This window comes from Pteronotus mesoamericanus, unplaced genomic scaffold (genome assembly GCF_021234165.1).
Source record: "Pteronotus mesoamericanus isolate MK-2021 breed Mesoamerican mustached bat unplaced genomic scaffold, CSHL_Meso_final contig_502, whole genome shotgun sequence".
Taxonomy (NCBI): domain Eukaryota; kingdom Metazoa; phylum Chordata; class Mammalia; order Chiroptera; family Mormoopidae; genus Pteronotus; species Pteronotus mesoamericanus.
In genome coordinates this window covers 6502969-6616966 of record NW_026555187.1, presented here as the reverse complement: position 1 = coordinate 6616966, position 113998 = coordinate 6502969, and the positions used below count along the sequence as shown (strand labels likewise).

Sequence of the window (113998 nt, the reverse complement as noted above, 5' to 3'; positions counted from 1 at the left end):
TCCATATTACATTGTCTGTACATTGCAGTGCCTACCACCGCAGATCTTAAAGCTGAGACAAATGTGGGGATGTTCTGTCCTCTTTTTATTGATCTGCTGCAAATCAGTGACGCAACCTCTCCTAAGAAGTTCTGTAATCTACTCCCATCTTGGTTTCCACAAGGGATTCGAGGTTGTCGAGTCTCGTATTCATTCCTATGGCCACTAGGATCATTTCTTTACATAACAGTCACCCCGCAGTACATTTCCTGGAGATCTTCCGGCTTTGTGCAGGGCTCGCCTGCTCCCCCTCTTTGACCGCCCTCACAGTCCAGACACCCCTCAGGCCCTTCAATTCTGCTCCCTCTCTCCCTCTAGCTGGCAACTCGGCAAGCAATCCCGCAGGCATTGTTAAGGACTTAAATTCACAATAGTGAAAGCACAGGATGGATGACAGACGACAGAGATTATATTCTAAGAAATAAGAAGCAGACCCAAAATGTGCCACCTTTGTAAAGAGAAACAGGATGAAAAAAATAAATTCAAGTGAATAAAGAGAGTGAAGAAAAATATCTGATTCAAACCATAATAGCAATGGCAAAAGCTTCACACAGAGAAAAAAAAATTAGCCCTTTCTGCCTGACTTTAAAAGAGGTATCATTATAAAAGTACTCCAAAGCCACATTAACCAAGAGGAACTCATAATTCTCTTTGTAGAAACTAATTTCAGCCCATTAATTGAGTTTTATGTGCATTGAAAAGAACATTAGATGCAGAGACAGGAGCTCTGTGTTCTCCTGGGATTAATTCTGCTACCTCTGGCAAATTACCTATTTTCCAGGCTCCAGAGTCTTATTTATAAATTGGGATTGTTAGACTGTTTGATCTCTTAAGACTTTTTTTTAAACACCAGGATGCTGTATTTCCATGTTTTTACTGATTTGCTCCCCTTTTCTAAGAACTTCCTCATTGTAAGTAGAAATTTGACTTATCAGAATAATGACAAATTTGGGGCTTTTATCACTATTGTATTTTCCACTTCTAACCTCAGATTTATCAATTAATAGGCATAGTAAATGTCATGTAATAAATACAAGAGTCATGAAAGACCAACTTGCTCTGCCACCGAAAGGGACAAAGTTATTCTTGGGAAAGGGCAGACCCAGAGTAAACAGAGCGTGTAGTCATTTCACCTCTTAATTCTGATAATCCCCTTACTTCACTAGAGACATTGAACAAACTACTTAATATTCCTAGAGTTTTTGTTTCCTCATGATGCATAACATAATACTCTCCATTTTGTTGATGGGTTGACATTATTTTCCACTTTCAACTTAACTCTGTTTTAATAAGAGCTTTATGAAATACAGTAAACTTAGTGAGGTAAAGCGGTTTAAACAAGATAGACGAAGTCAAATGCAGTCAGAATGTAAAATGAAATGCAATATAATTAGATAGTCTTGTGTTGGATAAGTAGGCCCAAGGTAATAGCTTCAGAAATTCCATATTCCTATAAAACTATATCACACCTTCTCCTCACTCCTCCACAAGCCGTGATTTCCTTCATCTTTCAACAAATTATACTAACTCTCTTGATCTCACATGCCCTTTCAGCAACCTCAGCCTTTCTCTGATTCCTTTATAGCAAAGTCCTCTCAAAGACTCATCTTCTAGTTACTATTCCTAGGTCCTCATTCGCTCTTTAATCCACTCCAGCTGGGGGCAAGAAACCATCTCTTTTGTTGCCACCACTTCACTGAAATCACTCATCAAGGTTGCCAGCAATCTCCAGATTTTAAGTTCAATGGTCAATCCTTGGGCCTGTTTCATTTCTCAGTCATTTTTTATTTGTTATTTGACCCTCTCTTTTTCAGAGACATTTTTCTTACTTAACTTCCAGCCCTGCTCTTTCTCCCTCATGAGCTGCTCTTTCTGACTTCATTCTTCATTCTCCTCCTATCCCAGACCTTTACAATGTCACTCTTTGTCACCCAGGTTTCACTCTTTGAACTTTTTCTCTTTTCTGTCTATACTTCTTCCCTTGGAGGGCTCACCAAATCACATGTCTTAAAAGTTACTGTGATGCTCTTGATTTACAAATTTATATGCTCCAGAAATATTTTTTCTTCAGTTGTCTACTTGGCATTTCCATTTTGACGTCTAGTGGGCATCACATATTTAATATATATAAAACAAGCCTTCCTGATCTTCATCCCCAAAACTGTCCCTCCAGATGTCTTGCTCATCTCAGGAAATGACACTGTTGTCAATCTTTATAGCTACTGAAGCCAAAGATTGTGGTGCTGTCGGGAGCTCTCCTTTTCTTTCCCTCTCCATGCACAATCTGTCAGGAAATATTATGGGCTCTTCCTTCATAAGAGAGGCAGAATCTAACCTCTTTTCATAGCCTCCACGGTTACCACTCTGAGAAAAATCCACAGTCATCTCTCACCTGGATCACTACAACTTCCTGCTCAGTCATTTTACTGTTTCCAACTTTGCCTCCTCTTCATAGTCTATTTTCCAAAGTAACTGAACATCCTTTTAAAATGGAAGCAATTTCATGTTACCCCTCTCTTTAAAATATCCCAATGGCTTAACATCTAACTGAGTAGAAGCTGAATTCTTAGTAATGATTTACAAGTCCCACACTATCTGGTACCATGTTACTCTTGAACCTCATCCCTTACTCTTCCCCTCAGCTCTCTTCAGCTGCTCTGTCCTTCTTACCGTACCCAGAACAATATGCCAGCATGTTGTCACTTCAACTTCAGGCCTCCATCCCTCACCTTCTTTAGTCCTTTCCTCAGATATCATCTTTTCATTAAGATCTTCTCTTCACATTCTATATTAGATTGCATACGCATTCATTCAATACATCTAAGCTCTCCTGTCCATTTCCCACTTGGCGAATGAAAACTAAGCGCCTGGTCAGTGAAGACTTTGATTTATATATTTGTTTTTCATTTATTTACCTTTACTATAATGTAATATATAAAGTGTTGTTTGTTGTTCGGTACTATATCCCCAATGTCTAGAATGGTACCTCATGCATAGGAGGCTCTCAATAAATGTTTTACTACAAATTAACCTTTTGTTTGATGATATTGTCCTCAACGCTTATATTCTCTTTTTAAGAAACTGAGTATTAGCAATGAATGTCTGAGACTCTTCCTTCTTCTGCCTTTCTGAAGAAGATATCCTAGTAGTAGGGATGGCCAAATGCAAGAAAAAATAACTGTCAAGTCCAGACACTTTTTGTAAAATAGTTTAAGATTACCAACACAGAAGAGGGGGAACATCATTTTCTCGGTTGGCCCGTTCAGTTCTTGGCGTCCCTGTGCCTTTAATCAGCACCCATGTGCGTTCTCCCACGCGTCTGGCTCGCCTTTCATCTTCCTCCAGATTCAGCCGAAACACCTTTTTCAGGGCTGACTGAACAGAACTTAGAGTATACTAGTCAGTCTTTTGTGTCTTAATCATCTTCTTCATTTCATGCCACCCTTCTCCTCCAACGTGACAAACACAATATATCACTCTCTGGGGTGAGGGGCTACCCCGTCCACCCTTCCCGAGCCCACACATCTCATTCCACATTCCTCATGATACTTGTGTTACCCGCCGTAGAACCGCTGTTCCTTCCTTTCCCTGACTCCTGCCTCCCTGCCTGTGCCTCCTGGACAGTCTGCATGTTGGTGTGTGAGAAACTGTGGTTGAGTTTTCTCTCTTTTCATGACTAGTGCTTATAGACTAGATGTAGGGAAGTCTAAGGTATTTGGCAAGTTTGTTTAGACCTCAGTAGAGTGATACATCTGAAGTCTCATGGGTTCCACCTGTCACTGGGCTCAAACACTTGCAAATGCCAGGAAATATTAGTAAAATTTTCATCTTGCCTTCTGAACTACGCGCAAGCCCTTTGAAGACAGAAGCCGTGGCTCACCTTCACATATTTTCTGCAGGGTCCAACAGCTCCAGACCTTGTTCACTGTTGGGACTCAATAAGTACTAGATTAAGAAGGGTAATTTATCATAACTTTAATGCTGCACTCAGTTTACAGAGTAGATAATAAACCTTATAAATTTATTGTGACTGAAAAAAATTCCACTCTAGTTTTCCTGAAAATTCAAGCTTCTCTGAGTCTCTGTGTAGCTAACACAAGGCTGCTTGAAAGCTCCAGGGTCGCTTGTAACCAGGAGCTGGGCAAGACCATCAAATACTAGAAGCAAGATCATATTATTATTTCTAATATTTGGATATCCATCATGCCTTCCTTCTGAAAATAGGAAGGAATATAATAGCACTTCTACAGCATGCCCCTTGCTTTCTCCCACAATTGTACCTTCAGGCACAGCTTGATCTCTGTGTGCCTGGACTTGCAGCACTCCATTAATCATGGGCCAGAGGCTGGGTACGGCCCTCGAGCCTTTGCCGGAGGCTCCTCGCAGCCAAAGCTGTCTCTTCACAAAGAGAAACTTTAGGATGGGGATGTGGGCCCTCAGAGACATGCCTTAACTCAGATTGCACAATTTTAGTTCAGACTTGAAGTTAACCCTGCTACTTCATGATGAAATGAAACGTATACCGCGAGCACTCACTCTATCAGGCAATTATTCATTAATTTTTATCAATATGTGGTATTATACTTTTCACTCCCCCCAAGCTTAACTGCCTAAGTTGTCCCTAAATATCTGTGGGATAGTTGGTTCTAGGACCACCTCCCACCCAGGGATACAAAAATCCAAAGGTGCTCCAGTCTACTAGATATGAAATCACAAAGATCAATGCATACCATTTGCCTTCTACTTCTACAGACTTTCTGCCATGGATCAAAAACAGTACAGGCATTTATTGAAAAAAATCCACATGGAATTGGATGCACACAGTTCAAACTGATGTTCTTCAAGGATCAACTATACTCATTTAAACAGAACAAAAATTATATAAATATTATATGTATAATAGTTAGGTATTAATGGAATGATGAGATTTGCCACAAGTATGAACTGTCTGGTAGAGTATTGCATGAGTTAAAATAAAATTGTTTAAAAATAATTCAGATGACGTCAACTCATATCTAAACTTGTGGAAGATTTTTGGAAGTAGGCCCTCAGTAGAGATGTGTTTAACAGTGGGTCAGGGGAGCAGGATTGGGGAGGTGAGGCTGGGCTGCCAGACAAGGCTACCTGGCCAGCTGGAGGTGGAGTGTGTGCAGGTCTGCTTGCTAGAGTAAAAAGATAATTCTTTATTCTAAAGGCAATAGCCATAAAGGTTTTAAACACAGAAATATTGTATTAGACTTATTATTTTTTTTAATCATATGGCTATCTGGGGTGATGAATCGGAGTGTAGAAAGGAGAAAATGAATTACATACATACATATCTGCCCTTCAGTTCCTGGCACAGAGCTCTTTAAAACTCTCACAGTTTCCTGTGTGATACGAGCCTGTCTCATTCTGACCTTCGGTCTTTGACCCCTGTGAGCATCTTTTGTTCTACCGAGGCAGCTCTGGTGGGCTCCTGGGTGGCTCTTGTGTGGAGGTCGGCCACCAGGAAGACCACACTGTGATTCGGAACTTGGAATTTTTAGCCCTGTGCTGCCATCCTCCGGAGAGCAGACAGGGGATGGAAGTGGAGTGAACAACCGACCGTATCTACATGAGGAAGCCTCCATAAAAATCCCAGTCACAGGGGGTTTCGGGCAGCTTCCAGGCCGTAAGCACATCCATGCACCAGGAGGCTGGCACAGCCCAACTCGGCAGCCAGAGCGGCTCCTGCCCTCGGGGCCCTCCCAGATCCCTTCCCACGTATCTCTCTGTCCAGCTGCTCATCTGTGCCCTTTATCATAACCTTGAATAAACTGGTAGTTGTAAGTGTTTCCCTGAGTCTGTGAGCTGCTCCAGAAAATAACCAAATCCAAGGGTCATGGGAACCTCTGATTTGTAGCCAAGGTGGACAGAAATGGTGGGTGACCTGGGGACCTACTCTTTGCAATTGGCATCTGAAGTGGGGCCATCTGGTGGGGCTGAGCCCTTAACCTGTGGGACCGGATGCTCTCTCCAGGTAGGTACGTCAGAGCTGAGCGGAACCGTAGCGCAGCCTGCTGGCGTCAGAGTTGCTGTTGCGGGAGACCTTCCGCACACTTGGTGACCAGCAGCCTCAGAAGTGAGGTGTCCTGTGTGGAAATAAAGGAGAACAAGAAAGGGAGAGGATGCTAGGTTTTCTCCATACACCAGAGAATGGCAAAAAGTTATTTAGATGGCAACGCTAAATATTGGTGAAGATTTGGAGCAACTCAGATTCTCACATATTATAGATGGAGATACGAAGTGATAATAGTCTAGAAAACATAAGTTTCTTATGAAGGTAAATATACACTGCCATGTGACCTAGTCATTGCACTCTTGGTAGTTACCCTGAGAAATGACACTATATGCCCAAAGGCTTGTGCACACATGTTCACCACGGTTATATTCATAATAACCACTGACTGGAAACTACCTTAATCCCTGTGAGTGGTAAAATGAGTTACACAAGTTTTGGTATAGACACGTGATAGGACACGACTGAGTGAGTTAGCAAAGAAGGAACCGCCAGTGCACACAATGAAGTAGGTGAAGCAGTTTTAAAATATGTCCACAGATTCTTTTCCATAGCCTTTGTTGGATCTTCTCTTGAATCTGGACTGACATCATGGTGCACTTGCAAGCAACACAAAGCAACCAAAGTGACATTATATAACCTTTGTGACCGGTCAGAAAAAGACATTACAGCTTCAGCCTGGTCTGGTGGCACTTGCTTAACATCCCTGACCTGCCATGTACTAATTCTCATGACTCTGAGGCCACCCGTCTGCAGAGCAGCCACATATCAGTGTCCTAGTCTAAGGCACCTTGGAGATTTCTGCTATTGGCCAGCACCAGCCACCAGACAGCGGTGACCCTGCCTTAGTTGCTGTGGCCTCCAGGCGTTAGGCCACCCTCAGCCTTTCCAGTTGAAACCCCTGACATCACAGGGCTGTCCCCACGGCACCCTGATGAAATCCTGACCTGCCGAGGCAGTGAGCCTGCAAAATGTTTCCTGCCACTGAGTTTTGGGGTGAGTAGTCATTCATCATGGTAGCTGGAACAAGGGGTGAATCTCTCACATATTATGCTGAGCGAAAGACCCTGGACACAAAGAATGTATACGGCAAGATTCCCTTTACTTGAAACTAGAAAACGCAAACAATACACAGTGAGAGCAGATGAGCAATCCCATGGGACTTGGGCTGGGGGCGCTGACTGGCATAGGGCGTAGATATGGGTAATGAAAATGTTCTGTATTTTGATTGTGGCAAGGGTGGCAGTTGTCAAAATTCATTAACCGTTCCCTTAAACTAAGTGTATTGTATTGTATGTAAATTATACCTCATTATATTTGTGTTTAAAAAATAAGGTCAAACAGACAGAGGAAACTGGAAACTGGAGAAAAGTCCCATTGATGTGCCCAAAGGACCGGTAGACGTCTGCAAATATTTGTCCTCCTAGTGGCCAGTCACTCATGACCACATTGTCCCCTGTGGGCTTCTTCCAGCATTTCCACACAAAATTCTACCTATCTAATTCTAGAGTTTCAAAGTTGAGGAAAAAACGATCCATGATTGGCTCATTTCCCCTAGAAGTTTTGGTGTTCTAGCGCCGTGTCTCTCTCTCTTCTCCATGGAAGAGGCCTGCGGGTGACCACAGCAAGTTCCTCCCTTTGGACAGCAGGGGTCACAATTGCCTCACAAATAGAAACCTACTGTGTTTTTCTTAATGCGCAGGAACTGGGCCTGATCATCTTCATGATCCAGTGAGTATCATGAACTGACATGATAATGAGTTCATTTCCTCCAATGACACGTGACATACAGGTAAGTACAGCACCGACTTAATAAATAGTCATCGAAGAGGAAAAAAACAGCAGCCCATCAAATGTATGTGTGTGCACGCTAGTGCACAGCATCCATAGACACCTACTACAAGCAGCATCTGTAGTTCATAGATATTAAAATGTGAAAGGATGTTACCTTTAGCATCAAGAAAATATGGTAACTAACCACATGCTATTTGCAGGTGTCATTAAGTCCCACGGCCCTGCCCGCTACTTTCCAGTTTCCCAGATGTCGGTCTTGTGAAGCTTCCTGTGCACAGACTTTAACTTCAGAGGGGGCAAACCAAGCACCAATGTCCCGGCTGGTTGACACCTCAGAAAACAATAGAAGTTTCTGAGGATAGCCTAGGACAGTGAAGGATGGCGGTGGGCGCTGGGTAGGGGCTGGCAGACATCAGAGGCTGTGCCCTTCTTTCATTGAGACCTTTGGGACGGTCAGGTGGGGGATAAGGGATTTTCTCTGCTGTCTGTAGCAGAGTCTGCAGCCGGGGCTGTGGTTCTGGGAGTGGGCGCACAGCAGCTCAGTGCCCACAGGGAAATGAACCAGCTGGCTGTCTCGGGAAGGGCCGACCTTGGCCACACTCAGTGAGAGCTTCCTGTCCCAGTGGTCAGCAGGAGCTTTTATCTGCCCGTAGACCTCATGTTCTTAGGGAGCTCTTTACTATTGAACATTGTTTGTACGTAGCTTTCTTTTTTAAAAAAGCGGATTAGTCCTCAGTTTTTCATAGACCTCTGCACTTCATGCCGGGCCCCTCATTTGGGCCAAGACCATCACACCCTTTGTTGGTGGCTCTCCTTGTAAAGGAGGAGCTCTACACACACTGTGTCCGAAAAGAGGTGAGAAATGTCCTGGCATATTCCAGATGTGAGTGCATGTTCCTCATATTTACCATTTCTTCTGTACTTCTATGTATTCCACAGAGGAATAAACATCGCCCGAAACAAAGAAATAAACAACAGTAAAATAAAGCACGAAGTTATAACACCTTTAAATTATCAATTACCAACGAAAGTGAAAATTTCTCCCCTTGGAGAAGGCCTCCTCCAGGGTCAGAGCTGGAAGGCCCACTCTCTGCAGGCACTTACCGGGTTGACACTGCGATCTAAGCAAGGCACAGGGGAGGCCCCTGACCTGGAGGACGGGGACAAGCGCGGCGGTGATGCAGCCTGGAAGGCGCGTGCAGCAGAGTCATCGCCGGGCAGGATCAGGAAAGAGCAAGGCATCAGGCTGGGAAAGAGGCCACACAGGCCACGTCCGGACTGAAAAAGGTGCACACCCCGATTTAGGAATAGCCACTGGGGTCTTCACGATGTGACAAGTCAATGAAGGGCATTGGGGTTTGTGGTCCTTTGGAAAATGTACAAGAAAAAGCAGTTTCGCGAAGGAGGGGCACCCCCCTGAGCAGGCTGCAGGTGCCTTCTGACGGAACACGCTAGGTTACCTCCAGGGCCTGCTAGTCTGGGGACGAGACCTGGATGTTTGAAGGCTCTGTCCTATGTCACTTGGGAGCAAGTGGTCTGCCCTAGCAATCTCAACCCAGACCACCAATTCCTCTAATGCAGATTTTTTCCTACTCTTCATGTTCCTGGACAAGAAACCAGAATCTCTTCCATATTCGGCCATTTCTGTTTGTGTTCCCAGCCGTGGATGAGGCACCTGGGGTCAATGCCTCCCTGCATAGGCCTCAGGTGACAGCTCCATGGAACCTGCAAACACGCCAATAACCATCACAGGTAACCCAGTGCCGCCAGCTGGATGTGTGCATGTGTGCGTGTGCGCACGCACGTGTGTGTGATATTAGCGGTGTCCAGAGGAGACCGTTCTTCAATGACTCCTCTCCGGTGGAAGACCAGTCAAGTGTTAAACACATAAGAAAAAGGGTCATTACGAACTCTAAGTCCCAAATTTAGTTCCCAACCAAGACTAGAACCAAGTTATTTCTCTTGCGCTGAATGGATAAGCTTGGCCAAGGATGCAGCTTGCAGCCCAAGAGGGCCAACTTCATTAATACAAGCTGCGGGGAATGCAGGCTGGGCTGGTGGCAGGGGCTGTGGGTAGGAGCGTGGGTCAAGGACAGGTCCTAAGTGCTCTCTCTGCAGAACCTGTTTTCTTCTCTCTGCCACGGTCACACACCATCTAAGTGACACAGCCCCAGGCCCACGGTAAAGGTGGTGTCAGAGGGTTGTGTTGGCACCGAGATTTTACAAGGTCAACGGAGGGTTTAGACAGGGCTCTGCTGCTGTGCCCGTTCTGCCCACACGCAGGCGCACACAGCCCTACATGTTGTCAAAAGCAAACAAACAGAAGACCTGCTTGAACCCCTCTCTGAGCTTCCAGACTTCATATTAAAACCCGCCTGTCCCCCATCCTGGACTCCTCTGCTCTGCTCAGCAGCACCTTACTTGTCACGGCCCCTCTGGTGCCGGAGAAGAGTAGACAGAGATGCAAAGACAGAGAAAGGCAAGATGCGCTTGCTCCAGGGGGAGCCTCCGGCCCCACCAGGCTTTGGGGCGCGCCTTGCACCTGGCTCTGTGGCACCAGGCTGGCTGGGCTGAGCAAACCTGTGTTCTGTTCCCTGTCACCGCCGCCAGCACACTCAGCTCCTCGTCACAAGCATTCCTGAGAGAGTCTCCTGCAAGGAAATAAGTGGCTTTCCTGCAAACTTAACAGGAGGGGCCTGGCAGATGGTTCAGAGATGGGATTTACAGGGACAAATGGAGGTCAAAATTGAAGAAAGGTTAATAGTCAATAAAATGGACTAAAATGGAAAAATTGAAATAGAGGAAGGGAGCAGGCCAAGGCACAGAAAGATGCCCCAGTCCTCAGGGCCAGAGTTTCTGCAAACAGCAGATGGCTGCACTGTAAGAAGACGATTGTTTATGTTTGCATTTTACATGCTGTTTATCTCTTGCTGTTATTGAGTATCCAATAAAGTGAGTTTCTGGGAAAAGCACTTTAGTTAGCTCTGCTAAGGGAACCCAGAACCAACGCTTTTATTTTTCGTTAGAGAAGAGCTGTTTGTAACAGCCAAGGGGCAGGCGCACAGGGAAGCGGCCTGATGGGTCAGCAGGGAGGGTCAGGCCAGGCCAGGGCTCAGGGCCACAGGCAGGGCTCTCCTCAGAATATCTGAGGAGTTGTGGGTTTTTCTATGTGATAGAGTCAATTACTTATAAATAATCTCAATGCGGGCGGTCTAACTGCCTGGCTCAACAGTTCCGACCTCTCAAACCTTGATTCTCCCTCTCAGCTTCTTTCCATCAGTCTACAGAAAACACATCACCTGCTCTTTACCTGAATTTCTCACTGCTTCGTTATATCCCATGAACGCTGTGATAACTGAGAAGACATCTCTTCCTTTCCCCGCGCGGGGCAGAGGGGACTCGCTTCCACTTCAAGTTTGTCTTTTTTTTTATTATTGTCTTTTGTCTATGAAAATACCAAAATCCAAGTTCATGTGATTCCAGAAATTAAGGGGGGTGATTTGGAGGATGAGCAAAGCTGAAAAACTGTCAGTCCCCAATAGTTTGCAAAATGTTTTGATATTTAATTGGCAAAAGTTAGAATGATTTTATAGTTCCCTGGAACAGAATGGTACAGGCCTAGGAAGAACCTTTTCCGATTTTTCTATTGAGGAAAGAAGATTTCTTTTAATTTCTCCCAACCCTTTCTCCTTTCTCTTACTTCCTCTACTCTGGTGAGCTTTTTCTGACCCTCTTTGTCTGCCTCCATGTCTCTCTTAGAATTTGTGGACTATGCGTGTGATCACAAGAGAGAATGGCAATGCAAGGTCTGAACCCAATGGTTCAAGGCTCCCTGAATCATATGTTGGTAAAGGAGGCTCCCTGAGAGAAGCAGAAATAGAATCCAGTGTCAGATGGCACATACGATATGAAAACCAGGCTGGTAGGTCGAGGTGTCCACTGGGGTCCTGGGAATCCTGAAGGTCAGCTCAGAGAGCTCGGGCTAGTTCGGCTGGGCTCAGTCGAGTCAAGTTGATCATTGAACTTCTAACTTGAAATAGTCACAGAAAGAAAAGCTGAGACCACGTTTTTTGGAGTGAAGGTGGGAAGGAGGAAGGGACACAATTACAGCACCAAGGGATGACCCGGCTGTCCCGCAGATGGGAGTGCACGCTTCAGCACGAGTCTAAACTAGTTCGTTTTCACGGATCATTACACTTCTTCACAAATCGTCAAAACCCTGCATGTGACATTCGTTAACATGAACTGCCCTTTGCTCTCACTCTTGAATGCGGCCTCTGCCATCAGAGGGTCTCACTCTAAAACAAAATCTAGATTCAGGCCCTAAGGAGCTGCGTTACACAAACTGCTCTCCCACTTTCACTTGAGTTATTTGCGATCTCTTCCCCGTTTTCAACGAAGCTCAATAATCATGTGTCCCCCCCGCCTCTTTCTTTCTTTGCCCTGTAGATGGCTTCAGAGTCTGAAGGGCTTGTAAGTGCCCTTTGGAGGAGTTTGTTTCTTTCTGAGCCATAGCTTTTCTTAGACATTGTGTGCAACTCTCTTTTCCCCTTCCCTCATCACTTGTTTGCCCTTCCTTTCTCCCTCTATTTCTGTTTCTTCCTTACTTTCTCTCTCTCTTTCTTTTCCTCCCTCCACCCCCACCTTTGCCTCATTCCTTTCTTTCTCTCTCTGTCTCTGCCTCTCTGTCTGTCTGTCTCTCTCTCTCTTCTTTCCAGTGCCTGGTTCGTGCTAAGCTACGTGCTAGGTGTTAACATGCTGGACCTGTGGCCACCCTTGTACTCTATCCTCAAACCCTCATTCTAAAGAAAGCTCCAGAAGAAAATCTAATTCAGGGGGGTCTTCTGTGTAAGATTCCAGACTGTCAACTTGAGAACATTTCCATTAAAATGTGGCATTGGCGCCACACTTTTCTTGATTTATTCTGGAGTCCCAACGGCCAGTACAGGCCTCTCCAACATGCCCATTTGTAGGTATCTCTCATTTGGTTTTGACTCCCTTCATCTCAAACCTGGAAAATTATCTTCTAAACCCTATTTTCCATACAAACATTCCTCTTTACAAACATAAGCTCCTTAAGTTCAAAATATTTTTGTCTCTTTCTTACCATGGTCACAGTCCTGGTCATCACTTTCTTTTCCAAAACTATGCTCTACCACGTCCCTCACAAAGGTCTCTTCTCCTGTTGCTGCCTCTTCTCCTCCTTGAGCGCTTAGTGTTACTTGGAATCAGCCAACTCTCTTCCATTCTCCCTCTATTGTACTTCAAAGCCTCTTCATTCACCACCATCCACAGAAAATAATTTTGATCCATAAAATCTTCGCAATCACGATGCCGCCCTTTCCTGGCCTCCTGTGGCTCTGACGTTCTTCTCATGGCTGACTGAACTCTGCTTCCATCATACCCAGCACCCTTGCTCACGCTAACCTTTGAGGACAGCTGGTTCCCCAAATTCCCTTCGTGTGGGCGCATCCACCCTGGAATGGAATTCCCTGAGGATGTGTATGGGCACACACTTGCACACATGCCTCACAGATCATATCCCTTAACTTCAGTGACATCAAAGTCTTGATTAGGTTGGTCCTTCATTTAGTCTAGTTATTAAGCGTACAGATTCTTTCTTCAGTTTTTTTTCTAGACCAAGAAAACAGCCACATTTGTAAAAATTATATTATCTCCCGGTCAGATGTTGTGGTACAAAAGCTCCCAGACAGTCCTAGGAACCAACTCATATGCATCCACGGTGCCGGTGCCTTCCGTGACAGAGAGGCTGCTGGGAGCCATCTCGGGCCCACCGCGCCTGCCCATCGCGCCGGCCTGCCGCACACCACTTCCCTACCCCGGGAGCTAGAGGGTTGGAAGAAATATGAACTGTAACCTAGTTTTCTTCCCTGATTTCTAGGGGGGAAAAACTACTTTAAAGCCCATCAAGTTGCTTGTATACAAGCTCCCTTTCATATCTATTCCCTTGTTTTCCTCTTCATGGGGGAGAAAGTTTACTCACCATCTTCTGCACTGAAATAGTTTACATGCTGCTATTTTACCTTTCTTTTTTTTTAAGTTTTTTTTTTTTTGCATTAAATTTATTTACTAATTTTGGGAGAATTTACATTTTTATGCTATTTTTTAAATATTTTTAAATCATGTTTATTTTATTACAGTTTCTCAATTTTTCCCCCTTTACCCTGCTCCGCCCACCCCACCCCACCCCCACCCCCCACCCCCCCACCCCCCACCCCCCGCTCCCACAGTCAATTCCCACTCTGCTGTCCATGTCCGTGGATCATTCACACATGTTCTTTGTTTAGTCCCTTCCCCTTCTTTCCACCAGTGTCCTCTTTCCCCATCCCCTCTGATCCTTTTCAGTCTGCTCCATGTTTCCTTGCCTGTGGTTTATTTTGTTCGTTAGTTTATTTGGCTGAACAGATTCCACTTATAGGTGAGATCATATGGTATTTGTCTTTCACCAACTGGCTTATTTCACTTAGCATAATATTCTCCAGTTCCATCCATGTTGTTGCAAAAGGAAGGAATTCCATCTTCCTTCCTTCCTTCCTTCCTTCCTTTCTTTTCTTTCTTTCTTAAATGCAGATTGGTTTTATTTATTTTTAAATGTCAAAGTCAATTATAAAATATTTAAAAATTTAAATCCATTATAAAGTCTCAGCAATTAAAACATGACACCAGCACAGAAATAATCAAGTTGGTCAATGAAATGTAATGAGCATTCTAGAAACAAACATATATATCTGTCTAACAATGTAATATATGATTAAATTGATATTTCAAGTCAATGGGGAAAATAAGGCTTATTCAACATATAAGGTGCATGGACCACTGTTACTTGAAATAAAACAAATATAGAGCCCTATTTTGCATATTATACAAGAAATATTCAGGTGGGTTAAAAATCAATATGTAGAATCTAAGGAGTTTTAGGAGAAAATACAAACTAATCCTTTTCTTACCCTGAAGTAAAATATTCAAACCCAGAAGCTAAAGTAAAATAGTGACAATATGACTGTATTAAACATTTAAGACTATATAGTAATATACATATAAAAAGAGTTAAAGGGCAAGTAATAGAATAGGAAGGTATTTGCCACACATTGAAAAAGGGGTTAATAGTTGTTTTTTGTTTGTGTGTTTGTTTTTTAGGGAAAAAAATTCTACCAACCTTTAATTGATAAATGGATAAAGAATACCAGAAAGTCATTTAAAGCTTTTTTTAAATAATAGAAATAGGCAAGAAATATATAAAAACAGGTTTAGTTTCAACAAATAATAAAGGAAAATTGAAATAACACATTATTGTCACAATCAGATTAATACATATTAAAAAATACTGGTGATATCAAATACTGGTGACTGTGAAAGGAATTGGGTACTCATAGACTCTTTTTCTTCATCTTAAAGCAGTCCCTTTAGCATATTTTGCAGTGCTGGTTTGGTGGAGGTGTAGTCTTTTAGCCTTCTTTTGTCTGGGAAACTCCTCATTTCACCTTCTGTTTTAATTGAGAGCCTTGCTGGGTAGAGCAGTCTTGGTTGCAGGCCTTTGCTTTTCATTACTTGGGATATTTCTTGCTATTCCCTTCTGGCTGGCAGTGTTTCTGTTGAGAAGTCAGCTGCTGGCTGTACTGGGACTCCCTTATATGTTACTAACTCTTTCTCCTTTGCTGCCTGTAGGATTCTCTGTTTGTCTTTGGTATTTACCATTTTAATGATAATGTGTCTTGGAGTGGGCCTCTTTGGGTTCCTCTTGAATGGGAACCTTTGTGCTTCCTGGACTTGTGTGACTTTTTCTCTCCTCCAGTGAGGGAAGTTTTCCATCATTACTTTTTCAAATCTGTTCTCTATCCCTTCCCCCTCCTCTTCTCCTTCTGGTATCCCTATTATACGGATATTCTTGTGTTTCAGATTGTCCTGCATTTCCCTCAATGCCTCTTCATTCTTTTTGAGTCTTTTTCATTTTATTGCTCTTCTTGGGAGCTTTTTTCTACCTTGTCATCCAGCTCACTGATTGAATTCTCAACTTCATCCAGCCTGCTTTTGATTCCTTCTACTGTGTTCTTCAATTCAGAAATTGTGTTCTTCGTTTCCTCTTGTCTCTTATTGATAGTTTCTATGTCCTTTTTCATGCTGATATAGTTTGCAGTAAGTTCCTTGTGGCTTCCCTATAGTTTTTTGTAATTCTCTCTGAACTCACTCATTGAGCTTCCTTATAACCGTTGTTTGGAACACAATATCTGATAGTTTACGTGCTTCTATTTCATGCAGTTCTCTTTCTGGGGATTCCTCCTTTCCCTTTGACTGGGGGGTATTTCTTTGTCTTCCCATTATTGTGAGACTCTTCTTTTTTGTTTCTGCTTCTTAAATTGATCTGTCTTGATCTCCTGACTTTGTGGTGTGAAGTTCTATGGTAGGAGACCACTGTTTTTACTTTTCTGATCTGCCTCTGATGATGTCAGATGTTATCCCTGTCTGACCATAGGCAGCCTGTTTGAGACTTCCAGGAATATACTGTCTGTGGCTGTCATCCTTCGATTGTTAATCTAGTCACTCTGCACACAGAAGGCCACTTTGACAGCACAGGGCGGGGCGGAATCCCACTTGGGGGGTGGGTGTCTTGGGTCTTCTGACTGCTGCCACTCAGGGGGAGTGGTCTCTACCTGACCAAGATGGATGCTGCTGCAAGGGAGATAAGTCAGCACCAAGATCCCGCCAGCTACTCTCTCAGTTTTTTCCCCAAAGCCTCCTTCCCCTGTCTCTCCTCAGCAGTCTATAGCCTTTGCCAGAGACCAGGGTAAGTGGCTGCAAATAAAAATTTATTTGTTGGCCCTTGAAATAGCTCTTTGTGTCTCCAGCCACTTGTCTCTGTCAGAGAGCAACCCTGCCATTTTTCACAGCTGGCTCTTTTCTGTGTACTTTCTGGGCTCTGGTGCTGTAGGCTGGAGATCCCTGCTTTTGGCTTAGACCCCATTCTTTTCAGGGGGTCCAGCTGGCTGTTTCAATATCCCTCTGGTGCTGCCACCCCTGGGTGCCCGCCTGTCTTCTTGAGTCTCTACCACACTCCTTACCAGTTGGCTTGTACTAAAGTGGATTCTTCTGTCTCTGTGGTTGTAAGGCTCCTCTCTTGCTGTTGTTCCTTTGTTTGTTCCAGGTGATTGGTCCACAATTTAGTTGTAATTCCAGGTTGGTCCTGGGAAGAGGTCAGTGTGACTTCCACTCACTCCTCCACCATCTTGATTCTCCTCTATTTTTATCTTTCTTAATTTGCATGAAACACTAAAAGATGACTTTGTGCTACAACTGTTTAAATACATGGACAATTTTCTTGTTATGATTTTTAGCTGTTAGTTTTTCTTATTAGTTTCTAGCATATACAATGATTAAATATAATCTTCCAGTATAAAACGTCAGCGTACTTCCCTAGGAAGAATGTCGTGTCTGGGGTAGACACCAGTCATTTATATTATTTGCTGTGTGACATTAGTTCACTATCTCTGAAAGTTAATATTATCATCTGCAAAACTGAAACATGACAAAACTAAAGTGAGTGTGAGGAAAATTAAATAAGAAGATGTATGACAAGGACTTAGTGCGGTGTCTACTAGCTACCTGTCCTTCCTCATTTCCAGACCTGAACACCCCCCACCACTCACCTCCCATTCTGCCTTCTGGAACCTTACTCAAGGCCGCGGGGAAGGCTGGGGCCTAAGGAGAGCAAAAGACAGGAGAGGGGAACTCACTCCTTTTTCCTCCCAGCCTGCTGCTTGAGCTACAGTATCTCACCTCCTCCCCTGTCTTTGGACTGAAGTACACCATCAGCTCGCCTGGGTCTGAGTTTGCAGCTGTCTGATTGTGGGATTCTCAGTCTTCTTCATCCTCTGGGCTCATTTCTCATAATCAATCACTTTCACGTTTAATGTATAAAGAAAGAAATATATATTTTCTGTTTCTCTGGGTAAATGTGACTAATACAGGTTTTACTATAATGTATTTAATTGCACGTTTATGTGGGTTGGTTTTCAGTAATGGCTGTGTTTGACAACCAGCTCATGACATTCCGGAGAATGCAGCAGCGGCACGGACAAGCCCGTGCTAGCTGTCTCGGGCACACCGCCGGCGCTCACCCTGGCCGCCCAGCAGTGTTGCTACCAGGAGCCTCGGCCCGATCTTGAGGTACGAGGGGGGAAATATGCCTAAGGAAACTTCTAGTTCCTTAGAGGAATCGGTTGCCCCGGGGCTGTAGCCTGGCCAGCAGTGCCTTCTGACTTACGGCTTCAGCTGCGACACCAACAACAGCGGCTGAGGCTCTCTGAGAGGCTGCCCCTTTCAGAGCCCGAGCTTCAGAGGTTTGTCTACGCTCCTGTCCTCCCAGCACAGGCATCAATGGAAATTTTTGTAAATTTTTTTAGTAATTGCTTAAAAGTATATAGAGAAATAAAGCTCAGAGAGAAGTCTAGTCCTCTTGTGTGACAAGCCTCAGGTCCTTTCATGAGGAGCATGAAAGGACAACAGGACATATAGCGATGCCTGGCTCTCTGTGACAATACCGTCGCATGACCAGAGGGACACTTGTCTAATAATGTGAGGCTTTAACACCTAACACAGAACTGCAACAAAGCCTGAAATTATTCATATTAGAAAATGATCACACAGAAAAACTTCAAAAAAGTTGTGTTTTTATTCATTGACATTATGGTTCATTCAATCAATAGATGAATAAAGCACTCCTTGATAGCGGAATTAAAATGCAAGCAATGCAGACTTCTCAGAATTAACATTATCTGTGATGGTGAAAGGGTTACACATGATAAAATAAAGATGTTTATATTTAATGAATCGTGACATGATACAGGAAAATGTCGCACTTGTAAGAGCAAGGCAAGCAGAAGGCGGAGGAGGAAGAGATGACACATGAACCAAAGGTTTTACACATCAAGCCATGATGTTATTTTTCTCATGGGCTGTAACTAAGAAAATGAAAGTGGAGTTAAAGTACAAGTCACCTGTACTTTAACAACTCTGGATTGACTGTGAATAATTCAGTGATGCATTTCAAGGTGTTTTGGCCAAGGGCTAATTTCTTTGTTTTCCAAAGAACAGAGCTAAACAACAGATTCATGATCCTTAAAAATGCATTAAAGATCAGGTCTTGAAAGACGGCAGCTTCTTTAAGTACATCTCTTTACTGGTGAGCTGGACTAGTAAAAAATACAGAAGGAATAATGACAAATAAAAAGCAAAATATGTCTAAGTGCACCGTGATGATACACAAGAATGCTGATATGTTCAGACTTCTTGATTCTTGTCCCAGCAAGAAAGCAAGAAGCATCTTCATTGAAGTTGATTTTTTGATTCACTTACTGATTAAAACATAAAATGTTTGGAAGCCATGGTTAGTAAAAATTATAAGATAGTAGATAATCAGGATAACAAATATTTATAAAGTTTAAATAACACTAACAGCCCCACAAAGAAACAATATTATTCACTCTATTTTACAGGTGAGAAACACTAATTACATAACTTGGCTTAACGTCCCACAGCTCACTTTGGGCAGAACTAAGAAAACAACTGATGTTTTCTGAGTCCAAGTTCAATTTTCTTTCCATGTTACTAAATTGTCCATCTGGGTCAGTCATGGGACATGGCCACCTTCCATCCCAGGCCCCCAAAGGGTTGAACGGACATTTTTAGAGGTGCTCTGCTGTGTCTCTGACACAATTAGAAGACGGACACAATTCCCAGAACTCCCTGCTGAGTGGCTCACGGCCAGGGTTAGGCCAGCTGTGGTGATGGTGAGTGGCACCTTGTACACAGGGAGTGCTGCTCCTTGTCTACCACCTTGCCAGGCCTCTCCCGAGAGAGTGACTGTCGATGGGGGCTGAGCCCATTGTTCTAATGACCTCTCTGGTTTCAATTCCAGAAAAGATTCATGAAAGAAGAGTAAGCATAACTTCTTCCTTATAATTTATCCAGACTCTTTCCCTTATTTATGCCTTTTGTTATTATTATTACCATTTTTAGATTCAGAGACTATTTTTTTACTAACAAAAATACTATGTTCAGAGCTATTGGGTTCTCTCGCCCAGCTCATATAATATTGTATAAAACACAAAAATAATACATAGGCTTGAGTTTCTTGAGACACGTTTAAAGGAATAAAATCTTTTTCACCCATTTCCCCATCCTCTTCTAGGGTGACCATCAGTTTGTATCCGTGAGTCTGTTTCCATTTTGGGTTTTTTTTTTTGGTGGAAGGAGAATAAAAGGTTATAAGATAAGATAAAAGGTTATCTTATAACCTTTTATAAAATAAGTACCACTTATAAAATAAATAAGTCACAGGAGGCAAGGTATAGCCCAAGGACTAGGGTCAATGAGGCGATAATAACAATAACTTTGTAGAATGACAGGCTAGCCCCATTGTGGTGATTCCATTACAGAGTATATAAATGCTGAATTACTATGTGGTACACCTGAAACTCATATGATATTGTATGTCAACTATACTTTAGTAAAAAATAAAATAATTTTTTAACAAAGAAAGAAAATCATTATATCTTACAATATGTTTTTAGTAACAAACTATAGAAACGATCCCTGAAAGTATCGTCTTTTCTAATATGTTTTTAAATATTATTGATTTCCTGACTACCTCGCAAATGACAACTATCAGCTCTTTACCTAGAATAAAATTTGCTCATCAATCAGAACTTTTTTTAAAAAAAGAACTTTACTTCTCTCTTCGCTTAACTAACATTAAACTCACTGCTACCTAATGAAAATGTATGCAGGTTTTAGCACGTTTCAGCACTTCTAGTCAGAGATGACAAAGCAGCCATTTTCTCATTAGCATGTTAGCACCCACACCGCCCTGAGTTCGTTATACTTGTAATGATGTCTTTTTTTCCCTTCCTGAAACTGAGCCACTTTTAAAATGTAAAATAAATTATGTTTTGCTGTGCAATAGAATTCAGTCACACTATTCTCAAATATGAAATAAAAGTGGGAAAATATTTGAGAACAAAGGAAAAAAAGAAAGGTCTCACGTTGTGTGGTTCAGAGTCTCTTTCACACAGTCAGCGCTGGGCTTGAACTTGCAAGTTGCAGCCTCGCAGCAAGGGTGGGTGCATTCCTTTAAAGGACACACAGCGGGAAAGTGGGGTCAGCATTTTGCCCTGTAGAATTCTCGTACAAGATGGCAATAAAATTTCACCTTTTAAACTAAATTATTCTGCTATACAAGTTATAGTGGAAATGACCAAGGAAAATTAATAATTAAAAAATTATGTTAATGAAAACTACTGCTTAGAAGGACAGAAAATTGAATTATCCAAGAATTACCCCAGAAAAAATGTGTCTTAGATGATATCACATAGATTAATTTAAAACTTTAGGGGTGAGTATTTCTATACTACACAAACTGAAGATAGAGAAATATATATTAAATCTTCAATTTGTTTTACCAAGAATGCATAATTCTGATTGTTAAGAACTGGTAATGGGCACTCACATACACACTACTGTCATTGACTAATATAAATGCAAAAACTTGAATAAAATATTTGTAAAACATCATTTTAGTAATATAATAATTTTTTATTACGACCATACAGAGTGTGTTTTTCCCACCAAAATGCAAGGGTGTCTCAACTGCACAGAACAAAGTAATATAATCTATAATATCAAGAGACAGAGGGAAGAAAACAAGTATTACCATATAGATGGCAAAAATTGGTTGGTAAGAATTCAGTAGCCATTATTGAATTATTTAGGCATATTATAAGTGAACTATGAATAAAATTATGTATCACCATGATGAAGAAAATCTATCTAATAGCAAAAAATATATCCAATAAAATAATGAAACAAAGATTATTTATAGTCTATATGTTTAGGAAATTCTAATAAATGATATGAGACAAGAAAAATATATGAAAGTGTAATAACTGGGTAGTATAAATCACATTTTCATTATTTGTATGTGATAAAATTCTTGACCTGGATAAAAACGTAGGATCGACTCTCAAAATATTGGGTAAGTCACTAAGCTGCTTAAGATAATCAAATAACATAAAAAGGAATAATAATTATAACCCCAAAATAAAAAAGAAAACATTACTAATAGCAAAAAAAATAGAAGATACTTCAGAATAAACCTTCAAAACGTGCCAGAATTACATGAAGAACTTTATATATAACTTCCTGAGAAAATTTCAAGGCAAATTGTCTTTTAAGACAATACTCAATATTGTGAAAATACCACTGGCCTTCAGTGTGGAATATGCATTTAATGCATTTCAATCTGAATTTCAACTGTACTTGTGGGCAAACTGACAAAAAATGCCAAGAGTTTATGGAAAAATAAACATTAAAGAATTGCTATGTGAATTCTACATATATATGAAGAGAATTACTATTAAAGACATTAAAATGCATTGGGTAGTTACAATAACTAAAATGTCATGATTGCTTGTATTATGATATTTCACTAGATAGAATGATTACATTCAAAACCTAGAAAACACCCAAATATGTACATTAAAAGAAATGGCACATCAGATCATGGAAAACTGGACTGTTCTCTAAAGGATACTATATTATATATATAGTACATATATAATCTATATATGTAGTATACCATTTGCCTGCTGAAAGTAGAAGTACCTAGAATTACAAACAATTTCAGTGGTCTTCCACCCAAGAAATCATGTGGAGATGGGAGCAAGTAAGAAGGAGATAAATGAAAATCCAACATTAATGAAGTATTAAATAATTTTTAAAATTCCAAATCTGATTATAATTAATATAATATTTGCAATATGTTTATAAATAATTCAACAGCTTAGAATAAACTAAAGCACAGAAAGAACATGTGCCTTCCCCTTTTTAATAGGGCCCCTTAAAGTAATGGATGAATCAGGCATTGCCATGGGCTTCACTGATTACTAGTTTTGTATCCTTGGAACTAGTTACTCAACTTTTCTTAGTCTCATTGCTGCTTCTCTAGTTTGGGATCATTGCAAAACTTGTTTTATAGGTTTGTAATAAAGGAGATGTGTGTATATGTGTATATATATATATATATATACACACATATATACATAAGCATTTTGTAGACTGACACATGGAAAATCTCTTCAAATATTAATTCAATCTTAAAAGTAAAAGATTGCTAAGAAAACAGAATGTTCTCTTTTAGAAACCTAATATGGGATTCCAGCAAACATTCTACCAGAGATGCCTTGAAAGCGTCAGAGTTTATAGACATTAGCAGACTTACAGTAATTATCTTGGTTGGTCAATGTTAATAACCTATTTTCTACAGGTTTATGTCCTTTTCTCTAGTTCACTATTGTGTTTAATGCCTGGCTTATCCATTGGCTGGATGAGAGAAAGTCAACTCTCTGTGGAGAGGACCTCTGGATCTATGATTGCGATTGTTCAACAGATGATCAACTGTGACTAAGAAATGGGACATAGGACTTCTGACTAATGTATCAGGAAAGGTCATAAGTGATACATTTAATGATTTCTTTCTTTACATTGAACTTCATACACTCACATCAAAACTGTATCCTGGCTTTTAAAACGCCTTTCAAAAAATGCCTAAAATCAGAACTAACATAAGTGCAAGTCTGCTTTTTATGATGATGCCAAGCTTGTCTTTAGAAATTTTTTTTAAAAAAGCAATGGTTTTTAGAAAACGAAAAAGACAGAAAACAGTTATGGTGCAATCACTGTCTACCAAGGTTTTTAACTGTGGGTATGTTCCTACCTTGGGAGAGCCACAGTCGCATTCTTCTCCTACTTCCAGAAGCTGGTTCCCACACACTGGTTTTGTTAGTATATCTTTAGGAATCGGTGCTTGCAGCAGGCACTTTGGTTTTTCAGATAAAATGTATCTTTCAAAATGTGAGCGGGAGGATGCACTGAAATCCTTTGGGAATTTTGAACTGTAACCAGAAGAAAAATCAGCCATACCATGATATATTGTGATAAATGAATGTGAGAATCTGACTTGTCTAAAAATATTACCTGATTCCATGTAAGTTCCAAGTTTACTATCTATTTTGGCATATGCCGTGTTATATGTGGAGAGCAGCAATGTGATCAATAACACAGGACAGAAAAATGGATTGAGTGATTGGTCATGCGGATAGTTGTCATCTTAATTAGATCCATATCTTTAGAAGACACATTATTTAACGTTAAAATAACACAGTCACCATACTTATGGTTTATCTTGGTATATTTAAAAATCATAAGTAATGAGCCCTAATAGCTAGTAAAATTTGTGCATCAAGAGGCTGGAGGGTGAATTAATGGAATACACAGCCCTTGATAAAAAAAAAAATGCCCATCCAGCAATAGAGATTACATCTGAATTACATTTTTGTTAATCCTCATCTGAGGATATGTTTATTGATTTTTTTTTTTTTTTAGAGAAAGGAAGGAGGAGAAAGAGAGAGAGAGAGAACATCAACGTGAGAGAGAAACATCAATCGGTTGCCTCCCATACTTGCCCCTGGGGGCAACTGACCCTGCAGCAGAGATACGTGCCCTGCCCGAGGATTGAACCTTCCATCGACAAGGCCTCACCTTAGATACTTATTCATCACACAACTCCCAGAGGAACACTTGGTGTCATGTGGAATGTCAGGCATACCAAGGGCATGACCCAGCTCATGTGACATCACTGCTACAAGAGCCACGTTATTCTTTCTCTCAGCCTTGAAAAAATGGAAACATCTATTACTTGTTCTTCTTCAGTTAATCCTTAATTGTTGTCAATGTTCAGAAGTAAAATAATAGTTTGACAAATAAAAAATAATCAGTCATGAAGTTCTTTTCCCTGTCATTGGTTATTGTAAAATGTTGAATAAACACTTGAAATTATTGGTTTCTATGAATCAGCTATTGATCCAGTGCTTAATAAACATTTGCTGAACTAATGATACTTTCTCAGTAACCATGGTTATATTCAGGTAAATACATTCTTCATAGGAAGTCCCAAAAGGTACCATACTATGTACCCAAAGGCCTCCTAAAACTACTGACATTTGTAGCGCTTGGCCACATCACACCAGTGTGTACCTCGTCTGATCTCTCTTGCCATTGACACTGGGGATGATTCGTTTGAAGTTAGCTCAAATCACAGAGGACACCTGGATTTCCTGTCTCTCCCAATCCTGCTCTTACTCAGTAACACCAACTAAAGAGTTAGGTCTTCTGTGAGAGTCAACGTAAGGAAATACTCAGTTCTGTAATCAAAGGAATCTTTGATATAATGTCTACCAGTAGTTTTCTTCCTACTTTTTTTTTTTACTGACTCAGCATATGTTCATTGTACTAACTCTATATAAGGCATCATGCTGGTCTTCACAGATGATATAGAACCACAAAGAGATTTACTGTAAGTTCGCAAACCTCAATGACAGCAACCGAAGACAAGGAACACAGGGAATTTACAGCTGCCAGTCCTGCGCGTGTATGGGCGAAGTCACGTCCACTGTGTAAAAGTTACAGGTCCATCATTACAACCTGAATCTTTGGAACCATTTGTTTTTCTGAATAATGTTTTTGATTTTCCTTGTTGCCCTGCCCTATTTATATTCACTAGGCCCCAGAAAAGCTTATGCTATTCCATAGCACTATAATGACTGTAGATGGTTGCCCCATATCCAAGAACCCATTTTGGTCATCTGACACAGGTCTTCAATAATCTAACAGGTGAATTGCTAATGGTAGAACTACAGCCTCTCTGACAACTGATTGAGGATATATAACTGGACAGTAATCCCTTCCAGAAACCTTTGGGATAATTACATACTCTGCCTACCTACTGTTGGCCCGGGCCAGTGTGTGCTTACCTGAGTAGCTGAGCATGGTCATGGGGCTTCATTTTCCCCACGTTAGAGTGATGCCAATTCTGAAAGTTGCTAAAGGTGACGCCAATGTTGGGTTCCACCTTTATCTTATCACCATCAGACCAGATTTCCATACCTACCAAGACCACTTGAACATCTATGGTGCTATAAATCTGTGGGAAGAGCATTTTTCTTCATAAATTTTTTGATATTTCTCTAGAGTTTTAGGTCATTTGCTGACTACGTATGATGGATATATGTATCTCATTCTGAAAACAGGAATTGTACAAGTTGCCTTTGCTACACTATACATGATTTTACCTTGATGTTTATCCTTGTCTGCTAAATTTCTCAAAACTGCTGCTGATCTTAAACCATGTGACTCTCCCCACTCCTTACTTGGTAAAATCATAGGAAAGCCTCAAACTCTAATGAGGAAACACACGTTCATAGGAAAAATATCTTACCACGTTGAGAAGGTTCATCACATCAAACAAGAAGCTTCTTATCAAAGTTATATTCCTCTGATACATGTTGTACTGTAAAATACAAAATGCAAAGTATAATTAAAATCCCAAACTATAGTGAGAAAGTTGATGGGGTATAGTTCACATTTTAAGCAAAATTACACTTTTTAATGTAAATGTCTACTCATTCCATGTCTACCTTCCATAAAATTCCATGTTTCAACAAATTGTATTTCCAATGTAAGATTTTTTGGTAAGAGAAAAATTAGACATTCATATAAAATTTCAGTTTTTTCATTTCTATATTGAATAAATCAAACTCATGATTTAAATGTTTTAAACCAATTCCATGTTATTAAAATTTGATTATAAAGCAATTTTTGTTAGACACACTGATTCCAGTATATTTGTACATATAAAAATAATGTAAAATATATATAGTTTAGTCTACTTTAAATTTACATAATATAGTGAGAATTAAACAATCCTTTAATAACACATTCAGTTTTGTTTTTCATTACTGTGGTTGATCTCCTGTAGCTATCTGGTATTAAGTTTATTTCTAATATCTAAATATTTTGGCAGCAAGCAGACACCAAAGGGAGCGAGTGAGCGCTGTTGCTGGCAAGGCAGGCGGGAGAGTCAGGCAGTTAGGGGCACAGGCTCTGCGTTTTCAGCCAGAATGGGTCATGGCATGTGTTTGCGGATATGAAATCCTGAAAGTCAACTTGACTTGACAAGGAGCCTGCACATTTCATACTCACAAAGGCATTATCCAGCACCAAGAAGAGATCAACGTATCTTGCAGCCCGAAGAAACTCTTCTTGCTTTAAAAGAGTAAAAGAACATTGTCAATAATTACCTTTATCCTAAAAATTTTAAGAGCTTAAGAGATGTGTTGTTTTTTTTTCCCCTCAGAGGGAAAGTCAATTGATGAATAAGTAAATTGGGTATAGGCTTTCCCTATCCCACTCATTGCTGAGCACAACAGTATCATATCGTCATTGTTGTGACAATGGAAATAAATGACACAGGAAAGCTACACTTACCTCTGGGCTGTTGAGTGACGTAGACCTACGAATGAGGCTGTGTTTTCTGCCAACGTTTCTTACACCACAGGTGCTATTAGCCAGCTCCTCCTTGTTATCTGTGAGGACAGCATGTTCTTCTTGGTCTGTGCTTTTCAGAGGCTTTATCATGTATCTTTGATTCTGATGTGTGAAGTATCCCCTGTAAGGCACAGAGATTCATATTTGAGGATTCTCTGCCACAGAGTCACATGTACTGACCAGGATGGATTGGCACCTCTCCCTCCACCCCAGGCTCACACATACCGTAGTTTTTCATAGGCTTTTGGCTAAGTTATGTTAATTTAAGTGATAATCAGCATCTGTCAATAGTAAAACGGAGCCTGTACTATTTTCCCAGAGAATAGTGAACAAGAATGACTCAGATGAAGCTACCCCAAAGGATTTGGAATTGACATCATGAGCTCAATAGAACTTGTCCATCATTTATGTATACATTTAGCAAATATTTCTTGGCAGGTCTTAGGAAAATAACAGAGAAGTAAAGGAGCATGTAGATCCCAAGAATGCCAGAGAAGGGAAAAAATGCGAGCAGATTATCCAGAGGAAAAGTTTGGAACTGGTAGTTTAAAAGATTCTACTTTATCATGGTAAACTCACTCAGAAATATAAAGTCAAATCCATATGATGGAATATTAAAAGTGTACATAGCCATTCAAAAGTTCATCTGTGAAGGTACCTCATGGCGAGGGAAAAGGCTTTTGATGTCATGTGGTATGGACCATGCTGGAAGAACAATTATCTATTTTATTTTCAATTTCAAGCACATAAAAGGTATATTTGTCTATGTGCATAAAAGATGCAAACATGACAAAATATTAATAACAGTAATCACGCAGAGGAAAAACTTCATGGTGAATACTTTCTTATTTTCTTACTTGCATTTTCCTTGTTTTTCAAATTTTTCCTAATTGATAAGAATTACCTTTTTAGGAGAAATACCACACACACACAATTGTAAAAGTATGTTTCACTATGAAAATTGCAAGGTAGAATCTTTAAGAAAATAAAACAGAACTTTTTAGGGAGTAGGATGGATAAATGTGGAAATGGACCCAGATATCATCATGGTCCAGAGTGTAGCACCTTGTTTAAATATCTCTAGGACTAACATCTACTAGATCAGCAGATTATAAAATGACTGCAAGGATGATACCTTATATTAACTACATAGATTCAGCATTTCATAGATGGAGAGAATTTCACCAAGACAGTATAAAACATGATGTTCCGGAAGACTCAGTCTGTGCAATAAAATGATGCTTGATGTTTAGTATTTTGGGGAGTAGTTCTCACCTCAACCCATTGCAGGTACTAATGCTGGCAATGGAATTCTTCTCATTCAGGATGTGTCCTTTATAGTAGCAGTGTTCCTAAGGTTGGAAAAAGAAAAAAGTGTTAACTACAAGAATAAACGTATCACAGTTGTAGTGGGAGCTGCTCTCTGACTGTGTAGGCGAGGCCTGTGAGTAGTGTCTGCAGCCAGACCACTTCCCAGAATAAAAACAGTGAGATCCTCCGAGGCCACGTGAACTGTTCCTCCACTGACCCCGGAGACTCTCTGTACGGGACAACTGAGCTGTCTTCCCGGCGCTCCTAGGCACTAAACAGGAGTCCAGGGAGGCCAAGCGGAAGTGGGCTCGCGGTGCAGTGGACAGACGCGGCATCCGAGGAGCAGCCAACTCCCCTGTGATCTAGAGAACTCTCAGAGTTGAGGTACAGCTTGTGAGTGTTTGGCTCCCTTTGGCTGAGTCCCTAAGATGCTGTGAAGACCATGCCAATAAAAAGGGGTACATATTTTTCTAGATTCTTGGGTCCTCAAGAGGCTACACTGCCACTCCTGAGCCCCTCATATTAATCGGTCCCACTTCCCATATTAATTGGTATGTTAGTGGAATTTCTTTACTATTATCAAAATCCCAGAGAATTTGTCTAAAGTTAAATATTCAGACATGTTTGTTGATCCCTATAAGCAAAATAGGGGGTCACTTGTGTGGAATAATCTAAGAAAGCTAATGAATAACCTCTTGTTCAAAATAAACTGACTTGCCCCAGGTCCTGAAATTCCATTTGTGTTTTTCTTTCCTTTGGAAGAAACCTTGTTATCATACACATTTTCTTATAGGAGGCTTGGAAAGGGTACCACATTAAGCTATAAGCTACTGTGCTTGAGCATGAATTAGTTTATCAGATAATTTCCCTGGAGGTCAATGTCAGCAACCAACCAGATATTCATGACATGAGAGTTTTCATGTGAGTAGGCAACAAAGGACCCTTTGTGGCAGAAGCCTTATCTGTATTTTTTAAGAGATATACATGTTTGGGGTGTCACCGTGCAGGGGGATAGCTCTGAAAAACTCATTTTGGTAAAACTTCATGAGTAAGCCTTTTTGTATCCTCTTTCTGTTCTTCCTTTGGCCTCGACTCTGTCTGATGTCTAGACCTTGGCATTATCGGTAGGGTAGCGGTTTAACCAGATATAAAGTGATATTAATTAAATAACTGATATTCTATTGCTGACCTCAGGATATATGCATGTATTGTCAGAATATAATAAATAGGTTATGTCTAACCCATTGATAAGGTGGTCTAGGAGAAAAGTAGGCTTTAGGTGCTTCACGAAGTGCAACACGTGGACACCGCCTGGTACTCCTACCTTCTAAAAATGCTGACTATGATTTTCATGTTATCTTATTGAATAGATAAACACCTGGCTTTCAAGTTCTTTAATTTTTTTAAGTTGTCTTTTGACTTATGAATCTTTTAACCTAAGTGGGAGATCCATAGAGAGTCCCAGGAAGCATTCAGAACCTACCATGTCCTGAGTGCTTGTGTTGATTTCTTCTCCCCTGGGTGAGTAGTACGTTTCCGTGTAGTTTGGCCCCAGGAGATGCCTGCAGCAAGCAGAAAGTTGCATGATTCACCCACTGTGGTAATAAAGGCTAATGTTCCTGCTATGGCCTCCAGCACTAAAGGAACAGTACTGTCTACTGCGGGAAGGTGTTGGCCTTCTGAACCATTGATCTTTTCCAATGTTGGAACTCTGCTGCTGAAGCAAATCAAAGCCTTGGCTACACCTGTTAGATCTGAGGGAAGAAACGCCCGCAGCTACCTTTTAACTACAGATTCTCTATGTTCAAAGTGGGTTATTTGGAGACTCGTTGCACAGAGGACACATCTGTCACAAGGTCACAAGTGTGCATAAGGGACCATGGAATTCCAAGAAAATACTCCTCGCTGCTATAGAGCTGGCTGGTGCCAAACCCCTGAATGAGCCTTGGACATACGTTCTTATAAAAGTAATTCAGTAAATTCCAAGAAGCATCAAGGAAGAAAGTCATTTATATGTGCAGCTTTTTGTTTTATACTTTGCATGTAATCTCCTAGGAAACATCAACATTTCTGAGATAATATTAGCCTAAAACTCAATATACTTCATGTATATTTATCTCAAATCACACTAAATAGAGTCTCAAGATTTATTTTTTCACATTCTCTTAATAAAATCCAGTGATTTATCTTTCAGAAAGTACGACTTACTTGGTTTTTTGTAGGCAGAGAATGACTTCTCCATTTAACATAATCTGGTACCGAAGTTCAGGTTCATATCTTTCCTTAAAAATTTAGAGAATATTATGCTAAGTGAAATAAGCCAGTCGATGGAAGACAAATACCATATTCCCTCACCTACAAGAGGTCCCTAATGAACAAAAACAAACGAATGAGCACAGTAGAACCAGAAGCACGGAAACATGGGACAGTCCAGCAGCAACCAGAGGGGAGGGAGGTTGGACAGTGGTGGAAAGGAGGGGAAGGGACTGGTCAAAGAACACGTACGAATGACCCCTGGGCATGGACAACGGGGGGAACTGACTGTGGGAGCGGGGGCTGGACAGGGTGGAGGAGGGCAAAGGGTGGAAAATGGGGGCAACTGTAATAGAATAATAAAATATTTTTTAAAACTGTAATGATATGAAGATATCAATTTATATTTTGGTAATTGCAGATGCATGTAACATAAAAGTAGCTCTCTTATGCCCTTATAATATATGAAATTGACTATAAATTATATATTTAAATGGATTTCCAAAAAGTACAATAGCAGGGTAATGATACTTACAAGTTAAACAAATTCTAATATGTGAGATAGGGACTAATTATTTGCCCTATATACGGTATACAGCCCTGTGTACCCTAATGGATCACTAGTGGGTTAATAATAAGGCATAGGTTTTTATTACATTAAAATCAAACCAAATATACTAAAAAAATCAACCAAAAACCTAAGAATTAAAGTAAAAAACGTAAAATAAAGGAAATACTGGCAACAATGTAATAGTCTAAGAATTAATATCCTCAATATATTTTTAAAATCTTGTTAATTAATGAGATAATGTTGAGTTCTCCATTACAGACAAAATAGTCAACAAAAAGGCAATTCAGTGGGGGAAGACGGTGAAGAGAGTGGAAAGGCATGAGTTTAGGAGCTTGGCCAGGAACATCTTTAAAAATGGCTGCTTTTCCTGGGTGCCTTTTTCCCCTCCCAGAAACCTTGGAGAAATGCCTAAGCAGTTTCATTCTTTCGGACCAAGCGAGGCAGTTAACTCCCTTTCTGCTGCCTCATTGTAAGAGCTCTGAGAATCCCAAGTTCTCTCCTGGATGAAGGGGAGGCATGCATGAGGGCTTCCTCATCAAACCATTAGATGTTGACTCTGACATCAATTCTGTTAATAAAAAGGCTCTTTCTTGTCTCTTCAGATGATTGAAAAATCCCACAGTCATCCACATTACTTACCTCATTACCATGGGTCTCTCTCTGGTTGTTCTGTACCTCTCTTTTGTGTAAAAGGTGCAGTTTTTTAGGATAGACTACTTGATAGAGTCCTGTTTCAGGTGTTCGCCTTATGGCTATTGCTAGAGAGAGATAACAGTGATACAAAACACTGAAAGGATTTTGTTTTGGTTTTGGTTTTGATTGGTTGTTTTGAAAAATGGTTTGGAAGGCTGAATTCCAAAGGAGAAAGTAAACATTCAAAACAAGTTCCTCCATCCACCCAAAACTTGATAACAAAGAACTTTTTTTCGGCTCTCACGACCCCCACCCCTGATTCTGGAAACAATTCTTCGGTAATCTCTCCATGTATGTAAATTCTGGGATATCAGGCTGGAAAAAGCAGGTTTGAGGGTTAGAATAAAGCTTATGGGAGTCAGGAATCCTACCTGTAGCAGTCCAGCTTCTTCCTCCTCTATTGTCCTCTACGAAATTATGAATTTTTCGTCTAATGTTCTCAAAGATCTCTGTTGTTCTTTTTATGTCTTTTGCTCTCCATGGTGCAACCCCCAACTACCCCCTCCAAAAATCAAATACTTCATAGACAGATAACTCTTCATTTGTAGGAAAGACTCTACTAACAGTTATTTTATTCTACTGGAATCAAAATATGTGATCTTAAGTCCTAGCTAAATGACCTTATAAAAGTCAGTTGATTTCTATCAGTTTGCTTACTTAAAGTGGAGATTGGTATAAAAAATTAAATAGCATAGTGTATCTAAAATTATTTAACACCAGTCTAGGAAGTTGGCAAGGAAAACTTTATCCATTTTTTTCTCTACTTGTTTTAGAATTGATATAAGGTCAGTTTTATTTTTAAATGTTCCCATTTTCACAGACATGTGTCTATGCTTAGAGACAGATCCTCGCGCAGGGTGACACTCAGTGTGATGTTGGAGACACCAAGCGATTCTGCACTTGGCCGCGGCAGACACCCTGAACGGGAGCAGAGAATCATAACATCTCTGCTGGTCAAACCCCAAAATTCTGCTGTGATGCTGTCCTAAGAAGAACTCATTACATACAAAAAACAAAAAAACAAAAAAACCTCATAAATTTATTACTAAAAGGTCTTTATCAAAAGAGCATAAAATCTCATTAGTGGAAAGAGTTGTGGGATTGGAAGTAGAGTGAATTTTAATAATATATAGTCCCACCTCTAGTACTATCTGGTCAGTGGTCAATTAATTTTTAATGTTGCTCAATAATGCAAATATGTCTAACTTAACTCTAATTTTACTTAAGGGCCTTCCTTGTCATCCACCCTAGTGCAGCATGTGGATAAATTCTGTCTTTTTATGACAGGAAAAAGACCAATGATTGTCTTTTTATGGGGTAGAAATATTAATGTCATTTAAGATAACATTGAAGATGGTTAGAAAATTCTTGTATTCTGGTCTGAAATTACTTCTCTGCTGTTATATGAATCTATGTGTTTTAGAAAACAAAATGATAGAACTTCCAGGATTATTGAATGAGAGAGAAAATTTCAGAGATATCCTAATTAAATTATTATGCCAGTCACAACATCTTGACAATGAGCATAGTTTATATAAATTGGGTAAATGTACCAAAATGCAAACGGTAGTGACCTCTCGATCATATGAGCATGTCATTTTCTTAAGAGTACCTTTAAAATGCATAAAATAATTTGACTTTTGTATAAAATGTCAATATATGAGTGCTTACCTTCAGTTTGTACAATGAGCCAAAGGACAGAAAGCAGGACCAAAGGCATGTTGGCGACTGCAGGAAGCTGAGATGTCCCACACAGCATGAAGATGTGGCTTCCCCAGCTATTTATATTCCCCTACTTCTCTTTATAGAGTGACAAATGAAATATAAGCCACATACCCTATTTATGAAATTGGAGTAAGTTTCATAATGGTGTTGGGAAATTGCCAAGAAGTTACAGTGTCCACATCGTGAGAACATTCCTCATTCAGAAGTGTTTATGTGTGTGGTCACGGGCTATTTGGGAACCACTCCTGGACAGCTGTTTGTCCTTCTGCTCCCATGATGGTGGAAAAGTACTAGCTGAGACTTTGATGCCTGTGTGCATATTTGCATGCTCATCAAACTGAACCATCATTCTTGTTCTTCAGTAACCTTACAGGAATTGGTCTGCAAATTCAGAAAATATATCAGTAGTCTCTACGTATTTTGAGAAACTGGCACAGAGAACACAAAAGTCATAAAGCAAGTACCAGACAGTAGTACAGGCTAAGATGCTGTAGTCTCTCTGACCCTTAGTCTCCTTTACTATGAAAATGAGATGATAGCAATACCTACCTCAACCTTCTTATAAAATTCACATAGGGTAACACATACACATGCGTGCACATGTAGACATAAAACTGCAAAGAAATGTGCAAATGTAATTCTCTTGACAGTGTTAGCCTCAAACTACGCCGCCTGTGAAGTATGTTTGAAGTGCACTGTGAGTTCAACAGCAGGAAAATAACAATATTTTTCTGATTAAAAAATATTTTTTCATGGTCATAAATGTGAAGTGTATACTGTGGAGGAAAAAAATTGATCATCCAATGACTCAGCATCAACAAATGACTGCTGGTAACTCTTGATAATTTATTTTCATCTCTTTTCTATGCACTAATAAAAGGAGAGCAATAAAAGAAAATTAAATTTTATAGATTTTGGTGCTTATCATATAAAGGGTTTTAGGAACCTGTATTTTCTGCATAGCATTATGACATAATGTTGGATATTAAGACATTATTTTAATGGCTTTATACTATTGTTTTATGTATATATGTTATACATGTCTTTGTATGTGTAAATATCCTGGATAAGTTACTAGAAATGGTATTATTTAGTTTAAAAAGGTAAATCAACTTGAAGTTCTTGGTATACTCATATATTGACCCAGTACTTCTTGGAGATTTAGCACCAAATTAATTTCCATTTCAAGAGTTTTCCCAATCTAAAAATCTTCAGCTGCTGAGTTTGTTTTTGCTGATAATTTGAAAGTTTGCTTGCATCTGGTTGCAAGGTCGACAGTCCCCTCTCTGTGGCCATGTATGGTTTTTGTTGTGGCCGTTGCTCACCTATGGGCAAAACAGTGACATGGATGCGACCGTAGCTGCCCTGGTCTCCCTTTCAAATCATTTCCCTTCCTGTGGCGGTACCTCATCTGCACCATCTGTCCTGGAGATAATGGCCCCCATGGAGTCCAGTTCCTCTGTTAAGAGTCTCTCAGAAAGTGTCAGACACATTCACTCCCGCTATCGCACCGCAGCTAGATGACCGTCAAGGAGTCCCGTCCCGTAGTTCAATAATTCAGGGGCACTGTGGCTGATGGAACTCAAGATATTTCGGCTTGTTCCAGAGAGGGGCACCTTAGCATAGAGCTGCTGTTTGAATTCAGTGAGTCTCCTCTAACATTTGAATTTCAGATATTAGGGAGCATGGGCAGAAAAATGTTTATCATGTATCTAAGACATCTCATGAAGCATCTCCTGATTGCTCTGAATCAGAATCCTACCATCGGAATCTGCTGCCTCTTGCCATCATTTTTGCTGTGTTTCTTGTTCCATTTGCTGCTTTAATCAAGGCATGCTGAGCAATCTGCTTAAAGATGAAAGTCTAAGGCCCACAGATGGGCCTTGTACGTTTCGCTCTGTGCAGCTGTTCACATGGACGGCCTGAAACATGCTACTGCCCAACCATGGAAGTGTCTTGTCCTTTAGAAAAGCATATAATCTGAACATTAGGAAATGCCTTAACCTGTTCGTTAAAAATGCTTGTGGAACACATTTTAGTATACCTGAAGAGTTCGCTCCGAAAGAAAAACTGAGTATTTTATATTATTGACAGAAACAGAAGGGAAAGGTTGCACCGTAACTGTAGCCAACAGCCAAGCCTCGGCTGTGCAGGTTTCGTTAGTCTGAGCTCTTGAGCGCCAGGCCCCAGCAGGCAGGCGCTGCTCTGGCCACACTGTCAATCTCTCGGCTGGAATGGGGAAGGGGTCCGGGGCTGGGAAAGAGACAGGCAGGGCTGAGCTGGGCTTTCCTAAATCAAAACTTCACAGGAATATAGCTCTAGGATAAAATTGCCTTTCATCATTCAAATCAGCACTTTTTTTTGTTCAAATGAAAGTTTTGATTAAAACAGAAAAGAGAGGAGATTAAGTAACAGAAAGGACACTGCATGGAAGTCCAGGCATGCGGGGAGTACAGAGGCCCTTTTCTGAAACATCCGCTCCTTGCCCCTCGGGAGCCCTGGGGTAACGGCCGCCCACACCAGACCAGGCGCCCTCCGGCATTAAACACTCGGTGTCGGTGCGGGGAGTGAGCCAGGCATAGAAGGAAACTTTCCATCTATCCATTGCGACGTAATAAATGTGGCCCCCATTGAAAAATAAAAAATGGATATAAAATTTAGCTTAAAAGATGCATAAAAATTCCAGGATAGGTTTCAAAACAACCATAATTAAAAACTGTGCTGTCAAAAATTCTGCTTTCAGTCTATTATACTCGAATTAATTTTGCTTATTAAATATACAACCATTATTGCAAGATAAATTAAATATTTATTGAGATCATATTATGTTTTATTTATTTACTCACTTAATATTGGTTTATATTAAATTAATATCACTTCTGGGCATGCCAAGCTGATCCCAATACTATCCCCACTTTTGAGATATTCCTGTAATAAGTCTAATAGTGGATACAAACTTGCAAACAGGTATAACTTATACAAATGGTAAACATTATGAATGAGGTTGTGCATTGTATTCAGGTACATTTTAGAAGTATAACACTTGGTGAGTAGAAAGAGTCAGATAATATTAGCTGGGAAAGAAATAGAGGAATGGGTATTGGTGAGAGAAAACTGTAATACATGGCAAAGCAATGAGTGGATCTGTGGGACTGTGATGTGTTCTCCATAACTTGACTATAACATAAAATAACAGGTATATGATATAAGCTTGTGAAATTTGCAGGAGTCAAGTTATGGAGAGACAAACGTTAAAGGCCTTAAAGAAGGAAGTACACATCTGTGAAATATTTGGCTCCTTAAACTGTCTGGCCTGCTAATTGATTTGATGGCAACTGGGGGAGTTGGGGATATCTGGAATCGATTCTAAGGTACAGCTCGAGCAACAATATGACATCTTCCAACTTGGCCAGTTGACAGGAGTTGCACTTCAGTTGTGCCCCTCAAAGGCAGGAGGTGTATCTCCTGGTACACCCTGCAGGCACACAACACCTTGAAGAGAACTGATGTTCTAAAATGTTCATTGAACATTTGTACTGTGAAAAGAATTTGTCAACTGAACTGTCTTCCTGGAATACTGATTCAGTTTATTGGATGGTTGAATATTAGTCGTAAATTAAAACTGTAAAAATAACATTGAAAAGATTATTTACTTGATGCATCTGGAGTGAATGAGGAATGACTTATATATGGACCCTTATGCAAGGATCGACTAAACATAGGACTTAATTTATGATCATGAAACTAAGGAATCATGACCAGCATCCTGACCACAGAGAGTTTTATTCCCATAAAACTTACAACTTAAGATTCTAGAATGTTTCCTAATAAAGGGTATTTTATGATTCATGGCAGATATTTATTATCTAACTAAAAATGAAAATCAAACAACATGAGCAAAAATTACAATAATTCCTTGAAATATAAAAAAAATTATATACATCATATTATTTGGTCATTATAATAGATCTAAACAGTTCAAACATTATGATTCCCATTTCACAGATGACTCAAAGAGATTAAGTGACTTACTTCAAATGTAGGGGTGTCCAACCTTTTGGCATCTCAGGGCCACACTGGAAGAAGAGTTGTCTTGGGCCACACATTAAATATACAAACACTCATGAAAACTGATGAGCAAAAGAAAGGTTTTAGGTAAATTTATGATTTTGTGTTGGGCTGCATTCAGAGCTATCCTGGGCTGCATGCGGCCTGCAGGTAGGCCACTCCTGACAGAGGCTTTGTCATACACGTCTCCTAAGTCACGGAGGTACTAGAAGCAGTGTTTGATATGAGAACTAAAGCATTTCAGATATGTTGTTGCAGGAGAGATCCATGATGATTTCAACTGCCTTCAGTAAGAAGCCTCTTCTTCTAAGAATGTGAGAAGATAGGAATTAGTGGGTTGGGTAAGAGGTTAGAGATGAGAAGAGAGAGTTTAAGATAAGTATTGAAAGGGGACCAAATTAAGGAGAGTTAAGCAGATTATTTAGCTAATAATGATGAAATAACTCTGTTTATAAATCACAGAAATCATTAAATGTACAAGAGTTTCATATGAGAGACTGTATTAGACATCTAAGTTTTCTGAAATGATAGTAAGGCTTGTTACCATTAGAGTTAAAGTTGTCTTGTGGTAAGGTCCCAAGAACTATAATGCTAGTATTCCTTTTGTGGGAGAGTTCTTTAAATCCTAAAAGTTATAAAATGATGGAAGGATTTATCAATATAGAAAAGTAACACGGTGTATATTAAAGGTAATTCTGTTTAAGGTCAGTAACGTATAAATCCCGAGTCTCAGTGGCTATGTTTGTTTGTAATGCAGTCAGGGCATTGCATCCCACAGTTGTTCCGAGATACAGGACACTGGTAGCCCTGCCATTTTTAATATGTAATTTTTAATGTTGTCATGGAAGTCAACATCCAGCTTGAAGATGGATCACGAGAAAGAGTGAGACATTTATGGGACGAGGTTTGGAAATGATGACATCATATCCTTGGAACTCTATTGGCCAGAACTCCGTCACATTGTCCTATTTAACTGTAAGAGAGATTGGGACAATAGTCTATATCCATCTGTATAATCCAAAAGAAAAGGAATGAAGTTGGTGAACAGCTATGTCACACAGCTTTAATCTGTTTGTTAGATATCATAAAGTTGTTTAGTATCAAAGATGAGTAAGAATAGAAGTTGATAGCTGAGCAACATGAAATTCAAAGGAAATAGAAGTGGAAAAGAAATAGTTTTAAAACCATCTTTGGGGGATTGGTTTTTAGGGACACTCACAGCTCTCAGCTCCTGGTCCAGCTTCTTTCAAAATGCCTACTGTCCACAAAATTCTATGCCAGCCCAGTGCTGAGGGAGATCACTCTACACCCCCAAATGCGTATGGATCCATCCAAGCCTACGGCAACTTTGAAGCCAGCTGGGGTGATCTGAACATTGAAAGGGCCACGAACAATAAGGATGAAGATGAGGTCACCATTGTCAACATTTTGACCGACTGCAGCAATGAGCAGGATATTGCCTTTGCCTCCGAGAGAAGGACCAAAAAGGAACTTGCATCAGCACTGGAGTCAGCCTTGCCCAGGCACTTAGAGATAGTTATTTTGAGCCTATTGAAAACACGTGCTCAGTATGATGCTCTGAGCTGAAGGCCTCCATGAAGGGGTTAGGGATTCACTCTCTGAGATTGTCTGCTCAAGGACCAACCAGGAGCTACAGGAAATTAATAGAGTCTATAAGGAATATGAGATTGATTTGGAGAAGGACTTCATTTCTGACACATCTGGTGACTTCCACAAGCTGGTGGTTGCCCTTGCAAAAAAATCGAAGAGCAGAGATGGCTCTGTCATTGAGTATGAACTGACTGACCAAGATGCCCCAGGGTGTCTCTGACACTGAAGTGGAGAGGAGAGGAACTGACGTTCCCAACTGGATCAACATCATGACCAAGTGGGGCATGTGTCAGTTCCAGAAATTATTTGAAAGATATAAGAGCTCTAGCCTTTATGGCATGTTGGAGAGCATCAAGGAAGAAGTCAAGGAAGAGGTGGAAAATGCTTTCCTGCCCCTGGTCCAGTGTATCCAGAACAAGCGCCTGTACTTGGCTGACCGACTGTACAACTGCATGAGGGCAAGAGGACATGGGACAAGATCTTGACCAGAATCAGGATCTCCTGCAGTGAAGTGGACATGTTGAAAATCAGGTCTGAATTCAAGAAAAAGTATGGCAAGTGCCTGTATTGTTACATCCAGGCTGACACTGGAGGTGACGACTGGAAAATGTTGCTAGGCTTGTGTGCTGAGGGTGACTGAGGCCCAAGGTGGCACAAGTGTCCAAGAGCGGTGCTCTCATGCTTCCAGCTCAGAGCTCTAGAATATCAGCTTGTGACTAATAGCTCCCTGTGCCCATCCCTGTGCGGATGGTGTAGCATTGCTCCTGCCCCGACCTCCTTTCAGTTGCCCCAGCATTGCCTGGCTTCCCCATCTAGTCTCTCCTTTCCACCAAAGAAATGCACATTCCAAGGAGTTGGAGGTGAAATCTATGATGTGAAACACTTAGCTTCTTGCGTAGTGTGTCGTAATTGGATGTATAAGCTGAAATTTTGCTTTACAACCAAAAAATAAATAAATAAAACCATCTTTGGCGAGCAAGCAGTTTTCTAACTTTTGTAAAAAATCTGTGCAGTGCATAAGAAATACCTCTAAGATGGGTGAAAGTTAGCAAGGTCATGGCATGGAGAGTGAGATTTCACTTACGAGGGATGGTATAGATGTCAAAGAGATTGAAGGTGAAAGATAAGTTTGCTGGTGAATAAGTGTCCTACATATTCCAGTAAAAGGGTTCAGTAGGCTGTGCCAATTCATTCAACAAATATTTAGAAACATTTGTGCTCTTACTTTCTAGGCTTTGTATAAGGGTTTTGGGATGTGAGATTAAACACTAGAATTGTGAAGAAAATGACACGGAACAGTAAGTGGAACGGTGCCTAAGGAAAAAGAGAATATACAGTTGGCTAAGAGAGGGTGTTTTGGGTGTCAACCAAAGAATACTTCCAGCTACGGTGGACTGGTTATACCAGAGCAGTCCTCTAGTGATGTCTTAATGAGCTAGAGAAAAAACAATGTATATGTAACAACTGTTAGAAGGTATTTAGAATACCTAAGATAACAAGGACTGGAAAGTCCAAAATTTCAGATGGAAAGGAAGTGCACAGAGGTGAGCTTGACATTCCCCACCGTGTTTCCCTGCGGGCACTTAGCAATTCTTGGGTTCCAGCTAAGAGGTTAAGAGCTGAACAGAGTTCTCAGTAGTCTCACAATGACAAAAATTGGCATTCAGGGTCCCCCAAGAAGGAGGGAGGCTGATAAACTCCCCAGGATGAGTTGGGATCTATGAAAGACCGAACTCTATTAGTAAAGGCAACAAAAGCTACTCCAGCCTTCACAGGTTAAAATCCACTTTCCGATCAGCTCAGCACCCGATTATATTACGGCAATGGCCCTGGCGCGTAGCTGCCGGCCGGAGGAAGAGGCCATGTTGGTCCAGCGGCAGTGAAAGTGTCCCCGCAGCTCCACGCAGAGCCACGCACGCATTTCACATACATATTTTGAAAAAAGAAAGGCCCCATGACTCTACTGAAACACATTCCCAAAATGGCAAAACTCAGTTATAATCTCTCACATAGTGGCTTTCTTTGGAAAGGAAGGAATGTAAGGGCTGCAAGGAGAATAACGGAAGCTCCCAGGGCACTGATAATGTTACCTTTTTCCTGATGGATGCAGTAGTTATAAGGGACATATGTCTCGTAAAATTCATTAAGCTGCACCATTATGAATTTTGTATACTTTTCTAAATATGGATATGTATATTATACCTCCATAAAAATTTTATAAAAGCTTTTATATGCATATATACCTATGTATCTATTCACACATATACATATATTTGTTTTTGCTACATCAACAGTTCAAAACATTTGGTTTGTTGAGAGCTTATTTTTTGTTGTTGTAAAACTGTGATTACTGCAGTCTTATTTATGCAATAAAGACAGCATTTTAAATATAAGCTCTTGTGAAATCTCCATTCTTTCAAAAAGAAATTTCTAGGAGCCACTACACTGTTTAAGCTGTTGTTATAAAGGCATTCACTAAAGCAATTTATTATAAGTGTATATCATTTTGAATTTGTGTATTTTATCTAGAATTATTTGTGAAAGAAATGTAATGATTTAACCATCCCGAAGGTTAGGACCTCTGATAAAACAAATATTAATTTCAAGAAAGAAATATGTTAAATCTTGACAACATGTTTCATCAGTTGACTATTCCCATGAACAATTTTGCAATTGCAATATAAGGACATTAAATGTATATTAAATTTTCCTTGGAAAAGTATTTATAACTAATAAAAAGAACCAAAAGCAAGGCAATGAAAGACAGATGAAACAAAAACAGAAAAACTATTAGGACCTTATATTTGATATTTGAACTTTTATAGAATCTACTATTTAATTACCATGGATAGTGACCAATTTTTCCTATTGAATAGCAAATGAAAATAATTAGATAAATTATAATACTTGATTTATAACACATTCTTACCCACTTATATTCCAATTTTAAATAAATTAAGATTAAGATTTGGTTTGTTAATTACTCATTTGCAATAATGTCTAAGTAACTGAGAGGACACTGCCCAAAACAAAAGCCACAGTTTTTGACAGTAACCTACACCTGACTGGTATCCCACTGCTCAATACATCTGCTTTTCTTCCCAAACTAAATTTAGCATTGTCTTGAATACTCTGTTCCTCTTTCCTTTCCTTATTTTTTTTATCAATAATCTTACTGAATCTATACATGGTTCTACTTATTTATCTGTCTAACAAACTCTCAAGGCTCTCTAACTCACTTCTGCTGAGGCCGAGAGGAAGGGGCTGTCCATGTGTATTGCTGCCTAGTGAGCACAGAAGGCCCAGGCCCTTGTCCTTGTCTGATACCTCCCCAGTGCGGGGGTGGGGGTCCTGGGATAGCCTAGCAAGGGTAGCAATCTAGGCTTTCCAGTTAGCCTTTGCTGGGTAGTAGAAGTGTAGCCACAGACATTTCTGTAGTGTCTGGCTGGAGTAGAGCATTTATTAAGTTTTGTTTTGGTCCTTGGTCCTTTGGCTAAAGCGAACAGAACTTTGTTGGGGCTTTCCTTGTCTCTGTCCGTGAATATTTCAAGAAAAGAAAGAAGAAAAAAAGAGAAGGAAGGAAGGAAGGAAGGAAGGAAGGAAGGAAGGAAGGAAGGAAGGAAGGAAGGAAGGAAGGAAGGGAGGAAGGAAGGAAGGGAACACTCAAGGAACTCACTTCCATGCCCCAAGGTCTTGAATCCTGAGGTCTTAAAAGTTCTGTCTTCTCTCCACTTTTCAGAGTCTTATGATGACAGGGTCTGGCAGGGGTAATGCCGGCTTGAGTGTGGTTGGTAGGGCAATAATATGGGTGAAATAATTTACAGTTTAATGTGAACATTTCACTTAAAAGGTCATATTGTGTGCTTGAGTGTGATACTGTTATGTTACAGCTACATGCTTATTATTTTGTAATAAAAGATTTTGTAATAAAAAGGAGCATTATTTGTGCCAGACTCTCTCCTCTCTCTCTATGTAGAATATATAGAGAATACACATATTCTATAAGGGTTTTTAGTTGTAGTTTGTATGAGAAATAGGAAAAATGATACAGCTACTTCATCTTTCTCATTGAACTATTTTTTAAAATATTTTATTTATTTAGAGAGGGGAAGGGAGAGAAAAAGGGAGAGAAACATCCATGTGTGGTTGTCTCTCGCACGTCCCCTATGGGAGACTTGGCCTGCAACCCAGGCACGTGCCCTGACTGGGAATCAAACTGGCAACCCTTTCATTTGCAGGCTGGCGCTCAACCCACTGAGCCACACCAGCCAGGGCTCATTAAACTATTTTTGAAGAAACTTTTCTAATTCATTTAAGCTGCTGGATTTTTTGTTACCATAAAGTCTCCCTCCTACTTTGTTGTTACCTTCCAGTGTCTAAGGGACCTGTCATGTCATCTCTCTCATTCCCGGTGTTGGTGGTTCTGCCTTTCTCATTATACTTGGTGTGTTGTGGTAAAGGTTTATCCATTTAATTTTTCTTTTCAAATAATCAAATTATGGATTTGTTATTTTCATTCCTTATATTTTCTGCATGTACTTCATTTTTTATTTTTATAATTTTATTTACTTTTATCTTTTATTATTTGAAGTCATTGATTTTAAGCGAACATAAGCATTGGAAAGATATACATTTTCACAGCACTATCCAACAAATTTTTTTCTCTTTTTTTTTATTATCCTTAAGTTAAAGATACCTCCTAATTTCATTTTTCATTAATTCATAAGATTTTCAAGTGTGGTAGTTAATAGATAAATATTTTAAACTTTCCAAAATATCTTATTTTAATTCTAATATATTTCTATTGTGTTCTGGAAAAATTTTTGTAACATTTCAGCCCTTTTGAAATATATGAGACACTTCGATCAGCATATTATCTCTTTTAGTGAAATCCCTGTTCTCTTTAAAATTACATATTTTCTGGGGTTATGAATAAAGTACTCTTTATTAATTAGGCTGTACTAGTCACCTTGTTAACAGTGTTGTTCAAGACCACCATAACTGTGCTGTTAACACTTTTCTTGATTATTCTATCAGTTCCTGAGAGAGGTATGTTAAATCACCTACCATAGGCGAATTTATCCCATAATGTTTATTAGTTTCTGTTTCATGTATTTTTAAGCTTTATTACTAGGTGCATAACCTTTAAGATTATTATGTTTTTATGATGGATGTTCCACCATATTTCCAGTTGTATTTCTTCTATAAAATCTACTTTTCTAATATCTATATAGCCATACTGGCTTTCTGATAAAGTATTTGCATGACATTTTTTTTTTACATTCAATTCTGTCTTTATAGTAATATTACATACTTTATGTTTCTTGGGCTATAAATCAAACTTTTTAAAGGCTTTCTGAAAAGTTTTCTCTATTTGACCTCCGCAATTTAATGATTTGTTATTTAATTCTATTTATTCTGCTGTTCATTCTATTTCAGTCTGTATTTCAACTAAATACATTTTTTTAATTATTTATTTGTATTAAATGTATTGGGGTGGCCTTGGTGAATAAAGTGTACAATTCTATAATGCATTATCTACACATTGCATTGTGTGTTTACCACCCGAAGTCAAATCTCCTTTTATCACCATATAGTTGACTCCTTTTATCCTCTCCTACCTCCCCCCACTCCCCTGAACAAACAAGGCAAACAAACTAACAAAGTCTCATGGACACAAACAACGGTATGGTGGTCAACTATTACATTTATATGCCTAGTATGTTTCCTTGGCACCATTTTTATGTTTTCTTCTTCTTGTTTTATATTCGGAATACCTTCCCTTATGCCTTTTAAATAGCTGTTATTTTTTTGGCCCTTCTCTTTTACTATCTCTGCATAGATTATAATCTGTAATGCAATCTATTTTTCTTTGAAAATGTTTGTTCCTTGTTGGATTGCTTTTTGGTCATTTTTACATGACACTACCGCTTTTTCTATTAAGCAACGCAGAGAGAGAAGGGAACCTCAGATAGTATCAGCTGCCAAAGCGTAGGCAGTGGGAAGTTGATCAGTCTCACAAGGGGCAGAAAACCTCAGACACCAGAAAACCAGCCCCTGGCTCACCACCCATAGACAGCTTGGGTCAGAGCTTCACCTTCGGCCCTTGGAGAAGCAGCCTGGGAAGATGGACTCTTTAGATATCACTTCTCTGTGGTCGGTTTCGAGGGCTTGCAGTGAGAAAACAACTGTCGGGGGTAGTAAATCTCATTTCCCCTGGCCTCCTGCTGCAGGAGAGCCCTGGCTTCAGTCTGGAGCCCTCCAGGACCAGTTCCAATTGCTGCAGGTGCGCTGACAATGCCGTGTGTGCCAGACGAAGCTGGCGAGCAGCCAGAGAGGCAAAGTTGATAGTCTGCCCTTTTAGCCTCTCACACAGCTGCCAGGTGATTTCCTTTCCAAGCCAACCACACAGGAAGCCTGCCAACCAAGCCACCCACCCTCTGTCTCCAGGAGTCTTCGCGTTTCCTTAAGTTCTTCTGGAACCCAAGAGAGAGGCAGCTGTACCCTGTCAGCAATTTGCTGGAAATCACTGGATTTATTTTTGTAATGTAAACAAGAGAAACATGGCTTCTTTTCTTATTACATTTCCTTAGAATCAGACCATTGCTCCTCCTTGCTGCCCTCTTTGTGCTTTAAGGAGAAAGCAGAGGGTTGCCCGAACAGCCCCCGTGCAGTTCGCTGTGAGACGCTGTTGCATGAAGCCCCACACGTTGTTGTCGGGAGCGCACTTGGAGGCCACCTGAGTAAGTTAGAGATTCACCATCTGAAGAAAAATTAGAAGACTCGGATCAGTGTAGTCTCTACTGTGACATTACCTCGCGGGGCAACAGAATGAAAGGCGCCTGCGTCAGTGCAAATGGTTATGTCTGGCAAATAAGCATATAAAAAACTCAACATGATTTATTATTAGCGATGGCAGATTAAAACAATAATAAAATACCACTACCCACCTGTTAGAATAGCCAAAATCCAGAACACCAACAGCAGCGAGCGCTGGCCAGTGCCAGGGCCAGGTAGACCCACCCGGGAGCTGCTGTGTCAGACGCGAGGCCGGGAAAGTCAAGAGAAAGTGTAGGGGAGGGGCGCAGGAGAGAACAAGAAAGAGGGTAAATGAAGTAACTCATAAATAAAAGACGTTATGTGGGGGTGGACAACAGACAGGGATAAATGCAGAGACGGTCTCTCTGGCTTTGCCAATTACTAGCTTTTTATACTTAATAAATAAATTGAACTCTATGGGCATCTTTAACTTTTCTCATCTATGAAAAACAGTCAATTTCCAGCTTGTCAATTTCCAAAGAGGGTGTTCTAAGAAATGTACAAAGGTGGTATGGGAGTATAAAGAGTACAAGAGAACAGAAAAGAGATGTCCCTGGTTGACAAAGGGGAAATCTGTGTGAAACATTTCATACAAGACAGGTAAAGCAAATGCTACCGAGAAGTATTAGAAAGGATGATGTCTGTAATAATTGGAAAATGAATGCCTGGGAGACTGGAAAGAATAGAAGGTAAGGGTGAAGGCAGAAAAGGAGTGAATAATTTTAAAACTCAACTCTGGAACAAAGGAGGGAAAAAGAAACTATGGCCTTGAAGTCATAGTCCCATCGGCAGCAAATAATGACTTGTGGAAAACTGATGTGGAAAATAGGGTTTAAATGTTGTTAGAGAGCCCTGCCCAGTGTGGCTTAGTGGGTTGGGTGTTGTTCCATGAAGCAAAAGGTTGCTGGTTCAATTCCCAGCCAGAGCACAGGCCTGGGTTGCAGGTTCGGTCCCAGGTCGGCACACATGTTGAGAGGCAACCAATCGACGTTTCTTACATCCATGTTTCTCTCTCTTTCTCCCTCCCTTCCCTTCTCTCTAAAAATAAAAGAAATCTTTTTTTTTAAAGGCTGTTAAAGAGACTTTGAAGATAAATATTTTGGATTCAGTATCTACAGGACAAGAATTCCAAGAAGGGAGGAAAGAGGCAATGGGATCTTTTGTTACACGAAAGAAAAGGTTGGAAAAGGAGAGCAATCTCTCAGGGAGACACGAAATGTTACCTACAGAAGACCACGGAGGAGCTCCCGCAGAAAGGAGGGGCCCAGTCCTCTTCACACTGACACCGGAGCTCGTGGTCACACACCTGGGGGACCAATGATCCTGTCAGTTTCCACATTAGACAGGCCACTGAGTCGAGGCCCTACCCATCCACCGCAATTCCATTCTGAAAACAGAATGATCCCTGTTCTGCGTCTTTCCACTATCTACATAACATGCAAATCAATGATAGGAACTTCACATATATTAAGTTCTTAGAAGAACTTTTTCTTTCAAATACGCTACTGAGGGGCTAGACAAACGTAATCATTTCACCCTGAAACATTCTTTTACATGATCAAAACTGACCTAAAATTACATAAGATTCAGAAAGCTTGGGGAAACATTTTCAAAACTTACAGCATGTCCTTCGCATTTAGATGAGCAATTGGTTGATTTGTAAGCTCTCTCAACATCCACACATTCTGCTTTAATGCAAACCTGAAAATTATGGGAAAAATATGACGTGACACTAAGATCCAAAGGTGTCAGCTCTGCAAATGTTTGTCTGTTTGGAATTTGGTTTTATATTATTAGCCATTATTTCCAATATGAAACTTACCTTTTTATGAGGGAAATCACAGCATTCTATTGAAAATAGGAGGGTGGGATCTAGATAATTTTTATAATAACATATTTACAAAGTCCTCTTAAAGATTTCCTTACTTCATTCAAAATGTTTGTGCTTCACACATCAGCAGTCAGTGCAGATGGTACAAGCTACCCATTCCAACCAAAGATATTATGAAAAACATGTTAATATCACATCTTCTGTAGCATTAAAAGTGGTCATTTATATAAAAATAAATAGTATTGTTAATCTCTTTATTATTATCAGAGTGACTAGCACCATTGAAAACCTACCAATTTGAGGACAATAAAATTTACCTAAGTTTAGCAACCTAATACTAAGCATGTAATAGGTACTTATTAAATAACACGGAAGGATAAATGCAGGCAGACATAAATGAATGTCATGAGCATTGCTTTGAAGACTGCTCCTATGAAACACAAAGAGGCCTTGAAAACAAAACAAAAAACAAAAACTAAAAAAACATTTGAGTAAGAATCACAATTTCAACTTACCTTCTTATCTCCGCACTTGGTTCCGTTGGCCACCATGCCTACTTCTTGACTCTTGTCTTCAGGATTGAATATTTTACACGTCAAAAAAGTCACTACATGTCCTTTCAGGTACAAATTATTTGACCCACCTTGACAGAACAACTTCCCGCACATGATGTCACTGAGGAAAAGCCAAAATTTGCTGCAGTTGAAATACCAGGATCCAAGTCGCAATTTTATACAAATGTTGGTAGCTACCTGGCTATCAATAGTTAACTAATGGTTTTTCTCCCTCGAGCACAGACTCCTGGTTCTTTATATCAATTTCCCCCTATTCTTCAGTAACAGAACCACTGAATATGGAAAAAGCACATTGTTGCTGTAGCAACAACACAAAAACACCTTTCCCAGATTCCCATGCACCTAATTTTGGCCAATTGCCTAAGTTTTGGCCAATGGGAAGGAAACAGAGTCTTAAGTACAATACAAATTCTTGAAGGTGCCCTTCCTTGTTTTTTGGTGTTTCCTTTTTGCTTATTGGAAAGTGACAGCTGGTGCTAGAGGAGCCAACACAGACCAAGAGAAACACTTGGAAAGGGAGGTCATATGTGTGCTGGAGCAAGAAAACATTAGAAGAATGGGGTTCTAACATAAAGGAGGGTGCCTAGGAAATCAATTTCTATCTTATTTCAGCTAATGTTCCTTATTTATTTTCATGAATTGCAGCAGAATAATTCTCTCCACTATGGTTGGGGCAATATAAAGCTGAACCTTGGCTGATGCTCCACGGCATCATGCGGCGTTACTGAAAGAACTGTCCCCCTGCAAACGCAGGGGGAAACTGCTCAGTGCTCAGTAAAGCCATTCATTTACCACCAAGGAGAGTCAAGTCAATGCCAATAAAATTGCAGTCCATTGCTTTATGTGGAATTCAGAAGATGCTTGTGGAAAGGATTCTGGGGGCAGATACAACCAGATTCTTCTGATGTCTTTAGTGGTTGTCAAAAAATATGATTGAGGAGTAGAGAAAGCTGTCATTCTCTCCAAACCTGAGAGGGTGTTCTCTTGAATCGTTTCGGGGAAGGTTCTAGGGTACAGGGAATTCCAGGCTTACTCTCCCCTCCAGACAGTCACTATGAAGAAGTGACTAGAAAGGCAGCCTGTGGGGAGGGTGAGAAGCTTGTGCCTCTAATTATAGAAGTTCTTCTGGGGCCATACAGATAGCGACAGGGGACAGTGGCGTGCGTGCCTGCGGCAGAAGGGAAAGGGATGGCCCTGCTCTCTTTCCCCCCTTCTGCCCCTCCTACTACATATTGCTCTCCTTTCCCCCCAAATATTCTCTTTTACATATTTTCCCCCTTTGAGTCTCCCCTGATTTTTTTAAAAGGAGAAAGCACAGAATATGGTGGCCCATTCTTTAGGCCCAACTGTCCCAAGAGATGGCTCCATGGCCAAAATGCAGTTTGTTTGGAAAAACTAATATATGCATATAATATCAATCATCAAGAAAAATTAGTGTTTAATAGACAAATTTTGAGAAATGCTGATTTTGTTTAACCTTTTGTTGTGCATTAATTTAAATGTGTAAAATTTGGAATAGGTACAAGGAGTTTATTATAATTTGAATTTTTAATGTCATTTTAATATTGCACAGTCAAAAAATCTTATAGAAAGATCTCAAGTTCATTGAATGTCATATTCTATAATTTTTCTAGAATATCACTATAAAAATTAAAACATTCTTTGGGTGAATTGTCAATGTTTTCTCTTACTGACTTTTTCTTTATATAATTCCATTGCACGTTTAAGTTAAATAAAACTGTATAGGCATTTTATTGGTTATTTCTCTGAGTAGGTAAACATTTGTGCCTCTAGAATCATAATCAAAGACATCAGATAGGAAGCACGGAAAATATCCTGGAAAATCAATGGACACATTTCCAACCAGGCCCATTCATTCACATTGTATGTTCCATCTCAAACATTCATTCTGTTTACTAATGATTGTACGTGGTATCATCCGAAACACCCATCAGGAAGGACTTGAACAGTGGCATCAGTTCTTATTTCTCTTATTGACTCAGTGCCTAGCTTGAAACATGGCACGTACTAGTCATTCAATGACTGTCCAGAATTCAGGTTCTCTTTAAATGGAATAAATCAGAATGCGTGGCTGGATGTGAGCAATACCCCTAGCATGTGGGGCAGGAAGCATCAAACAGTAAGACCACTTACTTTGCTTTACAGGGGATGTACGTGTCATCCACTTTGTGGCAGTACCCGTACTTTAACCCATTTTTGTTCTTGCTGTAACATGACATATCTGCAACCTCAGCTTCTGCGGCCAGGCATGATCAACAGGGACACATTTGAAAAGAAAAGAGAAAGGAAGTTCATTGCTACAGAGGATTGATGGACTATGAAACCAACAGCATAGGGAATATGGTTAATAATATTGTAATAACTATGCATGGTGCCGGCTGGGTACTTGAAATAATGGGGGATCACTGCGTAAATTATGTGACTGTCTAACCACCAGGTTATACACCTGAGACTAATACAACGTAGTGCTGAATATAAACTGTAATTGAAAAATAAAATTCAAAAAATACCATCATGAGAAATACTATTTTAACATACAGTCATGCATTGCTTAACGGCAGGGTTGCATTCTGAGAAAAGCGTAGTTAGGCAATTCCGTCATTGTGGGGACATCACAGAGAGCACTTACACAAACCCAGGTGGTAGAGTCCACCACACACCTAGGCCATGTGGTCTAGCCCGCTGCCCCGGGCTACACGTCTGTACAACATGTTACTGTGGTGAATACTGTAGGCTATTGTAAAACAATGGTAAGTATTTGTGTAGCTAAGCATAAAGAAGGTACATGTCTTATTGGACTGTTCCATTTATCATTATGTAGGGCCTTTCTTTGTTTTAAAGTCTATTTTCTTAGATAGAAGCACAGCGACCCCAGCTTTCTTTTCTTTTCCACTTGCATGAAATAAATTTTTCCATCCCTTTACTTTTAGCCTGTATGTTTCTTTCATTCTGAGGCGGGTCTCTTAGAGGCAGCATATACATAGGTCTTGTTTTCTTATCCATTCAGCTACCCTATACCTTTTGTTTGGAGCATTTAAGCCATTTACATTTAAAGTGATTATTGACAGATACATATATAGTACCATTTTATCTCACACCTGTCAGAATGGCTGTCAGCAGTAAATAAACGAACAACAAGTGCTGGCAAGGATATGGAGAAAGGGGAGTACTTTTGCACTGTTGGTGGGAATGCAGACCAGTGTAGCCACCGTGGAAAGCAGTATGGAGATACCTCAAAACATTAAAAATTGATCTACCTTTCAACCCAGGTATCCCACTTCTGGGAATATATCTGAAGGAACCTAAAACACTAGTTCAAAAGAACATAAGCACCCCATGTTCATTTCAGCATTATTTACAATCACTAAGCTATGAAAGCAGCCCAAGTGTCCATCAACAGATGAGTGGATAAAACAACTATAGGACATTTACACAATAGAATACTATTTGGCTGTAAAAAAGAAGAAAATTTTACCCTTTGTGATAGTATGGATGGACCTAGAGAACATTATGTTAAGTGAAATAAACCAGTCAGAGAAAAACAAATACCATATGCTTTCACTCATATGTGGAATCTAATGAACAAACTGAACTAACAAGGAAAATGGGGGCGGACTCACAGGTGGAGAGCAGATGACAGCTGGTCGTGGGGGAGGGGGGAGGGGGGATTGGGCAAATAGGGGGCTGAGGGATTGTGGGAGGATATAAGGGGACTAAATGGTAATGGAAAAAATACAATAAAGATCAAATTTTAAAAAAGAAAAAAGGTACGGTAATAATGCAATATAAATGACTAAAAATGGCGCGCCTGTATAGGACACTTAGCATGGATGGGGCTGGCAGGACTGGACGGGGCTCGGGCTGCAGCAGTGACTGCGCGGCGAGTGAGCGTGAAGACCCAGGGCGCGGCTGTTCGCCCCTGTAGACTTACAAACTCTGTGTGCTCAGGTGACGCTGCATTGATAAAAATAAATTTTTTCCTTCTTCAATAATGAACTAAACTTAGCTTACTGTGACTTTTTTATTTTATAAACTCTTTATTTTCTAAACTTTTCAACTATTTCATGATAACACAGCTTAAAACACAAACTATTATACAGCTGCACAGAAACTTTTTTCTTTATATCCCTATTCCAGTGCTTTTTCTCTACTAAAATCTTTTTTTTTAAACTTTTTAAATTTGGGTCAGAATCATCAATATTACCATCTCCACATCTTGTCCCACTGGCGGGGGCTCCGGGGCCACTTCGCACACGGAGCTGTCACCCCCCATGAGAACCACGCCTCCTCCTGGGACACCGCCTGCCGGAGGCGCTTCCTGAGACGGTCGTCGCCCCTTTCAGGAGTGCGTCCGTGGCGGGGTGCTCCGTTTCTCTTTCTCATCATGCATTTGCTTGTAAGCAGACGATGCACGACGAGCAGTCCCCTCCATTAATGGAAACCTTCTGGTGGTGGCAGCCGTTTTCCAACTTTTCAAGGAGCCCGTTAAATCTGCGAACACTTCTGCTAAACCCTTCACTGTGAAAGTTCCTGGGGTCTTCTTTTTCTTCTTTTACAGTTTTTTCTTGGGCCTCTTCAGCTATGCATTCCTGCTCCAGTCCCAACGATCCCTCATTAGTCAAGTCCTCAGGAACCACCTCCAGAAGCTCCCCACTGCCACCCCTACCCATCCCAGGCGAGAGTCCTTCGCCATCGCCACCACGGCCTTGATCACGGCGGCCTCCTCGTCCTTGGCAAATCCTTTCAAGTCACGGATGAACCTCCTGAGTGTCTTCAGATGCCACGAATATACTTCTTGGGAACATCACCCCCAGCCCAAGGAAGGTTCTCGATGCCCTCACACATAGTGTAGTCCTTGGCATCTTCCCAGCGTCCCCCTCGGCTGCAGCAACAGCCGGGTCGAAGGTCCTCCGCAGGCAGCCCGCCTTAAGAGCTGCACGGCCTCTTGACCGTCTGACCGAAGAGGTGGTGTCTGGAGGGAGAAACACACTGTGATGCTGGAACGAAGGTCACCACTGAGAGGAGGGTGTCCAGGGGCTTTAGTGACAATGAGCAAGACCTTGAAAGGTGTGCTAGTCTCCGAACAGCACATTTCCACGTCGCCAGCAGTGCAACTCCGGAGGGAGCCGTGGATCAGGAGCTGAGTCATCTGTCCGTGGTTTCTCATTGCTCATTGACCGAACTGTCATTATGCAGCACAGGATGTAATCCCCTTGGTCATTGTCAGAACTGGAGCCTGCGATAATGTGATATCAAGAGCACCGACTGGAGTTACAATCTTTTAAATCTATTGCTGAATAATGGCTATCTTCGTATTTGAAAACACCTGGATGGTTTACTGAATGTTGATAGGAATCTATATAACAATGAAGATTGAGACTGGAGAGCCGCTGCGTTGATGTTGACAGCCAGCAGGTGGTGAAATGCATCCTGCTGCTTCCACTGCGACAACGACATGCTGTGCTTGGTCAGACTGCTGTGTTGCCAGGAACAGCAGTGAGCATCGTATTTTACTTCTCATGTAATCTTCCTCAGATCCCCATCAGATAAGCAAGAGAATGTGGTGCTTAACAGCTCAGGTGTTAAGTGAGAATGAGCAGCTGTGTGACCTTGGACAAGTGCCGTGACCTCGCAGTTTGCTTGGCTGTAAAGTAAGAATACGCACCAACCTCACAGAGTCTTCGTGAGCATTAAATGAGTTAATATACATGAGCCAATGAGAAGAGTGGACAGTCAGTAATAAGGGACTGAGAAATATTGGCCATTGTTATCATCGTTTCCATTTTGTCACCAAGGAAATGGAGACTCACGCTGAAGTCACAGAGGGAGATGAAAAACCAGACTGCCCACCGAGTTCTAACGCTTGCACTACAGTCCCGTGGGAGATGCCCCTCTTAAACTTCAATAAATAGCATGGGTAAAATTTGAATTCAGTCTTTCAAAGCACAAAAGAGGTTAAAATAACAAAATATCTGTAAAGATATTGCACTGGTTTTAAGAAAAATAATTGAACTTACAATGATTTGTAAACTCAAACCATTTTCAATGAATTTGTGTCTCAGTGTTCAAGATGATGAAATACGTTGATTGCCATATTTGTATTATTTGTATCTTAATAACATTTCTTAGTTCCTTATTATATAAAATATCTACACTGAAAAATTGAATAATTTGGCATTAGTAATTTGTAAAAAGTGTATTTTTTTAACAAGTTTACATTCAACACTACTCTGCACCAGTTTCAGATGGACAGCAAAGCGGCTGAAAACCATGCACTCTACACAGGGTCCCGCCTTTGCCCCACGCGCCCGGCTGGCCCATGCCCTTATCTCAGTGTATTGGCTATATTCCCTAGATGGTAATCTGCATCTCGGGGGCTGTTCTGCAACTACCAATCTGCCCTGCTCAGTCCTTTCACCTTTTCACCTAGACCTTCAATTCCCCTCACCTATGACAGCTGCCAGAATGTTCTCTGTATCTATGAGTCTGTTTCTATTTTGTTTGCTAGTTTATTTTGTTCATTATATTCCACACATAGGTGAGATCATATGGTATTTGTCTTTCTCTGGCTGGCTTATTTCACTTAGCACAATACCCTCCAGGTGCATCCATGCTGGAAAGAGTATATTCTTAATCCCAAACTTCAGGGTTACTATGGCTAATATTGCAGAAAGAATCATCCATATACCTGGTATCACACTGCTTCATAAATTACTTTTTCCCAGTTAACTTGTTCTTTTCCCAGGCATTAAATATTCTACAATCTCATAGCTGTAAAAAAAAAATCATTGGATAGATACACTATAATCTATTTGACTCATCCTTATTCTTGGGCTTTGAGAAGTTTCCCGATTATCCACTATTATTTTTAAAAAATGATGGGTGAAATACTTGTATATAAATATTTCTGGGTACAACTTTTAGAAAAAGGATTACTTTTTTCATGTTGTATACAGGTGTTGACAAGAGTAGGTTTACAGTTGTAAGGTTTTTTTTTTCAATCCTCACACAAAAATCTGGGTTTTTTTCATTGATTTTAAAGAGAGAGGGAGGGAGGAGGGGGGAGAGAGAGAGACAGAGACAGAGACAGACACTGATGTGAGAGAAACATTGATTGATCGACTCCCATACAGGGACTCAAACCTGCAACCTAGGTATGTGCCCTGACTGGGAATAGAACCCTCAACCTTTTGGTGTATAAGAAAATGCTCCAAACAACTGAGCGCCTGGCCAGGGCACAGAGTTTATTCTTGTATTATTATTTATTAATTATTGAATTATTTTCCATACAAACAACTGTAAACTTACTGTTGGCCATTTTTCATACGGGTAAACTTACTGTTGGCCCATATGCATTTTTCAAAATTCTCTCTGAAAAGATCGTGCTAATTCATACTCTTACCAGTGTGTGAAACCAGACATCCTCACCAACACTAGGCAATTGTAGCCCAGCTTTGCCTACTTAACCCATGAAGAAGATTAACATGTTTTCACTCATATTCTTTACTCTGCGTTGCACTTGATGTGCTGGTGGCATCAAGCTTTACTTCTCAAATTATACCTCAGCCCACCCTTGCCTGCACACAGGCTTTTACTGAGGAATTTTTCTAGGTGCTTATCTATTTATTTCCCAGGTTTCTTTTATTTTAGGTGTAGTGTGAATCAATAATTACTGTTCTTTTCCTTAATCTTGTCTCATGTATTTTTAGGAATTATAAAATGTTTCTGGCATGTGATAACCCTACTGAAATACTTTTAGGACTATGTATTTTCCCTATTTGAAAAAAAAATTGCTTCAGCCATTTAAGTAGAAATCTGGAAGTGTAACAGGAAAGGTTGTAAAAATTTAATGTAAATACAATATACAAGATTTCCAGAAAGTCCAAAGAATTAATATTTTAACAATTGCCCTTCTAATCAAATTAGTTCAAACAATTTAAATTTTGATCAAAAATTTTTGGAGATTTTTGAGTTATGATTTCACTTTTAGTTTCTTTTTTATGATGTAATTAGAGAATATGGCCTCTAAAATTCTAGTATTAAGGACAATATGAACATTAAAGAGCATTCACTTCTCCTCATTGCTCCTCTGCATTTCCAGCATCTTCTTTTTCTTTTCTCCCCCTTTTCTTACTCTCTCTGCCCCTGTGAGCACCTTTGCACTCCTACACACACGTACACACCACGTACCTACACACATACACACAACACACACCTATACACATGCACACAGCACATGCCTACACACATGCATGTGCACACAGCACAGGCATCAGCACATGCCTACACACCCATGCACCACACAACTTCCACATATGCACACACCACACACCTACATACACACGCAGACTTCCAAGTGTTACATGTCTGAAAAAGGTCTTGGTTAGGGTCACCAGATTAAACAGTGAACCCAGTTACATTTGAATCTCAGATACACAAAAAATATTTTTTATTATGTGTTTGCCTCAAATATTGCACAAGACATACAAATATCAAAAATGATTGTTGATCTGAGATTAAAATCTCCCTGGGCCATTCTTATTTTTACTTGCTAAATCTAGCCAACCCAAATTGACCTTCAGCACTAAGATGCAGTGGCACAGTTTCAAAGAAAGAAGAGTGGGAAAGAAGGCTACTTTGGCCATGATTCAACACTGTCACTTGGAATAAAGTGTTGTTTTCTGTTTTGTTTTGTCTTTGGCACGTGCGTGGGGAGAGGCAGGCATGCCGGCCGCGCCGGGGCGAGCCCTCCTACCTGGCCCCCAGAGCTCGGTGCATTGCCCGTGCAGCGTGGGGCACAGGCCCTGGAGGCAGTAGCCCTTCCCGTTCTGGCAAGGGAAGCCGTTGACTTGGAATCGGTCATCAGGGCAAAGAGCAGATTGGCCATCACACATTTCTGGCAAGTCACACTCGTCTTTTGCTGGTCTGCACACTCTACCGGCCTCTTTAATCTGCAGGAAAAAATGGATAGAAGGTTTTTATTCACCAGACGGACCAATTATCTCCAATTAATGCAAGTGTCATTTTCCTTCTGGCCTTTTATTGCCAAGGCAGTTACGGGCACCACTCTCTTCCAGTTTACAGTTATGCTGTATTAGCTAAGGCCACCTCCTACTGGGTCATTTCTATTGACTTTGTCCAATGCCCTCGTTCTTTAATCAATCAGTATGTCTGGCTTTGGAGTGGAAACACTATGGGAATGCCAAAGAGAAAACTGCAGACAAAAACCAAGCAACATCCGGGAAGTAAAGAAGGAAGTTATTTATCCCTTTGTGGAATGCATTTTTGTCAAGACTTTCGAAGAGATTTCCGTCTGCAACTTCAGAGATTTGCAGGTGAACTGGATCTTCCACATGAGAGAAGAGAAGCTTGGTCAGCATCAGGTCAGCGCGCTGGGAGGCTCTCAGGCAGCGCCTCTCCGAATTCTTAGTTCCTTTTATTGGGTGTTCAGATACTTCCTTTTGACTCACTTCTTTTTATTGAATAATTTATAATGAAGGAGAAATACCCAAATATTCATTTGATATATAAACTCCATTACAACCTACTATTGTGAACCTTGCTCTTATTTCCTGAGAGAAAACAGTAAAAGAATTCTTTCATTCAGATCTGAAGAGGCCCGCGCGGACACGAGACGCACCGCCTCCCCGAGCTGAAGGGAGCGGACAGGCTGTCACGTCCTCCAGACGCTTTCAATGTCTTTATGCTGGGGCCAGAATAAAATCCAAATTTTAACTAGAGCATAGGAGACCCTCCAAGTTCAACCTCTGCTGTAAAGCCAGACAAGCTTTACACACTATGCTCATACCTTTTATTCTTTGTTCTTTCCCTCAGTTTCCTTATTTGGGAAAATTTTCTCTTTCGGTCTGATTCTCTAAAATCCACTTATTACTTTACAGGCTAGTTTGAAGCCTCCCTTTCCGTGAAGGCTCCCTGGCTTCTTCCACGCTCGCGGCTGCCACTCCCTCCTGCGTGTGGCAGGGGAAGTGGCGTGGACTGGCCTGGTCGCAGATTTGGAGGATGCAGCTTTGGATCTTGGCTCTCCCAGCAGCTAAGTGAGTAACCCTTGAAAACAGATTTAATGTCTTCGAAAATCCATATTCCTATCTAATATTTAATTTAAAAGTTCATTGTGAAAATATAAGTGAAAAGATTTCCATGGAGGGTATATACCGTTATAGTATCTACTTGGGCACTCAATCATGCATTATATTTTCATCTGTTTCAGGTGCGTATACCATTGTCCCAAGCAAATAGCAAGTTCTTTGAGGTCAAAGACAGCTTTTATTTTTCCATTTCCCATAACAGCTAACAAGTAGAATTTAATAAACACTTGTTGAACGCGACTTAAGTTCTCAAATTTTCTTCCCTTTGGCCTCCTTTATTTCTTTTCTCGCCCTCTGACATTTTAAAAAAAATCTATCCCGATTCTTACCTGTAACCTATTATACAATCTACACATTTCTCCTAAAAGCAATTACTGAGCATTCGGCATTATTAGATCCTGTGCTAGGGGAGGGTTTCGGAGCCCTGCCCTTAGGGGCTACTCCAACAAAGGACACAGACACACAAACAAATAAATGAGCATTACCAAAAATGGAATATAAAACGCTGAATTTTAACTTGGAAGAAAAGTCAGAAAGTCTCAGAAAAAAATGACAGAATATTCTCATTTTATGTCTCTTTTCTATGAATTTCACCCTGAGGTCACTTCAAAGGTTAAAGACAGGGCAGCCCCAACATTATTCAAAACAAATGTTTTCCACCAAACTCATTATTAGAGGGATTTATAACTAATTCTGAGATTTGCTCCACGAAGGCCACATAGCATCTCAAGAAGCAGGAGGTGAGAGTGAACAGTATTGCCTTTGGAGCCTGTCAACATGGAGTTTGTTTGCCATTTAGTGATCCCATTATTTTGCATATTTTCTGTTCTGAGCCTCTTTCACCTTGAAAGCAAAATGAAATCATAACATCTACCTCAAAAGGGTGTTGGAGAATCTAGTAGCCCATGCTTGTCACGCACTCGGTGAGGACTTGACACACAGTAGGCAGCATTATTTTAGAGACAGAAAAATGTTGCTTTGTCTATTTCATGGATCACAAGCCCTGAGATTTTAACGTGGAAAAAATAAAGGGCATCACAGTTATGAAGACAGAATACCAGACTCTCACCTGGCAGCCTTCACAGCACTCCCCAGAGGCACACAGAAAGCCGGCCTTGATTTTACATGTGTTAGCATCACAGCAAACGTCGGTGCATTCCTAAGAAATTCCAGAGACAATTGCAAGTGCTGAATTACTTTTTGGTCTCATTTTAGCACAAGTCATAATATAATTTATTTATCACTCATACCTCATGTTGGTATAGTCTGAAAATAATTTTCAAGAAAATAAAAAAAAAGATTAATGTTAGAAAAACTAAGATTTTAGAGCCATCAAGTGTGCGATATTTTTCTGAGTTCTACTTACATTTTAGAAAAGTGTGAATGTCTTTCTTAGTTCACCCAGTTTTCCATAATAATACTGAAAATATGAGAGCAAACAGAAAGACAAAGGACAGGCTTAAAAAAATAAAATTTATCTAAAGGACATAGTTAGTTCAACTGATCAGTATTGTACCTATTCAGCAGTAAATTGACTCTCTGGAACATGAAACCAAAAATCAAAAAAAAAATAGATTTTTAATTAAATTTTGACATTGATTTCAACTCTGCATAAAGCAATGTATTTTGTTCTCCTTGCTTTGTGTGTGTGTGTGTGTGTGTGTGTGTGTGTGTGTGTGTGTGTAAGAAATCAGACCCCCTTCTGGTTGTAGGTGTTCAGATTCCCAAGGGAATGATATATTTTTGAATGACAATGTTTAGAGTTAAAACTCTTGCCCTTATTGCAAAAACAAACATCATCTGAGAAAGATTCCTTTTTCTGTTGGATGAATAAATTTGTAATCCTGTTTTGAAGTTCCTGAGAAGCTGGGCCCCTGAGGCCTTGACCTGTTGTTACAACCCTCGGCTGCCCTGTGAACAAGGTGGGAAGGGTAACAAGTCCTGCGTCACAAAGGGACAGACTGCGCCGGGCGAGTCTGGGACTGCGGCACCAGCGCGCCTGAACGCACAACTTGGCTCCTCCGTTTACCAGCGTGGTGACCTGGGGCAAGCGACCTCCACCCTGGGAGCACTGTCGCAGTGCTGTCTCTAAAGTTACTGTGCAAGAAGGAGGACTTCTGACAGGAAGGGCAGGATGAGGTCATACATCTCGGGTGGATGAGTGGTGCTTAAAAAACTGGATACGGGAAAGGGACCCCAAGAAGGCCTTTTAAGCGGTGCAGGGTTCGTTGTTGGAAAGCCTGGCCTGACAAGGATTTACAAACGAATGTATATAAAAACAGCAAGAAAAATGCAATTTTATAGGATACCACACTATACAGTTTTTTAAATTATGGCTCAAAAACATTTTATGTTTAGTTCTATGTATTGAGGTGACATCAATTAATAAAATTATATATATTTTCAGTGTACAAACACTATAGTCTAACAGTTTGTCTTTTTTGAGTTGCAAAACCAACGGGGCTTTTTTAGGAAGGACTCGGTCATACCTCGGAAGTCCCGCAGTCACAGTCCTCTTCCATTTCCACCAGCTGGTTCCCGCAGAGCGGCGTGGATATGACGTCGGTAGGCAGCGGAACGTTGAAGAGGCAATCTGATAATTTATCTTCGAAAAACTTGGCGTAGCTGACACGGCTGCAGGAACTGAAATCCGTGGGTATGTTGATGCTGTGAAGGGAAGGGGAGGAGGAGGGAGGGGAGGGGAGGAAAAAGAGAGTGCAGTCAGGCCCAGCACCGAGGGGACACGGGGGATGATGCCCCAAAAACCTGCCCCGAAAGGTCGAATCAAACCCACTGATCGACTGCTAAATCATGAACTCACTCATGTGCCTGAATTAGACCACCGAGAGGAACCAACACTTCTAAATGAGCCAATATGGTCATGTCTCAAAGTATAGCATCCAGGCGGCTATTTAAAAAAAAGGGCTTCCGACTTACCTAGATAATCTTATTCAGCCTTGGGCTATTTTGATTGTAAAGTCGTAAAGGTAGTACAGTTATACTTATTTACATGTCTAGGAATTCACTTCCCTTCAGAGGAATTTCTATTGACAGAATTTCTTCATTCCACAAATAAAGCTGAGGGTTAAAAATGCACTAATATCTGGAAGAGGTAATATCAAACAATGCAGCTGTTGCACAGCCATATGCTATTTTGTGGAAGGGAGACTACCCCTAGGTTGAGCAAGCTGAGAAGGAAATTGAAAAGAGGAAATGGATGTGGAAAAGGCATTGTGGAATTTTTTAAGATAAAATTCCCTGGCAAGTTTGCCTAAGGCATGGCAGAATTGGGCCACCTTTTTTCACAGATTCCCTCTTCATACTCCTGTGAGAACTTTCTTCTTTAGGTTTTTCTCCTTGAACTTTTTCCTTATCACCACCTAATATGAACTTATTGAAAAATTGATGAATGCTAATGATTTTCTGTAGATGAGGATAAAATGATGAGTCAACCCAAGAGTAAAAAGACAGCATGTTTAAACTATATCTTAGCTAATGAAAAAGTGTCAACATAGAGATGAGGGATGAGGTGGTTTGGTAGATATAGATACACGTTCATGACTATGCTATTTAATCATTTAAAAGCTTGACCGTGTTGTGGAAGATGATATAAAAGAGTAGCACAGCCCAGAAAGAGCCCAAACCAGGGGAAATAGCTTCTTCCCAGAAAGACTTGCCTTAGTGCTTCTTCCATCACACACACTGTTTCTGGGCACTTGCAAAGGTAGGAGTCATGGAACATTCCAAAGTTATGGCCCATTTCATGGGCCATCGTTCCTGCAACACTAAGTGCGTTGTTACTGTGGTCCTACGGGTGAGAACAGAACAACATATCTGGTTCACAAACTGATCACTCGGGGTATAATTAAATATTGTTTGCTGTAGCCAAGTGGAGTACAGGAACTGATTTTAGCTTCAGCCTACTCACCCTAGCCACCATCTGTCCCCACTCCTCTCTCTCCACACATACACCCACAAAACTTCAGTACTGAATGCCCATAACAGAACATATTACCTTCTCTTTGTTCTTGTGAATGGAAAATACTTTAATGAGAAAAATTTTTGTGCTCTTCTACCATGAGAGAGAGTGGCCAAACTTCAACAATGATAGGAAATCAGAAACATTTTTAAAATAATCTACCTCCCTTTCCAGTTCTCTTTTTAGTATCTTCTAGTTCAATTGGAGGGGGTCTGTCAATCAGAGGGCTCTGATATGTTTAGCTGATGGAACTTTTAAAGTGTTTGTTAACCTAGAAGTTTCATACATAGGCATTTTTTTCAACTCTATTACTGCCAAGGCTAGACATTGGTCGATTCCAGACTTGCCCCATCGCATGAAGTCCAGCCCGTGGCCAACTTCATTGTCAGGTCACATCTAGTTTGTCCTGGGGGCTCCGAGCTACCCAGGGGAAGCCCAATAACGGTAGAAAATCCTCGCTGGCCATGATTTCCCAGTGGGGAGGCAATCTGCCAATAACACCCATCCTCAGAAACCTGATTCCCTTGTCTACTTCATTTCTAGAAAGCAAATAAAGAGATTCGTAAGGCACAGCGCAAAACTGGCAAACAAGGAACACCTGTGCCATGTGAGATGCATGCCACCCATTCACAATATTGTTTCATCATGTTGAAATAAATTTGGTAAACTTTGTTTTCTAGTAAGATGGAGCTCTCCAAATGGAGACAAAAACAAACAAAACAAATTAAGAAAAGTGGAAATGTATTTAGGGACTTTTGAGATTGTCTTGATATTCTTTAAAATTTAGGGTAGCTTCATTTAAATAATTATTTTCATAACTTCAATGTTTCACCCCCTGGCATGACCTCTATAAACAAGATAATACTTTATTATTGTGTTGGGCTTCTCACTGGTTGTGCAAGATTGATGCAATGTTTGAATTTCAATCAATGTTAATCCACCACATCATCTAACTGAAGGAGAGAAACCAAACTATCTTCTCAACAGATTGAGAAAACAGAGCTTTTGACAAGCTGAAACATAAAGCCAATTGCTTATCTTCCAACAAACCTGAACAATGCCAACAGAGTGATAAGGAGAGCACATTGTAGACATGAAAGCAAGGCCCACAGTCGTTCCAGAAAAATCTGTTGTCCTGCAAGAAAGAGACTGATATGACAACTCATGATTCTAAGCTTTACTTTATAGACAGTTCATCCACAATTCTAAATGGTTAGCAGAGACACTCACATTGTGAATCATCATTTGTAAATATTTCCTTCAGTTTTTTAAATTTGATAAGGCACATTTTCTTATACAATGGTTGTCATATCACCTAAATCCAAGCACCTGAATATAATCACTTTTAATATTTTATATCCATCATTCATAGCTGCTATATTTTCATTGTCAAATTCATCTCTTGTCAGAAAATCAAAGTTTGTTTTTTTTTTTTTGTCCCAATAAATGTTTTTCTTTATGTACAAGGTCTGTCCAGAAAGTATCCATCTGTGTAATGTGAAAAATAAAGACATTTATTGAAGGAGGTACAAGATACAAGAAACTTTGTACATAGGACAATGATACCTCAGTCCCCTTCAAAGTAGGCTCCTTGGGACCTCACACAATTCTAATCACCGTCAGCTTCCCTGTCATATTTTCTTGAATCTCATCAACAGTCTGAAATCTCTTCCCTTTCAAAAGTGATTTTAGTTTTGGGAAAAGCCAGAAGTCACAGGGCACCAAATCTTTGCTGTATGGGGCCTGAGTCACCTGGGGGATTTGATGTTTTGACAAAAAACTCTGTACAAGATGTGATGCATGAGTGAGCGTTTTGTCATGATGAAACTGCCAGTCACCAGTTGCTCATAGCTGCAGCCTTCTGAATCATCGAAATAGATTCCACAGAGGAATGTTCAAGCTTAATGCTAAATTTGATGCAGATTCATTGCTCTACTCACTTGGTAATTTTGAATGCGAAGTCCATACAATACACATGCTCAGTCAACAGCATCTACCACCCCCACTGATTAGCACAGTGAAGTCATCATTGTTCACACATGCGTATTCCAGTCCACTCTCCTTGGCTGCCAGGTCACATCGATATTGCACAAATCGTTCTTGTTATATTAACAATGGTTGGACCTTTTCTAGACAGAGTATCTATCTATTTATCTATCTATCTCCACACATACAACCATATATATCTTATTTTGATATTAGTTTTGTTACATGTTATTTACTTTTATTTTCCTTCAGCACTGTTTTAGGAATAGTAGTATTTGGAGTTTGGGCCTATTCTGAAAGAATTTGTGTTAATGAACCCTTTATGTTATTGAAATATTTGTCCCATTGAAGAGGGATTTGAACCACTTGCATTTATTTACAGAGATAATATATTTGGTTTCTAATAATCCTAATCTTTTTTTTTTGGTTCTGTATCATTTTGGTTTTGCTTTCCATTTGTAATGATTCCATGTTCCTTCTTTGTTATATATCTGTTCAAGACTCTGGCCCTGATTTGTCTCTAGAAATTTGCAAAATATACATCATTTTAAAAATTCACTTGGTTGATGCATTTACATAAAAAATTGAACCTGTATTTTCCTATTATCAACATCAAGAATGGAGAATACTAATTTTTCCATTCAAATGAGGAAATTAGAGAACTTCCTCCTACTTTACATTCCCTGTGGAGTTTTCAGATATTTATTATTTTGAAATGATATTTTGCATCATACATGATACTTTAAAGATTTATAACATTTTAATATTTTTTTAAAATTATATTGTAAAATTACTTATACTTAACCCTACATTTGTTCGGGTTCAATTCTCACTACTAGCTCATTTATAAAAATAAAATCTTTCCCCATTATGGAGTTATCTAGTGGTTCCTCTTTTTAGTGAACAGAATACAAGATTTTCACCTGGTATAGTTATCTTTGTTAATTTGTCAAGTAAATGGTAAAACTTTCCATTTACAAGTGAATGGACAATTATTTCTTTCCATCATATATTTTTAGTGCTTATATTGTTTATTTTGCTCTGCTCAAGAAATTTACCCTTGAAATTGGTTTTCCATTTTTTTATCTATACAGCTGACGTCCTGTCTACAATTTGTACCCCTCTACCTGACTACTTCAGATACAGGAGCACATGACAATCTGAGCGTGGCGCTGGAGCCAGCCTGTAAGAGCTGGGTCCCCTTACTGCTTCCCAGCATGAGATCTTGAAAAACCGTGAACTTTCCAAAAATAATCTCTTTCTTTTGGTGGGCCCCTGAGTCTGGAACTCACTTTTCCAAACGAAGGAACTATGGTGGCTCTTCTTCAAAGATAACCCCCATGAGCCAGCTTTGCAGTATTTGCATACTGTGCAGTGCCTATGAATCTGGATAGGTCTGTGACTTTCTCTTGACCAACAGAACAAACCAGCAGTGACACTGTGATTTCTGAAAGTGTTTCATAACGAAGCCTTGAAGCTTTCCCTGGGCCTCTTAGAATGCTTCTTTGGGGGAAAGCTAGTCACCTTCTAAGACGTCCAAAACCCTGAGGCTGTCATGTTGAAAGCAGTGCACACTGGTCACATGAAAAGCTGCATATGCAGAAAGGTGACCAACCAGCCCCTTCTCCAGCTGCACAAGGCAAGTCACCAGCCGTATAAGTGAAGCAGACAGCGTAAGTCAGAAGGTTGTGATTAATGCCATAGTAGGTAACGAGCAAAGGATATTAATTCTGACAAGGTCTAGTCTGCTATTTCCCATGACACCCACAATTTTCTTAGGAAGCGAAACTCAGAATTTTAAGTCATCTCTTGCCGCCTCCTTCTGTTTGATATAGCTGCAAGCTACCAGGCCAAACCTTCTTGATTTCGAGGCATATGCTCTGTACTTCTTGTATGGTTTAGAGCACTTAGATTTATTTCCCCTGTTTTTTTATTTAGTCATTTCAGGAGGATGGTAAAGGTGTGCAATCAGAATATAATATTCAATTTCTCTTCTATCCCAGAAGTTTGTCCTGACTAGTGCTTAAAGCTAATCATTATTTTTAAATGTTAAATCTAAATCCCTCTTGCCATTCCCTAAACTGGTCCTTTCTTTTCTGTGCACCCATATCAAAACAGACAAGCTTATGAATCACTCCTAAATCAGTAACTTCTCTTTAAAAATGAAGAGCATATTCAACATAAGGTTCAAATAAATACTTCTTAAACTTTTAACGTTCCATGTGTAAACCACTTCCTCTTACCCTGTACCCTGAGGCACGACTTGCTTTGCCCAGGCTCAGAGAAGCTTTAAGCTAAAAACCCCCTAATGTACAAAAAGGAAAGTCTATACATATGTCATAATGTGCAAACAGGGAACTATGTACATACGTGATCAACTGAGCGATATCATGACGCTTCCTTCTTGGGAGGACGCTCCCTCTCCATTTAGAAAAGTTATCCAAGGTGAAGCTTGCATTTGGGGTTATCTTTATCTTGTCCTTGTCACTCCAGACCTCCATTCCCACTAAGGCCACGTGAGTGTTGAGCTTTTTATAAACCTGTCCACACAGAATAAATGGCAAAGCATCGACTTACAATGGTGATATTATCATTTAATAGTCTCAATGTACTTTAGATTTTCAAACTTATTTATAACACCATCGTAAAATCTTTCTTTCCAAACACACTTGTGAAATGGAAGCTACCATCTCTTTCTTGCAGGTGCAAGCATCCCTATTCTGCAGCAAAAGAAGCCCTTAGATATTTCAGCTTTGTAAATTTCCTTTTTGGGGGGAAAAAGGGCCTATTGAGACAAACTTTTTCTGCCTGCAACCTCAAGAAATATAATTTTATATTAGTAGATCATTACTATTACTTCATGTTAAGTATATTTACTCAAATGCTTTGTAATGTTCTGAGAGTCATAATATTTCAGAATTCAGCAAGGATGACTTGGTGTTGGTTTGGACATTGGAAAAGAAACATGCTAGGTGAAAAAGTCCGACATCTGGATATCACAATGAAGTAAGTGGTCCTTGAATTCTTACCTGTGGACTAAACCAAATATTCTATAATGAACAAAGAATAACCTTTGGAAAAAAGTTAAGCTTATGAGACAATATGCTAACTCTAAAAATAAAAGCTTAAATAGCTACTATGGTTTATAAAACTATAGTGTTAGTCAAAAGGTGCAAATTTCCAGTTTTACTATGAATAAGTTCTGGGGAATCAAATGCACAGCATTGTATATAATACTACTACTATATTATATAATGAAATGTACTTGAAAATTGCTAAGAGAGCAGATCTTAAATGCTTTCCCCACAAGAAAGAAATGGTAATTATTTGATGTGATGGAGGTGTTAGCTAGCCCATGACAGTGATCATTTTGCGGTATATAAGTGTATCGAAGCAACACTTTGAACACTTTAAACTTGCACAAAGTTATATGCCAATTATATCTCAATAAAGCTGAAAATACTTTCACAGTGACAAGCTTTCTCATGAGGCAACATTCTGCTGAGAAACCCAAACAAATTGTTTTTTTAATTAGTTTGGAAAATAATAAAAGCTTTGAGGAATGCAATTATCACCAAAAGAGAAGTAAAAATCTAACAAGATTAAAATCCTCCCCTTTATTATTCCCTTAACTTCCTCATTCCTTTCTCGTTTTCTTTTACTCACCTGACTCAGCTCTGATCCTGGTTAAACTCACTGCACTCTGCCTGCCTACTGTCTGTGCTTCACCAATGCCTGCGACACGGCAGGGGTGGGGGTGGGAGTGGCGGGGTCAGCTATGCTGACCGTTTCACTTCGAAGCCACGGCCACTAACCTCAGGTGGGCTTTTCCACTCCCCAGAAGTCTGCTGCATTTCCAAAGTTCACTCATTCTCTGCACATTTTTTTCATACCCACTCTTCTGTCTTAGAAATCCTGACACTTTCTTGGGTGTCCAACCTGCGGCCCACATGCCACGTGCGGCCCAGAATGGCAATGAATGTGGCCCAACACAAAATTGTAAATTTACTTAAAACATTATGAGATTTGTGTGTGTGTGTGATTACGTGTCACAATGTATTTAATGTATAGCCCAAGACAACACTTCTTCCAGTATGGCACAGGGACGCCCAAAGTTTGGACACCGCTAAATCCTCACTTTAAAAGGATGCCCCTGCTCCCAAATTCACTGAGCATGTATAGAAGCAACCAGCAGAGAACTGCCTGGAGCTCCTACCACCCATCTGCCCACAGGCCTGCACCTGTTCAAACAACCTGGGCCTCCCCCTTCTCAGGATCTGCAGACTCAGGAACCTCTGTGAGCCCAAGGGCAACTTCTTTAATCAAGCACCAGATCTCCTCTCTCTCTCCCGATCAAAGAGATTATCCCAGCAATTCTTCCTTCTTCTGGTGCTGTCAATGCTTAGCCTTCTACGGGCTTGTTCTCGCTGGCAGCAAAGGATGACGCTTGTAGTGGGGGTGGGGGATAGGAAGACAATTTCTCTTTATAACCCCTCCCCCTCTGCTTCTGCTCCATTTTTCTGCTCCCCTGTATAGTGAAACTTCTGGGAAGAATTTTCCATACTTGCTGTCTCTGACAGCACTTCCCTCGTTCCCCCGGACTCACTCTCATTGTGCATTTACTTTCATGATCCACAGAAACTTGTGCCAGTAGGGTGACCAATAACCTCTACTCTGTTCAATCCAGTGGCCGATCCTCAGTGCTCTGAGCATCTAGAATCTTTGATTATTTTTCCTGTGATAGATTTTTGCTTCGAGTAGCTTCCAGAACAACTCTCTCCCAAGACAAGGAGGTTTCTCTCCTACCTCCTTGTCTGCTCCTACTCAGTGCCTGTCTTTTTCCTCCACTCTGATCTCTCCACCAAGAGGTGCTTCAAGGATCTGCCTTGGAGTCTCTTTTCTACGTAACTACACCCACTCCCTTGGTGAGCTTGTACCAGGGTAGGAAAACTTTTCTTGTAAAGGTCCTGATAGAAAATACCTGAAGATTTGAGGCCCCGTAGTCTGGGTCGCAACTACGCGCCACCTCCGGTGTTGTATCGGCACAGCAGCCACGGACAGCGTGGGGACACACGAAGGGAGCTGGGTTTCACTGAAACTTTACTTTGTGAAAAAGCTGCAGGCTGGGTTGGCACACAGGCTACAGCTTTCTCACCTATGTCTTATGCCCTCTGTATGTGCTGAAGATGAAGATTTATATCTCTACCCAGGCCTTGCCCCTGACCTCCAATCTTCTATTTCCAGCACTTCTACCTGGAAATCCTTATACAAAAAGGTTTCTTAATGTTAATGTGCCCAAAATGGAAACCCTAACCCACCCTCTGCGTCACTGTCCTCTACCGTTTTCCCTATTCCCCATTCTTCAAGTCAAAACCTTTGATGTCATTTGACTTCTCTGCCTCTCTCTCTCTCTGTCTCTCTTTCTCTGTCTCTCTCTCTCTCTCATTCCCTTCTCCCACACAGCTCACAAACCTTGTTGACTTTCTTTCGAGATTAGCTAGTCTTAATAGATCCACTATCACTGCTTTTTCTCAGACCACCATCAACTTGTGCCTGAATCATGGCCCAATTCCCCTGTCTTGTCTTGTTCTTGCCCTTGCTTTCCTTCCATTTATTTTGAACACAATGGCCAAGGTAACCTTTTAAGAATACACATCCAAACGGGCCACACCTCAGGGTCTCCAATGTCCTCACTCATAAAGAACAACCACGTCTTTACACAGGTCCACCTGGGCCTTCAGGCCTTGGCCTCGGCTGCCTGTCCAATGCCGTCCCCTCCCGCCCGGGCCCTGGTTTACTACGTGGCGCCACAGTGGCCTTCCCACTGGTGCTCAAACATGACATTCTAGCTTCTGCCCTCGGGTCTATTGCTCTGCCCTGCACCTCCCATTCCTTCCTTCAGGCCTCTGCTCAAATGTCACCTGATTGGAGGGGGCTTCCCTGGCTAACACAGCATCCGAGATGACTATCTCTTTTTCACTGTCTCTCTTGCTTTATTTTTCGTTAAAACAATTATCACTATCCTGCGTACTCTTCATTTGAGTTACTTAATAACACTTGTCTCCTAGAACAGAAATGTAAACTCCTTGAAGAAAATCATACTTGCCAGCTTTGTTCCCCACTTTATTTCTGTAAACTCTGAAAGTCCCTGGTGCAAACTAGATGTTCAATAAATACAGCCAGTTCTTGTGTTTCCTTAAGAGGAGTCACCGTGGTCTTTGTGGTGAGGAGCTGAGATTTGATCCTGGTCATTGAATCCACTTTCGTTTTCTCTCTATCCCTAGATTGGGGCTCCCCAACCCCTAGGCCACGGATGCCAGTCCGTAGCCTGTTAGGAACTAGCTGCATAGCAGGAGTTAGGCAGCCGGTGAGCAGGCGAAGCCTCACCTCTATTTACAGCTGCTCTCCATTGCTCACGGTGCTGCCTGAGCTCCGCCTCCTGTCAGATCAGCTGCGGTGTTAGATTCCCATAGAAGCGCGAACCCTACTGTGAACTGCGCTGCAAGGGGATCCAGGCTGCGCAGTCCTTATGAGAATTTGATGCCTGATGATCTGAGGTGGAGCTGAGGCAGTGGTGATAGCTCTGGGGAGCGGCTGCAAACACAGATTATCATTAGCAGAGAGGTTTGACTGCACAGAGACCATAATAAATCAATTGTTTGCAGACTCATATCAAAACCCTATCAGTGAATGGCAAGTGACAATTAAGCCGCATCTGGTGGCAGGCTATAAAGCCATCCTTGCCCACCCATGGTCTGTGGAAAAATTGTCTCCCACAAAACCAGTCCTTGGTGCCAAAGAAAGGTTGGGAACCACTGCCTTAGATGATCTGCAGGACACCACAAAGTGACCTCCCCATTTTGTCTAAGTGGGTTAACTATATGTTCAACTAACAAGAAACTGAATATTAAGATTTAAATAAAAGGGACATAAAAATCATTTTTTAAAAGATTTTGAAAATTAGATGATAAAATTATGTTTAAAGAACAGAATCAGCAATTGTGTAATCAAAATGGGCTTGAAATCTGAGTTGAAATTTTATCTCTACCTTTTCTAACTTTGTGATTTTAGACAAATTACTTTGTTTCTCAGAGTCTAATTTCTTTGCATCGCTAGATGACTAAATGTGATAATGTATCGATAGATGCTACTGTGCCACAGGTTGTCTTATTTTGTTTGTTCTTCTGTTTTCTTCCTTAGATTGGCTTTCCATGAGATTTGTTTGTCAGCATTTTCTCACTGGGCTTTGGAAAAACATAAACCATGCAAACACATTTTATATTTCCATGAGCTGTGAATAGTGTGACACATAGGTGAGGAATATCTCTGTGAGGGAACATTAGTATTTAATTAATTAGCAAAACTTGTGGTCACCCTTCTAGAGCCAGTCAGCAGTATTAGTCTTAAGAGTGTTGACTTTCTGTCTCTGCTTCACGAGTATTCATAGCAATATTCAATGATACTGCCTAGCAATGTATTAAAATCACATTTAATTAAATATATCATACCATGTTGACATAATTGACCATCTCAAACACCCTCTTTCTTATTTCTTCTGGATCTTGATTGTACCTGTTAAACTAAAAGACAACCAAAACAAAAAAATGGGCATTGATAGAAAGGAACATAATGGGAAGGTGTAAAAAGCATCTTCAGTTTATTTTATTTATCAGTTGTTATAATTCACAATCAGCTATCAAAGTTAGAGGTTAGAAACAAGTGCTTCCTTATTGAATTAAAGCACTTTAGGGGTCTAGATGATGTTTTGTCCCCTAACGAACCAGCTCAGTGTAAAGTGTGAAGGAATTATTATAAATGCAGTTCAGTTAAATAACATGATTTTCTAAACTGTACAGAATCAGTCCAAGGAATAGCTTATTCATTAAAAATTATGAAGAGTAAATGAATTTAGTAAAATAGAAGAAGTCAAACTTGAGGGCCTGAACTAATTAACTTAGTAATATTATAGCCCAGAATTTTTCCTTTGAGATCACACATGTGGTTCTCAGGTTTAGAACATTCAATATATGAAAATGCATTCTTATAAAAGAAGATAAACAATGGAAAGTACCAAAAATAAGATTCCATTCATTAGTCTTTTATATTTACCACTCCCCTATGAGTATAATCTAATTTATCAATAACACAATGAGTTAACAGAAGTCAAGATGACAAAGAAATTTAATTGGAAACTAAGTTTGGAGCCCTTCAGAGAGCAGGAAAGTCAGTGCATGCATGTCACATTGTGCCCATTTCTGAAAGGAAGAGGTCACGCCAGCCTAAGCATAGGTCCAATTTCATAGGTTCAGAACGATTGGTAAAAAAGAATAGCTCATAGTCATGACTTTTTAAAACCAATCCATATAGTTAATATCTCATCTAATAATTTAGATAAAAGGGGTTTAAAAGACACATTTATCGGATGTAATTACCTCACCATGGTCAAGGACCAAATAATATTCTATGTATTTCTTTCGTTCCCAAAACTTCCAGTCATTTAATTTCTGTAATAAATATAAAAAAAATTACTAAGACAAAATCTTTCTCTGCAAGAGTTGTTCTTTTATTAGAAATGTATGATTTTGTAGATTTGTTGTTGTCTGGGAATAAAAGGAGACAGGATTACCATTTTAATTCTAATTAATCAGCCAGAATCATCTATCGACAAGGCTCAGAATGTCAAAGCTAGAAGAGATATCAGTGATAGCCTAGCCTGGCCCCTTTATTTTACCCAAAAAGCTTAAGCGATCACACAACTAATAAATAGGGGTGCTTGAATTAAAACCAAAGTCTTCGGATGTGTTTGAACAGTGGACTTTCTGCGCTATCCTGCTATGAAAGAAACTGACTTCAGTACCTTCCTCGTGCTTGTTGTTGTTCTAGGTGCTGTTTAGTGTCCTTTTTAAGAAAAAAGATTTTATTTATTTTTAAAGAGGCAGAATGGAGAAAGAGAGGGAGAGAAACATTATTATCAGCGTGTGGTTGCCTCTCATACATCTCCTACTGGGGACCTGGCTTCCATGTGCCCTGACTGAGAATCAAACCAGCGACCCTTTGTTTCACAGGCCAGCACTCAATCCACTGAGCCGCACCAGCCAGGGCTGTTCAGTGTCCTTTTATGTCTATTCCAGTGAATACTTCATCCTTTACCAATGACTGATGGGCAACAACCAAAGTCGCCAGAGCACCCAGTCCGTTCTTCTCTTTTTCGAAAGAGCTGGGTCTTTTTCCCACGTGCCAAACTTCCCTATTTTTTCCCTTCCTCTCCACAACACAAAATACAATAAAAACAAAACAATAACAACAAAAAACATGTTTTATAATGGATTGTCCCATTGAAAAATAGTAGACATTATTTGTACTAAATAATAAATCATCAAAGTTTATTTTGTTGCATTTCTACAACAAATAAATTGTCAATTTATTATGTTGCTTGCCTTTTAAGAGGTAAATAAGCTTCCATTAACAGGAACAGGTTACAGAGGATAGACTTTTAGGTATTCTCTAATGAGATATAGGCCCATCTCCCACCCTCTGTGGGAGCAACATATTTATTTGCACTTACTGTGCACCAACAAGGCCCTGGGCACTGCAGACAGAGGAGTGAAGTAGACCTGGTCGGTGTGCTTACGAAGCTCACAGTACACAAATAAACATGGAGACAGCAGGCGGGCATTAGTGCTGTGTGGCGGGTTAAACAGCACGGTATGAGACTGCGTGACAAGATAGTCATTTCAGAATAGATGGTTAAGAAAAGCTCTAAAGAACTGGCTCTGAGGCTGACATATTAATGAAAATGAGAAACCAACAGAAGATAAATTGAAAGATAATTCCAACAAAGAAAAAAATGAGCCCAACACCCCCAAGCTGAATTGATATTGGCATGTGTCAAGTACAGCGGGAGTCTGTGTCTGTCAGATCATATAACAGGGGTGGTCGCTGGTGGATGAGAGTGCGGGATCGGGGAGATTAGAGAGGTAGCCGAGGCGCTGGTCATGCAGGGCTCTGTAACTCAGGGTCAGTTTTATGTGTTTGTTTGCTTTAGATGTTATACTAAATGCAATGAGAAGCATTAGAGGGTTTTAAACAGAAAAGTGACGTGATATGGTTCAGTGCACCAGAACCACTCCAGCCACTGTGGGGGGGTGGATTCCACCGAGGCAGGAGTGAGAGTGGGAAGCCGGGTGGAGGCCGCGGCAGTGCGTATTGTGAGAGGGATGGTGGCGGGCGGAGGCGGGGAAGAGGGAACGAAGTGAAAGGTCTGGACGATGCAGAGGCATCACCTGCTAGATGCCATACGAAGAGGGGTGAGCGAAACAGGAATCAAGGATGATTTCCGGGTTTGGGCCGGAGCACACGATGGATGGGGGTACCAAGAAAGGGGAGAACGAAGGAGAAGCAGGTTTTGTTTGGGGTTTGGAAATCAGTAGTTCTATTTTGACCACGTTAAATGTGTGATAGTAAACATTCCAATGGATGCCTGCAATAGACAATTAACTATAACAGTCTGCCTTTAATGGAGAGTACAAGGCTGGAGGTATATATTTGATAGTAATCATTGCAGAGCTCCTGTTTAAATAAGGCATAGCACAGGGTAAGACTATCTAGAAAGAGTGTGTAGATAAAGCAAAGAATGGGATGGACCCAAGATTGAGTTTTAGGAGGAGCCTCTCATATTTTGTGGTCAATCAGAGGAGGGAGAGCTGAGAAGGCACAGCACTAGCGAGATAGCAGGAAAACAAAAAACAAACTAAAAAGGTGTCATGAAAGCATGGTTATTTGCACAGGTTTAGCAAAGGATTGAGACAGAGATAAGGTCCATATGAGCTAAACCAGGAGGTCAGCACTCATATGGTTAAGAGTGGTTATTCTGGCTGGTAGCATCTAAACACCAGCCAGCTGAACCCAACAGCGATTTTATTTTATTCAGACCAATTCTGCCCAACATTTATGGGTTCTGCAAACATTTATAAGAGATGACACTTCTGGGACTGGATGCTGAATCCCATATATGAAAGCACATTCTAAGTTCGTGTGGGCAGATCCTATATTAATTTTGCTCACTGCTACATCCCCGGCACCTATGGCAGTACTAGAAGAAAGGTTGGTTGAATGAGTTTATTGATGGAGACAGCAGGATATTTTATCTCAAAGTACAACAATCCTTTCCACCCTTGTGTGTTGCAGTATTATGAAAGTTGCCTGCCCTAGAGGGCAAGCTTTATACCTCATTTTAGCCCTAGCACATCGTTGTTCATAATAGTTGATTTGTAAATATGTATTAAAGAAATCAATGTACAACAAGGTTTTAATGTCTCACTAACCTACTAGTTTCAACCATGACTGAAAAATTTCAGTAAAGTGCAGTTGCTAAGACTGGAACCCAGTGCAGACAAGACAGGATACCTGAGAGCATCCCAAATAAAAAATAAAGGTATGCATACGACCAGACTGGTGGCGAGAGGGGTCACCTGCTGCCAAGGTCCGTGTGCCCATAGCAAGTCATCAGTCCCACAGGTGGCGTTAGTGTTCTTTGTATCGGGATTGTGCTTGAAGAGTGCATGTCCCTGTTCATCCCAATTTGTGGGGCTTAAAGGTTCAATGAAGTACCTTTCATCTCCATGACTGAAGTAGCCCCTGAAAGACAGGAGAACCCAGGCTTCCTGAAAGACTGTTCCTGCATCTGAGTGCTAGATTTGAGAGACTCTAAAAAGTTAACACTGCAAAACATTCCAAGCTCATGGCAGCAGAACACAGTGTAACGTTACGGCTGAAGAGCTCCATAGAGATGACCTAAATGTATTTTCTCTAAGAGGAAACAGAACCTGGTGGGGACAAGCGACTATGACAATCTCATAGCTAACCTAGGTCAGAGCACGAGAAGGAAATTTCCGGACTCTCGGTCCAGGGCTCTCCAATTCCCTTGCCTTGCCTGCTCTCAAGGTGTATTGAAAGTGAAAGAGATTTTGGAGACTTATACATAAGGATTAAAACGCTGGAGCTATCACTTATTAGCGGTGATACCCTGGGAAATTACTTAAGCTCACATAGCTTCAGTTTTTCCATCTGTAAAATGAGAATAACAACACCTGCAATAGGATGGTTATAAAAATTGAAGGACATACTATGTAAAGCATGTAATCAATGAATACCAATTTTCATCTCAATTCTCTCTGCTGAAGCGCCAAGCTAAGTTTCATTCAACCACAATTTAATGAGCACCCATCATTCATTAAGCATTGGCTTAAAGGCAGGTGGTAAAAAAGAGTCATGGTTTCTCCCCGCTTAGAGTTTATAGTCGAAAAAAGAACATAGATGTAGATTAAACAATTACATTTGAGCCACAGATATAAAATTATATGACAAATATGCAATATATATCATTAGAGTGGATAATTGTTAAGAAGAAAAAGGAAAAGAACATATAATAGGGTAACTGGGTTAAGTATACATAGAATTGGAAGATCGGAGGGGATGTGGAGAGGTAAATTAGGTGGGTTATTGCAATGGTCTGTATAATGATCATGGTAGTTTGGACTGGGATGTGGCAGCTGAGAGAGAATGTAGTGACTAATCTCAGAAAATATTTAGGACATTTAAGCAATAGAGCTTGATAATGGATTGAAAATGGGTCGTTGAGGGGCAATAAGTCATCAAGAAACTAGGTTTCTGGATTGGGCAAGTGGTTGGGTTGATGATACAATTCACTAAGATAAGGGACACTGGAAAAACACCAGATTTTGGAGGAAATCATTAGCTTGATTGAGGTTTCATTCAGATATGCAGATACGAAAGAGATATGGAGATAGGAAAGAGAAAATTAGATAATCAAGTGTAGGCATCAGAAGTCTGGCTATCTTACTGTTGGAAGAAACGTGGGGAGCCCTTAACACAGGGCAAAATGGATAAGACGGGCACGGGTGGACAAGCTGGAGACGGGAGAGCGAAGAGAGGAGGTGAGGAAGAGCTCCCGCTCCCTAAGGGCCCTGACTTTAAAACTGGGACTCAAAACCTCTATTCCGAAAACAGGCAAACAATCAAACAAAAGCAACTCAGAAAGCAATTCTAGTTCGTAATTTATATGCTGATATCAACAGGAGTCAAGTTTCCTTCCAATTTCAAAATGTTTAGCTCTCAGAATTCGTATTCATCTATGATATAATTAAGGATATGTGATATTCTTTAGTTTTATTAAACACACGCATACACATCATCAAAGACGCATAAAAAATATCAGGAAGTCTTACCTTAGACCCCTACACGTGCTGATGCTGGCTTCAGAAAATGTTGCATTAATGATGTGCCCTTGATAATAACAGTCATCCTCAAGAAAAGAAGAAAGGGGTTTTATAAGGGAGAGTGTGCATGTGTTTTAGACCCATTGCTAAATTTAAATTTAAAGTCTTGAAATTGGATCTATAATGTTTCTAAATCATTTTATGCTGAATAACAGTCAACTTGGGGACAGTAAAAGCATTTTTAAAGTGGCTGAAATCTTTCCTCTTTAGTTTGTGACCTCAAATGCCTACAAAGAGCTAACTAAATGCTGGTGTGGATGTCGGTGTGGCAGAGCGAGGACACGGGGTGAGACAACCTGGAAGGAAACAACTGACAGACGTCTGTTTAAAACCTGAGCTCCCAAAGCGTCAGGCATTCATTCTTTTCTTTGGCTTACTGCTTATTATTTTTTTTTTCTAACAGCTGTGAACTCTCTCCAATGAATGTGTTATCCAGGTTGTGTTACTATTTATTTATCCCAAGAGTTTCACCAGACTAAGTGGATTAGTGCCACATCCCCTGCCTCCGTTTGCAGCAAAACGCCAGCCGTAACCCTTCCTCATGTGTGCGTTCTTCTGTCAAGTGCACCGTCCTGCTTCGGGAGAGAGGAGGTGTTCGCCCATGTCCCCTGTCCCCCTGCAGAGTGTTATAGAAGAGACTGTGGGAAGGCTTCCCGATAGGACACAGACCTCCGAAAAGATGGCTGTGATGAAATACCCCTTCACACTACGGTATGTGGTCATCTTCTCTGAATAAGAGCGAAGAGTAGCAATTATTTAAAGAAAACACAGGATTTTGCAATTCTACCATTGAGAAAGTAACCTCGAGTTTGAGAGGCGTCATGATCTAGAGAGCTGACAGGAGTTAACTGGGAACACCAGAGACATGAGACACTCAGTCTCCTGATGAAAATAAGAAGCTCCTTCTGCCCACTCTCCTGTCCGGGCAACTTGAAGGCTGGACAGGGTTACTATGGATGTCAAGGAATGACTTTGTTTTTGTCAAATTCTCCAAATGTTGGAGATAGCCCCAAATACAAGCTTCACCTTGGATAACTTTTCTAAATGGAGGGGGAGCGTCCTCCCAAGAAAGCGTCATGATCTCGCTCAGTCGATCACGTATGTACGGAGTTCCCTGTGTGCACGTTATGATGTATGTATAGACTTTCCTTTTTGTACGTTAGGAGGATCAATTAAGAAATGACTACTAAATAAAGTACTAATGGTGTAAATGCTGCTTCCCTTTCACCATTTTTTTGGCAATGACACTGCGTTTGGGTGTGTGGGTCATATCCCAATTAACACTCAACCTGGAACACTCCATTTTACCACGATCTGTGGGCTGGTGGTGACCTCCTTTCCGGATGAATTATAGTGTGTTTCCGTGTAGCCTGGTGCAAGGAGGTGCCTGGAGACAAAGAGAAAGAAAGGCCTGGTCACTCGTGCTCATCGCAAAGTTCAAATGGTCAAAGGGAGCGCTTTCACTGGGCGAGCAGTGAGGTCTGAACTCCTGAACTCCGCCACGGGGCCTCTGAGGACGGGTCCATGCATGAAAGGGACGCTTCGAACGGAGAGAGCAGGAGGGACAGGGACCTTCGTGAACAGCGTGGGATTATGCCTGCTTGCTCACCAGACTTTGTATTCTTGCCTGAGGAGAGATTTGCGGAAGAAATGAAACTGAGAAGGGGGAAGTTAGTAAAAATAACAACAACAACAAAAAAAAAACCTGAAAAGAGCAATGCTCCTCACCAGTTTAAGATAACTGCATTTCCACCTAACCCTTTTATTACCAACGATTATTAAAGTTTATTGAAAATTAACTAGCCTTTGGTAGTTGGGGTCCTTCCAGCATTTCCGCTAAGCTCCTTAAAATTCTTTCAATGGCCCTCTAGAAAAAAGGAGCCCGAATATATCTTTGAAAGAGATAGGGCAAAGAGAAAAGGAAGTAACTAATATGTGTTTATTAAATGCTATATCTATACTGACCACTGGGTTAGACCTGCTATATGAGTCACTTAATATAACCTTTTCAACAATCCTACAAGGTAAATATTATTCCATTTATTTCTCAGATGAGATTAAATAGCTCAGGTGGTATGGAATTATATTTAGACCTACCTTAACCCAAGTCTGTATTATTTCCATCACACCACACTATTTTCAAACTCCAATCGGTTGTGATTTTTTGCAAAAGGTGATAGTATGTTTGTCTATCTTGCTATCCTACAGAGAACAACTGAGGGATTCAAAGAGCTCGAAAACACAGATTAGGAAAAACTGCTTTTGAGATCGTGCGGAAAGAGGATGACCCATATCTGGGTGAGAGGTAAGGCAGTGAACCTTGAAAAGGAATGTGGAACTTGGATGAACAGGATGAAGAGTATGAAGGTGTAAGAGCCCAATGTAACGTGTGAGAGGGGCGGCCAGGTCGGGGGACCGCTGGGGAGGAGGGGCTTCGCTGGGGCAATCCGGAGAGCCTGGCTCTGGCTTCACCACTGACTGGTTCTTTGGCCCTAAGCTTTATTTAATTTATGTGTCCTGGTTTCTTTTCCCAATGAAAAATGGTTGCAAATTGTTTTAAAATCGAATCTTTCAGTGCTAGAACAAGAAAAAGAAATAATGGAGAGGAAGCGTTAAAAATCTATAGCTATTTTATAGAATCTGATAAAATGTATGTCTGCTTGCACTGCATTCATCATTTTATTATTAGAAGTATCAAGATACTAGTAACCTGTGTTTTACCCAGTGTGTTTCTACATCTTCAGTAGGAATAAACATGCGTTGACTCTGTTGGGCCAGCTGAGAGCCAAAGCTGATTAGCTGAGGTTTACGTGAGGCGTAAGAGATGACAGACTTCATTAGGGCACTTCCCACATGTGAACTTGCTGGTGGTGAGGATTGTATCAGAAGTAAAAACACTTACTTGGATTTTTTCAAATAAAGCACGGCGACTCTTCCATTAACTGTCATTTTATATTTCAATTCAGTTTCAAATCTTTCCTGCAAAAATGCACAAACATTTGCTGGTAATTAAAAACACACACACAGACATATTCATTTTGCTAGATCCATCTGTTTAATCATTATCAAGCAATGCCTGTTTTTCTTTAACAGTAGTCTGCTTAATGATAAATATCTGCTGCTGTCTCTTTTAACAAATCAAACAACTTTGCCAACTGAATAGATAAGTTATTTCTGAGATCTTCATATCCATCCATCTATCCACCTAGCCATCTACCCATTAATTTATCCATCTGCATTTTACAAATATTATTTGAGTGCTGGTTTTTTTCAAGATATATCTTGGTTCTGGAAATTCAACTCAAAGTAACAAAAAATGGTATCTGCTGCCATAAAGCATATTATCTTATAAAAAGACAGGCAATAAATGTGAGTTACATTGTAGGATGAATAATATAAATATGGAAGCAATGTAGGATGTCTAACATCCTAAGAGAAAGAAAGGCTTTCCTGGGGAAGTGATGTATAAGCTGACGTAGGAATTAGCCAAATGAAGCGGGGCAGGGGGGAGTTGTTTGAGGAGAAGGAATAGTATGCACACAGACCCAAAGACTTCTAAGGCTCTCCCTGGTGATTTTTAGTGTGAAATCTTCCAGGCTCAGTGGAGGTCAGAATATGGGCAAAATAACAGGAATACGTACCCTTCCTTAGGCAGGGGGAAGTCATCAGGAATAAAGAGAAAAATATCACCTCAAATAAACCATGCGAAATAGGAAAACTAGTTTAAGTTTAGATTTATATGAGGTCTGTCCAGAAAGTATCCATTCATGCACTATGAAAAATAAAGACATTTACTGAGCAAGATACAAGAAACATTGTACAGAGGACAATGGCGCCTCACTCTCCTTCAGGGTAGGCACCTTCCCAATCAAAAAACACAGTTAACATGGTCTTGATCTTGCTGTGACTTTGCTGAGCTTTCAGGCATGCAGGCCCAGGCGACTTCCCCTGGGACAACTTGGCCCTCATTTCCAGATCATAACCGTAGACCCACGATTCATCTCTGGTTATGACCGTCCTGAGGAAATCTGGTTCACTGGTTTGAATCAAGTCGTTAGCAACTGCAGCACGATGTCCCTTCTGCTCTGGCAGCAGAAGCTGTGGAACAAATTTTGCCATACATGTATGTTTCATGCCAAGATCCTGCATCAAAATCTCAGACAGGGTAGTTTTTGGAATCTCCAGGTGAACTTCTAGCTCTCGCACTGTCAGTCCCTGATCTTTGTTGACTGCAGCCTGTACATGTTCAGCATCCTCAGGTGTTCTGCTTGGTGCAGGTCTTCCAGAACGAGGGTCACTTTCAACAGATTCTCGACCATCTTTGAAGCATTTGTGCCACACTTTTATTTGCGCTGCACTCACCGCATCATCCCTGAAAGCCTTCTGAATCATCTGAACAGTATTTATCGAAGAATGTTCAAGCTTAACACAAAATTTGGTGCATATTCAAATTTTGAATCTACTTGCCCAGTTATTTTGAATGCAATGGCTACATAGTACACATGCTCATTCAATGGCATCTACCAGCCCACTGACCAGTACAATGACCTCGTCATTATTCATGCATGCTCATTCCGGTCCCCTCTCCTTGGCTTCCAGATGACATTGACGTCATGCAAGCCATTCTCCTTACATTAACAATGCCTGGACTTTTTCTGGACAGACCTCTTATATATAGTAAGAGCTATAGAAGACTATATGGAAGATCTTATTGGGCACTCAGTTTTTACTTTGTTTTATAAAGCTGGTTATTATCCTGGTTACACCCAACATCTAAACATGCACTGGGAAGCGTCAGGTCAGACCGCACGATTGGAAGCCACTCTGCAGCTGTGCCCGAGGCCCAGCTTCTCCTCTCTCGCCCGTCTCCTGGCCAGGACAGTGCCGAGCCCATCAAGGGACATTACTAGTGCGTTAGACCCCTCCAGCCAGAGGTGTCATGAAGAGGTTTGCCATCTCCAAGGTCAGCTATTTTGACCCCTATTTCCTCTTAATTATCAGTTATTGGTGTCCTCACTGGGGTCAAAAGTCTATGACCATAAATGTCCTACACTATGGGCCGAGATGGAGAAAGGCCGCTGCAATTTAGCTCATTTTCATGAATAACAGGAGATCAAAAAAAAAAAAAAAAAATCCCGAGGGTGAAAAACAGAATTCATGGAGAGTTACTGTGATCACTTATTGTTCAGGTTTAAGAAAGGCCAGATAGAATGAAAATATTAGGAGGCTACAGATATGAACTTCTAACCAACGAGACTTACAGGTATCTGTTTCTATTAGCAATGGAGTTTTAGTGGGTCTTCACCTAAAAATATCACTGGGAGGCTGTTTTAGAAGATAATCATTGCCTTTGGAGTGGGAGTGGTAGCCGACACTGGCATAGAGATTATGGACAAAGGGAAACAGCAAAGCAGAGAAACATAGTCTCTATGAAGAGGGTGTCCTGGTGGGGGTGGGGGTTATAACTGTGCTTCTCAAGTATGAGTCTGAGGTGAAGAGCAATGCCTGTTAATAAGAAGTGTGTCCAGTCTGTGTCCTATCTGGGTTCCAAACTAGGGGTTAGGAGAAGAAAAATGCACCTTGATTAGGAGAACGTCCACTAGAAGGAAATGATGTAGAATCCATTGAGTCAGTTTAGCTGGCCAAAGGGATATATATACATGCAGATTTTTTCCAGAAAGTAATGCCATGGGTAAGGTTCAGGGAGTGGCTTAGGAAGGCCGAAGTCCCGGATCGTCCTGAATGTGAGCAGATCTGTAAAGTCAGGACAATACCCAAGGGTACACAGGAAATAGCAAAGGAAACCCCCAGGAAAGATCTTAATTCAAGTCTCGCCATAACATACAGAAAAGCCAAGACTTCTACAAAACCTGGTAGACCTAGCTAAGGCCTGACATTGTTCCTAAAAGGGGGAAGCATTATGCTGCCAGATACTCTATTTTACGGCATGAGCTAAAAGCAAGATGGTTTTGGCAACTAAGGAAGTGTGTGGGCTATTGGATGAACTCTAGGAAGAATAGTAACTACATTTTGAAGGTAAATTCCCAATATCAGGGGCCTTGATTAAGTATTTGTTGAGAACATGTTTATGGAGATATATGGGAAATGCACTCCAGTAATACTCTTTCATTCATTTGTCCATTTCCCTACTTATTCACTTGCTCATGTATTCAAATACTTATTTAGTCTCCCTGTGCCATGCATTTAAAATACAATCATGAATATAATCTGGAATCATGAATAAAATATTCAAGGTTCTATCCTGGTGTTTAGTGGCACCCCTCTAGAAAGTCTGTCAAAGGATTATTTCATTTCAAATCAAATCGTAAGTCCTGGCCAGTCGTGATGAAGTTAGAAAAACAAAGCCACGCCCATGGCACAGTGAGCAGCTGACACGGGTGCCCGGGGCTCTGGTCCGGCACAGGGCACGGCTGTACAATAAGGAGCATGAGAGCCCTCCTCTCCGGGAGGCCTGGAGACGCGATGAACCTACACTGAGAGTTGGGGCCGTCTACGGGACACAAAGATGCCCTTGGTCACGTGCGTTGTGAATTCTGGATGTTTCAGGTAACTGGTCATCACTTTTTCACACAAAGAACAGTGGTCTCAATACAAAAATCACAAAAATAACTTTCAAGGACTTGGCTTATATCACTAAGACAGTGTTTTTATTAGTCATAATCTGTACCTGAGCAAAAAGAGAATATTCTACATCAGGGGAGAGAATGTGTCTGCTGCGTGGCAGACAAGAGTGTCGCTAGGCTTAGGTTCGGCCGACAAGTGTGATATGCAGAACTAGTGACCCCGAGAGGGCAGGGCTGAACTATCAGACGTGTGGCAGCTCGAGGTCTTATATACGTAGGGGGAACAAGGGTTGGAATCAGAGAGAAACTGCTCTGGTGTAGTTCGCATGTTCGCAAGGAGGTAACAGAAGCCGCGTGTTATGATTTCCAGATAAAACACAGGACACCAGTTAAGTCGGAATGTCAGATAAACAGTGAATACGTTTTCAATGTCAGCATGCCCCATACAATATTTGAGAATATTAAGAGTAAAAAAAAAAAAAAGAATTCCTTGTCTATCTGACATTCAAATTTAAGTGGGTATCTTGGGTTTTTGTTGGCTAAATCTATTGGACAAGGACTAAGAGATGAGGGTGAAGGAGAGACAGAGCCATGGCAAAGACACAGAAAACACTTTTTTATTGCCTTCAGCAGTTTCCAACCCAGAAGAGAAAATTGCACATACTCTCATACACACACACACACACCACTATTGTAATCAAATCAACATTAAAAAAACAATTCAAGACCAGATGGTATAACGCTGGTCATGACTGAAGCAGGACTTCAGAGAAGGGACGACAAAGAAATGAAAGGCGAACTGGGCTTCCCAGAGAGGCAGCCCTGTGAGCAGGAGAGCTCCACGAGAAAGGGCACGCACGCAGCTGGGCGGCATACGGTAAGGAAGGGCCTTCCGAATACCCGGGGTGACTAAAAAGGGGGTTACGTTGAGAAGCAGAAAGATAACAAAGCAGCTTAATAAGCCATAGCATTAAGCACAAAGAGCCTTGGCGTGTGATGGGGTACATAGGATGAGAGCATCATAGCATCTTCTTGAACAGGGAGTAAGCATCCTGCTTTAACACAGAAAATAAACAGGACTATTATTAGCTCAATTTTCACAAAGAATTTGAAGTCCATGTGTGCCTAAATTTACATAGGGAGCATTAACAAAGCTAAGACGCGAATACAAACAAGCCCTCTGAGTTCAGATCCCTTACACTGTCACATAAGCTTCATACAGCCAGTTACCAGAATAGTTGACTAGATAAATAGGTATTTTCAATAAATATCGAGTACATCATATCAACCGCATCCATCTACTTAATCATGTAACAAACCAATTGATCATCTAGTACGTGCCAATAACTACATCATGGTTTTTCATCAAAACAAACTCTTCACAAGCTTAAATTTACTTTTGCAGTTGTGAAGAACTTACTATATAGCTGTGATGAAAAACACTGGACACGTATTCAAGTTGTTCTCCAAATGATGAGTGAAGAAAGGTGCCTGGTACTGTCCGGTGGGGAAATGGGGGTTCCCGGTGAGTTGCAACTTACAATAGATGCAGGTTGTTATTTATGTATCATTTATTTGGATTTCCCTGGCTCCTTGCAGAAGAGTTCCAGGTGTAGGTAGTCAGAAAATTCTTACTGAGTGAATCATTGTTTTAGCTTTCCTCTTTTGACTGAGAATGTGTCATTTCATTAAGTAGTAAGATCTATACAAACTTGAATATCTGCTTGTCTTTGTAGAAAAGACAGGTGAATGTCATGTTTAATTGCAGTAATGAATTTTATATGCATATATGCATGTATTCACCCATAATATTTTATTTCCACTTCAGTTTTAATTTTGATGGTTGTGTTTGTATGTGTGTATAGATTTACAGATGATAAATTATATCAAATTTCTTTGGGAATATACAGAATAAATTACATATTACCATAAGAATGTTAAATTTTACTCTCTGTTTAACTGTCACAACATTAATCTGCAAAATAAGGCAGAATGTTGCATTTTTGTGAAGATTAATAAACATATCACAGGTCAAAAAACAAATGCAAATGTGTATATATGTGTGTATGTATTTATATATTAAATATAGTTATTCGTGTTTTTCTTTGGCTTTGCTAAATCAAAAGCTGTACCTGTTGATCCAGCTCCTTGGCCTCTCTTTTATGGAGCGGATGAAGTCTTCTAGGATAAACCACTTCATACTTCTTTCCTCCAGGGAAATCTTTTAGAGCAGTAACTTAAAAAGAAAAAAAAAAAAGTAAGAGAAGCTTTAGCTGATTCAGAACCATTGCCTGCTGGTTGGAAAAGGCTACCCTTGTGCATTTCTGATGCGGATGCCACATGTGGGGCTCTGATTCCATCAGAGTTATTAAGGCACGAATACCAAAAGAGATCCCCCAAATCAGAGACCCACCCTTCCTTCTAAATCTTTACTTTCACCTATACCTTCAAATGTTTCCCCACTGAACATATTTATTTTTTTAAGATTTTCTTTATTTTTAGAGAGAGGGGATGGGAGGGAGGAAGAGAGGAAAAGTTCAATGTGTGATAGAAACATAGATAGGTTGCCCCTTGCATGTCCCCATCTGGGGACCTGGCTGGCAACCCAGGCACATGCCCCGGAGCCGAACCCAGGACCTTTCAGTTTGCGGGCCACTGCTCAATCCACTGAGCCACACCAGCCAGGGCAACCCCACTGAAAATGCTTCTTTTGAATTGTCCCACCTCTCTTTGCTGTGTTGGATCTCCTGCAGAGGAACAGAGCAGGCAGCGTAGACAGAAGCCGGCAGAGAAAGCAGAAGCCAAATGAGTCTTCTACGAAAAGTCAGTGGCAGAGTAGTTGAGTCGAAGCACTCTCCAAACTACATGGTGTTAGAAAAATGAAAGAGCTACCCAGTAACAGGTGCCATTTCAGGTTCTAATGTATTTCCTTGGGTTTCCCAATAGCAGTGTTTTACACTAATGAAACAAGGGCTCCGATACCAACTCCACAGAATGGGCCTGCTCTTTGCAGCACAGGCAAACCTGCCTGCAACACATAAATCATATTTTTAAAAATTTGAGAAGCAATTAGAACACTATTCCTGGGCTGGAAGGACATTTCTGAGCCTGCTGTTATATTAACAGAGAATTGAAGAGTTATCTCACCCAGCTTCCTGCCTGCAACCTGGGTTCTCATCTCAACAGTGCATCCAGAAGGTATTGTTGATGGAAATTCAGTTTTTCTAAAGCTGACACCAGTCCAGTGCCTGTTCTGTGCAGAGTGGAGCCTGAGGAAATGTCAGCAGACCTGCTCTCTGGCTGCTGCAGAGCCTGCAAGTCCATGCAGAACACAGACGCAGCGGGGCCAGGACCCAACCCAGCGACTGACCGACACTCCGTGTAGACTAGAAGGTTCCCTAAAGAAGGTTAGCTCATTGCAGTACTCAATGAATTTACATTCTATGGTGGAATAAATTTGTTTCTATGGTTGACCTTTCAACAAATAGAATTGAGCACGTTTGTTAGCTTCCTTGAATGATTGTACAATTATCCCAATAGGCTCCAAAGAATAAATATTTCTTTAAAACATTTTCTTTAGAAATTAAGCAGAAATTTTCAAAATTTCTGGTGATGTCAATTTTCTTTTATCATTTTAGGATGGATTTATTTCATTTGATCACTCAGAACTATTTATATCTAACTTTGAAAGATTAAAAAAAGTGATTAAATGGTCTAAAAACTCATTGGATCAAAAATGGGGTGTTAAAATGAGGAAACACCTTTCCATTCAGTGGCCTGAGATCTCAAAAACATTTAAAGCTGTGACATCAACACTAGAACACCTTAACATTGGGTTTAGCTGGGGTTTTTAATTATTTGAAAAGAGAGGGCAGATGAAATGATCTTTGGCCAGTTCAAGTGGTCTATGATTTTATGCAAATGAATACAGAATCCCTTATACTATCTTCAAAGAGGCAACGATCATTTGGATAAAATTCTAATCTCTGGTGATAAAATAAGTCTCATCGCCTAGTCACACTTCCAGAACTTCACAAGTTCCCTCAGTCACTTGCTGTTACAGAGATAATCACTGTCCATCTTTTATTTCCATATAATTAATTTTGGGTAACAAAATAACATTACTTATAAACAGTTTCCATAGCTGAGTTTCAAAAGCCTTAAAAAATTCAGTCAATTATTGTCTTTCCACTGAGTGAAAATTTTTGTAATTATCACAATTATTTCAAAATAATATGTCAAGAGGTAAGAAAATTGCTCCTGCCAAAAATTACCTGAGGGTAGCAACACAGTTGTCTACAGCCTCCTGTAACTCTGTGATACCAGACAAGCACCGTCACGCAAGACACACTTGCTGGCCAGTGGACTGGGTCCAGCCAGTGCAATTAGTCCCATTAATACGGAGCTCACGAAGCCATATATTCATCAATGTTGCAAACAGAGTAGCCCTTTTAAAAATGTTGTATGAAAAAATTGCTTTCAACCATAATATATATTCTAATAGGAAATGTTATCTAAGCTGCCCTCAGGTCATAAAATAATACCTACCCAACTGATTCTTTTTATAAAAGCATAAAGCAGTACAACTTGCACATTCCCATTCAGAAACAATAAGAAACGGCCAATCTGACCAACACAGGTTTTCTTGGATAGACACGCTGATCTCCATGCGGCTAGTTAGTATCTAAATTCTAATGTTTCATGGAATCTGAAATTACCAACTGACTCTCAAATATGGAGTTGAAATACATAAATTAGTGACAAAATTTATTTTCAACTCTCTGGGGGCAGAGCATTTCAAAGTGGTAAGCAAAATAAATCAATAAATAAAATAAACCAGAATATTTTTTTAAAGTCTTTGGCAACTTCTCACCTTCTTCAGTTTGAAATGAACAATTTCTAGCTCTTCCCAAACTCTCGCAATGTAGTACATTCTCTAAAGAAAACAGACCTTCCTTTAAGGGCCCTACTTTCTCTGAAACCAAGAAGTCCCCTGAACTAGCAGGGTTTGAGATGTAACAAATTACACAGCAGTTAGGGAGACACAGCAGACCCTGATGTTGTTCGGCTCATCCATCCTTACAGCCGATGGAGGTGTTCAGCCTCCTCCCAGCTGAATTGCACAGGCTGATTATTCTGAAGCCTGATGAAACAAACACAACTAACTGCCATCCAGGGAATGTACAAATTCTAGCTCTAACACAGTATGTTTCCACTAATGTGTTGTTAATACCCTCTTCCTCTCTCCCACAGAACTCACATACTGGACTAGTTTGGACTAGCACAACTGGATGAAAATAAAAAGAAATCTGTTATTTTGGTTTGGATTAGATAATTATTTTTATTTTTTCTTCGTTTTTAAGAAGTTAAAAGTTGTAAACAAGATTAATACTTATGCACCCCAATGTTCATAGCAGCACAATTTACAATAGCCAAGTGCTGGAAGGAACCCAAGTGCCCATCAATAAGTGAGTGAATCAAAAAACTATGGTACGTTTATACAATGGAACACCACACAGCAGAAAGAAAGAGCCACTACTCTTCACAACAGCATGGATGAAACTGGAGAGCATTATGCTAAGTGAAATAAGCCAGAGGGTGAAAGACAAATACCATTTGATCTCACCTATAAGTGGAACTTAATCAACATAACAAACAAACAAGAAAAATATAACCAGCAACACTGAAAGAAAAAATAAACCAACAGTAATGAGAGGGAAGGGAAGAGGGGGGAAATGGAGAAAAGAATGGGAAGGGTCAAGTCAAGGAACACGTATAAAGGACCCACGGACAAAGCCAAAGGGGGAAGGATTAAGGGTGGGAGGTGGGGGGTGGGTGGGGCAGGGGAAAATGGTGGTGGGAAAATGGAGACAAATGTACTTGAATAATTAAAAAAAAAAAAGGAAAAAATATATACATAACGCAGATTGGCCTGGATTGCTTTGATCAGGTAATAACACAATGCTTTAGAAAATGAAATTGGTCAAGTACTTATTTCTAATTAGTCATACTTATTATCACCGGAAATGAACGAACTAAATATGAAAACGGGAACTAAAAAGGAACAGGATGAGCCAAATGGTCTCAATAATAATAGCCAATGCTTTCCAAAGCCTTCCACACAGCAATCAAGAGTCAAATCGACTGACTCTTACCACTCTAAAAATGACAAGGTGAATTTTAATGAATTTCACTTTTTGACTCAAGAGTCATATTCATTATTTAAATTGTGCTGAATGAAGTCTTCCATTTGATTTCCATATTCTCAGATCATCTACGTAAATATTGACTAAGGACATCTCTTTGCCTCTCATTTACATTGAGTGTTTATATCAGTAACCACCCCCCCCCCCCAAAAAATACAACATATTAAAACCTGCCCAACTAGTTAGTAAATTTTGTTAAACAAATATATTTGGAGAAGACAAAAAGCAAGCAGCTCACTATATATGTTACAGAACCTAGAAATTGCTAAACACCTACCCGGAACTGAAGACAGGAAGCAAGTGGCCACCAGAAGAAGCCCTTGCAACATCCTGGGTGATCCCAGGAGTGTGGTGTCTGTCCTTCTCACTCACAGATGAGCGCTGCTTGGTCTTTTGTTGCCACCTGCCAAGTGAGACAGAATGAAACTCCCAGGCTCATTCTTGTGTCCGCTTCAGGAAGTGTTTGCTGAAGGTGTTGCACAACCTTGAAGCTGTGGTCCTGAAACAATGGCACAAGCAGGCGGAAGTTCTCGCTGCCTCCTGGCTCAAAGGTTTCTCTACCATAAGCTATGGTTTTTCTCTTCTTCTCCCCACTCAGAAGTAGTGCATTTCCAACATGTTGCAATAGCCCAATAAGCCATCATGAGAGGACAGCTTCGATATCTTGCTAAATGTGTGTATTTATTAGGATCTGGGTGCTGGTAAGGCATTCCTGCTTTGAACCCATGTTTCAGATTGTATAATTCTTCTACATTGTACTTGCTGAGATATTGGGAAAGCCCCTTCCCTTTAATACATACCTGATATCATTTGAAGTGCATGGTATATAGTGTCACTAATTCTTACAAAAATTTTTTTTTGACATAGGTCTCAACTCTCCAAATTACCTGTGAGGAAGCTGCAGCCCCGGGGTGTGAAGAAAGCCTTCCCCGGCCTCCGGCGATGTGTAAAGGTTGCCTGGTGGCTGGGCTCACCGGCAGGGCGTGCCCAGATCCCGGCCTCATCCTGCAAGGAGCACAGTTCGCAGGGGAAACGTTGTCAGAAAGAGGACAGCCGTCAAGGATGCCGACAGGGGAGAGACTGACCGCGAAAGGATCCCACATCATCAAACAGGAGACAGATAAATAAGGGTTATGGTATCAGGGAGGATCTAGTCTTCTGGTTGGTGCTGCCTTTTGTTGGTGATTTGGGAGGCATTGTTTGAAGCTAAGGCTCTGCAGCACAGTACGAAACTCTCTCCTCATCCTCTTCCGGGTACATGCCTCAAAAAGGAAACTCCTGGAATGACAGTCAGATAAATAGGGTGGGGAGATAGTCAATGTGTAAAAAATCATTTTTACTAGTAGATGGGCCCTCCCTACCAGGAGTAGACGGACCTAAAACACAAGAGAGGACGGGAAAGAAGGGCACAATTATGGGTAGTTTCCTAAGATGCATAGTTTGGATCTGATTGCAGTAATATAGCTGTCCTGTGTTTTCTGTATATTTATTTCATTCAAGGCCTCCCAAGTGTCTTCAGAAATGATTACTTAGGACCACTGGATTAGACGAGTGGGAGGCCATGTCTGAAACGCTGCCAGAGGCGGGTCGTTATCGGAGCACCAAGATGACTTCGCTGTGACTCTGTTTCGCACCCAGCTCTACTGCCAGGCGCCCTAATCCCTGAGGGAGGAAGAGGGTGGCACACATGAAAGATGGTTTCTTTCCTCAAAAGATCGTCACCAAAAAAAAATCTCTTTTCAGCACAGAATTCTCACTATTCTTCCTGCTTTCCACTTTGATTCTTTCACAAAGTGTCCTGGTGTCAGAGAGGAAGTGGCAGCAGCGGGGGCGGCTGGAGGTGGGAGGGAAGGGCGGTCCCCTCACCGCCTCCCTGCCCCTCCCAGGCCAGGGGGAGGCCAGGCCTTCTGCAGTGGGAACGAGGGGACGGCACCTGCTGCGGGGTTCACATGTGCCAGTTTCTTTATGCTACCATGTGACAGTCTTCACCCCGACTCTAAGTAGGGTTATTGAAACCAAAGGCAATAGATCTTTTCTGGTCATATGTGACTGGTCTTGGGACCATTGGGTATAGGATCTTTAGCGTTTGTTTTTATTTAGTTAAATATTCATACACTGCCCTGTGCTTACAATTGCTCCCAGAACGGACAGAGAGGAGTCTCTCCTTCGAGCCAAAGAGCAGCTGGAGAGTCATTGGCAGCTGAGGCACTGCCTCCTTCGCTTTCCCTGAACCCAGGGACACACTGCAGAGAGGTGGCACCGACTAAGTGCTTCCGGTGCTGCTAAAAGGGATGTGTCGTGGGGTTTGAGTAACTCAGGTTCTCACATGGCTGAACGCAGTCCTTCTCTCTGCTCCATAAATACTGAAATCTTGTATACACATTGAAAACTTACCTGATCACCTCTCTACCACCACTCTGGGTAATGGAACAAACAAAAGTGCGAGTGTAGAGTTTGAAAGTAACCTCCACGGGAAGAAGACTTGTGGTTGTCAAATTCAAAATTTTAAAGCATTTTTCATATATAAATATATAATTCAACCACTGAGAATCTTTCTAAAAATTATCTAAAATATAAAATGAGTTCCATGCATCAATATGTTAAGCACACTGTATAAAAGATAGAACTAAAATGAAATATACAAAAATAAGAGAATGGGTATTTAATCTACTATATACCTACTTGATGAAATATTAAGCCAACATTTAAAATTACCTATACAATCAATTGTAATATTATGGGAAAGCTTTACATCATAATATTAGGACAAAAATAAAGCAATGAAGCTATATACAAAATTATCAAAATTAAATAAAAACATCAAAAAGCTATTCATAGTAAAACACAAAAACAGAAAAACAATTCCAATATATTTAGGGAGGACTTTTTTTGGTTTGTGCTGGAAAGATGTGTTTTTATCCCTTTCCTTTCTCTTTTTAAAACCTAATTTTTAAGTAGTGACTAGCATTACTTGTATAATTTTAAAACTATGAAAAATAAACACAAAGATATATATAAATCTTTCCCAAAATTATTAACTGGCCTTCCTTTCCTTACACTTTATGATATGTATTAGCTATCCTTGTACCCTCAAGCCCTCAACATAGAGCTTAGAAAACAGCAGCTACTAAATATGTGTTTGCACACTGAATTAACAATTGAGAGAGGGTCACTCTAAAAAACAAGCAGAGCCACTGAACCACAAGGCATGAGCAGCTGAGTCTTAGAAGAAAAGAAGGAAAAAGAGCTGTTAGTCTTTTAAAGCCAAAACAAAATGACTTAGGGTTTCCTATTCTAACTTATCACGTTCCCACCTGTGGTAAGTAGATAGTGTAACGCAAAGAAGGAAGGCTATTTGCTTTTCAGCTTGGTAAGTACATTTTTACACAGGAAAGCTGAGAGATTTTATCACCTTTCAGGCACTGTATTTACATAAGCAAAATTACATATTTTACTTTCTTGCTTAGTTGTTAATTTTATATTCATCTGATAACCCCTTTGCCCCTGAATTACTAGCTATGTGCTTAAGAGGTGCTACATTCCATTAGGTTCTTTGTAACATGAAGTGGTCTTTCTCCTCATTGCACATTTACATAAAACGCAGAGATTTATTGGGTCCAATCAAGCTGGTGCACCCCTGGCATGACCTAGTGTACTTAACGAGCCAACAAGGGCTGGTAGAGCACTCTGTCCTCCAGGGAGAGTGAGGCTGGACTTTGTCTAGTCTCATAGTTGCAATTCCGACTTTTTCTGTGCTCCATCGCTGACCTATGCACTCTCCCCCATTCTCTGCCTGGTATAAGAACTAAAATTACCACCCAATGTCATGTGTGCCTTTACATCTGTAGGAAACCAAGAGGGCCCGCATTCACTTCACGAAAAGTTTCCCTCCTTACTGTGCTCCCACGGATAAGGTCCCCTAGTCACACAACTGTCCTTATCACGGTTTCCTGCTTATCTCCGAGCAGTGAGCTTCAGTTTCTTGCCAACTCGCAGAGTTACTCAAACAAGCCACACACACACTCCCACGGGCAGCAGGGACGTCTCGCTCCATTGCCTCCCACAGCCCCTGGTCCTTCAGTCTGTCCCCAGGTGCAGCCCTTGTGTGTCTGGGCATGGCGTGAGCATTCTCCAGCCCTGGGCTGGGGGAACATGTGACATAAACTATTGTCAATGGCTTCTGTCCAGTGACAGGAGTGTGTTCACCATACCCATAACCTTAGAGTTAGAAGCTGCCCCTCACCAATGGAATAAATAGAAGACAAATGAGACACCCCAGCGCACACACCTCCATGACATGTCCCCTGGTGGGATTCTGTTTATATCCACTTGGATTTAATATGTTTGATCTCACAGTTCAACCCCCGCAGGGATAGCTCATTCCTCCTATTTATAATCGGGACTAGAAAGAGGTCCCTTACGTTTACTCCCATGGTCTGCCAACATGTGAAAATCCAGGCTGACCGAAAATCTTCACCATCTCAGTTAAACTCAACTCCCCCTGCATTACAATGACCTTCCCAGTTGTCCACGCCCTGCACTCACCAGTCTGTCCCCTGGGGGCTCTGCGCTTGCCTTCTTGCTTGCTCTAATCTATTGGCTACACTAATCTACGCCACAGTCCTTGACTGTGTCAGGCATGTGCTTACCTCCGCCCTTGCTTTGACTGTTTCTTCTGCCTGAAACGCTCTTCCCTCAAGTATCTACCTGAAAGTTGAACTGTTTCAAGTTTTGGTCTAAGACCAACATCTCAGTGCAATGTAACCCGGTCAGAAATTTCTATTTTTCTCTTCTCTAACATAACCTATAACTTTCTGTTTTGTTTTTCTTTATTGTACACGTCACATGCTAACATTCCACATTATACAGGGGTGAGCAAAAGTAGGTTTACAGTTGTGGGTATGCAAAACAGTTTATTCTTGTATTATTATTTATTTTATTATTTGTCTTATTATTATTGTTATTATTTTGTATTCTTACTTAGGATTTATCTTTTAAGTAATGATGGCTGGTAAGTTAACTTACTTTTCCCTACCCCTGTATATTTATTTATTTATTTTTAGAGTCCGTCTCTTACCAGTTGAATGTAAGTTCCATGAGAGCAAGTAATTTGTCCAATAATGTATCCCCAGCATCTAGAACTTTGTGTGTTTCAGAGTGAGTGCCCAATAAATATTTGGTAATTTTTGTCAAATGAATGAATTTAAAGACTTAGAAAAATTTTTGTAGCAAAAATTATTCTATTTATTAACATAAAAGTCTGATGTATAAATATATATTTATATACTTTAAATAAGTTTCTAGTGATCCACTTTAGCCCACATAGCATACAATTGGCAGGAACATTGTTATATTCCATGCACCCTTCCCCTCCAGAATCGTTCAACAGCTCCTACCGGTTTACGTAGTTGAGAGAATGTCATGCCTTTTCAAGACGCTATGAGAGAGGGAGAGGTGAATTCTGATGGGCTTGTTATAGCAATTGCTCTGTCACTGGACGGAAACTGGTACATAATGCAGAATTATTTTTAGTGTCTGACCTTTCCAAGACGGTAATGGAGCCCCACATAGGGCACCAGGTTCTTAGCTCACATCGACTTGGCTGGCCTTTTTTTGCACTGGCTCCTTTGTGCCCAGGCAGCTAGATCTGAAGGAAGCGGCGGCTACATTCTGCCTCAAACCTGCTCTCTCAGTCACACTCAAGCCCTTGTCTAGAGACCAGTCCTCCAGCCTATATTCCCTTGCCACATGTTGCTTAATTTCTGTCTTTAGTCCTCATACTCTGAAGTGTCCCCCGAATTGCCTCACACAGTTGTGGAGTCAGGCGAGTCTGAACTCCGTAGGGCGGACAGTAGGCTGGAAACCTAGAAGAGCTGATGCCGTAGCTCAAGTCGGAGGCCCTCTGCTGGCAGAATACCCTTTCTCAGGGGAGGCTGATTGTCCTTCTATTAAGGCCCTTGACTAATTGAATGAAGCCCATACTGTTATTAACCCCAGCAAAGATGCTGCTGAATGTATCAGGTGTCTGAGCTGCAGAACAACTAGTCTCCTGGGAAGAATCCTTAGTAGGTCTTTGAGCCAAACCCTCTTAGTTTCCTAATAAGAAAGCTGAGGTAAGCAAGGCCAAGCTACTTTTTTAAAAATTCCCACTATCAGTTAATGCTAAAGCAGGAAATATACTCAGTACTTCTGTCTCTCAATCCCGTGCTTTGGTCGTTGTTGTGAAACTCTGACCCAGTTATAGCATTTCTCATGTGTTAATTTAGGCCGAAATAGCTGAACAGTTGAACAGGGCCAGGGCATGAGATTTGTCAGTGTAGACTGAGAGACATGGGGACCCCCCGACAGCGTGATAAATAGAGGATTTGAGGGCCTTGTGTTTGGAGGTAAGGCTAATGTAAAAAAAAGGGAAAACACCTGACGCTCTACAATTTAGAAGTTCATCTTACAAAACACATTTCTCCAGAGCCATCTGTTCTCACCATTGCTGGATGGGAAAGAGGAATGGAGCACGCTGCATTTGCACACAGAGGACGTGGTTGTTACCAGATTACAAAGTGAGTCATGATTAATTTATACTTCTCTGTATCACTTCTCCCTAAAGCAAGATCTCAGAGTGAGAGGTGTACGGCTCCCCGCCTTCTCCTTGCGCCCTGCGTGCACATGAATCATGCCTGTGTGCTCCTTGCTGTTGCTCTAGCTTTGTCTCAGCCTGCTAACGTTTGCTTCAAGTAAATGTCAGGCGGCATTCTGTGCAAACATGATCATGTGGATCAGAATTAGGTAGTCAAGAGACATCAGGTAGATAATTTGAGCTCAGGTTTCCAAGAAACCTTAGTTTTATTCCGTTCCAGACTAATAATCTGCAGTCACCCTGGGTTATGTCTAGTCCACTCTTGTAATGGAGATTTTTTTCTGGTCCAGGCAGGAGATATGAAGGCTTTGAGCAAAAGCTTTTAGTCAGCCCTGACTTGTGTGGCTCAGTGGGTTGGGCACCATCCTGCAAAGCAAAAGGTCGCTGATTCAATTCCTGGTCAGGGCACATACCTGGGTCGTGGGCCAGGTCATGACCCCTCCTTCTTCTTCTCCCTCCCTTCCCCTCTCTCTAAAAATAAATAGACTCTTTTCTTTTTTTTAAAAAAAAAAAGCTTTTATTCAGTTGCATGTTATCCTGGCAAAATTGGAAACATAGCAATGCACATAGAAGCATACATTTAGCCCATAATAAGATATTTCAGCACTTAAAATACAAAGTAGAAATTGATTTTCCAAGGTATTCTTCAATATGCTCTTAGGAACATAATTATTTTTCAAGTATTAAGAGTTGTTTCTACCAAAAAAGGTGGTTATTGAATGCATTGAATGCCCAGTTAAGCTATGGTAGATTGGCTTTGTTTCTAAGACTTATCACAAACTTTAATACATTATGATGCTTGGTGACATGCCAATATAGAATATAGAATTGCCAGAAGATATTTGATCACAGAAATATTTGTGGTGGAAGAATGCTGGTCATTTATTGCTGCACAGCATACCACGTCACACTCTTTAATACTTATAAAACAATCATATATGACTGCTCTTATCTCACACATTTCTGCAATTTGCCTGGATTAGCCAATTCTTGCTGGGGGTCTCACATGCAATTGCTGCCTCAATCAGCAATTGAGCTGACCTTCCCTATCAATAACTATATTATATGTAGATACACTGAGTTCTCCAATGAAAAGACATAGAGTGGCTCAATGGAATTAATAAAAACAAAAACAAAAAACCAGACCCAGCTATCTACTGTCTCCAAAAACCTCACTTCAGCTTAATGATACTGATAGACTAGAAAAAAATAATGAGAAATTATTTTCTATGAAAATGGAAAAGAGAGCAGAGATAGATGTGTTTATATCAGAGAGGGCAGACTTGAAGTCAAAAAGTATAACAAGAGACAAAGATGTCATTATATAATGATAAAGGGATCAATTGATCAAGAGGCTACAACAATCGTGAATATGTATGCACCCAAACAGGGCACCTATATATAAAGCAAGTACCAGCAGGTCTGAAGGGAGAAATAGCATTACAATAGTAGTAGGAGACGACAATGCCCTGTCCTCAACAATGAATAAATCACTAAGACCAAAAATAAGGAAATATTGGAATTGAAATGTACTTTAGACGAAATGAGCCAAACAAACATATGTAGTACATCCCATCTGGCAGCAGCAATATAGGCATTCCTCTCAAGCACACCGAGGACATTCTCCAGGATAGATCACATAATAGGCCATAAAACAATTCTTAATAAATTTAAGACTATAGAAATCATATCATGCATTTTTCCAACCACAATGGTATGAAACTAGAAATCAGTAACAGGAGAAAACCTTGAAAATTCAAAAGTATATAAGAATTGGACAACATGCTCCTAAACAAACAATGAGCAACAGAAGTAGTAAAAAGAGAAATAAAAAAATCTTGAAATAAGTGAAAATTAACACACAACAAACCCAAACTTGTGGGATGCAGCAAAAGCAGCTCTAAGAGGGAAGTTTATAGGGGTAAATACCCACATTAAGAAGAAGAAAAGATACGGAAACCATTCATCTATTGATAGATTAATGAATCAAGAAGATGTGATATATGCAAGTATCCCACAATGTTATATAAAAAATAGACATTTATTGAAGAAGATACAAGAAACATTGTACATAGGACAATGATGCTTCCATCCCGTTCAAAGTAAGCACCTTGAGACCTTACACAGTTCTCCCAATTGCCATCAGCTGCCCTGTTGTAATTTCCTGAATCTCATTGATGGTCTGAAATCTCTTCCCTTTCAAAGGTGATTTGAGTTTTGGGAAAAGCCAGAAGTCACAGGGCACCAAATCTGGGGTGTAGGGGGGCTGAGTCACCTGGGTGATTTGATGTTTTGCAAAAAAACTGCATGAGATCTGATGCATGAGCAGGCACATTGTTGTGATGAAGCTGCCAATCACCAGTTGCCTATAGCTGCAGCCTTCTGAGTCATCAAAATAGATTCTGTGAAGGTATATTCAAGGTTAATGCAAAATCTGATGCACATTTGTTGCTATACTCACTCAGCCATTTGGAATGTGAGGGCCACACAGTACACATGCTCACTCAACAGCATCTATCAGCCCCACTGACTAGTACAGTAAAGTCGTCATTGTTCACATATGTGTATTCCAGTCCACTCTCCTTGGCAGCCAGTTTACATTGATATTGTGCAAACTGTTCTCTTTATATTAACAATGACAGGACTTTTTCCAAATAGACCACATATATGATTAATATTCAGCCATAAAAAGAAGGAAATCCTGCCATTTGAGACCTTGAGGACAATAAGCTAAGTGAAATTAGTCATTCAGAGAAAGACACATACTATATGATCTCAGCATATGTGACATCTATAAAATGAGATAGAACTCATAGCAACAGAAAATAGAATGGTTCTTGCCAGGGGGTGGGGTGGGAAAGTGGGGAGATGTTGGTCAAACAGTACAAACTTCCAATTGTAAGATGAGTAAACTTTGAGGATCTACTACACAGTATGGTGACTATAGTTAACAATGCTGCATTATATACTTGAAAATTGCTGAGTATAGATCTCAAATGTTCTTTCCACAGAAGACAAAAATTGTAATTATGTGAGATGATGGATGGGTTAACTAACCTTATTGTGTTAATCATTTCACAATATGTATGTGTATCAAATCATCACATTGTACACCTTAAACTTACATGATGTACATGATGTAAAAAATAAAGTCAAAAAACAAAATAAATTTTAAAAGAATATTAATGAAAGCTAAAAACTATGAAATAATAGCTTTCAGCTGCTGAGAAGAAAATAACTGTAAATCTATAACTACATAACAAAAATATGATCTTTCAAGAAGGAAAAAAATAAAGGTACAGTCAGAAAAAAATAAATAATTACCTAACAACATAGAGGTAAAAGGATATATTTCAATAAGAAAATTACCAAAGAAAGGTCTAAGATACAAGAAGAAACGCTAAATATAAAAAATTGCAAACATGCAAATCCAAATAATTACTGACCATTATTCTTGAAAATTATATCTCATACGCGGAGTAACAGAACAATCCAAAGTTAGAAACCAGACAATAATGGCATCTGGGCCAGGATGGGATATATGCAATTCAACTCTTCTACGGTCCTCGTATCACTGAGGATGGCTGTGTGCCACTTTGAAAGCCAGTACTCAAGAGGCAGGTGCTGATGTAAAGGAAAGTGGTTTATTTTGAAATGCCGGCCACCTGGAAGATAGGGACTCACATCTCAAAAGGTTTTCATAAGGAGGGAGAGGGAAATAGGACAAAGAGATGGAGGGGCCTATAAGTTCTCTATGTGCAGATGAGCATGGTCCATTCTGATAAGGCAAGTAACAGTCTGGTGTGCGTCTTGCTGGTTTACTCACCCTGGCTTCACGTCACCCTGGCTCCGCGTCACCCTGGCTCCGCGTCACCCTGGCTCCGCGGTTGAAGGTCAGCAAACCTCCTGGAGCTGGGATGCCTGAAGGTTGGGGTCTGTATCTTTTGAAGTTAGTTCCTAGATTTTTATACAAACATACTGTTTATCTGCAAGCTTCCTACTAGTCAGAGTCAGCACTCACAGAAACAATAAATAAGGTCAGAAGAGTGGTGAGTGGGTTACAATTTCCCACCGTTATGGTTTGTAACTGTTACAGGGAGATGAATGAGTATATTTATTAATTTTAAAATTTTATGTAAATATACTTATTAAAATGTAAAGATATCTCCTACAAGAATATAATTAGGATGAATATATATCAAATTAGTGGAGAAAAATAGTTAAATTAGGAAACAAACACAACTAATCAAAAGTAAATCAAGAAGGGAGGAAAACAAACAAAAAAACAATAAAGAGTAAGCACATGAGTTAAAGTAAAAATATGTACAAATATATTGGTCATCACAAAAATGTAAAATAATAGATTTTCATATATGTCATAAATAATAAAAATATATTTTTAAAAACCCCACTATATGATATTTATAAAAGTCAAACTTATAGCATGTTAATAAAACATAAAAATAGAAAATAGTGGAAGTAGATGGAGAAAAGATAATAAACACTCAAAACCAAACGATGACATAATAGCAGACAAATAGTCTTTGGGGCAAAATATGTTTCTGGAGATAAACAAATCCCTTATACATTGATAAAGGTTCAATCTACCAGGTTATATAAAAATTTTTAATTTCCATGTATCTAATACCATAGAGAGCCCAAATTGACAAAACAAGGAGAAACTGAGAAATTCATAGTCATATTAGAAGATTTAACACAACTTAGTAATTGATGTAAGCATGCAAAAATTGATGTGTACAAAAGTTATTTGAACAAAAAAATTAGAGAAATATTTAAAGTACATATATGACATTCATAGGCAAAACAAATGGTTACAAATTGATTTCAAATACATACAAAACATAGACAAAAACTATTAGGTAATAAAGAATTTAAAATTTTCAAAAATGTTGTTTTGTGCAGGTTATGTTTTGAGACCACAACACAATTTAGAAATCAAAAGAAAATTTAAAAAAATTGAACAACTCTTATGAATGGGAATTTAAGAATGGAATTGTGAATATTAGAACATCAAACAAACACAAACTTTAAGGAAAAGTTAGAGAATTCCTAGAACTGAATAAAAACGCAAATGTTACCTAGCACCCACGGACTAAAGTCCATATTCTCTAGAAGGCTCAATGAATAAGCTTGGGAACAGAACTACATTCCACCTGGATCACTAAAGTTGGCCGAGAGAAGAGAATGGCAAAGAGCCAAGGAATGTTGTGTGCTTCCTCTCATGGGACCCCCTCAACCTCCAGCGCAACTAACTGGCAGAGAATAGACGTGCAATGGCTTTATCAGTCACACACATCTCAGTGGAGAATAAAGCATTTAAATTTCTTTTCTTGAAGATAAACTTCAAAGAGGGAAAAAAAGACCGTGAGAACACCGAGTACCTGCAATGGGAGGGGATGACCGAAAGAGAGTATTGTTAATGAAAGCAAAAGATTGTATTACAGAAAGGAGGGGCTGCACAGACCAAAGACGAAAGTATCAAGTTTACAGTGGTATAGCAGGATTCCCTTCCTTTGAAAGTCTCGGTCAACGATTTTTAACTCTTCTGTGGTTCAGAAACCCTTAGAAGATTTGAAGCTTTGACTCCAAGCACATGAAAAAACAAAACAATAAAAAACAAACACCAACAACAAAACCCCCCACAAAATTCTGCACAGACTTCATGTGGGAGATACTGAGCCTGGGACGTCTGTTTGGAGGTCTGATTTCAAGACCAGCGTCCTGACGCCTCCCCTGGCCCGTCCTCGGGCCCCCGGACCTCGCAGGTCCGCGGCTGCAGCGCTGACGGGAGGCGTCCGCCCCGCTGCAGTCGCCGCCCCCGCCACTGCCCAGCCAGGACGGGGTCAGGCCGGGCCTCCCACAGCGGCTTCCTTCGGCAGGAAGGCCCACTTCCTGACCGAGCCAGGGCGCGGGTTCGGGAACGTTTCTCCCGTTCCCTAGAACACCGTCTGCCTCCAGCGAGCGCACTCTCTGGCCATGTTCAAGGCCTGGGAAGCGCGCCGGGGCCGGGAGGAAGCCAGGCAAGCGCAGCAGACGGCGGCCTGAAGAGCTGGGCTCCGGCCTGGGGCGCCGGGCCGCGTGGCCTCGGGCGGTCCACTTGACCTCCCTTCACCTCAGTGTTCTCCTCTGTAAAATAACACGGCCAGATGAGACGGCTTTTAATTTTACTTTCTGCACTGTGGATGCTTCCAGGAGGAGGCGATGCCAGGCGAGCCGCCTGGGTTTGGAGGGTCTGGTAGGATAAATAAACAGAGAAAGTCAAGTTAACATTTTCGGTGAAACTTTTATTATAAAGTCTCCAAAGTGTGTTAAGAACTAGCTTTAAAATCTTCTATAAAGAAACAGACATTGGAAGATAACTTTACTTAGAGACTTGGGCATATTATTTGGCAGTAGGAATACTTTCAGTTTATAATAAATCGTAAAATGTCTATTGAAAATAGATGAGTCACCATGATATTTTCTACATTTATTATCTTTGTAGGGACTTAGTCTCGACTAAGACACATCAACTTATAAACATTTCTGTTTTGTAAGAATATTTCCACTGTGCCACACTGGAAAATTCTGGGTTCCTGCTTACTCTTACTTTCCTTACTATGACTCTTAATGATTCTACAAGACCATAGACACATAGAGTTGTGAATATGAAAATGATTAAAAATAAACTTGTGATGGTGGTACTATTTCTTTGTAACTTTTATACATATATAAAATTTATATATACATATACATACTTATAAATATAAACTTATAAGTTATATTAATACATTGATATATTTTACATAAACAAATTGTATATTAATAAAATTATATAGTTTATATTATATTAACAAATGTTATATTAATAAAAATTTATATTTTTATATTATATAAACAAGTTTATATTAGTATATTCATGTGTATATATACTTATATAAAAATAAATGATAAATCAATATATTCACCTGAGTATATTCACTTAAAATATTCCACCTTGCTGAATAGATACAAAGATTAAGCAAAAATCTTCCTGGCTTACAATCTGTCACAGAATTTAAACATTTCCTAAACTGTTCCTTACTATCCAATATTGCTTTAAATGATATTTCAATATAATAATTGCTTCCATTTATATAGCTATTTATAATTTTACAAAGTGTTGTTACTAACAAGCCTTCATTTAATTTGACTTAACCTCATGGGATAAATATTTGATAGTAAATCCTGAGCTTTGTTGTGCCTATAAAAGCTAAAAGAGACAATAAAAGTCAAGAAGGATTTGTGCTTCCTTTCCTCATTTATTCCCTGGTAGATGTTCCAGACATCATGTATGAGTCTAGAAAATCAAATACCAACCTATCAATTTTAAAACTGCTTAAGATTTAAATTGTGTCTTCATATTCTAGGGTTTCTTATAATTTGGTTCTTTTTTTCACTTTATTTTTATGGTTGACACTATTAGAGATATCCCCATTCCCCCCTCCCCGCCCACCCCCACCCAAGCCCTGCCCCTTCCCTCTGGCGGTCAACACGGCTCTCCGAGTCCATGGGTCACCTTTCCTCATCCAGCCCACGCCCCCCACAACTGTCAGTCTGCTCCATGTGTCCATGACTCTGTTTCAATATTGTTCATCAGTCTTATAACTTATTTCTAATTTTACATACTACTGGTATAAGCAGTAGCCTACACCAGCACATTCATTTTCAGCAGATGACAGTATTAAAAAATAATTCCTATCACCACGGTGAATGGAGACTGTCCATTTACTTGCCAAGTGTTCTCTGAGAGCGTACAGAACAAATTGGCAATAAAAATAAAAAAATGGGCTGCCTCGAGCTGCCCGCACCTGTAGGCGTGGCACTAGAGTCAGGCCAGTGACACTAACGAGAAGTCAGTGCGAAGCCACGTGTGAGGACCAGGTAAAGAACAGTGACCTGCAGCTGAGACGGTCTATTCCGAAATAAAATGGAAAGTGCTGGAACTTTGTAAAAATGTTTAAAAAGTAACTGACACTTCGTAAGAAAATTTATAAAGTTGGAAGTTAGTTTCCCTAAAATTTATGTTTCCATAATTCTTGGCTCAAACTCTGCTCCCCGGCACTCCTAGCACCAATTGCATTTTAAAACAAAATGATGCCATGAAACTCTGTTGGTCCGAATCAAAGTTTCTATTTTTTTAACTAATTGTTGTTATTACTAGTAATAATGATGTAGTGAAACTGCTCAAGTCTCGTAAGTGAGCCAATCTCATGATATTTCTGGAAGAACTCCCAGAATAAACAACTAAACTAAATATTTAGGGTTTGCCAATCACAAAGAAAAAAGATGGAATATAAGAAACACATGGTGATAATACAAGGTATAACTGTATGCATTTCTTGTATTAAGTTCCTTTTTTCTTGAAGATGCCACAGTTATGCTTGGGGCTAGAGGAAAAAAGTGTGAGTAAGCAAAGACTGCTTTTTGTAATCTATCAGCAATCGCCCCACCAGCCATTCCATTTTGGGAGTTGCTTTTTCCAATAAAATCTCAAAATCTGCATGTGAATTTAGTAAATGTTTATTGATTACTTATGTATGGGCAATGTTCTAGGGACTACAGATAAAAACAGAAATTAATGGGTGATAATCCCTGTTATCACTTCACGTTACAACCTAGGACGTAAAGGGTGACAAATTTTAAAATACACTCAAGAAAGAATATAATAGTTATTGTAAAAGGGATTCATGTCAAGTTAGATATTTGATTTAGTTAGTTCTTGGATGACAGTTGCATGTCAGATTACTGTAAATCTATTTCTTTCAATAAATACAGTACCATCAAATAGGATGATTCCCAGTAACCCATTTCATACTAATACTATTTATAAAATACTAATATTGTTAAAAAATAAATGCAAATAAAGAAAACATACTCAAGTATATTTAATTTTTTTTACTGCATGGACTAGGCTGATTACATGCCTTTCACATTAGAATTTGTGAGAATGGATGATAGTCTCAAGGGAGAATTATAAAAAAGAGAAGATAGCTGTGAAATAAATTTAGAGGAAAAACTGCCTAGAAAACAAGATAGAAAAAGGAGTTAATGAAAGAGTGTGAGCTGTAAGACGAGAATTAGAAGTCGTTGCTGCAGAGGCCAAAGAAGGTGTTAGTGACAAAAACAGGGATGGTGCATTATAGGAAGTCACGAAAATGAGGTGTGAAGATAGAAGAAAGGAGAAATAACGAGAGGCTAAATATTGAAAGGTGGATGAGGAAATGCTACTCCCTTGAGAGATTTGGGATCCAGAAAAGAGGGCGATGTCATGAAAATACAGGCGGCACCAGGGTGAAGGCGAGTCCATGCTGGGATGGCGAGCCCTGAGTACGTCTGCAGGCAACAAGGTGATGGATGAGGAAAGAGGTGGACAGAGACGGTGTAAAGACTAAGCTGGTTTCGTAGGAGTGGGAGAGGGTGGGATTCACTCGTAATCTTCAGGAGAGACTTTTGGCAGCACAAAGAGAACTAAGGGAGATGTAAAAAAGTGAAAAGGACTCCCCATGAAAAGACCCAATCATTCTTATCAACAGAGCGAAGGCCCCCAATCACAGATGCTACATTGGAGGAGTAGATATTTGAGGAACGTGGAAAAGGGATGAAATAGCCATTTTAGATAATGCAACAGGGAGACCATAAAATTTAAATAAAATAATTATGGGTCAGAAATGAAGTACAGACTGACAATACTTCAATAGGATCAGCATACTAGCAATACTTCCCACAGTGATGTTTGGCACTGTAACACAAACTAAGCAATGTGAATTTGTCTAGGTTGAACTTTGATAAGGTTGAAGAGCAAAAGTGTACAGCATTCTTTTCTATAAGTTAAACTAACTTTATCCTGCTAAAAACTGTAGGACAATTAATATCATTGCTGGGTCACACACTGATGTTGACAAACATCACATAAGTATTAAGTGGATGAGCCAGAAATTCCATGGGCCTTCCTCCATAAGCAGCCAAGCCCAGTGCAGGCAGCCACAAATCATGGGTTGCTTGTAGCTTCGAATGGGCTGCTGAGGGCCAGACGTGGACAGCATCTGGCATTGGCTTACACCAGCTTCAGACAACACCAGAACCATATCCAAAGGGAGAGCCCAGAAGGCAGGCACTTTTTCATTTTTTCCATTTTTCTCTTTCTAGTCCTTATTCTTATTTTTTCTCTTTTCTTAAATAAATTTAGTGTGATCATTTTGCAAAGTGTGCATATATCAAATTATTTTGTACACTTGAAACTAATATACTATGTAGCAATTGAACCTCAATTAAAGAAAAAAAAAACAAGCTGTCTTACAGGAAAAAATTGCCCAACTCTTTGAGAAAAAAGGATTTGGAAAGCTTCGAGTATTTCCTTTTCCAACACTATCCAATCAACAGCCTTATGTCTACAACATGAAGATCTAATATTACAGTTCTGTCTACTAGACAGTAAGTATTTACTGGCAGCGATGATATATACTCTCAAGTGGACCCAGGTGAAGCCATTTCCGATTTATTTAGTGGCTTAACAAAGAATGAAGGGGGGAAAAACAATTGATCCTTCCAACCATTTTCCCATATTCAAAACTGATCTGTTCCATCCTGATTTGTTTAAAATGTTTTATATTTTCTTTTAAATCATCAAAACCACAGAACAGAGACTGTCTCTAAAAAAGCAGAAGAGATAAAAAGTACAGGCAGCAACCAAGTGGTTTTACACTGAGAATGTGTGGTTGGGTAAAAATAATGATGCTTGACATTGTCTTGATCAACCATGCTTTACCAAGTTCATGGGATACTTCAAAGAGGTTGTTTTATCTGTCAAGGTCCTTACTGAGACACCTTCCCTGACCATACCCAGCCTACAAGGATTTCTTCCGCTAATGAATACCTATAGTACCTCCTGCCTCTAACACTCATGTGGCTCTTAGTGAAATTTGTTTTTTAACATGAATAATCTTTCCAAGTATGTGTCTCATTTCAGCTCCACAACATACTGTTTAGTTATATAACTTCTCTTTGCCTGAATTTCCATCTGGATGTAATAATGGTACCTGTTGTGAAAATGCAATGAGTTAATATACATCAAGCTCTTAGAATGGTGCCTGGCATCAGCCACAGTAGTAGTAGTAGTAGTAGTAGTAGTAGTAGTAGTAGTAGTAATAGTAGTAGAGTAGACTGAACACTCTTCAAGAGCTTCAGTTACACCATAATGCTTATACAAGTGTGGACAACCGGTGCATATATGTTGATTTATACTGGACATGAATCATTGCACCTATGTCTTAGCTTCAGGGGACCTCAGAAGGATCAATGCATTTGTGTCATTAAACTTATCAGAATGATCACTTCATAAGTTATATAGATGTCTAATCACCATGTTGTACTTCTGAAACTAATTTAATATTGTAGGTCCACTGTAATTGAAAAATTTAAAATAAATTTAAACCTGATTTTTATTGCAAAAGAAGAACTCCTTTAAGAGAGAAGCTTTAGCCTCATGGTGAACAGTTGTTTCTCATTGAAGTCCAGTTACAGTCAACATACATGACAACGTTTAAAAGAGTGGATAAAACAAGTCATATGTCTTGACTTCTGGCTAGAATACCCAAACCCATGCAAAAGGGTACTGAACAGGTGCCTTAACAAATTACAGGTGAATACGGATAAATAAGAAGAGTTATCTCCTCCACCTGTGTTAAATAGCTATTGTTCTGTTCACTGCCACCAGCTTAGGATCAAAAACAAAATTAACCTTCTACCAGTATAAATATGTATGTAGAAAATCACATCACACAAAATAAAACCTTCCTCTTATTAAAACTTATACTTAACGTATAAATTCCAGTTTTCTCTGCCTGTGACTGGCCCCTGTCCCCCTTTAGTTTTTCAGAGTATAATTAATGATACTAAGGAAAAAATAAAGGAAAAGTCAAAATAGGAAGAATATACTGTTAACATATATTTCATGAGATATAATGATACATTAGAAGAAAACCATAAGTGTATCTTATTACAGTATTTATATCTTAAACAGAATCAATCAGAAGATTTCAAAGATATTTTGTAAATTTAACTGTGAGACTTAGCAGTGGGCTCAAAGCCTGCAAAGCCATTAGTAGTAAGAGAACCGAGCATGAGAGAGGGCTTGTGCTGTGAATCTGTGTGCGTGTGCGTGCGTGTGCGTGTGTGTGCGTGTGTGTGCGCGTGTGTGTGTGTATTGAAGAGGTGGGATGAGGAGGAGCAAGCATTAGCTAAGAAGTCAAGCTACCAGTATTTTATTCCAGAAATTACAACTGACTCACGGGGTGATTTGGACAATTCACCCCGAGTCTCTGGTATCATTTTTCCTTTGTAAAATGGGGATTGTAATGCAGGGTGGGGCAAAGTAGGTTTAGAGTTGTTCACAGGGAAAATAAAACAATAATTAATAAATAATTTATCTGTGTTTCACATAGTTATAACAGTAAACCCACCTTTGCTCCAACCTGTATATTATTTGCCCGTCCCACAAATAATAAAGACAGAATTTATAGTGCTGTGGAAAGAGAAGGATAGCCTACACATTAAGCAAATTTTAAGATATTATCCAAATAAGAACAAAATGCTTTATGTAAGATTTCTATTGCTTATCACCTTGCTACCTTTGAGACCAATGTGATATTGGGTTGGCCAAAAAGTTCATTTAGTTTTTTCCGGATGATGGCTCTAGCAGTGTTTAGTTGTCTTTAACTTCATATGAAACAATTTCGTTAGATTGTAATGTGACAGCTGTCATGTTAGTGTGAATTTTTAAAGAAATCAAAATTGATGAATTTTTGTAAATACACAACATTTTTGGTGTATTATGCTTTAGTATTTCACGAAAAGTAAAAACACAACTGAAACACACAAAAAAGATTTGTGCAGTATATGAAGAAGGTGCTGTGATTGATCAAACGTGTCCAAAGTGGTTTGCAAAGTTTCTTGGTACTATTGACATTTTGGCCAAATAATTCTTTGCTGTGGGGCTGACTTAGGCAGTGGAGGATGTTTAGCAGCAGCCCTGGCCTCTGCCCGCTAGAAGCCAATGTGAAGGGGATAAGCTGACATACTCAAAATATCCACATTAATAAAGTTATTGGTGAAAATGAAAACTGTCTTTTATTTTAAGGAAAAAACTAAATAGACTTTTTGGCCAACCAAATAATTGGCCCTGGTGTTTTGATTCTAAGCACAAAGGATTGATTCTTGGATAAAAAATAAATAAATCATTTTTCAGGCACTTTGATGACCATTTTTCTGGACTCCAATTTGTCCTATATTGTTAGTACCCTAATTCAACAAAATGTCTTAGTTGATCACCCTAATACTTTAAAATTTAATTTACCATAGGCCATATTCACAAGTCAATCCTATAGACTCAATATCTACATTTTATTGCAAAGTGTATCAAAAACTGAGCACTAAGTAAATAAATAAATGAATACATGACTCAGAAATGGCTATTTGGAGAGTCTCTCACCTTCTGAGAAAAATCATGTGCTCTATTTTTCCAATAATTCAAACAAAATGTTGAGCATTTCATTTCGGTAGTAATATGTAAGTAAAGGGAAAAAAGCTGTTTCTCCGCTATTCAATAATTCCAACACCACATGTGTGGAGGTTTTCTCAACAACGACCGATTCTCTGACATTTACTAGGTGCCCTGCGGTTCGGATTGGTTCTGACCCCTCAAGTTAGCTTCAGAGCCCACAGGCTTAGGGCCCAGTCCAACAAGGCTGCTCCCATTTCAGACGACAATGACACGTTCAGGCGTCTTCTATTTTTGACCAATCAGCTGTTAACTGGAGCGGCTTAAACCGCTACTCAGGTTTAATGATTTGCTGGACTGGCTTGGAGAACTCAGGAAAATGCTTTGATTACTATTACCAGTTTATCTGGAAGGAGACAACTCAGGGCAACCAAAGGGAAGAGGCGCACAGGGCGAGGCGTGGGAGAGGAGCCCGGAGCGGTTTCACCCTCCCAGCACCTTGAGGTCTTCGCGACCTGGACGCGCCTCCAAGCCCTCCACTTAGGGTTTTTATGAGAGCTTCATTTCATGGGCACGCTGGATCAAACCACTGGCCATCAGTGGTTTTTTCCCAGCTTTCTTGAGGTATAATTGACAAAATGGTGAAGTATTTAAAGTGTGCAACGTGATGATTGGATATATGTATATGCTGTGAAAGGATTCCCCTCACAAACTGATATGCACATCTATCTGTCACCTCACATGTTTACCCTCTGGGCCTGGGGCGGGGGGTTGCTGGGAACATTTAAGTTCTACTCTTTTGAAATTTCAGTTATACAATACAATATTAGCAACTATAGTTACCACATTATACATTAGATCCTCAGACGTTATTCATCTGATAACTGAGATTGTGTTATACCAACCTCTCCCGCTTTCCTCACCCCTAGGCCTTGGCAGGCACTTTTCTACTCTCTGCTCCTGTGAGTTGGAGTTTGGTTGTTATTTAGACTCCACATATAAATGATACTGAGGGTGACTGATCTTTCTCTGTCAGGCTTATTTCACTTGGCGTAACGCCCTCCAGGTTTATTCATGTTGCCCCAAATGACAAGCTTCCCTTCTTGTTAAAGTGTGAATAATATTCCAATCCACATTTCCTTTTCCCATTTACCATGTTTTGCTGTGTATAACGCACACCTACGTTTTTGGCCCAAACTTTCAGGAAAAAAAAAAATCTCTTGTTTTAGTTTCTTACTTCAGTTATTTATTTATATGAAGATATTTGGTTTCTGTATTATAAAGAAATAAATTTGGCATTTATTTTTTAACATACTGTGGTATAAGAAATTCTATGTAACAAGAAATTACAAAACACAAGAACAGATACAAGGTATTTCAGGTACTACCTGTGTACAATGCACATCCTTATTTTTCCCTCAAAAATTTAGGCAAAAAAGTGAGCATTATACATAGTAAAGTATGGTATATTTTGAAAGTCACTTCGATTGTATCCATACCTTGGCTATTGTAGATAATGCTGCAGTGAACATGAAAGTACAAATACCTCTTTAAGATAAAGATTTTGGTTCCTTTGGTATAATCAGAAGCAGAATTGCTGGATTATATAGTGTTCTGCGTTTAATCTCTTGAGGAACGTCTATACTGTCTTCTATAGGCTATACCAACTTATATTGCCACCAACAGTGCATCAATACAAGAGTTCTCTTTTCTCCACAGCCTTGCCAAAACTGATTTCTTTTCTCTCTCTCTCTCTCTCTTTCTTTCTTTCTATTTTTCTTTTTTCTATTGATATCCATTCAAACAGATATGTGGTGATATCTCATTGTAATTTTGATTTGCATTTCCCTGATGACTAGTGACATCGAGCACCTTTTCATGTACCCGTTAGCCGTTTGTCTATCTTCTTGTGAATAATGTCTATTCAGGCTGTTTGCCCATTCCTGTCCATTTGTGATTCACTCAGCCCCCCCACACCCCCGCCCCCCCTCGCCTCCCGCTCCCCCCGCCGCCCCGCGGCCTTCCCCTCCCACAGGCCAGGAAGTGGGGCAGAAACTCTCAGCCTCCAACCAGGAGGCTGGCTTTGCAGTCAACCAGTCCCCATCCCCACCCTGACGGCTTTTCCAAAAGTCACTTCATTAACATAAACTCAGGTGACATTGAAAGGACTTGTATGAACAAGAAAAGATGCTCCTTTCACCTTTACAGCTCCAAAGCTAGTTCATGGATTGGGGACAAAAAACATTATAACCAAAGATGTTCTTTTTTCTCTCATAACTTAGGACATTGCACGGGTTTTAGGAATTCTGGCCAGGAGCTCAAGACAAAGATCAAACTACATACTTATTATATCACAACATCGAAGTAAGACAGAGAGAAAACCTAAGCTCTTCTCAAATGGGTGTTAACATCAGTGGAAAAGAACGTCTTATTGTCAATACCTAAGTGTTGCTCTCCATGCAGGGCTGAGCACCACTGGCCTCCCCTGGCTTCTCCCAAAGGTGACCCTCGGGCGAGTATTCACTCCGGCCTCCCCAGGCACTTCCTGTTCTCAGCATTCAGTTTATTTCAGATGCTATCATTCCTTAAGGTTTCAATATAAAAAATACGTTTCTTAGGATCTGTTAGCGCTTCTTGTAACAACCTGCCTCCATCCTTCCTCATTTCCCCCTCCTCCCTCCTGCAGGTGTGCAAGGCCTCATGCACACCGACAGACACCAGAAACACCTACCGATACTTCCATCCTGAAATGAGGCCAGGCCTTTCCGAGAGGGGGAGTAAGGCTCAAACAACAAACGTTCTAGAGATGAAAAATATAATCTGCAATGAAGCGTATAGGAGGCAGGACACATTAGATTGGAT

The 113998-nt window shown here is 40.2% G+C and overlaps 2 protein-coding genes and 1 pseudogene across 2 annotated transcripts; 1 reads left to right on the top strand and 2 right to left on the bottom strand.

The window, feature by feature from the left end:
- Window positions 1–20927: 20927 nt before the first annotated feature.
- ADAMDEC1 (ADAM like decysin 1) lies at window positions 20928–33943 on the bottom strand. Its single transcript, XM_054578794.1, has 13 exons — window positions 33828–33943; window positions 32103–32221; window positions 30848–30921; window positions 30123–30201; window positions 28604–28680; window positions 27269–27449; window positions 26984–27046; window positions 26220–26291; window positions 25756–25925; window positions 25313–25394; window positions 24485–24615; window positions 23661–23838; window positions 20928–21017 (listed from the first exon to the last, which is right to left on the bottom strand). Exons 1-13 carry the CDS (start codon window positions 33913–33915, stop codon window positions 20928–20930), a joined length of 1404 nt encoding a protein of 467 aa, XP_054434769.1. The 5' UTR covers window positions 33916–33943.
- A 5220-nt stretch (window positions 33944–39163) lies between these two features.
- Window positions 39164–40200, top strand: LOC129074896 (annexin A2-like; annotated as a pseudogene).
- A 5984-nt stretch (window positions 40201–46184) lies between these two features.
- Window positions 46185–91327, bottom strand: ADAM28 (ADAM metallopeptidase domain 28). Its single transcript, XM_054578793.1, has 20 exons — window positions 91243–91327; window positions 86892–86995; window positions 81078–81154; window positions 79484–79562; window positions 78125–78201; window positions 76322–76514; window positions 73310–73381; window positions 72386–72457; window positions 67248–67417; window positions 63942–64026; window positions 62590–62720; window positions 61402–61579; window positions 59982–60071; window positions 57562–57757; window positions 50940–51042; window positions 48726–48906; window positions 48000–48080; window positions 47607–47685; window positions 46511–46590; window positions 46185–46323 (listed from the first exon to the last, which is right to left on the bottom strand). Exons 1-19 carry the CDS (start codon window positions 91292–91294, stop codon window positions 46514–46516), a joined length of 2097 nt encoding a protein of 698 aa, XP_054434768.1. The 5' UTR covers window positions 91295–91327; the 3' UTR covers window positions 46185–46323; window positions 46511–46513.
- Between the last annotated feature and the right edge of the window lie 22671 nt (window positions 91328–113998).

Bases quoted from the DNA above. Each gene is read 5' to 3' on its own strand.
- ADAM28 (XM_054578793.1), bottom strand. From the start codon at position 91,294: ATGTTGCAAGGGCTTCTTCTGGTGGCCACTTGCTTCCTGTCTTCAGTT. The intron at 67,418-72,385 runs GTATGATATATT...CTGTGTGGACAG, and splicing joins TGGTCAATTATGTCAACATG to GTTTATAAAAAGCTCAACAC. The intron at 64,027-67,247 runs GTATGTACATAG...TCTTTCTTGCAG, and splicing joins GATATCGCTCAGTTGATCAC to GACAACAGATTTTTCTGGAA.
- ADAMDEC1 (XM_054578794.1), bottom strand. From the start codon at position 33,915: ATGCTGTGTGGGACATCTCAGCTTCCTGCAGTCGCCAACATGCCTTTG. The intron at 27,450-28,603 runs GTGAGAACTACT...TGTGCCTTACAG, and splicing joins AGTACCTGCAATGGGTTGAG to GGGATACTTCACACATCAGA. The intron at 24,616-25,312 runs GTTTGCGAACTT...CATTTTTTCAAG, and splicing joins CTTCGGTTGCTGTCATTGAG to GCTGAGAGAAAGAATAACGT.